Below are 103,639 nucleotides of genomic sequence, written 5' to 3'. Positions count from 1 at the left end.
CTTTTTGCTCCATATGAAAAACATCCAGTAGTTCAACACAGCCAGTTCTTTTTCATTCAGTTTTATCATACCGACACATGTGACATTAATTAAAGTCACTGGTGTCCTTCTGTCCTAACAAACCACAGTCAGTCCCTTGTTAGTAATTTCTCTCATCAACAGCCAACACAAAGTCATATGAGGACAGGAGTTGGAGAGGAGCGGAAACAAATAAATCCCAGCATAACACGGGAAAATTATCAACTTGAATATCAGCTGATTGACAAATATCAACATAGAGGTTTTTAGTTTTATTCCGCCGCATTTAATGCCAGTTTTAGCAGGCGGTGCTGCATGAGTACATCCTCCAAGGAGATTATTTAGACCAGATTTTCTTTTCTTTGCTGACTAAAAGGATTCTTTGTGGATCACTCTTCGTCTCTTTGTACCTTGTGTCAGTCTTCATCTACATTTGGTTGCTATGCTTTCAGCAACAGAAGCATTTAACTTGTACAGTCAGCAATTTCTACTACAATACTCAATTCATTTCAGCTGCAGAGATATATAATTAGCTGTTAGAAGGACTTATTGAATTATGCATGTTTCTTTCAGTGACTCCAGAAAATTACTTTAATGGTGAGTAATGGTGATCTTTCAGGAGCGTTGTGTAAAGGTAGCTTAACTCTGTTGCTGAAGTTGCAAGTTACCCTGCAAATCACTCAGCATCCCTCGGAAGCAGAAACAAGGGCTTGTGACCAGCTGGTGGCTGCATTCAATCTTTAAACAGTCTGCAAATGTCCTGGAAGCAAAGTGAATAAACACAATTTTCCGTTTCTTCACCAGCAACTGGTGCAATATCTTGACATGCCTTTAAGAAGCGAGACCACACAGTCTGTAGCTGTTGAACACTCCTCAACTGACGATGTGCTCTGGATGTTTCAAGAGGACATGACTTGAAAGCAGCTTGTGTACAGGGCCAACCTCTATTCTCATAAACGGATGTAGCAGATGTATGTAAAACATGTGAAGGGGAAGGGGGGCAAACATGATTCAAATTTGTGGCACAGACATTTGCATTAGAGTACACTGCGTAAAGCTTCACTTGATGCGGAATTTCATGTTTATTTTATTTTAGTTGCTGTTGGAGTTTTCACCGTTGAAAGAAACCTCAGTTATATCTTCAGCTAATAATCTGCAGCAGCTACATGACACATTAATGTAGCCAAAGTAAATGGAACAACAACAGCAGAGACTACTAATGAGAGTGGAAAGTATCTAAATGAGCTTGAGTTTAAATGTTCGGCACACACTGTGCAGAAGGCTTGAGTTGGATGTCTAAAGACAGCAGAAGAGTTGGAACGGTTGCTGGATGTAAATTGAAAAAACATGGTACTGAACTGTGCAGGTGGTTTTGGACTTTTCTGCACAAGTTGTGAGAATTTCTGCAGCTCTACTGTTAAAGAAGAGGGAATAGAAATGTTTGCTGTGTCGCTCACAGCATAAAAAAATCAGCCCAATGTGTTGCATGTGAGATTTTTCCTATTGAGTCAAAGAACACACTGTAAACAGTTTTCAGTGAAATGGTTTCTTTAACACTTTTTTTTGGTCGATCCCATGTTTTTTGAAAAAGAAAAAGAAACTGCTTTTTCTTTTCTAAACGAACAAAAATTATGTTTACATTCAGCGTCATCCTTGAAGCCTGACAAATGTGTACAATAACACGCGGTCTCATCTCACAGCCAACATTTGAGTGCTGTTTTATGGACTGTACCAAAGAGCACTAGCTGGTACCAGATAATGACACTCCATGTGTTACAGCAGAGTCATGAAGCTGTTGCTTATGGGACTTGGCATGCTGCTATTGGCTAAAGCATCTTTCTGCAGGAAAAAAAGAGAAAAATATGACCTCTGAACAAATCCACAACACCTTGCCAGATACATGTTAGATTCTTCGGATATTGCATCATGTTACCTAGGTTAAAATGACCAATATTTAGCATTTATCACCTATAAGACATTCTAAAAGTGTCAAATCATTTATAGTCATGCTGAAAATTCATGGGGTGGCTGTATCTCAGGGGGAAGCGCAGATCATCTACTAATGATAATGTTGGTGGTTCAGTCCTTGACTGCTCCAGTTTGCAATCCACTAACTATAAGTTGGTCTCTAGCACATCCAGCTAAGTATGAATGTGTGTGAATGTTAATGGATCAAAGTTTGAAGATATCAAAAATTTAATCAAAAATGTTATATTTACAGCAAGATATGTTATGACCATCACCTAAGAATATGCTGAAATAACCCATCTGTAGTGTTTGACTTCCCAACAATAACATCTGCTTCTTTTAGGTGTTCCCTTATTCACAAGGTGTCCCCACAGCAGATAGCGCTACATATTTTGTTCCTAATGGGAACAAGGAATTTGGGACTCGTCCCAGGCTTGAACTGAGGATCTTTTACATTTTTGGCAAATGTGTAAACCACAGCACCACAGAGCCACTGACAACAATATCATCTAATTTATGAAATATTGAATTTCTGCCCAAACTGTAACACTCACAGTAACAATATTACATCGCATAATTAGAAAAAATAACTTATGAAGTCTATTTTACTGTAGTTAAAGGCAGTACTATGTACCGTTATATCATGATTTTGAAATTTTCTAAATCTAAATGAGATATTATTGTTGTAAACTTAAAATTATATACATTTTTATAAGGTATTAGATGTGTAAATATTAAAAATGACTCATATTAGTCTATTGATAGGCATTTGCTAGTCAACATTACATATTATTATTGACCTCAAATTAAAATACAATGCTTTTATAAGGTGCTATTGATACATAAATGCTAGAATAAGCTGAAGCTCACAACAGTAATGTCTCATTTCTATACCCAGAACTTCAGTATTATGGTAAACATGATGTAACCACATTGCCTGGCAACCACCTGTCAATGGACTACAGTAATATTTATATAGTGAAGCATGTACTTCCCCTGCTTTATGTAATGGTAAGTTTTTAAATGCCTTGCTGAAAATTTTACACCTTTTAACTGTGAAAGAGTTTTATAATTTTAACTGAACATTTCCACTCCATGCCCCAAACAAAGTTCTAAAGTCTTAGAACATGAAACCTGGCTTGTTGACATGTGTGTCTACTGGCAAAACAGAGGTTGACACAGTTTTTAGAGTTCATGCTGTGGGTTTTACTTTGGCGTTACTACATCGGTCCATTTTCTGCTGAGTGTGAAAAGTCCCACTTTACTTTTCCCAGTTTACCACTTCTATAGCTGAGGAGGCAGTGAGAAGCAGACAGTGTAGAATAAACACATATATTCATCCTGCAAAACTTTTAAAAGATAAAATACATCAACAATGCTGGAGAACAGCAACTTAGAACAACATAAAGAGTGCATGATGGATGCCTGGTTTGTTCTTGCAGAACGCTATAAAAAACACACAGCCTAGATGCAGAAGTTGAAAATATATTTTTATAGTGTAAAAAAAAATTCTTCCAAAAGAAATGTATGCCACACGGTCACACTGACTCTCCCTGTCTCCAAGAAAGCAGACTTGGCAAAGTTTTTTTCTGTTTTTTTTCTTTTCTTTCTTTTTCTCTTTCTTTTTTTTAACCAAAAGTGAGTCATTGTGGTCTTCCAAAAGCATTCCTCTGTTGCCCTCCATTTCCTGAATTCCTTTTTTTGAGGAGTTTTGGAGCAGTTAAAAGCAGATGAATCCTATTTTTTGGCCTAAATTATTTCATTATGGGAAACGTTGTTTTTGTTGTATTTTCACACAGTTTGTTCCTTTAGGAAACCAGGAACAAACAGTTTCATATCAGCTTGCACTATTGCTATTGCTTCTTCATAGTAGTGCAAGTTGATGGGAACCCTGCAGCAGGCATCTGCCTTTACTTAATGAATCAGATTCAATTTTATTTACTCCAAGAGTGGCTGTTTCTTTCAAACAAAACATTGTGTAATATTAAAAGCAGAAGGTTTTAGGTACTCCTGTCTTGAATTATATGATCTTAAGTCTTTCTCACATTTAGAGAAACTATCAAGCATTAGTAGATGTATACTGAAGAATTATTAAAGGAAATGACAGCTGTTATAGCTAAAATATTCACTTTTTGCACTATTTTTGCAAGTGTGAAAGTAGTTCTGTGTGGGCTGCTAGATGTGTTTGCCTGGACAGCATAAGAAACTTGAACTCTGATGCCTCAGCTCTCTATGTTACTCATTTGCCACAGTGACCTTAAGGGTCTGGCCATGAGCGCTAGGGTTCTACCTCCAGAAGATAAAATATGCCACACATTCATTGCTATGATTAAGTTACAGCTACGAAGATGACCTTAAATGCCCTCAGGAAAAGATCAACAAATAAAAATAATTCATATCACGCCAATTACCCATATACACCCATAGATAGCATTCGTTTCTCTAGAAATGGCCTTTAAATAAAGCACTATGCTAAAACTGATACACTGAACTTCAGTTGAACACATGGTTGCATGAGCCCTCGCTTAATATTGCAGTTTCTAATCTCCACCGGGTTTTGTGTATATCTTTTAAACCACCGGAGGGTGAAAAGCAATGAGGGAAAAAAGCGGAACAACTTCTCAGGTGTCATTATGTGATATATGCACGTTTTATGATGGAATATGTAGCCGCTCTCTACGCTGCCTGTCTCCTGGTTATGTTCTCAAGTTACCAGTGATCCACTGGAACGCTAACTGTAACTGAAACCGTTGACAGCCTGTAACACTGAGTGACAGTTCGGGAGGATGGGGCAGTAAAGGTTGGGTGGCTTTGCATAAGCACTAATTTTACCCGGTGTGTGCATGAGTGTCAAAGCAGGTCAAGTCTTTGTCCTCCCACCTCACACACAAACAGTCCTGTTGATTGCAGCTGGGGATTTGAGAGCTTGTAATATTTTTTATTGAGTTAACAACATCACAAACTCTTGCTCTCAGGGACTGAGCCAAGCTGTGGATGGAGAGCGGCGGCCTCAGCTGCTCTCCTAAATAAAGATCATCCTCTGGGCATCTAGCTGCCCTGAGGGATGTTTCCTTTGGGTTTGAGAAGGTGCAGGTGTGATGGAAGTTGGAGTGTTTTTCTCTTATCCACCATAAAGCTCCAGGTGCATTTCAGATAAACAAATGCAGGAGGGAATAGTTTCCTCCCCAGCTGAACAGTACGACAGTTATAGCTTTAAGCCCCGTATCTTTACCAGAAGTAAATGAATGAAAATGTTAAAGACACTCCCTCTTTCAGTCTGATCATTTGTATCTGTCTTTAATTAGATGATATGAAAGTGAAAAAAAGTCTTTGATGTTGTGCTGAAACATTTTTTCTCACAGTAGAAGGGATGGAAATTTCACGTGTCAGTTTCTAAAAGGGCTGAATCACAGCACAACATCTGCTTTATAGTATCGCTGGGGCAAAATGTTCTCAGACTTGCCAGCGTGTTACCATAGTCCATGAGAGCATAGTCTCAGACAGCTGTGCTCTGTGCTGTACCCTGTGTGCTCAAATAGGATATTAATTCTTAGGATTCAAAGCAAAAAGAGATGAATCATCAAAGAGGAAACTAAGTCTGAAGTATTTGATGTCATGTGGCATTAGATCCCAATGCAGTTCACTCTCTTATCATTTATTAGTCATCACTGGCTGTTTCGTGGTCTTACCACTTGCTGTCCATGATAGATTGAATTGTATTAGGGAGTAAAATTGCTTTGCCAGCCTGGTCGCTTGCTGTAACACTTTTGGCACTTCACACGATGGCCTACATTTTTAGCACTGGATTTTCCACATCTCCCAGGTGCTGAGTCATCAAAACTTCATACATGGAAACCCAGAGCCCACCAACAATCCCCCACTTGACGCAGACCGTTCATAGTTGTAACTCCAACTGACCCAGCTGCTGGGTTGTGGGTGCGGGCAACATGCACGGAGAGAGTTCATCTTTTATGAGAAGGCCCTGCTGCATCATATGGGTAGTCTATTTAGGTCTGGGCTACTGGCAGGGCCCCTGTAAAGAGGGGCTTAAGAACCAAACTTAGTAGAAGAAGCCACCCCGCTGGGGAAGCTGAACACTAAAAATACATACATTAGACTCACATTTATATTGTTATTTTTCTTCTTCTTCTTTTTATTATTCTTGCACATTGGGAATGCAGGGCAGAGACAGAGGAGGTAGGAAAGAATGTTTTGGTTTCTTCTTCTGATCTGAGGCCAGAAGGGTTTTGGTTCCAGAAACCAAAGGAACTATCTCTTTAAACAAAGAAAATAACAGTTAGTAAGCTGTTTTCACTTAAAAGAATCAGAATTTCAACAAGCAAAAGATGTTCATAGGATCTCTTGCAAAGAGGTTCTTTGATGCTTAGTTGGGAAAACCTATAAATCTCATCTGTAAGTGATATTGTAATTGCATCATCTGGTGCTAATGATAATACTTAATTGATATTCAGTACCTAAAAAATATTAATATTAATCCCTGTGGGTGTAACTTGAAATTGCATACTGTGCCTGACATGTCTTCAAACCTAAACTATAAAACACAGTTTGTTCTGATTCAACATTTTATGTTCTGGTTTTCATTTCAAGCTAGTAACTAACCCCCGACTCCTAATATTTATATTCCACTACAGTTAAAGTGCATTTTCCAGGATTTCATTAGTATGTGATGTTTCCAAATAATGAACATATCTTTGCTATTTATATATTGTTTACATTAAATTCTATTCCTGCCATTACGATATCACAGCAGAAATTGAGACTGAGCAAACCAGACAATGTTTTTCCAATCTTATATTCTCCAATTTTAGTGAGAAAGTCCAATCCAATCCAATCCAATCCAACTTTATTTATAAAGCATTTTCAAACAGCCAACACAAGACCAAAAGTGCTGTACAATAAATAAGTTAAGAACAATAGATAAAACAAAATGGCAAAAATAAAATCTAAATAAAACACATAATACGTATATATTAAAACAGCCATATATTAAAAAAATATATAAAACAACATACATTCAACTAAAAAACAACTAAAATAAGAATAAACTAAAAAAACAACAAAAAAAAAAAACAGGGCAGGGTGAAGGTGAAGTGATTTAAAAACAGGCAGAAAAGAGGCTGCCTAATCTCTAGCGGCAGATCGTTCTACAGTTTGGGAGCTACTACAGCAAAAGCAAGGTCTCCTCTAAGTTTACACTCAGTACATTCAGCTAATCAGCTGACCTGAGAGAGCGGGTGGGTGTATAAGGCTGTAGCATCTCAGAGAGATAAGATGGGGCTCGGCTATGGAGGGCTTTTAAAGCAATTCAAAGAATTTCAAAATGAGCCCTAAAAGGAATGGACAGCCAGTGAAATGAAGGTAAAACAGGGGAAATGTGCTCAAACTTTCGAGTTAAAAGATGAGCTGCAGCATTTTGCACCCTGGAGATGAGTCATGGATGAAGCACTGACCCCTGAATAAAGTGCATTACAGTAATCCAGCCAAATGGTAACAAAGGCATGGATAACTATCTCAAAGTGCTGCAGTGAAAGAATTGGCTTTATTTTAGCCAGCTGCCTCAGCTATAAGAAGCTTGATTTAACGACTGCCCATCTGGCAAACAACAACCGTCCCACATTCAAAATCACTTAAGTCACCTTTCTTCTCCATTATAACGCTCGGTTAGATATTTGCTTAAACAAGCAGCTGAACAGGTGTGCCTAATGAAATGGCCAGTGGGTAGAGAAGCTTTAAATGTTGAACAGCTTTGTGAAAATATCCAAACTTAGCACAAAAAAACAAGGAAATTTGTTTTTGGCTGATTATTTCATTGTTGTAACAATTCTTTTGGCAAAAAATCTCATACTGTTGGAAAGCCTGTTAATTTTCCTTGGTGCCACATTTATAAGCAAAATAAATTCATGGGTTGAGCAGCAGAGTTGAGAATGTGGGCTGTGTCCATGGAAAACTTGCCAAATCTTCTCTAATATATTTCCAAATCTAATGCCATAGAAGAAATAAATAAAGGGAAATTCTGCACTATTTTTCTTTGTCAATCACAACCACCATACTAATCTGTTATTTGCCCCCCATGATATAGTGGTTACAAATAATTACATTTCTTCTCCATGAAAGGAGAAAAAACAACCCAACTGACATGCTTAGCAATGTTATGAACAAACTGATCTTGCCATTTGGTTTACTAAAGCTGTGCAGTGTTTTATGACTTTTTGGCTCATTTTAAACGTCTGTTTTGTTCATAATCAGAGCTTCTATTAAACTCCTCGTGCCAAATAACCATCTTGGGTTCCTACATTTCTTGCCTGCCTAATGCTGACACAGGGTCTAATGGTGTGGAATCGAGCCCGGCAGAAATGGCTAGAAGGTGATAATAGGCTCTGGACGGGGGTCATGGAACCCTCTGGCGGAACGGGCAGCTGTCTTGCCTACGTGCTCATCATCTCAGCCTCAGTTAGGTTGGCTGTGTTCACAACAAAGAGGACAAGAGACATATTCATCTAGGAGAGGTGTCAGATAGCCTGATGTTAACAGTGACGGTAAAGGTAAGCACTGATAGTGGTGTCATAGTGTGTGCGTTTTCACTTTCTGGCCAAATGTAATCATTTATAGGGTGGGAAAGCTGGACGTGAAATGATGGACCGAAGTGGGCATTAAACGCAAAAATAACAAGACTGTAAACACTTGTTGTATTTAACAGCGATATTTGCGTTGAAGGATTTGCAGCTATTGAAAACCAGCCTTACAGTCCATAAAATCTTTTAACACAGAAGATATTTTTTATTAAAAAGTGTTGTAATGTAATTGCTATATTAGCACCTTTACAGTATGTACAACACAATTTTCAGCGTGTTGTGCTTTTACTGTATAACAGATGCAATTATAATCTCCTTACTCAAGCGCATTAATTTGTTAGCTGCAGATACATTTCAGGTTTAGAGTTCATATGATGAGCATATGTAGATCATGCTACCAAACAACAGTACATGTATTAGTTGTATTTTAGTTATGTTGGATCTTAAATGTAGAACTTTTTAAGTATTTTTTCTTAAAACTGAACACTTTCATAACCATGAAAACTGACCATATGTTATGCAATTTCCTTTTATATGCTAAAAAAAATCTTCCTCAAATCATCAAGCTTAGCAAGCATTTCTCTCTATTTTTAAAAGCTGACAGTTGCATCTCAGAATTGCCCAGGTTGTGGATTGTGAGAAACTGAGCTGACTCAGAGCCTGGAAGTAATATGTGAACTGGTACAGACTGTGTCAACTCGCTTGAGTCATACTGACACTTTTCCCGACTTTTCACAAGCTGCAGTTTTTTTTTTATCAGCACAGGGAGTAAACGGTTTGGTTATTTGAATACGGGTATTGTGAAAGACCAAAATAGTTTTTTTTCTCTTTAGAACAATTGAGGCTTTATTGTAACAAAATTGCTACCATGGTGCCCTAAAGATGAATAAGGTGGTGATTCAGCCAGAAAGAGAATTATTAGAGGAGTTTGGCTCTTTACAAGAAGTAACCACAACCAGATGGGTTATATCAAAATACCATTATGCAAAAAGGCCAGCAAGGAATCATCTAACAGGCTTTTTTTGTCTCTCAGCAATATATTTGTTTACCTGGAACTATTTTGTTAGATTTAAAGACCTTGAAAAATAAATATCTATGCTATATCACATAATATTTGAACTGTGTGTGTATTTTAAAAAAACAAACACACTCCAGCGCAGCCAAATAGACATAGAGATCAGGTCATTTCACATGTGCCATCTGTGTGTAACGTATGGCTTCACAAGCGTTCACAGTACACCTCTGGGGGATTTTAAGTGCAGTTATTAGGAGTAATGTTAAAGCTCTATGTGTTCAGGCATGTCAGCAAGGAGACGGACAGCTCCAACAGGTGGGAAGGATATAAAGTGGGAGGAGTATGAACGCTTTTATCCAGGCGCAGAGCGAGAAAGTGGTGTCAGAGGGATTGCCCAAAATAACCTGCCTGGTGTCTGGACAGTGGTGATATGATGCAGAGCTGCTGAGAGAGATGGATGAGAAGGGGCCACAGGGCACACTGAGTAGGTGCTAAAGGAAGGCCATCTCAGATAATAACAATGAAAATGTATTTCCTGAAAACCCACTATTTACTTATTTACATATTTTAACATACTGTATCCTGTTTTAGGTTAGCCGGGGGTTTTTTAACGTTAGTTATATTCACGGAAATGGACGTGGAAGTGGAAATATTTGGTCCAAAGTTCATGGCAGGCGGTGTCACTCAAAGCCACAAATGCAATCTTGATTATGGTGCTAGAGGAAAAGTAAGAAGACCACCAAAGTCACTATGATTTCATCCTTTGGGAAACATGAAAGTCTGTGCATAATTTCTGATGAATACTGCTGGCTACAAAGTCAAACAAATCTCTTGTTCATACTAAATCATGAATGTTGGTGCGTTGCTTTTTCCAACTGCAGAAATACCTATGTCACCATTTCATACTGAGTACTGTAATTTTGCAGCAGTTTACTTCCAAAAATTACTGTATAATAAAAAGTGTAATTTGTTGTTAAGTGATATGTTAATGTTGATCTTGCTGTTGCAATTAAGAAAATGTGTAGTTTTCCCTGGAGACTGATAAATTGCAGGATGACCGTCTTAAGTTTGGGTGTAAATAAGGAAGCATAATAAATATCTTTCAGTCACGCTATTAAGATTGGAAAACAGGACAATACTTTTAAAAAAACATGTACACAACTTTTTTGAATACACACTGGTGAACAAATGTAAGCTCCTTTGACTCCTTTGCGTGGCTTATTTAAACAAATACAGTTAGTCTTATCTGCAGGATAAGCACTGGGCTTTGACAAACTCAGTAGTCACTTTTATATCACCACCAAAAAAAACATGCAAACACACCACTTCCTGTATTATCTTCCTCGCATCATCCGATCACGCTGATGTTTAATGATCCCAACTTTACTCGACTATACCGCAACTATTCTGCTGTGTTATTTTCCTGGTAGTCGTATTTTGAATAAGTCAAATAAGCAGGATGTGCAAGGTAATACGTGCATACAGTGGAGCATTAATGGTTGAATTAATTTCCATTGCAAATACACCTTCTCATGAATTGCCATTAAATAGTTAACCTGGATAGATCAGATGAGTATGAATGAGATACTTCTTCGACATCCGCACGCAATTACTGATACAGAAGCAAGTCTTCAAACAGGCAGTGTGTGCTACTGATGACCTGTTGAAATTTGACCCCCCCCCACAAATGTAACAATAAATCGCATGATAATAGAAAAGAACGCTTTCGTTGGAAACTCAACCCAATATCCCAATATCTGATGAAAAGACAAAGGCAGGGCAAAGGAAAGATTTCTTTAGAAAGCACACTCTGCGTACTTAGATACAATCAGACCAGCAGATCTAGGGATTTGTATTGTACTATTACATAAGTATCAAGCTTCTGTTTACAGTAGTGTTTCTTAGTGAGCCTTTCAAGCATATTATCACCTTGTAAATGTTTGTCTGGTCCTTATTAAGTTGTAGGCTGACTCTTTGGAGATCAAAGGTTCAAATCCATGTCTTCACGTTCATGTCCAGAAATCCCTAAATGTACTGCTTTTCCATACAGGCAGAAGGCTATTTGTATATGGAAAGTAGCTGATAGCAATTTTTTTTTATCATGTTTGGTTTATATTATTTCAGCAAGTACGATAATTGGTTATATAGCTCATAAAATGACCAAATAAAGTTACACAGCAGTTGGATGAATTCTGTCCCTTTGCACCGTTTTAGATGTAAAACCTATGTAAAATATGTAAATCACGAATTCTGGGAACAGGTGGAGAAACCCAGAAGACAAAACATCCAACTAATGTGTAGCCTCTAAAAACTGCCTGAAAAATTGATGGGTTGTGTAAATAATTAGTCTGTAATAAAAAAATAAATAAATGCACCCAAGATACTCCCTTAAAACAGCTGACAGTACTATACAGTATGTTACATTATGTGCTAAGGATTTGAGAAATAACACCAAAAGCAAAATGTTATAGATAAAGAGATTAATGTAAGATTTTAAAAGTGTTAATATTAGTGTATATTTTATAATGCTAATGGGAAAAATAGAACATAAAGGCTTGTGGATGTCGGAAATCATCAGTGTTTAAAAAGGAAAACCTGAGAGATCAAGTCCTACATATCATATCAGTATGTTAGTTGTTTACCATTAATTTTATATTTAAACCACAGATCGTCTTTATTTTAAATTGATATGAATAAAATCAGAAACATGTCTTCTATTTAATATTACACAGATGACCTGAAACTCATTAGCATTCAGGGAGCTGAATGGATCCACTGTTCCCAGTGACTTAGTCATACATACAACTGCAATCCATTAGACTTTGTTTCCAATGCCAGTCCCCTTATTTTTCCTCTGTTGTTATGAAACTCACTATGTTGGGCTGACTCAAAACAGCATTTCTTACAGCCGGGTTGATTTCACAATAATCGATTACAAGCCAGGTTATTTAGTAATACTGAATTTGTCCCCTGAAAATAATACGTCACACTTTTATTTTTATTGTTGGCTCACCCTTAGTTTCTTCAGTGGTTGCTTTATGCCAACTACAAATGCATTTGCAGGAATTACTGGTTCCATTTACTGAACAAGTGTATCAAATATGGAGTGAAATTGACCTTATGTGTGTTTCACATACAAAATTTTAATCTTTAGTCGCTCAATTGCTTTTGAATGATCTGGAAAGGACAGGAGGCTTTATTTTTAAACATAAGTGGACACTTAATTGAGCTATCAGCTGATGGTAGCAAACATGTATAGCAAAGTGCATCAATAGATTCTAAGAGTGCAACACAGGTGCACATGTTTGCGGTTTAGTGCTAAGTAGCATAAAAAATATAATTCAACGTTTTCGTTACAAAAGCTCGAGCACAGGCCCTTGGGTGTGTAGTAGTTAGTTCGATTAACCGTGAAGAATCCCATTTTATTTGCCCTGTAATTGCATTCAAAATACTCTGAAGAGCACCACAACCACAATCAAGAGCTCTATTTTCATGGCCAAAATTAGCTACAGGTGCCTGCTTCTGCATCCACTTGTCAGTCAAACTGGCCATGCACCTAACATTCAGTGTTTGAACTAAGCGCCAACCAAGAGAGCTGAAAGGCCAAAGCCAAAGCCTGCTGTTCCTACAGTGGCCACTTGAGGCGCTCTACAAAAGACAGCTAAAGTTGGGTTAAGTATCCAAGTGGCCGACTTTCATGATCCACCACATCCATCTTTTAAATCATCAGTTATTGCTGCGAAAAGGGTAACCTTTTTTAAGGATTTTTTTTTTTTTTTTTAACCAGGCTGATATTAGCAGAGAATTATAAGGTAATTACCGGAATGATAAAGATAAAGGCAGCACACATCACTTCATAGTATTACCTGTTCAGGCTCGCTTGAAAATACAAGCAGTAGAGCAAAAACAGATTTTAGTATTCATGCTGTTAACTAGCTGGTTAGCGCTCAAAACGAGTGATAAGTCCCTAAATGAAGCCCCCCCGCTCAAATATAATACCTGCACAGTGGAGTTGTAATAAACTGCACAAATCACCACTGTGTAAGACAGAAGCTGCAGCAGGGACAACTCCGTGTAGGAACACAAGCTTTGTGCAGTGAATTGTAGTCGTGGATTAGGCTTTAGTGAAAAAAATGATTGCATTAAAAGGACAGCAGACATATTAGCCTAATCCTAACCCACTGACTACAGAACTCTAATCTCGTTCACTGCAAGGTAGCGAAGGTGTTTTGACAAATCGTGGCGAGAAGGCGGAAGGAAATATGAACTTCTGAGCAGCACGGAGCTGTCACACACCCTCCCTCTAAACACCGCAGACACACACACACACACACACACTCATACACACATACACACCGTCGGGTACAATAGAAGAGACGAGCTCGCCAAGGAGTAAAAGTCTGCACTCATTTCTACTATATTTTACCAGGGTTCGTGAATGTGACGCGACGACACTGAAATATAACGCCGACCCGGTAAGTCTTAGTCTTTCCTATTTTTTGGCAACAGTTTTTTGAAGAATAGAGGTAATAGAAATATTATGATTTTCAGAGACAGTGAAGTGTAACACGAGATGTAGCGTACAGTAAGTGAAGGGGAAGTTGAGCAGCGCATGAATCATCTGTCGCAAAAAACAAAAAAACAAAACTATGAATTTCTTTGCCGCGAAGTGAAGTTCCTTCTCGGCCAGGCCATTTCAAACTAGGCTGTAAATATTCATTAAGCAAATAAAACATTAGGGGTCTATTCCTTATCACGATGACTTGTCTTTCTTTTGATTTAAATGACCAATTTTTCTGCGTATATGAATGTTTTCTAGGCCACAGAAATGCATTCACTGTCTCATTGAGGATATGCCCCACTCTGATGCTGCCTCTCACCCCTGTCACTAAATTATTTAAAGATGCATATAGTGGTTGTCACTGTTAGAGCCCTGAAGCCTTTTTTAGTTTCCCAACGTGCGTCCTCAGACCACCATAGATTTAATGGGGACTTCAGTAAAGTGAGCCATTTAATTTCACCAGATGACTGACTGTTGTCTTTGGTGGTTAGCCCAATGAAAGAATGACTTTTGTGATTACACGTTTCTCTAAGCTGTCCCTCCACCTACAGTAAACAGCTCCAAACTGGAATCAAGCCTGCCAAGTCATGTATAGCAAAAAGAACTGCGTCTCTAGTTGTCTGTTTGGGGTTTGAGATCCAGCTTGAATCTATTTCTATGGACCACAGAGACAAAAAAAAAAAAAAAAAAAAGGTTTAAAATACTACCAAGCCTGTATCCTGCTGAACTGTGGCATCCTCTATGAAGTTAAGCCTTCTTAGCAAACACAAATGTACAAAGCACACAGACACACACACAGACACTGACAACAAAAGGTGTGCCGTGTCCAAATATGCTGTCCTGGAATAACATGACATAACAAGTAATTTAGTTTTCTTTTCGATATTGTGTGAACTCTATCTCTGTGATTGCTATCACTGTGGTGGCTTCTTTTGTTGTTTTTAATGAGCATAGAAACTACTACTTTTTACAGATTGCTGTAATAACCTTTGCTCAAATAAATTAGAAATGAAAACATTCTACCACTTAATTAACAACAAAAACAAACGCAAAGATTCCAGCCCACAAGAACATAAACAACAGCTGAGTGTATTTTGGAAATATAAGGTAAAAGTATAACTCATGATTTTCCAGGCTGGTCCCAACTTACCAAAATAGAGAGGACCTTTTGCTGATGAGTTCCCCCTTGTATGCGGGAGAGGTCCATTACTGTGGTGATGACAGACAACTGCAAGCATGTGATTGTAAGGATGCCACTGTGACACTCTGCCGTCTGCCATTTTTTTCTGGCAGGAGAAGCCTCATATGTGCCAAAAACGCTATTCAATGGCATTTGTTAGTCTCTAAACTACCGATTGTTGTCATCACAGTATAACTGCATGAAAAAAAATACTTTAAAACAAAATTTCCCCCTCGTGTCACGTCTGGTTAGCACTTTGCAGAAAGCTAGCTAAAGCTGTTGGTGGTAAAGCTCAGTGCCAAGTCGAACAGTGTCCTGATCTGTCGTTGTGGATCATTAGTAAAGAATAATGCTGCAGGAAATCTCGGCAACAAGTCATCATTTGTCTTTCGAGCAGCAACAGTAGCTCCTTAATGACAAACAAATGTCAGATGACTGTTAGAGAAACAGTCTTTTTCTTTTTTCAAGTTATCAATCTCCTAAGAAAGCTTAAATATTAATCCCAATCTTAAATTGTCCTTCCAGTGACTTTGTTATCCATCAAGCGCTCTGTGAAGCGCCTTGAGGGAATACTAAGAGGGACTGCCACACGTCAATAACCAACACTGTGCCAGCGACAGTTGCTGTGGCTTTTTCGGAAATAGAGAGAAGAGTGTCTCGGGGGCACATATAGATAGCAAATGTGATTCCAGCTGCCACTGTGGCCTGGTAGTCTTAATGATAGGGCAGATGATTGAGCGTTTCTTCTCATGCTTTGAGCTATGTATCATGTTGCTGTACCATTGTTGGTCGGAGCTACTTTTGCTGTTATTTGAAATAAACAGCTGATGAGGATTACACAGCTGTCATTCACTGCTCCAAGGGGAGCCTTAATAGCACGAGTGTTTGTGTGTGTGTGTGTTTGTGTCCACATGAATACCAGCTGGTGTTAAACAGACATTTTAATGTTGTTCATTTTTCGAGCACATCTATTTAGCACATTCGTTCTACACGCGCTTCGCCAACATTGTTTCTCTAGCAGTGTGACTGCAGACCTGCTTTTCTAGTTTTGCATGCTGTTCCTGTTGCGTTTGTTACAGAAACCTTGCTATGAAAACACCCCTCAAAACTCTGGATTGAAACCAGTAAGACTCAAGTTAGACCTTAACCTTGGATTTGCTTATGAGCAAACAAATAATGAAAATAATCTAAGTTGTTGACACAAACGTAGTGGGGATGTCAAAAACATAATGATAGATTCATTATTAGGATATGGATGAGGAAGCAGGCACGTAAACATACTGGTAATAACATTTGTGTGGATTTGCATGCATGTGTGTCAGTAAGAGTAATGTTGTTCAGAAATCTAGTAGTTAGTGATTAAAGGCCTACTGCCTACTGCCTTTCCAAGAGGGTGCAATCTCAGTGATTAGACTGTCGACCACACATTGTGGAGCACAGACAGCTGCAGCTGGTTATCAATTGAACTTTCAGGGTGACGCTATTGAAACAGTTCTCGTTGTCTTATTCTACCGGCTGCAGGGAAGAACAATGTTATGGTCACACATCTAATTTTATGCATACGTGTTGCTGAAATAAGGTTGTGGTGTGATAATAACACAGTCTTAATGCAATGAGTAACCAGAGCTTTGTAGAGATCTTTTGTGCATAGTTTCTGCTGAAACTCATTCAAAAGCTAATATAAAAAATGCCCAAAGCACAGATGAGTGTGTTTTAAAAACTTTATTACAGTAAATTAAAAACAAATATCTTCAGTTCAAGTTTCCCTCCACATTTGCTGACATCTTTTTTATTGTTAAAGCAAAATTAAGAAGGTTGTCACAAGTAATTGATTTTACTGTTTAGCCACCAGATGCTGCAAAGAACCACATCTGTGTGCCTTTGCTGAAATGTGTACATTAGGCTAAACTCAGCATTAACTGTTTGTTTAGGCTGGACGTTCAGGAAATTATTCTCTGAAAGCCAAAAAACAAGCTGCCAGAAATGAGGGAAGTGGGAAGTTCATAGAGCACGTGGAAGAGTTGTGTGGGGGTGGGGGTGGGAGGGATTAGATCTATTTCGATACTCTCCAAAATAGTAGAGGGGATGCACGCTGGGACCACCATGTGATAGCATGCGCTGCTTTTGAAATCCATGTCATGTGTAGCTTGCAATTTCCTCCTTCCTAAATCTCTGAAGATGATTCTCATAATGAAAGATCAATTATTTGATCCCTAGCTTTTACTGTACTCTGAGGATCATATGGCACAGATATTGCCTTGTGGGCCTTGGAAGGGAATAAACTAGACTCCTACTAAACTCCTCCTCTCACTATGAAAGTGCAATTCGGGGAGTTTGCAAGCATAGCGCTGACTTCAGAAGAGTCACCCTTTGAAGTTTAATGTACATTGAGGTCGGTGTGCGCAGACCATGCAGTGAGAACATCCAGTGAGAACATCTCTGTGGTGTCGGATTCACAGCAGAGCATTAACCACAAGCAAATTTCTATGTAGCTGCAGACGAAATCAACTGGTTTTAGCTGGGCAAGGTGTAGGTTAAATATTTAACAAAGGACCAGGAAAGGGGCAAGTGTGACATTAATGAGAGCTCTTAATAAGTTATGAAAAGGGGAAAAACAACACTAAGCGAGGCTTGTGTTACTGTGCATTTTATGTGAATAGATTAACACTTGATCACATAAGATGCTGTGGTGTAAAAATGCAAGTAGCAGCTCTTGCATTTAACATGGTTAGCATGGCTTTTATGACTTCCTCAGAATAATCCCTTGTATCTCTAGCACATCTTTTCACATGTAAATGTCTCTATGTTTCTCTATTTTATATGTATATGTAAATCTATACCTATATTTATCGATTTATCTTAATATTTATAAATATCTCTGTTTCTACACTCATTTTATATGAGTGCTTGATGTTTGTTGTATATTTGCTGCCATGACAACTCAATTTCCCTCTGTGATTAATGAAGTCTCTCTGATTCAGATTCTGATATTTCATACACTCATACAACACTATTCATACACTCAGTGAGTTTGGTCAAGAACAGTGGATTTGAGAGGGAGAGAGAGAGAGAGAGAGCGAGAGAGAGAGAGAGAGAGAGAGAGATGTTGTATTTGGAGATATTTAGAGATATGTTGGTGCCAAACACTCAATATACTGAATTTAGTGGTTTGTCTTCTTGATTATGTTGCCTTATTAAAAAACTGGCAACTTTTTCTTCTGCATAGTCAACTCAGACAAAACATGTCTGTCGCCACTTTTACATTATTTTATGTTGCTCTGCAGGTCTTCTGTGATAAGGAAATTGAAAAACAATCTATCATACTGATAGCTGTCTATTATATTATTATTTTTTATAATAATATTATATTATCATTTCTGACTAATTATTATATAATATTTTTGGTAGGCTGAAAAGATAACTAGTCAGGTGACTGATAAAAGACAGCCCTCTATGCAAATGATCAGTGAGATAAATAAAACTCCTTCTGTTTAAACCCTACACTATTACAGATTGGCCTCTTCCTTTTTCACAGCTGTTGTTTTTCTTCACGCAGCTTTTTCTTTAAGACTGTTTTTGAAGCTCATTTTGGAGGGTTTATCTCTGTTGGACATTTTCATTTAAGGGATTTTTGACTCCCAGCTTTCCTAAAATTTGTTTATCCTTTCTTGTATAGATCATTCAATTGTTCCTGCAAATGAACAGGTGATGTCATAATTCTTTTTTAAACAGGCGTACCGAATACATATTCAGCAATCCTAACTTGACTGTAAAACACTTTTGTGTCACAGCTAGAGGTAGGCTGAGTGCAGTGATGTCCAGATCCACAAAATCAGCCTCGAGATCTCGGAGCCGCTCGAGGTCCAGGTCAAGATCCCGTTCCACCTCCCGCTCCAGGAGTCGCTCCAGGTCTCGGTCCAGGAAGCACCGTTATAGGTATGAACAATCCTCCGTTCACAAGAGCTTGTTAGCAGATAAGCTGCATTTGCCTTGATTGCTAAAGTTGCCGCCTAGTTGCCAGTTCTGTGTTGTTAAAGTAAAATGTAAAAACTCATTCTTGAGATCACTGTCCACTTTCATCTGTTTTGTGTAGCAAATCTTATTGTGGCTGACTGGAAACACACTGTGTATTTTTGTGTATATTTGATTGCCATCTTTAGGATTTAAAGAGTTTGGTTTTCACATGAATAGACAGAGCTGGTGGAGCATATTAGAGCCTTTGAGTCCTACCCAAACTCTTGAGTCAGGCTCTGTATCCACAGGAAATTAATATTTGAGAGTTCAGCTCCCGGTTAGTGAATTTAGTTAAGGTAGTCTAATACAATATTGTACAGTGGCATATGGGAATGTTTTGTACCACATTTCACGGTATTTTGAAAGGCATTTTGTTGATGTGCTTTTATGTCGTGAAGCTCTGACTGAAGGGTTTCCTGCTGACTTTGATGTGCTTTCGTAAGAAACAGTAAGGCTTCAGTCTGATGCCTTTGCCGCTACTGGTAGAGTGACGCCCGAATGGCAATAAAATGACAGGCTAGCTCATTTCCTGGCAGTGTTACAGCTTGTATTAAAATTAGCATAAAGAAGAGTCATGGAAGGAATTTAATGGTTTACTCTTCCTGAAGCCACCTTGCATGTGTGCAAATAGCTTTGTGGGAAGGCAAATCAGGACTGGAAAAGTGTGAATGCACACCTTTGTACAAGTTTGAGAACAACAAAAATTTAAATACAAAAACAGAAAAAAGCATATCCCCACCCACCCTCTACGCACACACAAATAAATAGTTAGTTTCCTGCATGTTTTACATGGGTAGCATGTCGGAACAAGAAACAGTTGTCAGGTTAAAGAGCATTTAAAGGTGCAGGTTTGACAGTCTGCTGGGTGGAAACATGTTGTCAAATGTAGCCAGTGTGAAGCTTAAACTGTTTCTTTCCAACATTACCTGATCTTGGTATAACACACTTAGTAATTAGAGCCACAGTTTACAGAGGTACATGGTCTGAGCTCTCGCTTGGCTAATTTTTTACTCACTGACAAGTCATAGCAGGAGGAAGCTGAAACAAAATAATATCCACAACAATTTGGTGGAACAGATTAGTCATGTGTGACACAATATTCTGTTATTAGTCCTCTCCAACCTTGCTGAAAAGCCCTTTTAACTGGCAGGCATAGAGTCAAACAATTCACGCAGTAGTAGATTTCCCACCCTTATACGGTCCATGTGACTCCCTGTTCCACCAGAGCTGGGCAGAGGAGATGCAGTATTTGTAGCTCGCACTGTGAGTGTGCAGTGCTGCTCATTGCGCTGCCTCTGTATTCCAATGAGAAAGCACACTAGGTGAGTTACATGCTTCTCTTTTTTTCTTTTTTTAAAATTTAAGTTCATTTATCTAGTTTAATATTATGTTTGCATGTACTTTGGCACAGCTTTAATTCATTAATCTAGAATTTCGCTCTGCAGCATTTTTAGGTTTTAATCTATTTGCAAATCACTTAATACTCTTAACATTTTAGGACGCTGTTGGTGAGAAATGCATCCTTTAGAAAAGCTGCTGAAGATGCAGTTAAATACAAGTAGCAGTAGATACTTTGCACTACTACTTTGAAGTCTGAAAGAGTTATACTCTCAAATATGACAGTGAACAGCTGTGGACACAGTGTTGAAATGTACTTTTAAAATAGCATGTTGTTCTGATTAAATTGCTGATTTGAGAGAACTGAAGAACAGACTGTTATAATCTGAAGACTTTGTAAAAAGTCAAGGCTAGCATGCTGTGGAAGGCTTTTTTATTGGAAGTGCAGCAGCGCCACACTGTGGTCTAGTCTGACCTTGCAGCATACTCAGCAGCATGTTGTGTTCACCATGTTTTACCATAATAACATATATTCAAGTTTTATACATCGTCACAGAATTTAAGGATTATTTTCAAAATATTTGTTTCAAAATATTAAGGATTATTATTATTTTGAAAATGGTCCTTAATAATAGGAGTTGTGTGTTTTTTTTCTGTAAATTTCCAAAAATATTGAATAGGTATGAATAGATATGTCATTTCAAATTTTCAGGCCAGTTTTGTATGTCACTGGGCCAAATCAAGTATGCTCCACCTTTTTTTTCCCTTTTATATTAACCAAGCATCCATCTGTCTCAGCTCTAAACTGTTAATTGTAGGTGGTTTATAGTTTCTGGTAGTGTTGTTTCACATAAGATCTACTGTTTCTATTTTGAAAGCAAGACATTATTCAGAAAATGTATCCGTGAGCTATATCAACCTCTGTAGAAATAAACGTAATGTTTTCCATGTCTTCTTTATTCATTCACAGCTCTAGATCTCGGTCTCGGTCAAGGTCAAGATCAAGATCAAGATCAAGATCTTATTCTCCATCCTATAACCGGGAGAAGAAATATCCGCGAGGTTACCAGAACAATCGGGAGTTCCGGGGCTATCACCGCGGCTTCCGTAGGCCTTATAACTTCAGGGGTCGAGGACGGGGCTACTTCCCACGTGGACGCTACCAACGAGGGGGACGTGGCTACAATAACAACAACTATCAACAGAACTGGAAGAATTTCAGGCAGCATCCTCAAAAACAGCAACAAAATCATCAGAAACAACAACAACAGCATTGGCAACAGCAACAGCAGCAAAACCATTCACAAGGACGCTCTCAGAAACACTGTGGGAGCTCCCCTCATGGTCACGCTCACCAGTCCGACAAATCCTGTTCTCCTTTATCCAGACACTCGCAGCATTCTTCTGCCTCATCACACTCCTCCTCTCCTAAATGCAGGCCGGCGTCGCTGCTCGCTAACCAAACCTCAAAAGATGTGAAAGATGAGCAGCTGGCTTCCAAGGACGTTCAAAAGGGAGGAGAGGGAGAGGATGAGTCAGGGGAGCGTGTTGAGTTATTGGCAGGAGATGATAGAGAAGGTGCTGGCGGTGGGAAAACTGAGGGGAACTGGAAAGGCCTGACAAACTACAGCAGCAGTCCAAAGAAAAACAGTCCGCTGGCAGGCTCTGCTGCTACTGTTGGTCAGAGCAGCCAAACGGCTAACCAGTCTAGCCCCACTAAAAACACAGGCATCACACCCAATGGCACCCCCACCTGGCAGATGGTGTGTGGTTCATCCTCGACTAAAATACCTTCAAATGAGGGTCTAAATCAAATCCTTTCCAGCTTTGACATCTCCAAAGAAGACTACCTGGATAGAGATAAAACAGCAATCTCCATTGCATTCAGGAAGTAAGACCAATTTTATGTTTACACTCATGACAATTTTTAGTAACTTGAAACACAAATTGTTGTTTGGTTCTTCTGCTTGGAGCCTCACAGAATGTAGATTGTGGATTTTTGGGTTTGATTCCATATTAATGGATAGATTAGGTTTTCCAGACACAAATTAGTTAGAAATCTATTACAAATAAGTAGCTTGGCTCGGCTGTGTGTGCAGGACATGTAACAGAGTATGTTGTGCAGACAATAAACAATGAAAAAAAGGCCACATCAGGCAAATGTAACATAAGCCATTACAAATATATATGTGGTAGTCCAATAATGGACAACAGGTTCATTTGAGCTTTACTTTGGGTAAACTACACAACCAGTTCATATTTGCATTTTCTAAACTTCGCAAGCTTCAGATACTGTATCCATTTACAGGAATTCTAAAGGTTTTCCAAGTGAAAACAGCATCCTTCTTCTTCTTTGTTTTCATTACTAAAGTGCTTCCTTGATAAAAATGCTTATATTTCACTGTTATTTGAAAAAACAATCATATTTTCACTTTTGCAGCTGTCTCACAATCAGGTTTTCGAGTTAGACAGAGCTTTTTATCTCTTTTTCCTTCTTTAGGTTTTGGGAGGAAACTAAAGCTAAAGCTAAATCTTCTTCAGAAAATGCCAGGAACGCAGAAGCAAACTGTATGGATATGGAACAAGAGAAAGTAAATGGCAAAGCTTCTGTAGTTGTCTCTGATTCTGTATCAAGAAAATACAAAGAGGATAATGATGCTGGAGTGTCTCTGAACAGCTTTTTCAAAGCCTCACCATTTCTGTCTGCTGATGGGGAAGAAGAGGATGAGATGATCATTAAGCCTCAATTAAAATCACTTCCAAAAAATTGGAATAATGGAGAAGTGTCCTGTAAGCCAAAGACCAAGGTCACTCCATCAGCCCGAGAACAGTTTGAAGAGTGCTTTGCGAAATGGCAGAAGTTTGCTAATAGTGACAAAGATGCCACGGCAGAGGAGCTTTATCTCAGTGGAAAGCAGGATAAAACAGCAGCCATTGCCGCTGCCAAAAGGGAGTTAACAGGAAAATTCAAAGAACTGTCCCCAGACTTGATTTGTAAAGCCAGGAAGACGGCAGAATCTCCATCTATCCCATCTCCTACACCACCATTGCGGAGGAACTCTGACAGAGACACGTTTGAGGTCAGAGTAGAGGACCCGCCTGTCATGTCCTCAAGAAAACAGGAAGCAAAATGTAATGTTAGAATGGATTTCCTTGGAGATAGCCTGATAAGGTGAGCCTCGTTCAATAGGTTCAATAATTATTTTTTAATGTTATGTCATTATTTATTCAAAGGAAATTCACTAAAGAACTTATCATTTCAGTTCTTCAGATATTTTAGCTGAAGAGCGACAGTTGTCTCAGGACCTTGTGCAGTCCTCTAAAAAGGATCAGGAATTTCGCTCCATTTTTCAGCATGTAAAGGCTGCACAGTCACAAAGAAGTCCCTCTGAGATGTTTGCTCAGCACATTGTCACCATTGTTCATCACATCAAAGGTGAGTCTTCTGTGTCTAAACCATATCGAGAGATTGCAAATCATTACCCTCTATACCCTCTATGATGCAGAATCCATAGAAAAATCAAATATTTTGTCTTGACTGATTTTCAGCATTATTATTCACAATGGCCTCTTGAATAAAACGTGATGTAACCATAGCTTTTGCTTCTTACTTTTTTACCAAATCAGCTCAGCACTTTCCATCTTCTGGCATGACTCTAAATGAGCGATTCACCTTGTACCAAAGACAAGCTGCAGAGAAGGAAATGATGAAGCCAAGAAAAAGTCCAGAGATACACAGGTAGAGTCGCCTATTGAGTGACCCCTCTCACCTTCAGTGTGCTGTGGCTTCACCTCCTCTTTTAACAGCTTTCAGGTATTTTTTTCTCACCTTTCCTCCCTGATAATCTACAGACTATCTTGGCTTATTTGTTCTCATGCTTGGTGGAGGTCAGTTTTATTTTCCCAGCAGTTTTCTTTTTTTCTGTTTTGTGTTGTCTTTCCAGTTCGGTGTTGCTGACTGTTTGTTTGTTGTGGCACACGTCTTGTATTTCTTTTATCCCATCTTGATTTCTTTCTTGCAGGCGAATTGATGTTTCACCAAGTGCTTTTAAGAAACACCCTCAACTTTTTGAGGCGATGAAAAGCTCAGAGGATGGCACTTACAAGGTGACTGAACATTTTGACGTATGAAGTATATTGGAATAAGACAACTTCAAACAAGTGAGAAAGCCAGATGCCTTTAGACTGCACTCTCTAAAAGCCCATGGCTTTCCTTGAAGGGAGATGCTCAAGTCTAAGAAAAGCAAATGCAAAATAAGGCACTTTGACTTTGCTGTTTGTTATATCGCCTCACATGGTGAATGGGTTGTATTGTGGGCACAAGCCTGACCAAGGCTAATGAATCAAATAAGGTCAAAAATGGAAGCCTCAGTGCCAAAGCTGTTCAAGGGACTCTAAGCAATCGTCTTCGTAAGTATTCTTTTAAAAAAATAAGGAACGGAAATAACCAACAGCAAGCACTTCATGTGCCTGTGCTTACGTTTACTTGCTTAACATTCTGAGTAAACCATCATAGTATTTCTTTATTGATGCGCATGGATACATCTGGTCAGCTCTCAAACATGCAGAGCAAATACTAAGTACTGAGTAAACTGAAATTAGCATGAACAATCACATGCCTTGTCTGTCACTGTTGTGAAAGAGCCATACTGGTGGTTTTGCATGTTTTATCCATGTTTACATATCAGCATTTTTCCCAAATGTTTTCCAAATCCAAGGCAAATATTTTTCTGATTTCTTCCTGCCATCCATTGGTGTTGGTTCATGATAACTATATGATAAGCTATGACATGATTTCAACTTGTTATGACCTGAAAGTTTAACAAACCTTTGTGTTTTGAAAAACACGAGTATATGATGTTGCTGAAGTTCAGGAATTTAAATATGTGAATCTGTTGCTGGATATTTTATTGCTGTTGAATAGATTGGATGGATAAGGTTAGCTAAATTATACTGTGCTGAACTACTTATTCAAAGAAATTATGAAGACTTTTGCGAACAGGAAGTCATGTAAAAAATGATCCTCAAAACATAAGATTTAGAAAAGTAGATGTTTAGGAAACACTAAAAACATGCAAAACTACTGGCTTGGCCTATTAAATGCACTCAAAATTCACTCAAAAATAGCTTGGTTTTATTCATGCCAGCTGGTTGTCACCTGGGTTTTTGCCCTTTTCCCCTGCACTTCACTATTTAGTTTACAAATCCGCTTAGCTCAGAGAAGACTGATAGCCCTCCACATGCTAATCCAAAGTCTATCCACGACATTGTGTTCTGTTTTGATTTTGCTCAGGATGGAGGGGAAAAAATCAAGGGTGACCCAATGGACCTTCGCTTGGATATTGAACGCCGTAAAAAATATTCCACCCATGAACGATATTATAATGAGGATCAGGGAAGAGATGTGGGAGATTCCCCAGATTCTAGCAGAGACAGATCTGTGGAAAACTTCTATAAATACCACAAGAAATCAAAGTATGCACAATTGTTTTGTACTTGTATCTACCATTATAAACTATAACTATAAACAGCTGCATGTAAGGAATTTGCTTTCATGATAATCCTGCAGGAAAAGCAAGAAGAAGAAGAAACGTTCTCGCTCCAGTTCATCCTCATCTTCCTCATCCTCCAAATCTAACAAAGATGAAGGTTTACCCCAACAGAAACCTGATTCAAAAAATGGAGACTTTAATAAAAACCGACTGGGCCAAAGGGAATCATCGGGTTCCGCTGAAAGTGGACATCCACATGGAGGATTTGTAAGACCAATAAGAAGCTTGATTTGTTGTAATATCTGCAATATGATATAAAATTTCCATCATAGACAGCTTGCTGTGTGTCGCTATGTGTGGCATAATTTGAGCATCTTTTCATTTTCTCCAATTACAGCAAGTAAGAATACGTGGAAGGAACTGGAGCAAAGGGAACTGTCAGGGTAACATTTCACACAGTAATCCTGTAAGCATGGTTGTACACCAAAAAAGTGAAGACTGGGACCCAGAATATACTCCCAAGAGCAAAAAATATTACTTGGTAAGGTTTTCTCATTCCTTATCTCTTTCCGTATTTTGTCAACCTTGATTTCCAAAAATGTTTAGATGCTATATTAAATGTAAACAATAAAAGCATGGAATTATTTGCCAAACATTTAAACTGTACATCGAGTGAAAACTGAGGGCCTGATAAATGCTGAACAATACACACAGGTTTTGAGGCAATGTATGGTGCCACCCAGATGACATCTCTATAATTGAAGGGTTGGCTTAATTTAGCAAAACAATGCAGAACCCCATTCTGTTTATTAATAGCAGCATGGCTCCACAGTAAACAAGTCGGGGTGCTAAAGCGGCCTGCCTGCATTCCAGATCTATTCAGCCGACATGTGGAGCATTATGAAGCCGTGAATATGACTAAGGAGGACTAAACTGTTGACCAGCTGGAATTATATATCAAGCAGCTGCCAAATGCTTAGAAGGGTTGTTAAAAGAAGAGGTGGTAAACATGTCCCTGTCATGATTTTACTACATTATTGGCATCAAATTCAAAATGTGAAAATCTATCCATTCAGCCGTCCATCAGCTTAACCACTTATACCTCAGTTACACTGGGTTATAGACCTGCCAGTAACTTCCTGGCAACCACTGGTCACTATGGAAAATTGTGTGTTCCCCAACCAGTTAACAAGTGGTTGCTGGTGGTTGCTGGTATCATTGTGAAATCAGTTGCTAACGACCCAATCATGCAGGCCTAGAGCCCAGTCGTCAACCCCTTAAACTCAACAGAGAAGAAAATGTATATTCTCTGACTAGCTGGTTAGTGGTTGCATGCGGTCACTCGTTGAAAGTAAAGGTGGTTTCAAAGAAGGCATGGTGCCCTACCAAATAGCCTTAGCATTATGAAGTTGCCATGGTGGCCTGTAATTTGTCCGCCAAAACACAAAGCAACTGCTCGCTGAGCAGTAGTGAAATTGTTAAAAGTGCTACAAAAATCCAGAAACATCTAACCCTTAAAAGGAAAGTTGTTCTTGTTCTTCAGGTTTGCATTGCTCTTTTTCACTACCATTCAGCAAGTAGTAACAAGTGTTCAGTCTTCAATGCAACTATGAGAAATTGCAGTAGTCTGCTAGTGACCATAAGGATCACAGGGAGATTTCTGGTGTAGCACCCTCTTTGTGACTGATTTTGCCTAGCGACAGTTAGCAACCATACGCCTACTGGTTAGTGAATAAACATTCGTCACCGACTACTCTTTCCTTTGAATGGTATTCAGCTGATCATAGGGCTAACACAGAATTTTTCAAAAAACTGTTTCTCAGTTTCAGCATTTGATGTGTTGAATTTGAGCCTTGACATATGTCTCTCACATTCTCCCAAATTTTTAGCACGATGACAGAGATGAAGAATCAGAATGCAAGTGGACAGACAATCGAGGTCGAGGGAGGGGGAGTTTTACTCGCGGAAGAGCGAGATTCCTTATCCGCAAAGCCACTGGGGGCCCCAATATCATCTATCCAAAATGGGGCCTCGATAAGTTCCAGGTCAATGAGGAGCAAGGTGGCATGCAGAGAGAAGAGACAGAACAGGACCATAAAAGGGCAGAAGTTGGTGGAGAGAACAACTGAGCAGCAAAGGAATCTGCAGAAAATCTCTTTTGTGTTCTCACAAGATCTGACTGAGTGATTTTATCCAATGGATCAATAAATGCAGATTAAATGTTTTAAGCTATTCCTATGAAACATATTACTTTAATTTCACTTCTTCAGACTTGACACAACCATTTCCTACATCAAGACTAGTAAAAGCGCTGTTTAAGAGTGAAATGCAGTTTCTTGTCAAGTTTAAATTTTTATGCTTTTGCTTTATTTTGGTAAATTAAAATCTCTTTCATGCAGCATTATATTAACCTCCTAAGACCCGAACTAAGACTCTTTCATGGCATGCATTTTTTATTTCTCTTTGCTATGTGACTTTATAGTGTTCTATCAAACACTATAAAGTCACGATTGAGTAATTATGTGCAAAACTCTTTATTTGGTGTCTGAACACAACAGCATTTGTCCTGAGTGCAAAAACAACATGAGAAACAACAATTATGCCACTTTGAGCAATATGGCTCATTTGAAAGAGCAAAATTTAGTATTGTGGTCTAGACACCCCAAAATGTGATGTCCCCATATGTGGACGCCAGGTCCTAGGAGGTTAATATTTACACTTTTTTGGTTAGGATGGTTAGAAAATAAATTAACACAAAAAAGAACTGCACATTTTTGATCAAATCAGCTAGGCAACAAGATAAATTATTGTACTGCAAATATATTAAAATATAATTTAATTTACAAACAGTGACTATATGTTATGTTTTTATGAGCTTTGTCTCAGCAATAAGTATGTTGTTCATGATGACATAAAACACCACAGTCCAGCCAATTTGGCAGAAATAACACTGATCTGACAATGGGACCAAACTGCACAGGGTCATAGATTGTGCCCTGCAGTCTGTCATTATACAGCATACAACTATTTTACAGCACGAGCTAAAAGCCTTTTAACAAGCTTGTGAAACATTTTACTATCCGACTAGTAGCTTTAGCTTGTTTTTGGATACCACTTTAGTGTATAATATTGATAGTGATTTTCTTTCTGCAAAGAGTTTAATTTTGGTTTTTGTACTTGGCCACGCAGGATTCTGACTTCGATTGTAACAGAGAATTTGTTTTTACTGCAATAGATTGTATTTTCATTTTTATGTTTGCAAGCTTTTATTCAGCCAAACAGGTTTTAGCAGTGATGCTAACTGTGTGCAACTGTCAACGCAATGAGAGAAGTAGTTAAACATTTTAGTCTAGAGTTTACAGGAAAAAAGTCTATCCAAGTTTGTAAAACAGAAGAAGAATGTTTATTCTGTGCATATCGATGTTATTTGTTTTTAGGCTCATTTATGCAAGTGCAAGTATACCTTGCTGTGAGTGCACTGGTCTTACTTGCGTATATTATAGGCCTACAGATTAAAATTTTAAGGTTGACTTCTTAGGGAATATTGCATATTTTAAATAGTTGTGGTCACTGTTTGTTTTTGTTTGTTTTTTTCTTAGAGACTGTAAATTAAAGAAACACTGATTACTTTGACATTTGTCTGTATGTGTCTTTAATTAAAAAGCATCTTAACAGTCTTTTAGGTTATCTTTATTTACCACTGTCTGTGGAAAGGATGGTGCTCCCAGGGTCCACACACCATGGGGCTCTTAAACATACTTAGGCTGGCTCATGAATCAGTAAGGAGTACCTATTGTCTGTGTGGCCTAAAAAGATTATGTTTGTGTGCTATGAGTGAACCACACTTTGCACTTTACTTTCATAACATTGGTAAGAGCATATCAGGGTGGAGCCGCTCATCTGATTTGGTTACAACCCATTTTTTTTTTTTTGACTAAAGGCCAAGATCACCTGCTTCAATCAAAGCAATCAAATCCCTGTAAGTCACTGGGAGTTGAATAAACAACACAGCCTAAAGCTACAGTGTGCCTGTGCACATCCCATTCAACCAAACACCTATCAACCAATTACTGTATCAGACCAGGCTGAAGTCAAAAGTGACTGGATTCATCAAGTAAAATTTAAATTTGTCAGTTTGTACTAATTGATTCATTTTTCGCTACTACAGTGTAATAAAAAATATGAAGGCACTAAATATAAACTAAGGATGCTTTCAAATACTATGGATATTTATCATTCAATGATTAAGTTAATACTAAGTTCTTTAAAAAGAAAGCCTAACTCCATGCTGTCTCTGCCCAGTATCTTCTTGTTGCTCATGGTGTTTTTGTATTACTTGGTTGCATATTAGAGCTCTTTGTCACACTGCTGAATAAAATAGTGACTGATCAGATACCTCCTGGGCTTGACTAGAGTGGGATATTAGTCTTAAAAGTTCCCTAAACATTTGGATAGTGTGCATCTCATACTCCTTATTGTAACTGGTCCAAGTGAAATCTTAAAAATTTGAAATAATGACAACTTGACTTGTTTGGCAACATTCAAAATGGAAACTGAGGAAGTACTGGAGCTCATCTTATCTGTTGACTAAAGCCATTGACCTATTAACTGAGTTAAAGGAAAAGATAAGGGTCTTTGTTACTGCAGCTAACTTACATGATATAAAAAGCAATCGCAGTATATTTTGGCTGTAACCCTTGTTTGCTGTAAATCTCCTGCCACTTAACCTTAAGACATAAAAACATTATTATTACTACAAACACATTTATGGTTGTGGTTCAGTTGAGTTGGCTTCTGGGAAAGCCTGAGACTATTGGGTGGGGCAGTACAAATGACAGTACAGCTGACTGGAAGTAAAATGCACTCGTGAGGCTTATGAAGTCCAACTTACATAGGCAAATATTTTGCTTCCTGCACATTAATTATGCTGTCATTCTCATAAGTCTCACTTATCAAAGTTACTCTTTCACTAGAAACCTGTCCTACCTGTTCTTCTGCCTTATTTTCTCTCTCCTCCTCCTCTCTCTCTTGACTGTCTGACCCACTCCTACTTCTTGCTGCTGATTTAACATGACTAGCCTCAGGAAAAGTTGCTCAATGTTAATGTTTGACAAGTAGGAAGAAGGTCCTTCGTTGCCATATCAAGCAGCGTTAGACACACAGCCACACTCTTTCAGTTCTCCTTCTACTCAAAGAGTTTGTTTGCTGCTAGAGGGATTACATATTCAAATCAAAGGGAGATCGAATGAAGGACAACTATGGGTGAGTCAGCATTATCAGTTTTTTCTTAATAATTCAAGGTCATTTCTGAGTATTTTGACTAACAGTTGCCTTTTTGCTGGGAATTTGTGGCAGTGGTAAAGAAAAGCTGCTAAGTGTTGACAAAAGTTAATGGATTTGTATCTGCTTGAAATGCTCCTCCAGGAATTTATGTATTGTACCTGACATGTACAGGCATGCAAAAATACGAAACCTTACTCTACAGATACTAGAGTGCGTACGTTCTAGCTCTTGCACAGACTGTATATACAAGATTTGTGTTTGCTAAACAATTAGGGAAATTTTTACATACATCCAACATAACAATGCCACACTTTCAGTTCTTTCAAGAATCTCTAAAGTTCTCTTTATATTCAGGAAAATAGTAACAACATGAATAGTTGTTTCACTTCTCTATGATAAATGAAAACTAAGCGTTTTAACTGTAATAATCCACATTCAAGCTCATATTTGTTTCTAGCCTCCACTGCTTAGGGGTTTGTCTTGGTGTTTTAAGATGTCAGGGCACATCACTTGTGAGACAAGTTACACCAGCCTTTGTGCAAAGAATCTAATTTTCTGCCCCATTTACGGATGCACTGTAGAGGTGCTGGTGCTGATCGACTTTGAGAGCAACTCAGACGACGAGCTCACAGTGAGGGAGGGGGATGTGGTCAAAAATGTCACCAAGGCCAGTGAGGAAGGATGGCTGCAGGGGGAGCTGAGAGGGAAGAAAGGCATCTTCCCTGCCAACTTCGTCCAGGTCTGCCAAGGCTTTACTGTCCACAGTACTGTACTGTTTGCTATGCATATATGTGTGTTCATCTACATCGCATGCAACATGTGTAAAATATGACTTATTTGGTTTTAACAGGAGGTCCCAGTCTATTTGAGAGGAGAGAGCAAGAGGGAACCACGAAGCATTAGAACAAGTAAAATGCAGAGTTTGAATTCTCAGCACTTTCTGTTCTTTACTGTCATAACCTTAAAAAGCAGGAAAGGAGTGGCAGACGCTTTAATCAGAAAGCATTTAAAGCAGTTTTTAAAGATGGTTTAAAATTGACACCCAACAGAATTATGAAATGACTTTGCTTTCCAAAAAAGGGAAAAAAAAAATGATAGAAATCTAATGAATAAATGCAATAATCAGTTCAATCTTAATTCAGTTATACAGCACCAAAAGTCGCCTCAAGGTGCTTTATATTGCAAACACTTTGTCGACAGTGGGAAGGAAAAACTCCCTTTTAACAGGAAGAAACCTCCGGCAGAACCTCCAGGCTCAGGAAGGGGCGGGGCCATCGGCCGCGACTGGTTGGTGTTAGAGAAGAATGCACATTACAAAAAAAATATGAGCAACTGTTTTGTTGTGAAATAAAAGTTCTATAACACTGATATCCCTAACTTAGAATAGTTCCAATGGTGTGCAAAAGATCCAAATTAACCACGCCGGTAATGCAGCGTCAGCCACATTTAATACTACTATAAGTAAATTTCCTGCTAAAAAAAATGACTCTTGCTATAAAATGAGCCATCACAGCAATACAGTAAAAATAGTTATTACAATAATATTCAAAACAGGCTGCTTTTTACATTTACCACATCCTTGCAATGCAAAGTATATCTAATTCTGCTGTAGAGAAAAAAATGGGACTTTGAGGGAACAGACATGCTCAGAATGTGAATTATTGCTCCAAGCTATGCAATCTTAGCACTTTCCTGTTGAAACTTGACAACGATGCTTTCTAGCCCAAACACATTGTTAAAGAGCTCTGACTTTTTCATTAGAAGAACATTATGAACTTTACTTTGTCTGACAATTCTTTCTTTTTCTTTTAGCGAGAAAGAAACCGACAAGAAAATGTGAGGTACTGTTTCCCTACAGTCCCGTGAATGAAGACGAAATGGAGCTGGTTGCTGGTGACACTATAGAGATCATCAGTGAGGTACAGTTCTTATCACCCTTATGGCTTTAACACTTACATCTGAACTCTAAATTAGCAAACTGTAAGTCACATGTTAGCAGTAGATTAGGGGCTTAAAATAACTAGGTTGTGGCAGGTGAAAAGGAATCTCTGCGATGACATGACAATGAATACCTGACAGCAGCTGCTGAGAAGTGAGGCATTTTCCTGTCACTTCCTGAAGCTGCCCTGTAGTCAGAACCCTGCCCTATAGGGATGATATGTAAATCAGGGTGTTGTTGATGTGTTTGCTCAGCCTGAACCTCTCTGGGTAAATAAACAAAGTTTTGAATATGGCTTTATTTGACCGATCTCTTTTTATTTATAATTAAACTGACAGTTCACAGCAAGCATAAGTTGTCTGAAATCCTCGTGAACTGATCAGACTGGTCCTGGCAGTTCTGAGAATCATTCGTCAGACACCTTAAACAGGCCGATCAAGTGTCTGGAATGCACCACAAGATGATATTTCATGTAAACTTGAGGTGGTAGTGCAGCTATTTACTTGTAATTTCACATATTTTTAGCTTAAGCGATGTTGAGGATAGTCAAGTCAAGTAAAGTCAAGTCATATTTATTTAAATAGCACATTTAAAAGATATCAAGTGTCAGACAAAGTGCTGAACAGAGGGATAATATAATCAAATAAAAAGAATTAAAACAGATAAGATGGTTGTTGGTCTGATGGCTGACTGTATCCACAATTTACAATAAATCTCAGAGTATTGTACAGATTTCAGTAAAATAAGATTAATTTGTCTCGGTTATGGCTGTTAGTGAGTCTCCTTGACTTCTCAGTAGATTTTAGTTTTCTCATTAATTTGTTTAATAGCACCAACCAATGACAACAGAGATTGTTGAATGTTTTTTTTCCTGTACAATATGCATTATAATCAAATAACCTGTGAATGTTGATGGCTCATGACCTACTTTGCATGACAGATTGAAGATGGATGGTGGATGGGGGTGAAAAATGGCAAAGTAGGAGCATTTCCATCAAACTTTGTCAAAGAAATTTTCATTTCTCCCAAAGGTTGGTGGCAAAGTCAATGAACAGAGTTTTTTATAGTTTCATTTTTCATATATAACTTTTAACATTTTTCATCTAAACAGATGTAAAATACAATGAGGGCAAGGCAAGACCAAAACTCGACGCTGTGTTCAATAAGGAGGTTCGTAACAATGGAAAAGCTTTTCTAAAATATGTATGAGCTGTTTTCCTTTTACTTAATGGTATCTTTGTTCCCATTCAGATAACTCAGAGAGCAAGTGTTAGGAACAAAGCCAAAAAATGTAAGTTCAGAGTTTTATACATTTACATCACATGCTAGCTTTCTCACATGAAGCACTGGTTCTATTTCTGAGCAGCATTTTAAAAGCTGCTAGATTAGTATACAACGTCAGTGGGACAAGTGGTAAATCCTTGTACTTTTACCTTTATGGGTGGGGTCAAACCAAAATACTTCACAGCAATATTCGTTGATTAACTACTTCACAGAGACATCAAAGTGAGCGATCTTCCAGGGTTAAAGGTTTATAACTTACCTCAAGTATTGCAGTCTTTTGTAATCTTTGCTGTTCTTTGATTTAGTGTTGTTCCAGGGTGGATAGAATTAGTCATCACTAGTGAAACCTCCTCACACGTACGACAGTTTCTGCAAAGTTAATAATCACATTATTTCTTAACACCATATCTCCTCAGCTATGGAGTGTTGCAAAGTCATGTTTGACTACAAGGCCAAAACAGAGGATGAGCTGGAGCTGAAAAAAGGAGATGTTGTTAAGATACTGAACAAGGTTTGAGCACACTTCTTTATTTTTTTATCAGCTGTTTTATGCTGTCACACTTATGACAGACTAATAAATTCCCCTGGATAATTTTGCTTTAAAATGTACCATATGGTTCTTCCAGAGAAACCAGTTGTGTCACTTTCAAGACTGACTAGGCTTAAGGACAGAAATGTGGCACTTGTCCAGACATGCTACGGAAAAAACTATTTGAGATAGCTACTTCGTGTTGACACGTCGTGATCTGCTTGACTTTTTGATGACCTTAGGTTCAGAGATTTCAGATCCCTAAGGACAGAAGCTTGTTTTAACCTCTCTCAAATGACTCTTTAATCACTATCTGAAGGAAACGGCAGATGAAGGCTGGTGGGAGGGAGAGCTAAACGGCCGGTGCGGCTTCTTTCCTGATAACTTTGTCATGGTGATTCCACCAATAAACAGCTTGCAAGTAAGTGGACAAAAACACAATTTCAAACATAACCCTGTTGGACTGGAGTTTAACTGCACTGCAATGAAACCATGGGCATGCTTCGGAGTAATTAATGCTATGCATACTTTTTTGTCATTTTGAAATGCCCTTTAAATACAAAATACATTATGTCTATTTTAGCAAGTCTGCAACCAGTATTCAGTGACTCAGTACTGTCTTTAAATACCGTCTGCTTTGGAGTTACTCACTGAAATTTCCCATTTGTGGAAACAGTGTGTAGAATATGGGACAAAGTATAAGGCACATGGAGTACCAGAAAACTTACTTTTTCATTTCTTTTTCCTCCTGTAGACGGGGACCATAAGCCAACCACCTGCACGCAACAACTCCAAGAAACTCTCAGGTAAGAGAACAGCATGAATGTTTCCCTGATCAAATAAAGAAGCACAGGGGTTGAAGCTCTTTGAAAGTATGATGTGGAGCTTGACATATAGAGGTTCACGACCAAGTCGGAATTTCTGACTGCAGCAGTGTTTTGCCTGGCAGTGTGCTGACTGTTTGGCCTGTAATGAGTTAGGCAGGTCAACATTTACACAGTGTGGCTTTACATAATAATTCAATAAAATATGAAAGTTTGTTTTTTTAATTATTGGCCTTTATAGTGATCTATGAGAAAAAAAAATGAGGGAAAAAATTACCCTGAAGTCAGAGGAACTATTTGAACATTTCTTGAGGTTACATGCATTCCACATAACGATTCATCAGACGCAAACAGTGACATGCCCTAGTTACATTTACAGTAGATATGAGACGTTTTCATCTTGTGACCATGCGAAGGAGGTTAAACAGATTTAAACACTCTGTCCTGTAACACACAGCATAAACTCCCTAACCCACAAATGGGGCCACGCAGGGAAAACTCCTCATGAAAAAAATGCAAAAGAGCAGCAAATTCTGGCAACCTGAATCCTGATAATATAAGATTTCTAAACTAAATTAAGTATTGATGTTGTATTTAAACAGTTTTAAAGAAGAGAGTGCCCATTAAAGCACCCTTTGAATTTCTTAGAGGTAGAAATTTAATCTATGACTCACACGGCAGGATGTGGTTCATGGAAATTTTTTTGTACCATCAAAAGTGTCTGCCCAAACAGCTTTTTAAAAGGATTCAAAATATGCACCCTCACTGAAACTTAAATAGGCAGGTGAAAATAAGGCCAAAGGAAGTGGCACCAGCACTATGAGAATTACAGTGCAGCCTTGTACCAAATTGCACTCATCATTTCCACACAGTATCACTTGAAAGATTTTCACAGGAAGTCTCAGACTGTAGTAAGATGGGGGATGGTTAAACTGGTCATGTGACATAGTTTAGGAGTCTTGGAGGAAACAAGGGGGTGGGGGACAGAGGAGAGCTCTGTCACAGATTTCCACTACCAGCAGCACTTGAGCTTCTTCTGCTCTGTGGATGGTTTCTTTACAGGGGGATTGTTGCACAATGCGTTGCATAACACTCAAGGTAGGCTTCCTCTGTCTTCATCCGATCCGTTATACATGTCTGAGTTTGATGTTAAGACTAAAGCAACATTTTTTTGTCCTATTTATTGAGGTCTTTGCATTGGAGCAGTTTTACTTCTTAGATTGCATTCATTCAGCAGGCCTGTAACCACACAGCTCATCTTATCTGTTTGAGAATAATCACTTCACTTGCTTGACAAACAGAGATCTGTCACATAACTTTAAGGGTTTAACCTCTCTCCAAGGTAAGTCCTCTTACGGGCTGTATTTTTTTCATATGAGATGACCCAGAGTGCCAGTCCGTGATCAGTTTGTTAAGACCTGGGAACTGTAACTGCATCGCTACTAAATCTAGCTGTTACCTGATTTGCTCTAATTACGTGCATATCTTTTTCATAACACGCCACTCGTAAACCTTAAATTTGAACACCATTAGCATTTTTCTAAACCATAATGCTTTTTGGACAGTCTTTTAGTTCTTTGCAAAACAGTCATGCACTTTTGTCATGAACTGAGGGCAGCGTAATCAAAATCAGAAGAAACCACACTTGCAAATATTATTTAAACAATGGCACATTTGCTCAGCATGCCTGCCCTGCACAGCAACAGCACGCTCATTCACTCATTCGGCTACAGACAAAAACATCTGGGCAATGCTCTGCTGATCAAGAGAACTTTCAGCGAAACTGCAAATGTCTGATAAGACCTTTTTTTCCTGTCAAAAGCACAATGTACGACATCACTGCTTTTGTCTGTGCTGCCATTGTTATGGCCGTACTAAATAAAGAGCCTTGAGCATTTTAAATGAGGAGCCGTTACATTTGTGTGACAAATGCAAGTAGTAATCAGCGATAAAATTTAATTTAATGGGTTTTTTTCAGTAAAGACAGAGGAATCAGCAATGGAGAAAGTCGGTCCAACAACAACAAAGACGAGTAGGTAGAGATGGTAGATGCTTTTATTTCCGTACTAATTCATCTTAAAAAAAAATCCTGCTGTGGACTAATGCGATGATTTTGTTTTGCAGATGATAAACCAGAGCCTAAAGACCTAAGAAGCAATCCTCCAACCAAAGTTAAGCTTCCACCCATCAACAAACCCAGCCCGCCTCCAGTCAAAGACAAGCCGAACAAGGTTTTACCAAAGTGAGTTTTACAGAAGCGTCTGTGATGTTCTCTCTCACTACTTGTAACTCCATGTGAAACCACTTTCTGGAGACCTGACCAGAATAGTTATTCATATGCGGCCTTTCTAAAGCAAATAGGCCCTCAGAAAATGTCAGGAACACTTTCTCCTCTCTGGTCTGGCACCAACAGTGGAGCATTTAGATGTTCAAGGTTTTTGGTTGTAACCACCAGTTGCTATGGTTTCCTTAAAGAAGAATGCCAGGATGCCTGACATTTAGTGGCTCAGTGGAAATTGTGGGATGAGTCAGATCAGGCCGAAACAGACGAGAGCAGCCCATTTCCTGTTTCCTGAGCTATCACTCACAAACAGCCTTACACACACAAAATTGAGAAAACAAAAACAGGCCCGTCTTGAGAAGAAAACACGCTTTTGAAAAGTGTTTCTGTGCAAATTTGCCTTTTTCAGCTTCTTTAAGACTCCTCCTTCATGTTTATCTAAGCTTATCCACAAGGCTTTTACAGCCAGGCAGATTTTTCAAAAAACTCATCAGTTATAACCAGCATTTGAAACGTTATAAAACTTAAGTAGTAACTCTGAATACAGAGTTACTATAGAATATTATAGTGATTTTTCAAGACTTCATTTGCCATGCTCTGCACCTGCACCAGCACCAGCACCCAACTGTATTCAGGAAACCGGAAACCACATACAAACTCTCCAACCCTCTGCGTCAGTATTTGTTCACTAAACACATCAATCGATTTCTTTATATCAGATCTGAAATTCAGATCATTCTGTTTGTCTGTAATTTTAAAAAAGGCCTGTTCATTCGAAGGTATATTGTTGTTTTCTGTAGAACAAATGGTGATGTGGCAACTGTTCCACCGAAACAACCGGAGGAGAAGGAGACCGACGAGTTTGATGGATTGGTACTGCCCACTGAAAAGCTGAGCCATCCCACAGCAAACAGAGCCAAACCTCCACAGAGGAGACCACCGTCAGGACTCCCCATTGCAGCGCAAGTATGTCGCATTAGCGACCAATAGCGATCGATCTGTGTGGCAGTGTGCATAACACAGACGCGAAGAGCTTCATAAGAAACACTGAAATTAAAACCTGCATACCCACATGAGTAGGGTTGTCAAAACAAGTCATTCTCAATACTAAAAACGACTGTCAGAAGAGATATTGATTTGCAACAGTATCGATACGGACAGCGCCGTCTTTGCTTCCTTCTGCTCACACACTTTTAGACAGTACCTACATGCAGGCGTCCACAGAGTCCCTCCCCTTACCAGCAGCTAAAGCGGTTGACATTCACAAGATTACAAGAATAAACACCTGGAGGAATTTTGAGAAGTCAAAAAAGCTTCCATTTTAACAACCCAAACATGGATATTATTGTTGCTCTTCTTCTAATCTTCATTCTTGTTTTGGGAGTTTGAGGGTTTTTTTTGCTCCTGTGGTATCAAAAATGGTATTGGGTATCAAGTATTTTCCTGGGTATTGATATAGTGTTAACCAATATTTCCGCAGATGAATCAAAGGTTTATCAGTTTTCTGTTTAATTTTGTGCAGTCAGTTAAAGCACAATTGTTTGAAATAGTCCTTAATACTTTTAGTGATTCTTATAAATATTGTATCCATGTTGGGATTAGAACCATTATTAGCTAATAATTAATTATTAGCACAAAATTAAATATTAATTTTGTGCCTATGTAGTTCACACTTGTGTTGTTGTCATGTTTTAAGACCATCTTCACACCTGAAGCCCTGAACCTTTACAGACAGTACCCCATGGAGGTGTACATGGGAATGCTAATGATATCTGATATCATTTGATAATACAATAAACAGTCTTTACTCTGCCACCTCCCTGGTTTAAAGTCCATGCTGTGTCCGGTTGCACTGATTTGTGCAGTTGTGACTTTAGGGCGGCTAACTGTTATTGCATTGGCTTCATGTGTTTTGTTTCATTCATGCTCTGCATATTGAGAGTTTCTGAAAGGGACCATCTCCTAATGTATGCTACACACAACCTGATTCTCCCGACGCTGTCAGAAGACAATTTTACAGAAAAGTGACCAGTTTTTATGGACAGCCCTCTTGCTCACTGACCAAGAAGTCATTTGGAAAAATGAAAGAATTAGAAGAAAGAGAAAGCGAGCTTGTACTTGACCGCCCAAAAAACCCACCTAGCTGTTAATCCTGCAAAGCTGAAAACCCAGAAATCCTAAGGCATGCTGTGAAGAATGACTATTAGCAATGATTGACATTTAAACTTGACTGTTCTTCTTTTGTACTGCTAGAGCAACACGGACCAGATAGATGCAGAGCCAACACCAAAAAAGTTTGAAACGGAGATACTGGCTGGCTTGCAAAAGGTTTGTAACACTCTGTGTTCTGGGTGAAATATGAATGAAATCACATAAGTTTGAGTTCAAAAAGTTGTTCTATGTAGGAAAATGTGCAGTATGAATTTTACACAATTAAAATCATTTCAGACAACAGAAAATCTTCTGCCCAACCCTCCAAAGCCCGACCTTCGACCCAAGACACCACCTCCAGTTCGACCAACACCACCCAAAGTTCTCGTAGATAACAAAACTGTGACCTTTAAAGACGAGCCAACTGTGGAAAGCCTGCAGGCTGAGATCAAAGAGCTCAGGATGACTTTGGAGCTGCTTGAGAAACGACAGGAGTGAGTTTAATTCACTTGTTTTGCAGCCAAGTTTGAAACCTGAGACATGACAGGTTTATGACAGGCTAAAAGTTACTTTACGAAATTAAGACAATTTTGTAAAGATCTTCATTACATTTCAGCTAACCCTCTTCTAAAATAAAAAAGAAAGATGCCTTGTACCACAAACATACACAGGAAGTGACTAATTCAAACCTAGCAGAGAAATACAAATGAATGTAACTGTGCATGTTCCATCATAGGAAACCCCCCCTCCAAAAAAAACCTGACTCAACAGCTCTTTTCTATCTCTTGATCTGAAACGTTACAGCAGCCTGAGTGATAAACATGTGCGACACTCTGCAGAGCTGTAGACATTTCATTTCCTGATCAGTGAGCTTCTTAAGCCGTTTGATGAGTTTGAACTCATCAACCATCAGTTTGAAACTCAAATTACTGTTGTTCCCTAGTCAGTAGCTGAATGTTTTGCATTATACCAGTAAAACCTTTGACAGTATATGTTAATTACACAAATACACAAATCCTACTGGGATGTGTGTGAAGACTTCTGTAACTGTATCTCAAGCCGTGTTTGTGTAATCAGTTTTCTAATAGATAAAAAGATTTTCTAAATGCGTACTGATATTTGTGAATGTGTATTCAGGATCAGTGTGTGCATAATGCATGCACAGATCTGTAAATGTCTACACAGTTATTAATAGATGAAACTAAACATTTTGATCCAGCAGCTTCCTGCTTGGCTGCTATGGTAGACCTACAAAGGCATGTGGCGATCTGTCTGTAAATCTGAGGTGTTGTCTGCTCTGAGCTCACACTCACAAGCTCAAACATACCACTAAATATAACACCTGGTGATTTCAAGTATGAAACTGCTGAACGGGGCGGGTCATGGCTGTGGCTGCAGTTGCAAGCTTGACTACAATGAAATCTTAAATTGCTTTAAGTTTAAGATTCACACGTTTGTGTGTTTTCAGAAAGTATAGCGGGTGATATTTGCCAAGGTTTGTGAAAATATAACAAAGTCATTTATTGCTGAGACGTATGTGTCTAAGTAAACACTTGAGTTAGTCATAAACCTGTGCAGTTTGGATCCTCAAACAGCTGTTGATTTTTTTTAGCGAATAAGTGTTTTAGTTTATTTATTTATTTACTCATTCTAAACAATCTTTTAACGCTTGTATTAATCTCTGTATGTATTCATTATTTTTGTGGCGTATGGAAGATTGCAATGGGTTTGTGTAGCGTAACCCCAATTTCTCCCAAGGGAGACAAAAAAAGAGACTTTCACTTAGACAGCTGCATCTACAAAAACAAAAATTTGAAAACATTTGCATATCTGTGTACCAGATTTTGAGGTTTGTGTGTTGTTGTTGTTTTTTACATAAATTGCACCCACACCAATGCCCTAGCATATCTGCAAAAACTTATACTACCATAATACTTCAATAAAATTAAACTATAAAAATCAATGTCTTTCCTGTTAGAGCTACAGAAGTAACTTTCTAAATAGATTATTATCTTGACCGGCACTGCACAGTGTTGTTGACCTATTTAGACTTACCAGCATCTCCAACCTCCTCATTTTGTTTTCTTTGTCTCTTTTTATAAGGCGAGACATGCAGGAAGTGAAAGAAGAACTGAGGGATGAAAGAAACAAAAGACTAGCATTGCAGGTCAGTGTCTTGACTTTTGCGAGTGTTAATACTGCCTGCCTGCTGCATAATATGGAAATATAAGCAGCAGTTGTGGTTCCAAGATCATGAGCGCGGTATAATCAGTTGTTTAAAAGGGTTCTTTTTGTTGTTGTTTCTTACAGGAGGAAGTGCAGAGTTTGAGGATGAAGCAATAATCCCAACACAGACTGTGACTAAGCTGCTTGTCTGACACTGTGCCATGCGAGCTCTTGGACTGCAAATTTCAGAAAATGAACATTTTTTTCTGACACTGAGAAAGTAAAAAAAAAAAAACCTCCCTAAACAGTATAGCTGGAGTTAATATCAAGCTACTCCTGTACTGGAGCGAAAGAACCAGATCCTCCAGAAGACTTTTAAGTAACATGCTGTTTGATATTAGAATGCAGGTCCTCAGTTGGGTATGCCTGGAAGCAAATTACTGTTTTACATGTTTTCTTTTTCGATCGTCTTCTTTATTACTTTTATTGTGGATTACAGGTTAGGCTATTTTTAATATCAGAATTTGTAATATATGCAGCTGTACATAGGAGGAAATATTGTTAAGTGTTTTACAAAGAGCTAAAGGATAATTTACATCATCATTATGGGGTTTGTTACCTGAATGTCAAGTGAGATACTACTGTCCAAACTGCCATGTTAGTGAATTTATGCAATGTAATGTTGCAAAGATCCACTAGAGGGCCCTCTTTGCCTATTTGTTTTTTGTTTTTGTTTTTTACATAAGGTGTTAAGTTTTGCTGTGATTGCTGGGATTTATGGAAATGACCTGGCAAAGTAACCTCACATTGGAGAAGAAAAAAAAGTATAAAAAATACATTCTTCATCCAAAACAGTAACTGTGTTAACATTTAAGATTTAAGCGAATGGCTCATGTTAATGGATAGTGCCTTAAGAGGGGGGAAAAAAGGAAAAGAAAAGAAATAAAACTGTGATTTAAAGCACCAGGAGTTTGTGGTCAGTTTGTGTCAGAGAAACACTGACTCACTCTTAAAACACCAAAAAGTGACTCATCAGTGGATGCAGAACACATGGGAGGAAAATTATGGAGAAATTATTACACCCATAGCAGGAACAGCTTTAGACAATGCAGTCTTCACAACATGCTAATGGTAGTACCTCTGGAGCTATTTAGGAATCAAGCTCTGAAACTTTGATGGAAACAAAAGAATACTGTGAATCATGCCGATTAATGATGTGTTCCTTTATGGACAAACAGCAAAACAAAGAGTCTGCTGACAGTGCACAAACCTTTCAGAGGATATCTAAAAACAATAATGTCCTCTCTGTGAAGACCTGCACGTGATTTAAATGTTTATTAAAGGCAAGTTCTTCTTACAGCACAGATACACCAATAAAGTGGAATATCTGCACAAATACTTAAAGTCTTAGATGGTGACCTCTGCACAGTGTACAGTAACACTGGTGGAATTTAAACTCTGTAGGGAGCACTGAAAATGAAGTAGTGAAAAAGTTTTCAGAGTCCAGAGGTCAGACACACACACACACACACACACAAATCCCAAGTTAAATTTAGAAATAATGAAAGATGTTGACAAAGAAAGCGAGACAGATACTGAAACAAATCTGGTTTTGTACAGCTTGTACAGATTTGTCATCTAAGCTTAAAAGGAACATTGTATTCTGATTCTTGGCTCAGCTATTTTTACTTTGGAACTGTGAAGCTTTGCACAATTAAAAAGCACTTCATTTCATAATGCCTGCTCTATAGCCCCTTAGTTGAGCCATCGCCTGAAACAGCAGTAACATTAGCTCCAGTAAGTGTCTTTAAACATCCCGTCCTCCCTAAAAGCCCACTTCCTACTGAGTGTCCAGCTTCCAGAAGCCAACTAAGGGGCAGCTCAGTGTTTATGAGCACCACCGCTCTCTCTCTAAGACCAAACTGTAAACCTATTATCATATTTTTCCTCATTGTTTAATCGTAAATTAAATATGTCACCTTTAATGAGATATCCATACAGATATATTTTCTTAATGTTTAAACTTTGAAGTCAAATAAGTTCAGTTATGGCTTTATGGCTTTCCTAACTAGATTTCAATCATGTTGATGTTTACTTAAGGACTGCACACAATCAAAGCTGCTAATTTCTCTAAGCCACTGACCACAGGAGAACCTTTTCCAAGACCTCAACACAGAAGATGCTATCAGAAAACAGAGACCCGAAGGCAAACCTGAGCCCTATCTGGCCCTGCAGCACAGTTTGTCCTTTTATGACGACACCAGCAGTAGTTCATCATCTGCCTCTCTCTTGAAGCAAGATCTCTGTGCAATGCTACGCCAGCTGCACAGTACATGAACGCTTTTGGCTTCAGGGTGCCCAACAAAAGGAATGTTGTTGCCTTACAATGATGTGTATTTTAGTGCATACTAACCCTCTCTATGGATTTACAGATGTGTCAAGAATTCATGCTAACATTTATTGTAAATCACCAAACCGCTGAAGAGCGACTTGTGATAATATTCAACACAAACACACCACCAGTGTGGACAATTCATCAATGTTCTGTAAGTCTTTACTGGCAACCAAACATTGTTCCAAGCTACAAACTCACATGGAGCAGATTTATTACACTAATACACAGAGTTGATATTGGACATCTAAGCTCTGAAATTCAGAGCAGCTGAGCTGTGGGAGTGATGATAACACGTCTCTGAAGACCACATTAGAAACAGAGTCTGACTTTGGTCATTATGTGGAGCGTTTGGGGCCATTACCCTGCACGAGACCACAGATGGAATTAGGCTGCCAAGTAAGCACCTTGTGTGCATGAGACATGCTAATGGCCTGTGTGGTCAGCTCTAAATAAAACACCTCCAATCCCAGGATATACAACCTAGTCCAGAGAAATTGGGCAATGAGTGCAGCAGAAGGTTGCAAGCGTCATTGTTGCATTAAATTCAATTTCATTTTCACTAATAACTGGCTAACTACTTTGTGTCTAATTAAACTACATCCAGGTTTACAGCATTAGCCTTGCAGTGACCCAGACTTGGGAGACCCTTTCCACCACAGGAGGCATCCAAAACCAATTCATCCATTAACACTGTGATTATCTTTCTCTAAATCTGCATCAAAAGCACGAAAAAAAATTCATAATGGGCATATGAAACAGTAAAAACAATTCAGCCATAAGGTCAACAGAATAAGAGAAGAGGTTAGCAGGTTAGCATTTAAATGGAAAGTAAATAAGGAATGGGGTGCAGGAGCAGAGATTAGCAACGAGCATATCAAAGGTTATCAATCAACAAATGAGCAGTTTTAGCAGATATTAGCAGGCAGAGCCGAAAAACAACAAAGAAACAAACAAACAAACAAACAAAACTGCAGGTGAGCAGCCTAACTCTGTGCTGCACTAACAAGCTAGCATGCTCACACAACATCCTAATGCCCATCTTACATATATGGAATAATTCGAAGTTAAACACGTAAAACCAACAGGTCATGTAAGTCAAAAAGATTCATGTTCCAGAGACGCTGAACATGTCAAACAAATCTTAGCGCTAGAGGTCTGTGGTGTAGACCAGAGAGTAAATGGAACCTAAACAAGTCCCTTACTCCAACCCTGCTTCAACTTCAACTGCAAAGGCAGCAGCAACAGGTAGCAGAGGAATTTGCAAAGAAAAGCGTCTGGACTTCTTTAAGTTGCTTGAAGACGTTTCACCTCTCATCCGAGAAGCTTCTTCAGTTCTAAGGTCAAATGGCCGAGAGTCCCAGATTTAAACCCAGTGGGAGTATCCCCCCAAGGAGGGACAAAGGACCCCCTGGTGATCCTCTAATCACATGCGCCAAGGTGTGAAAGCGGGTGTGGGACCTAATCAGCCAGGGTTTCGGGTGAGCTCATTGTGAAACCTGGCCCCACCTTGTCATGTGAATTCCTGAGGTCAGATGGCCCAGGATGTGAGTGGGCGTTAAGGCGTCTGGGGAGGGAACTCAAAACTGGATTATAGATGGCAGACAGTTGGTGTCGTAAACCACCGCCTCTGTTCAAAGATGGTCGCTCACAGTGGACATAGATGGCCTCTTTCACTCCTCTTTCAAACCATCTGTCCTCTCTGTCCAAAATGTGAACATTGGCATCCTCGAAAGAGAGGGTTTAAATCTGGGACTCTCGGCCATTTGACCTTAGAACTGAAGAAGCTTCTCGGATGAGAGGTGAAACGTCTTCAAGCAACTTAAAGAAGTCCAGACGCTTTTCTTTGCAAATTCCTTTGACTACGCTGACCTGGTTGACTGAGAACCTTCACAGACAACAGGTAGCAGAGTTAGCATGTATTAGATTAAAAAGCTAGCAGGCTACTTAGCTTTGTGGAGGGAAGCATTAAGATGTTGTAGGTTCCAGATGTCCGCGGGTGAAGGAAAACTCTGTGTTAAAGTGGCCAGGAAACCCAACTGAACAGTTGTATCAAGATCAAATGTGCATCAAGCAGCAACTGTGAGGAGCCTTTCTCCTGTTATAAGTTATACTTTTCTCTTTCTTTCTTTCTGAGTCACTCCCTTTACAGATCCGATTAAAACAGGCTGTAAAAAGCAGCAAACATCACAGGATTGTTTGTGATGAAATTCTTTTATTTTCACACTGTATTTGTTTAACTTTTTAAGTCACATAGGAGATACTGAGAAATAAAAGTGGCAAAGGTGATCTTTTCATTAATCAAACAAATTAGGGTTTGTTTTTCTTTTTCTCCGTCTTTATTATTATCATGATTATTATTGAAAATATATTTATGGCCCAAAGGTGCAGTGATTCTTCTTGTGTTTGTCTGACATTTTGACATGTGTGCTTATTTTTTTTATTTTTTTACATGATATTGGATTTGTACACACTGATCAGCCACAGCATTAATATATGATTAGCACTGGATATCATGTTACAATACTAATGTTCTTCCTGAAAAACCTTGAGGTCTTGATTTTATTTTAAAATTCAGTACCTGCTCCTCACATCCCAGCAAGCCTTACAAAGGTGGCATTTACTGTTCCACATTTCAGAGCTGTTTTAGCAGTGCAGGAAGAACATCAACAATATTAGATAGAGTTTCATTTTGAAGCTGATCAGTATATACCTTTGGACTTCAGTATCTGATTGGTGTTGTAGAATACACGTATATATGCTCGTGAAGTGCTTTGATTTATCCTGCAAAGTCATTATCCTATAAGGTCAGAATTGTTAGCGGAAATAGTCTTTGTTTCAACAAACATTTCTTTTTTACTTATTGACACTTTCATTTTTCATTTATTACATACACAAATCTAGTTTTCATTTCTGTAATTAAGCACCAAGTTTAATAGACTGATTACTTCAAGTGTCCCATCATTCCCCACATTCACTCCACACCTCTTCCATATGAATTATTCAGTCTTTAAGACTTCCATTGGTTTGGTTAATCAGTCAGATTTATCAATGCTACATAAGAAGTGCAATATCTCAGTCTGCTCTGTCAGAGCTAAGTATGTCAAATATGACTAATTTCCAGTCACTTTGTATCTAACGCAGGCTCTTGGGCTTGAGGGACTCCAGGCCCACCCAAAAGTCTATGTTTTATCTTCTCAGGGCTCACTTTCCTTAGCCTCATGTTTCTTAGTAGTAATGCACTCTTCCAATAGTTCCCGTTCCTGTCCCCAGGATATCTGGCTGGCCGTTCCTCCAGATCTCTCGGATGATGCGTTCCCTCTCCTCCAGTCGCTGTGCACGCTCCAGCTCTTCGGCTGAAGTAAACACATTCACGCTCAGTGTCCCGTCCGACTGGCTGGTGTGATTGCCAACAGAGATTTCTGTGGTGGGCAACGGAACAGTCGCCTCTACATCGTCCACTTCTTCATCTTCATCATCGTCATCACTGTCCTCATCCTCCTCGTTGATGTCCTTTAAGTTTTTTTTCTCAGGAGTGGAGGGGGTAATGGTGGTGCGTGGCTTGCAGGAGATCCGAATCACCAGTAGGCAGAGTGTGAGTATCAAGCCAAAACACACTCCAAGCACAAAGTAAAGGCCAAAACTCTCTGGATTTGCTAAAGAAGGGACAAAAACAAACTGCATTAGATACATTTAAATGTTGTTACAAAATGAGAGGCAAATTCACACTGTGGCTTACCTTTAATGTGTGCATAGGCAGCTATGCTGTTACTTAGGAGGTCCATTTCCTTTTTCTTCACATCCATAGTGACTCCGTTTTCTTCTTTTACACCTGCAGCAGACATGTGACACACAATATTTAATCTGATTGCTATAAGATACAAGACACTTAATCAATAAGTTCTCTTCCAGATGCTTAAAGTCGCTTTTGAAATATTTGCCAGACTTCTTTTCCTCCAGGTTTATATTCTGTGCAGCGCCTGGATGTCAAACCCACTGACCACAACATTCTTCATATGCCCGGTGGGTGGGATGAGGCCTTCGAGTCCCCAACAAAAGCTCCTTTGTGTCACTATTAAGTACTAGCTTGATGTGGGATCATCATAATGCATTTGGCACATGGCAGTTTGCCTCAGCCATTCTCTCTGAACCATGACAACCCTATATAAATGAGGTCAAGAGTCAATTTTCCAAGTAGCCACAACGGGCTCCTTCGTGTCAGATGGGACTGTCAGATCGATTTGTAAAGCTCAGAGGAAGCAGCCAGTGCACAGTTGACATTTTTCTAATGTTTAGCCATTGTTTCCTTGACATTTAAGCTGCCTTATCCTCCCATATCCTGTCAGTCAAATGAACTTTGTTGTGCTTCTTCCGCTCCTATGTGCAGCCATAACTTCTGTCACTACCCAAGGATGGCATCACAGAGTTGCACCAAGTTACATAAAAGAGTGCTGGTGACAACCGAAAAAAGACCAGTTCGAAATAACACACATACACACGTTAGCACCATCCCTCTTTAGCATGTGCTTTGTGTTGTGGCTGACTGTGGAAAAAAAACATTCTGTTCACGAGAAACGATGACGAGCACTGAAACCATCTCACTCTAACCTGTGTGCGCCCTTCTCTAAGTTAAACCACATGCGACTGTGCCTATAGAAATCATATGGACTCGTTCATATTGCACAAACCACATGTTTATGTTTCCATTTACCTCTAAATTGCACCCAGTGATAATCTGGATGTCTGATCTCTATCATGATGTGACTACCTCAGTAATTTATGTAGCATTTGTGCTTACTTGTTGATGGAACTTTTAGTAAAATTCAAGCATGAAACCACACATGTGTAAACCATATGTAATATGGCCCACTAATGAACTTTAAAACACAGCAAACATTCTCCTGTAAAAGTAGAAGTAAACAGAAAGTGGAGTGCAGATAAAGTATAAAACTTACCACAAAAATGAAACTATGGGGCTTCAGTTCCAGCTCATATTGTTCTGAGAAGTTGGAGAACAGATGCAAAGTTATCACGCTCCTCTTTTCTCTCTGCTGTTGGATCACGGCTTGTGATCTTTGGTCTTCAGGCTAAATAGTTGATTTGGCCACCCTGAAAAAAAGAGCAAATACACACACAGACACGTCAAGCTATGTTAGAGCCAAACTCAGTGAGGCGTCTGCAATGCAAACAAAGACAGACCTATTGCAGGTTACGTGGTCCAGCAGGAGACCAGAGGCAGACTTTTTGCATTTTTTAGTGCTTAAGTTGTTCCAACATAGAGAAAAAAAACACAGGTATGGCCAAGTTGTGCATAGTAGTGTCATAAAATCAACATGAAAAGTAACTTGACATTTAAACTTACTCTGTGATGACACTATTTTTCTTTTTTTGATGTCTTTAAATACATTTGATTAGATCTTGGGAACTAAATTAGTTTGTGATATGAACTTAGTGGGACTTTGTTCTATGACTTGAAGATACTCCACATTTAGACTTTTTTATGCATAGAAAGCTGGGAACAACAACAGATCAAGTGACATGAACTTGAGATTTTTCTGTTTGTTTCTAGCACCTCAAACAATAACAATCAATTTTCTATACTTACTAAAAGCCCTATAACGTCCTGGGGGTTTAGCGGTTTACATGCCAGGTGCAGAGCTGAGTGCTGTGAAAATGCTGAGCTGTGGAGTTTTTTTCACTTGCACCCCTGTTTAGGAAAAAAGATCCTCTGCCAGCAGCAGTTGGTTTAGCAGAGCCTCTGAGCTTTCCAGGGCAGATTTTGATCTTGCTGACTCTTGGCAGATCCTATGCACTCTACACAGTGCCTAACTGAAACAGCACTCGGGGGAGCCAAGTGACAGAGCGGCCGCTGTGGGAGCATGCTTTCCAGGCTGACCACCTTGAGCCATACAGGAGGCAGCTGCTCCACGATGCAGTGATAGATCCTTCCAAACAAGCTTCCTCTCATTATAAAAAGTAGATAAACAAATAATGAACAAATTCATCTCCGATCTCCTGCTGAGGCGAATCCCACTGGATGATAGAATCCACATAATGGAATCTATCATCATTATCCAAGCCGAGCAGAAAAGCACAGGCTTTAAATGAAATATTTTGTTTTTGTCCCAGGGGTAATAAAGTAAACGGCTCGGATGACTACAATCTTTTTAAGCCAAGGTCAAAGCTAATGATTGGCTACCTAAAGAACATTAACTGGCCTCTACTCACACTGCCATGCAGCAAAACTGAGCTTTAGGATCTTGGCATCTGTTACTGGTGGCTAATGATAACTGGAGAGCTGTTTAAAACCTATTTAAACACTAATTATCCTGCCTTGTTGTTTTGTTGTGTTTTTGTTTTAGTCAAACAAGGAAATTATTAACAGACCTGCTCCTCTGCAGCAGCATGCACCGTATCGTGACTCAGCTCTCAGTCATGTTCTCAAAGTGACCCAATCTGTTTTTCTTTTGCAGATTTTGCACTACCCCAAAGCTTTAAAAAGGAGACCTTCATTATAAGAAAACAGTCATGCTTTGGGGATTTGATGTATCATTTCTTTCCATCATGTTTTACTCAAACAGTTGTTAAGTTTTAACTGCCTGGAAAATGTTGTGACCTTACTCATCTGGTTGGAGGTGCAGAAAGAGGCATTTCTTTTGAAATTCTGCCTTTTTTTGGGCCTTGTTAAGGCCAAAAAAGGGTCTCATACCCTCAGGTCAAAGACTGAGGTCGTCTTCATGTCTCTGAATATTAAATAATCACTCAAATCATCCTGACATTATTTTCTTTTTTTCTGTGGGAAACACACAGTCTATATTTTATGTCCTGTTATATCAAAACAACTATTATTCCAGTAACAAATGAAAAGGGCAACAACTAAATTACCATTCATCCCTGTGCATGCGTGTGTGTGTCACTCAGCAATGAGCTGTTTGCGTCAGATCACTGCAGAAGCCAAGATAAACACATCGTGACGTTGTGGCCTGAGAAGAGGTCAGGCGCTATTTTTTGACCAGGCATTGTTTGCTTTGGTTTGGAAGAAATAGCTGAGTGGAGGACCAGCTACAAAATGTTATGCAGTGCGATATTTTTGTTGTTGTGGCGATAACCACAACTGCTCTTCCTTCCCACAAGGTTTATCCCTTTCCACAGAGACAACATCCAGGGCAAAGCCTTTCCTCTGCTTCATTGTCTTAGATAAGTAGGTTGAGACAGAATAGACTGGGCTGTTTACTGTACACAGATGTCAGCTGAGCGATTTATCAGGTGGCTCCTTAGATGGGCAGCTTTCCAAGGCAAAGGTTTGTCACAGAATAGATGCACTTTCCCCCCTGGATAGTTCACCAGTAACAGTAGTTTTATAAACCATCCAACCATATTGCTCCTTTTCCACAATGAAGAAGTCAAAGTTGTAACTCTTCAGTGGAATTTACGCGAGGAGTCAAGCCACATTTGATTTATACACAGAACATGAAAAGGTCAGATTACACAAGAAAGCCTGTCTGTGTTATTTCCCCATTGTAATGACACACACACTGAACCACAGAAGAAAAGAAATATTTTTAATACCTCAAATTTCTTTGCAGCTGCAATGATTCCCAGCACAACAGACAGTGTGTCTGTGGTTTGCCTGGGATGAAACTTCACAAAATGAAAATAGCCAGATTTAGATGCACACACATGCTCTCTCTGGTAGCTAAGATCACAAAAGCTGCTGTTAGGATTTATAGCATCTTTTTTTTGGTCTTAATTATGTTGATTAAAGCTTTTTTGGTCTTATTCTGTAGCTGCCAATGAAAAAAAAAACCTCTAAATGATCCACAACATCAAACAGACTTATTATTTTCAGCTTTCAGATCTCATTCTGAAACTGTGCAAGTTCCTGTAAAAAGAAAAAAAAAGACTTACTGAATCATAGCTTCGTTTTGGCTCACACGCCAAAGAATGTGAAACTGTATCACAAAAATATCTGCTGGATGTATGTGCACGCCATTTATCAGACACCTGTAATCAAGCCAGCGAACCGTCTCCAAGCACTCAAACATAATGGAATTTCAAGTTCTCCGCAAAACAGCAGAAGTGCAGTAGATTACTTTCCACTTGGTAAATAGAAACATTGTCCAAACCAAGATCTCTGTCAACTGTGTCTGTGAAAGCATTCATGGATGTCCACAGGGTGAAGGGTAATTTCTTCTGGAAGTGCTAGTAAGTTTTCTTCAAATGGAGGAGGGCTGTACAGGGCTGCATTTCTGGAGAAAGTAAGAGTACATTTCTTCCAAGTTACTCTTGACACCAACATCTTGGATTTCAAGCTGTGATCACTGTCAGTTCTGCTACCCCGTTGTGAAGGCTTGACAGGAAGGTTGTTCCATTTGGAAACAAAAAATTCATAAGGGTACCATCAGGAAAGATGCAGAAAACCAGACAAGGCTGAACATGAGCAGACACAGGTTGGAGAGTTTGAGAGTGTATGATGGAGTGTAGTATTTATCAGCAAAAAACAAGCAAAAAAGCCACATTTTATGCTAGATAACTTTTAGAAAAATATTGAAAGGACAGAGATATGATATTCTTTAACCATTAATCCAGCTGAGGGTTGTGGGAGGGCTGGAACCTAGCCTAGCTGTCATGGGCCAAGCGACAAGGTACAAACTGCCAAACTATCACAGGGCTAACATCCAAAGACAGACAATCAGTAATGCTCACAGTCACACCAATTTAGAATAACCAGTTAACTTAACAAGCTTGTTTTTGAACTGTAGAAGGAAGCTGGAATAAATGGTAAATGGCCTGTATTTATATAGCGCTTTTCTGGTCCCTAAGGACCCCAAAGCGCTTTACATATCCAGTCATTCACCCATTCACACACACATTCACACACTGGTGATGGCAAGCTACGTTGGAGCCACAGCCACCCTGGGGCGCACTGACAGAGGCGAGGCTGCCGGACACTGGCGCCACCGGGCCCTCTGACCACCACCAGTAGGCAACGGGTGAAGTGTCTTGCCCAAGGACACAACGACCGAGACTGTCCGAGCCGGGCTCGAACCGGTAACCTTCCGATTACAAGGCGAACTCCCAACTCTTGAGCTACGATCGCCCGTACTCAGGGAGAACCCCCAAAGGGAAGGTCCACTCCACACAGAGGGGTGTAGCTGGCCAGCAGATCTGAACCACTGCTCCACCATGCTCCCCAACTTCAAGAATCCTGAATAGGGTGCTAGTATATTTCACCAGGTTGGCTAGGTGATCCATATGGCATAAGGCTATTGCAGAGGCCTTTACCGCACGCTTCAGCTTTGTTCGTACTTCCAGTTTTCCACTAACTTATTCTAAAAAAATAAATTATCTTTTCCCCATCTGCCAAACTAGGAAACAAAAACAAGCTAATCATCTCGTTGCACTGACACAGGCAAACAGCAAACAGCTGAGGGATATCATAGTTTAAAATATGTGGGGTCACTCACACCTACTATTTTTTCTTTGGGACACTCGTGTTAGTTACTAGTATTTGTTTAGGAGTATAGGTGCACTAAGCCAGAGACAATATAACCTATGAGGGGGGAAAAAAATTCTTCTTAAAAGCCAAACGATTAGTAAAACGATCAAACAGGTAATAACTAAAATTAAGTACTTTTTTAAAATTAATGTTATGTTTCTTTTCACCATTTATTTAAACAGAGAGTGGTCAAAGTAACTTCTCAGAAAAAGATGTGTTTTAGGAAGAACTTTAACATGCAAATAAGAAGATAAAAAAGCTTTTGGGGCTGAAAGTGGAAATGAGAGTTGAAAGTATAAAGTATACCTGCTGTCTTGTTCTGGCTCTTTTGCCCATTTAGAATCACACTGATTACAAAAGCAGACGAAGTTTTCGCTGTTATCACAGACCAGCAAGATTTCAAACTTCCCATGAATTTAAATGCCTATGGGGCTTCAAACCACATTTGCAGGTGAAGACTAAGAGCATCGTCCAAAGCGAATGAGAGGTCCTCGAGTGCAGTTTGTCTCATTACCTCAAGTTTCCAACATCAGCATTTATTTCCAGCCTCAGATCAAGAAAAGTTTGATGAGCACTGTGAAAGCTATGTCTGCTAATGACTGAAGGTTTTACCTATATGAACATGAAGACTTTCAGTTTCCAAGAACTACTCCCAACTACTCCCAGTAGTTTGACAGTACATGATTAAATCATTGGAAAAAACATTACCCATGTAACATTCACTGTTGGTAAAAACAAACAGAATTTCAATCATATTTGACCCCATTCTGAACTACTCACCCTAGCTACAGCCAGCTGCAAAGACAAACAGCATAGTGAATTTAAAAGTCAGGACATGCCCAGCTTTCATTAAGTTTCCTCTTGAGACTCTTAGACAGTCTTGAATATCTTTTAGTGTTGGATACGATGCTGAAAAAGACCTTTGGTTTTTATGCGTTGATGGCTCTGGGCACTGGGTACTGTATTTTACATAAACCTAATGAACAACAGCTTTTCTTTCAAGGACAAACGCTTTTCCAGGAGTGAACACAAACTCCTGTAGCATTGTCAGCCAATTATTTTACAACAGATATTTAGCTTTCAACAGCAGTTAGGTTAGGAATTCACTGTCCCAATGTGATGGCAGCTAGACTCAGGGCAAAGCATCTCTTGCCCTGATTAATTCCTTTCCAGCTTCATGTCATGAAGAAGTGAACCTCAGTGTACTGCTCGCCCTGTGGAGAATATGTTTTGTGGGTTATAGCAGGTAATGGGAGGGTAATAGAGATGCAGGACTGAGCTTGGGGTTAGAGCAAGTGGTTAATAGCATGCAGATGTGTTCCTGATATGAGGCAGAGAGAGAATGCTTTGCTATGTAAATCAGGAAGAGATTTCCCATGCTCCTTCTTAATACTGACGTCATCAAGGTATAAGTCAAATAGCTGATGGCAGTTGGGAATCCAATTTGTGACAACCATTGTGTGTTGTGCTGAAAAGGTTTATTTATATATTCGTGTGAGTACAGCTTTTTTCTTATAGGTTGTTTGAGTAATTCCTGGATGTTTAGATCGATTCATTTGAGCATTCCTCTATGATTCCCTAAATTACTTCGGGCTTTAGATCAGCACAAATTTAAATCTCCAAAAATAGAGACATGATCTCATCCTTTTCATTGATCTTGGCCACCGTCCAGCAGTAAGCCAGCACCACATACTGTATCAATTACATGGACCCTACGGATTACTCTGTGACACAAAACACGTGTTTGCCCTTTCCATGATTGGGCCCATACAGCTCGCTGTAGGCTATCCACAAGTATGTTGCAGTTCCAGTAGATTTAGGAAGTTTCGAAGTGTTGCTCTGGCAGGACTGAGTTTGTGTAGTGAAAAGTGAAGGCTGCTTGTATGACTTGAGATATTTTAAGGGCTTTTGAGGTAGTGGCTCCTACTGACTTCTTTCAGTAACCAGTAGCAATTAGAAAAACAGCACTGTCATCTGTTATGGTTAACTCTTAGATCATGATAGTGTCATATTTTTACAATAGAGATGTGGAGGAGGTGCTTAGAGCACAGACCATAGCGTAGCTTAAAAATGATAGTTTATAACATGGCATGGTGCTCTAAAACTAATCCTCTCAATTTTCTGGGTTTATTTACAGCAAGACAAAAATAAAAATGTGACATGGCTTGTGCTGACAGTGCTTTTGTTGTCATTGGTGCTAATTTTATGTGCCCTCGTAGGCTGCAAATATTACTTAACATAACAGCCCAGTTATTGTTGATTGTTTTATCTGCCGAATAATGCCTTCAGACTGGGGCTAAATAACGTTCAGTCAGCTCTTTTCATTGTTTCAAACAACAAATGTACCAAATATTGCAGCCTAAGCAAAAATATGCCCACCACACATTTGTGCATGCTCAAGCACATTTTTTCACCGTGTGTCTTTTCCTGCATGCCCCTCTTCTTCCAGTATGTGTAGGTCCAGCTGCAAGTGTGTCTCAGCATACGTGTATCCAAGATAGGAGTGTAAGCTTAGGTAAACCCACTGGACTTAACATGTCAAACATCCACTGAAATCTAAAGACCAGACTGTCTAGGCCAGTGGGGCTCCCGCGAGAAGACAATAAGCCCCGAGTCCTGGAAGGCATCACCGGCTAGTCGAAGCTTTGCTAAACATAGTTTTGGAGACACCTCATTTATCAAACTCATATTTGTCAGTGACCTAAAATATATATTTTTTATGTGTTAGCTATCACCTTTTAACCAAGGCCATATAATTGTTAAACAAAACTGCTGTTAAAAGTGCAGTAATTAAATCTGTACACATATATGAGTGTGTTAAAAAGGCGTTAAGGTGAAACCAGCTGCTGCATGATGAATGACATGATTTTGGAGCTGTGTTTTTACCTGATGAAAAACTAGACGAGAAGGGTTCTCAGTGATAAACACTCACCATTTTCCCCACATTTTCAACCCTGGTAACAACAGTTAGCGGCTATAATAAAACCACTGGCACTAACAGTTAAAAGGAGAAGGCCTGCTGTTTAAATGGAGCACTTTGTTTTGGGGCTGGGTGTTGTTCAGAGAGATCTGCTGATGATCATCTGATCGTGCATGACTTCATATCCTAGCTTAAATATGCCCCATGAAACCATTATCACAGCATCTTCACTGTAAATAAACACATTTTTGGCAAAGCATTTTTTCCCATGCAGTGGTTATCAAAGGCACTCTGACCTTAGGACAAACATATGCTGTGCATCCAGATACAAAACAAACCATTGCAAGTTTAACTTTAAACCCAACTCACCTAAAAAGATGTCAGCGACAATAAATGTGAAATTAAAAGGTGATGCACAAGACAGCTACAGTATTTCCATTTCATGGCATGTTTTTCATGAAAAGTTGGAACAAGCTGAAAATACTCCAAGGAATAAATGTAGGTGAAGTGGTTCATTGGTGTTGGCTGACGTGTTTTCATTTGCTTTCTTTGACATTCCCATCTTTTGTACATTTTTTTGGGACAATTTGCAATACTGAGCAACCAACAGTGAACTCCTGATTCAGCATTTTTCCATGTGTCCAAGTTATGTCCAAGGGACATAAGAGGCACACTAAAAACATATGCATTAAGATCTAACTCGCTAAATTCATGCACTGATGGAAAATTACCTCATTGCTCTTACTTCAATTTTAAATATAATACTTCTCTCCCTAAGTGAAGAACTGCAAAGATGAAGTTTGATGCGGTGGTCTACCCATGGGACTGGGAGAATGTTTACTGGGATGCTTTTGTGATAACAATGCATTGTTCACATTTGATAAGACAGCACTGTTGTACAAAAGCCTAATTCTGAGTCCTGCTAAATCAGCCAAATGTATGTACAGAGACTCTCACACTATACCTCTGCAGGGCTTCAACAGTATTACATCATTACAGGCTATTTGTTCCTGTGTAAACATTAATTACAAAGAGTAACGATAATATATCTAGCTGCCTATATTAGCCCTTCTCTTGCACTGGGTTTGTTTATGAATGCTATCCATGTGGGCTACGTTCTTTTGACTTATCCTGGCTTTGTGTGGATTGAAACTTTCTGCAAACAGATTGGTACCATGGGACTTTAGACAAGCAAATCAAGTCAGAATCTGACCTTTCACCTCTGAGTAAATGGAGTGAGTTACCAACCATCCTCAGGACAGATAAGACAGGCCAACTGACAAGTGAGTCAACTGGGTTTTGGAAAAAGAAAAGTCTGCTAGTATGAATAGCTTGGAGAGGTCATGCAGAAGACAACTCTTGATAATCAGGCTCCAAGGGGTCATTTAACCCTGTTACATGCTCTTCCTATGGGAGATTATCTGATTGAATGTGGGAGGCTACAGTGCAAGCAGTCCACTCAGATAGTGTGAATAAAAAGACACTGGAGAGCAGCTCCAGCCCCATCCAGCCTCCACCCATCAGCACTCTTCTCTCTGATAAGAGGTGCTAACCACAATCATCCAGCAGAAAGATAGAACTAATGGAAATGAGGCATATGGTCAGCTGCTGTTGAGCACGATCCTTTCTTAGTGCTTATGCAAAAAAAGGAAAAGAAAAACTGACAGATGAATAGAGCCATGTGTGCCCTGCTTTTAAAATTCTTTGACATCTCTCACCTCTCTTATTATACTGTAAGAATCTGCTCTTTTGTGGCCTTAAAAACAAACTAAAAAAGCAACAGGATGTTTGCTTTTATTGAACCTTTTATTAGACAACTATCTAGTGACTGTAAGTTTAGAAAATGATGTGCAGAGGTACGGGAAATCCAGCTCTTCTGCCCTGTCTCAACTAGTGCTGCATCAGCTCTTCTTAGATCTGTTACAAGCTAAAAACACTTTAACTCAGCTCTGATGCACTGACACTGCAGATGAGGATCCAGCTTAGTTCGGGACAGTAGATTGTACAATAAGAACATGTGTTTTTTATGTAAAAAAGATGTCAGGTGCTTAAAAGGTTTGAAGAATGTATTCACACTGCTGTTACTAAAACTCAGTCGCTTCACTCAAGCCTCTCTAAACCTTTGAACACAGTTAATCAAAACAGAAACAACTGCAGATAAGCTGCTTTTTCTTGTAAAAACTTACCAGAGTCGCTGTGATGAAAACCAGAAATCAGACTTTATAGCACAGGAAAGTTTTCCCAAACCCAAGCATCTCTCTAAACTAAAACAAATTAAATCTCAGACTCCCTCTAATACAGGAAAGAGTTAATTGTAAAGAAATAGAGTTTGTGGTTCACAGGAGTTTCTATGATATGAATGTTAAACTCACCCGTCACTCTTGAGAGAAGCTGTTCAGTCCACACAGAAAGCAAACTGCAAATCTTAATCTTCTTTCCCTCCAAATTTTGAATTAGAGAAAAGAAAAAAAAGAGCACGGCATTAAAAACAGCCTTGACTGTTGCTCTGTTGCTGCTGTGGTCAAGTCCTGAAGAGAGCGTGTGTTTGCCTGAGTATGTGTACAGGGTCTGGGGAAGAGGTGGTAACTTCCTCTGAAAGTTGGAGACGGAGCGAGTAACAGAGTTCTCTCTCTCCCGGTTCCAGTCTACAAGCAGGAAAAGCTGTCACACTATCCCTCTTTCAGATGAAAAAAAAAAGAAAAAAGAAAGAGGAACAGCCTAAAAAGGGCAAGCTCCAAGAAGAGGGGAGGGAGGAAAGCTGTGGTGTGTGTAGTGTGGTGTGGTGTGGTGTAGTGTGGTGAGGGTGTGTAGGAGCACTGGAGAGCGGGGGTTCCCTCTGTTGTTGAGAAAACAGGCAAAACGCAACTCCAGGAATATTAGCCCAAGTTTTTCCATGCAGAGCCCAGTTTGACAAGAAACGAAACAATATGTTACGTGGTGTAAGAACTGCTGTTTTGTGGCTTTGCACTTTTTCACCCACGCATCTAAACGTTTAATGGGTGTTGTGAATAGCTTCGGGAAAATGCTGGATTACAAATCCTAGTCTTCTTTCCCTCCAAACTATTTTTTTTAAGAGAACATTTTCTTTTATGAGGAAGAGATCAGTCCTGCTCTCAAGTGTGTTGATAGAAAACTTTGTGCAAGCCGCCGGTTTGTTTTGTGTAGTTTAAAGACTGTAAGGCAGGGAACAGCAGCTACCTGGATCTGTCACGTCTGAGTAATCTGCTTAATAACTGACATTTGAAAATGTCAAGTTGCAATGCTATGGAGAGAGTATATGCTGAAATTGTTCGTTGCAGTGAATTCTAGTTCTCAATGTATGCTTCTCAATCTCAAGAGAATAACCAAGAATACACAACATTTTGCACATATTAAATAAAACATGTTAATTAGTAACCTTTAGAGGTTTTAGCTGACAGATCCAGGATTCCTAATTCCCCTTGTTTATACTGTTAATGCTCTTTTATGCTCATATAACCTGTAGCTCAATTATATTTAATGAATATACGAGAATGCCCTTGATCTTCTATACTAGAAAGAAAGTAAGTGCATCTTGCAGAATGTTAAAGTCTACTTTGAAAATAAAGTTATAAATAACTTTACATTAATTGTATCCCAGGCTTGTATGGCTGGTATATGCAGCTTAAGTAAAGTAAGCTAAAGCTTCCATTGGCTTTATCTTGACAAACAATGATGTGGATCAGTGTACTTACAATGCAATGACGAAGCTTAATGTTGATTTATATTTCAAAATGTGTGTTTTTGATGAACATTTGTAACTTAAAGGAGTCGTGTTACGAGATAGTGTGACTTTAATGAGAAGACAGAACTGGTAAAAGCAGCCTCACACAAAACATAGTAAACATGTAATCACAATAATATGTCAACTGCTACACTGAAGGAGTTGACATACTAATTGAGAACAGCTGCAAGATACTTGAAAAAAGTATCTTGCATCAGTAATTGACCGCACCACTTAGTTAACACTGGTAATAATAATGTTTTTCTCATGTTTGATTGCTGCATATCATGAACAGTATTTTTGTATTCTCAGCATGCACTGAACTTTGCTTGTCATATTTTGCAGACAGTTTAACTTCCAACATTTTTAACCAAGCTCTGTGTTTGCCAGGTTTATTGAAGCCATATGATTGCGGGGGCAAAGTGACATTTTTCATTAGTTTTGCCTATAGTCTTCATGGGAAAATAAGGAAGAAAAGCTGAGAAGAGCGAAATCAAGTGTTCATTTTACCCTTCCAGAGGGTCAGTGTCAGAGCTGAGCTGTTATTGTGCTACACCCTTCTGGGGCTTGAAAGAACATCCTGGTCTAGATCCCACATATTTCGCTCGTTAACCCACCGGCTAACCCGAGTAGTTTGGAGGCTCCAAAATCTAAGCATGCACTCACTTCACTTGGAACTGCATTTAATTTTGCACCCACTGGTCTTTCAGGATCATTGTTCCAAATCAAACATCCTCCCACCACCACTTTCTCAAGTTACTGCTTCCCCCTTTTCTCTTTGGATGCAAGCAAAACAAAAAGAAAGTGGAAGGCATCTCTCCAAAAATCCACCCAGTCATCTGCATCGATGAAGGAGGTGCTGAAGGAGAACCTGTAGGACCTTTTGTGGAAAAGCCGAGTCCCTTTACTCCAGAATTTGAATGTTTCTCTGTGCTGCATCAGCGATCACATTCCTGCCTGAATCTCCTCATAACTGGCAGATGTCCACCTGTCCCTGGGGCTGATTTACACGCCAGTACTGGGTTAGTCTGAGGAGGGTGGATATGTTAAGGGTTGGAAAATGGGGATAAAAACAGGAAGAAACAGAAGAAGAAAGGCAACAGAAGAAGAGGAGGAGGTGAAAATGACTTAAAGATAAATGAGAGCAGTCTAATTACAGGGCACGTATGGCTTTAAGACAGACTTTTCCTGGATCATGTCAGACAAGCCCGAATCTTCCCGTGTGGTGCTCAATATAAATATAAATTCACAGCATTTTTGGAGATGGAAACGGTGATGGGGGAAGGGGGTGTGACTAATGATTGGCAAAGGTCTGTCTGCAGGTAGGGAAGAATGAAACATAAAGTGTGTAATGGTGGGGAGAGTTAAACAAGATAGCACTTGCTCACAAAGCTAACTGCCAGGATCAGGTGAGGCTGTGTGTTCGAGGCAGGTTTCATAGTAACAAAAGCTAACTACAGTATTTAACCTAGATTAATATTTGCAGTACATTTCGTGAGAGAGCCGCCACACCCACTCATTTTCCAAAGGTTGCCATGCACAGCCTTTGTTGGTGATCTGCACCGCAGCAAGGCAGCGTGAATGAACAGTAGATGGAAACCTCTGATGAAAGGCTTGGATTCGGGTGGCTGAAACCGCAGTAGAGCAAGCGGAATAAAGAGGAGAAGTGCTAAGGCTGTTTGCACTTCTGACATCTGCAATTTTCTTAAAATGTAAATGCAAAACAATCTGTTTAGGGAACGGCTGTGTTTTTTTTTTCCTTAAGTAATGCAATAATATGATTATGGTCATGAAAGAATAATAAACCTTTGTCTTCCTGTTAGAGAGAGGGAGAGAGAGATAGGGGGAGAAAACACCACCCCTATGACTCAACAGCAAACTGAAATTAATATCCAGGGAGGGCTCCCTGAGAGAATTAGCATCATTCTTTCTTTAATCAAAAACATACAAAGACATCAAACTGCGAAGACATATTGCAACGAAGTAACACTGAAGCAACCATCAGTTTGAGTGAAGACATTTTTAATGTATCCTCGAGTTTTTTAAGGTACAGACACCTTGCCTTTCACAAATGACTCATTAATACATTCGTGGATTACCTGGATTAACCTCATCAAGGTCTTTTTCTTTCAGGTGCTTTCTGCACCTTTTCCAGTGCGTGAAAGCACATGCTTGTCTTTTTGGCCTCTGTGCCCCCCCATAAAAAAAATCACACTGGAGGCATCTGCTTGCAGTTGCTTCTTTATGGGACAGATGGGATCCTGAGAAGGCAGCTCCTGTGCACAGGGTTTGTTTTGTCACGAGCCTGATCTCTTTCCTGCTGTGATTTTCCACTCCCTGTTCATAAATAATAAATCACATGCACATACCTGGGTACATAGAAACACACTAGAACACATGAATAGAGATGTATAAGCACATATCGATGACTCAGTATTTCTCCACAGTTACAAACAGATGGGTTAGCTTTGAAGATGTATTAAATCTTACTGTTTTAACTCTGCAGATCATGCAGATATCTTTGGTCAGCAACGCTCTCAAGGAGGCTTACTGACACCCAAAAGTGGAACAGCCAAAATCTTCTGCGCATCTATGGAAATGTTTCCACTATGACTGCAACTGTCAGGAGCCATTTCTTTGGAATTTTACTGTTTTCAGCATGTGTCTTCGGCCGTCTTTGTGGATATTTTTATGAAGTATTTTTACTGGATCTACTTTAAACTATAGAAAGTCTTTAATTGGTAACAATCTGGTATGCAGATTATGTATATAATAGGTACACCTCTAAAAAGGTATGCTGTTTTTTTTTCTGTTTTTTTTTTTCTTATTGTTGTACAGTTCTTATATTATAATAAGAAGACCATGCCAAGAAGACCATGACCTCACTTCCGGCACACCCATGGAGTGGTAAATAGAAAGGATATTAAGGAAGAGGTCTGTTTGGTATTAGGCTGGAAGCTGAGGACAGGAAATGATCCTGGGTAGTTCAGGCGCAGTCTACGCACATACTGCACACTGTTCCCAAGTTCTCAGTGCTCACACTCACCCCTACGCAAGTCAATGGACACAGAAGGGTTGACAGGGGTTAAATGAGTGGGGAAGGAACACAAAGATTCCAAAAATTCAGGGGAGAGATTACATAAACATCTTAACATCTTGGCAACTTGACAGCTGCATAGTTTCCCTTTCTTCCTAAATCTCTTTCACGGTCTCTCTCTTTGGTTTACAGCAGTTAGTTCCCAAAATATGAAGATCTGCTTATCTTATTATGGTGAAGTTTGTGGAGCTTTTAAATAAAATACAAGACAAAATTAAAATAAGAAAATAAAATAACAGGAGCTAAATTTCCTTCCAAAACAGAGAACATGTGTTTTCTTTTTCATGACAGACTACTGCAGTTCATAAGAAAATAATAATCAATGCAAGTCTGCAGTTCTTTGTGTGTGAAATTGATAATGTTGGAATCTAAACCTTTGCTAATATTATGCATCAGTCACTTTTGTAGTCATGCTAGCAGCAGTACTCCTGGGATACTAATGCTGTTTGTTAATCAGTTCAGACCAGACTTCCAAATACTGGACAGAGAACAGACAGAAACATAAACACCTCTAAAACCTTCTCCGAAGGTTTAGTTAGGAACAATGCACGATATTCCCCGGCTGATGCGCCAGAATGCCCACTGTGGCATGTTTGCCACACATGAGGCTGTGTGGGGAAAGGCAAATTCACATTTATCCTATGAGCCCCAGGCAGCACACAGGGCCTAGAACAGTTTTGCTCTTTTGGGTACTTATATGGGTTTTCTGTGTGTGAAAACCCATATGAAGTCCATGAGGCCCATATGAGACTAACCCGTTTGGGGTCCATGGCAGTTTTGCCTTTTTGGGTCCCCAAGAAAGAATTCTCTTGGCCCCATATAAGAGCAAAACTGCTTTGGGCCCTGTGTGGGCACACTGACCGTGGTCCCATGTGGGATAAGTGCAGGTTTGCCCTGCATAGATAGCCCCACAGGTCACCCACACCTATCCGCACAGGCAGCCCACTGTCAGCCGCACAAAGGACCCAAGGGGGCATGTTTAGTGGGCATGACTCTAATCTCCATTTAACTTTGTCAAGCTGTCTTCACCAGGCTGATTAATATGAAAAAAATGGGCATAAATAGTTTTCACGTATGTTTAGTAGATCAACACTGCATGTACTGACTCACTGGTAATGATTTTGCTTGTATTGTTGTGGGAAGCAGATTGCTGTGACTCTGGCAGTCTGGGCCAATAATTATACAGCATTTATAAGTTCAGAACATACAAACAGGAGTAGATTTAAACAGATGCCCACTCTCTCTGTTCCAGGACAGGGGTAAGGGCTGTGTTTTGGAGTTGCAAAAGCCTTTAAATGTTATCATTAAAAATTATTCTGTTCCTCCAATGTGACTTACCAGATTTGGGTCCTTAATCCATTTTAATACTGTTGTAAGTATGATTCCCTGTTAAGTTTACTTAAATTGGGAAACAACTTGAAACCATACATGAGCACATACATTGATTCAAAAGGACTGTCATTCCTCTTAAACAATGGTCCCATTGGTGTAGCTGTGAACATCTGAATAACATTACAAAGATTATGTAACAGGCCACACAGTTCTTTTATAAACCAGCCTTACTTTGCATATTTAAGAATAGCTCTTTGTGTGCATGCAAGTATGTACTATGTGGAAAATATGTGACTGACAAACCACTACAGAAAGGTTTAAAGTGCTCTATACAGAGGCTATATGGGTAAAAATCTGCGGTGGATCACTGTGAGACCAGTGAGAGGAACATCTAGTAGGAGAGGAAAAGCTGCAGTCCAAGATAATGAATAATTATTTCCACCTCCGTCCACCTCTGTAAGCAGCACCCCTCCTAGCAACACCAAAACTCCCCATCTGTTTGCACATGAGACATAATGATGGGCTTTCTGGTGCAGAGAACTGTAAAAGATGCTAAGTATATACCCCAAAATAAGTATGAACAATGCTGCACTGTGTGTATGGCTTCCTTTAGAGAATTATTAAAAACTTAAACAATGCCACACAGCCAGTGAAACGCTGGTTTCTGATTTAAGAAGTAGAGTAAAAACACTGAAGCATAGTTCATATTCTGCTCCACATGTGTATATAATAACCAACAACAACAAGAAAATGTTAAACATTGTTACACAAAGTCCAGACAGAGATGAAAGCTGGTTTCTTTGTATTTCTCAAAGATGAATCACAACCGTCTTGTTAAAACTTAGAAAATTGTGATAAATTCAACAGATTGATTTAAAATCTATTCAGACTTTCCTTTGCAAAACTTTGCATTTAAAACTTTCATATGATACATCAAGCTCTTTTAGTAGCTCATTTGGATGTCGCTTTAATGAAAAGCCAAGACAGAACAATTGCAGCCAGTGCGTTTTAAAGATACGGCTGTTTATACAGAACAGCAGAGGTTTTGGAGCATACCCATGGCCACCAACACTTACACACTATCAAATTTGAGGCTGACACTAAAAACAGCTAAAGTAGTCATTATGGCTTGATAAAGGCATTAATCCCAGAGCAGGCTGGAGCCAGTTTGCTTGTCTTTCCTGCACACACACACACACACACACACACACACACACACGCAGAGGAACGCATACAGACAGTTACACAGATGCAGAGAAAAGGAGAGACGTGATACTGACTGTCAAAATGACAGTGCTGTTGTTTGGCTGCCACACTTAAAATACTCTACTTCTACAGCTTAAGCCAGCTCTGGCCCAAACAATACCTTTGCTGTGGCCTTCTGCCCTGCGTTGACTCCATGTTAGTTCCAGCTTTGCAAAATAGACACTTTCCAAACAAGCTGATGAATGAATTCTTTACGAAAATAAACAAATCACTGGTTTCACCGTGAAAGAAAAGCATGTTCACCACTCATCCAATCTGGAAACCTGTCAACTCTTTGTCTTCACATTAACTGTTTACCTGCATGCAAAGAAAACCTCCTCAAGAGCGATTTGGTCAATAAAGCTCAACCAAATATAACGATTACTGTTTTCCCTCAAGTATAAAATTCCTTTGCTCATTGGTATCACAGATTAGGAAGTGACAGCTTGAAACTATTTTTTGAAATACCTTTCAACCACAAACCAGTCTATTTTCCAGCCCTCCTTCCCATCCTCGACTACACAGTGAGCACCACACATGTTGCAAGTGGAGGCTCCAACTGCAGTGTAGGTGCCTGAGGGGTTTTCAGAGCTACCAATTTAGTTTACAATTTGGGCCAATTTACAAGAATGCAATTTTCAGCTGGTTTTAACTGTTTATGGTTCACAGTTAACAAGAATATTGGTAATACCTTGAGCAATAACAGTCCAAAAGTCCCTTGTTAACGAAGATAGAAAGGATTCGCTGATGTTAGGAAATGTAATTTTAATGCTTCAGAGAGCACTTCTGAATGCCAAACTAGTGCATTTAATTACCTTACACATTTTACAAATCCATTGTAAATGAGATATTAACATATTTCTCAAACATCTGCTTAACATGTGTGCAAATAAAACACTTACTCCTGACTGCATGTTTGCTCAGTTTTAAAGTTGTGTTTTTTATTGTCTTCCAATGGATTGTTCTTGTGTATTGCCAAACCTTTTTTTTTTTTTTTTTTTTTTAAAGATTTTTAGTCTTTTTTGACAGGCTAACAGTGAAGAGTAGACAGGAAACAGGGGAGAGAGTGCAGGGGAAGAAAAATAGCAAAGGACTCGGGTATCTTCTCAACCTCAGTCACTGAGCTAAACTGGCACCTGAATCGAAGTATTTTAGCAACTCCATTTGAATACCTGTACTTATAATAATGATGCTGAAAATAATTCTGTAGGCTTAATTTTTTTTAAACTGAGAAGATATCTTTTTCTGTTAAATTTAAGTTTAAAACATTTTTCATCCATCCATCCATCTTCTTAGCCGCTTATCCAGTTCAGTGTTGTGGAGGATTGGAGCCTATCCCACCTGATTTGACTGATGGCTTTGTATTTTATTTGGGATTCAAAAAACAGTGCCTCTGTGCAGTGTTAAAAGATAAAGAAGAAAGAAGAAAAAAATTCTTCAAAATTAAAGAGTCGCTTGTTTAAGTGTAACGATCATCCTCAAATCTGGCCTAAAGCCACAGGAGCGTGTTTATTCTGGAAAGAATCTGTGAAGTCACATGAGGATGCTGAACTAATTATACATACGGACTACTTACTTGGATTCTGTTTTTCCACCATAAAGAAAAACTCAGAACTTTTCCTTTTTATATACACAAGGAATCAGCTTATTTTGAAGGAGGATATAACCAAAGGAAAACAGACTATGACAAGACAAAAACGGACAATATGTTTGCCCTCATGCCAAGTGCTTTGCTTTTTGGCAGAAAGTCGCCCTCTTGGGACTTAATCAAACTACCGGATGCCAAATAAATCCACAGGGTGCATCCCTTTTTAAGAATCCTGACATATGACTCAAAGCCACAGTTTTACTTAAGAATTCCCAGCCTTACAGTCATCTCTTACACATATATCCACTTGCATGCACTTGTATTCACATATACAGTGATAGACAGATTTCTAGAGTTGAGCTTGAATTAGCCCACATAAAATGGGCTAAAAATACAGGCCCTCTTTGGTATTTATGACTGCTGGGAACAAGCTAAAGTGAAACATCAAGCTGAAATGTGGCAAAGGCTGTTTTTCACTATAAACCACAAGCAATTGTGCAGCCTTTGGAGAATAGCACTCTTAAGAGCTTAAAAGCCCTAGCATATAGCGAAACAGAAATGGTTATAAAAAAAGATGTCAACAAATGATATGTTTCCATTTAGACTTCTCTTACAGTGAAAGGCCACACATACGCAAGGAGAACATTCATGTAAAAGGACAAACATAAGCATGTACTTATGTGCAAATGATGGAGGTCAAAGTCATTAGATGCTGTCTCTTTTTTTTCTCCCTCTCATTAGGGTGGTGCACAGAGGAGTGTGCTAGAGGAGTGTAATCGAGATAATAACACACTTCCACAGCTGTTGAAAGGGACTGTGGAGCTGGGCCAGGTTGAAAGTCACCATGCTGAAAGTCAGAGTGCAGGTTTGCTTGACAGCACATTTTGAGAACAGGATCCAACAGGTCAAAAGAGACAGATGGCAGGGCAGATGTAAAAGGTAGAGCTGCTGGGCCTCTGCAAACCTTGCTGTTAGTACATGTATGGTAGCATAGGCCTACTCTGACAAACCTCCCTAAGTATAATGAGAAAAAGGTAAAAGATTAGTTCATCGCTCTGATAAGTTTGCACTGAAAAATAGATTTTTAAAGGACTCTGTCTTACTGTAAATTAGAAGAAGCAGACAGGCTGTGTTCTTATGCACTCACGCACACCAACATCACATAATTATAACAGTCCACACCCAAATCCTTTGGTACACACAGCTCACTTTTTTGCCTGTGAATCATTCAGGCATCTGCTTCCTGTTTGCCCCCATCCCAGAAGCTTAAGCCCCATGTAATCGTTCAACACCACTGCACTTCCTTTCCTCTGTCCCCCTCCATCCTGCTGTCCCCCTCTGCTGGGAACTGTTGACTCATGGTTGACTAAATCAACAGTGTTGAAACAGAGGCATCCATCTGATCCATCTGGACCGTGGTCACTGCTGTGGGCTGCTGGTCATTTACCTCTGTGGCGGAACAAACCCCTGCAGTTATAGTCAACAAACACTGACACTTGTGATAACAAGCTGGGCTGCTTTTCATATAAAACGCACAAGCACTTTGACACTGGTGCACAGTTGGTAGAGCAAAATGGTGTCAAAAGTGAATGAACAGCTTGTAATTATGCCAGACCGAGTTTGTCATAAACTCAAGGGTCTTGGGGAAAAACCCTTCATCCTCTGTTCTCAGAAAATATCTTTAGCCTGCAGATAAGCCAGCAGGAAATTGGTTTGGTTGCAAGCCAGCAACTGCACGCCAGAGCACAGGAGCTGTCAAAAATGCCCAAGCGTCTTCTGTGAATGCATTCACACCTTTCCAGATAACAGCTGAAGTACTTAATGATTTACTCCTCCCTATGAGAAGCTGGAGCAAGACCTGACATGTACAGGACATATCTCATCTTTTTGACCACCATCAACCCATATCAAAGCACCCTCTTACTGTAATCTATCTCTTCCTTCAGGCACACCTGAGAATATATAACTGTCACTCAAAATGCAGGGCTACTGAGTTCTTGAACTTACTGGGTTCTTTGTTGTTAGCATGAAAGCAGAGTCTAACACCGATACAGTGCTGTGAAGAAGTATTTGCTCCCTTCTGGATTTCCTTCTTTTTTCGTATTTATCACAGTTATATGTCTCAGAGCATCAAATACACACACACACACACACATATATATATATATATATATATACAAATTAGAGAAAGGTAATCCAAGTAAATACAAAATCCAGTTCTTGAGTGATGATTTCATTTTTTAAGACAAAAAAGTTACACAAACCTACCTCACCTTATGTGAACACGCAATAGCCTCCCTCCCTGTGGTTAATTGAGATTAACCACATAATTACTGCCAGACCTGTTGAATCAAGAAATCACTTAAATAGAACCAAAGTGAGGTAGACTAAGAGATCTTAGAAAGCAACACATCATGCCACGATCTAAAGAAACAGCCGAGAAACAAAATCTTTGACATCTATCTGCTTACAAAACCATTTTTAAGCCTTTGGGACTCCAGTGAAAAACGGGGGAGCCATTATCCACAAATGGAGGAAACTTGGAGAAGTAATGAACCTTCCCAGGGTCCTATAAAAATTACTCCGGAAGTGCACCGAAAAAAAAGTACTTTCAAGAAAATATCTTGTGGACTGATGAGACAAAAGTGTAACTTTTTGGAAGTGTTTTGTTCCAGAAAGAGAAGAACATTACACCAATAGTCAAACATGCTGGTGGCAGTGTAATGGTCTGGGGCTGATTTTTTACTTCAGGGCCTGGATGACTGATCGGTTTGGTTTTGCTCTCTACCAGATTATCCTAAAGAAGAATTTCCAGCCATCAGTTTGTGCCCTGAAGCTCAAACACTCGTTGGTTAAGCAACACGACAGTGATCTGAAATGTACCAGCAAGTCCACCTCTGAATGACTCAACAAAAACAAAAACAAAATCAAGAGTAGCCTAGCCACAGTCTGGATTTAAATCAGAATGAAATGCTTTGACATGTGCTTAAACAGACCGTTCATGCTTGACAACCCTCCACTGTGCCTGAATTAAAACAATTCTGCAGAAAAGAATGAGCCAAAATTCCCCCACAGTGAAAGACTCACTGCCAGTCATCACAGATGTTTGATTGCAGTTAGAATAAAATAGAATACAATAGAATAGAATAGCCCTTTATTGTCATTGCACATGCACAATGAAATTATGGAGTTCTTGCTCCTAAGGGTGGCACAACCAGTTATTATGTTTAGGGGGCAATTACTTTCTCACATGGGGCCCAGTATGTTTGGGTAACTTTTTTTCTTTTAGTAAATGAAATCCTCATTTAAAAACTGCATTTTGTATTTACGTGGGTTATCAAATATGCAAACAAATAAGAAATCAGGAAGGGTGCAGACATTTTCACTGCACTGTATGTCAAGAAAAGTCCATTTTGCGAGAGAATTTGTTAGTTTGTCTGATGTTGACTTACTAATTTTGGCCTGAAGCCAGCCATTTTATCCAGTTTGGGCTGCCGACACCTTTTGTTATTACTCAAACTGGTACTGCTAGCGCTAACAGCTCCCACAGTTTCTGTGCTCACTGCAACATATTTTGCATTTAGATGTTACTGTAAGGTTGAAGTGCTTCGGTGGTATGCAAACTCCTTTTTGCACACTTTGCACAAAACCATGCTTTTATTAAGGTTTCCCCTGGATAGTCTTATGAAATGAAATTTGCCTCCAATTAGTCCTAGCAATGCGCTTTCTTCTGATTGTTGCTCTGATGTGTGCATCAGTGTAATCGGTATACCAGGAAATCATGCACTGACAAGAATTCCCCTTGCTTGGAATGAAAGTGTGATAAAATGCATTTTTTTGTTGTTGTCCTGTTTAATTCTTTCACCATCAGAATTATTGTCTGAAGGCCAAGAAAGATGCCCAACAGATTTACTTTACCAAATGGATCATCATGGCCTTGCTGTATTGGTCCATTTGATTGACCTTTGTTATTATTATTTATTTATTTATTTTATTTTATTTTATTTTAAGTTATTACAACCGGGACAGACAAGACTGGGGGATAGGAAAGGGAGAGAGAAAGTAAGGGAGAGAAAGAAAAACAGAGGGAAAGAGGGACAGTGAGAGTAGACACTAGAAAAAAAATCCACTGGATCACCTATTGAGAGAGAACAAAAAAACCCCAAAGAAAACAAGGAAAAAGAGCATCACAATAAACACGACACCACAGCAATAACCTAGATAACTGTAACTAACAATAAATACTAAATGTTGAATGTTATTGTGTAGCATGCAAGACCAACAGCGCACAATGTGCTTTGAGGTAGCAGCCAAGAAAGGTGTAGTTTGTGTCTGTGAGCACCCGTGTGTACACCTGTGTGCACACCTGTATGCATTAGCCCACTTGTATTCAAAAGGTTTCTCCATGTAACAATCTGCTAGAGGCAGAGCCATAGCCTCCCCCCAGGGCATGAAGCAGGCATGGAGGAGATCCAGGCCCAAGACATCCAGAGACCCCCAGAGCACGAGAGCCCAAGGAGGACCATCAGAGGGGCCACCGTGCCACCTTCTGGAAAGAGCAGAGGAGAGCCCCAGACATGGGGCCGCCCAGCAGCGTGGCACAGAAGCCACACGGGGCTATAGTGATGTGCCTGCGGGCTCCTCCGGCAGCCAGCTGTGCCAGAGTGGACCAATCCCCGGGCCCAGAGGCCCGAGGTCTGAGGGCTCCCACCCCCCGAAAAGAGCCCAACTGAGCCATGGGCGCCAGGCCCTGCCAAGCAGCCACCGGGAGTGAGCTGGTACATACCTGATCGTTATGTTTTTTTACACAGTATTTTTTTCAAATTAATTAATTGCAGTTATATATATACATATATATATATGTATATATATATATATATATTATGTACGTATAGAAATTAATGACCTACAGTTTTCTCAGGATAAAAAATATGGGAGCACTGGAAAATCAGCCAAAAGAAACAAAAAACAAATCCACCCTGACAATTTCTGCTGGATGTTTTTCAGAGTTGTTATTTTTTAATAGAGGTTTTGCTCAAGCCTAATATATGAGCGCCTTAAAGATATAATACATCAACCTTGTCTGTTTTTTGTTTATATATCTGTAGATAGATGTGTGATAATATATGTGAGTGAATACGTGTTTGCCTGTGTGCTACATGCATTCTTCAACTCTCTCTTGACAGGGGTATGCAAAAACATGACTCCCTTGGAGTGGAAACCATCTGCCTCACTTGTAATCAGTTTGTGTGGTGTCAGGGTGTTTACATTAAAGTTGCATGCCACAAAGAAGAAAAAAAAAAGAAGCGGGCAAGACTTCATAAATCAGTTTTCTGTTCAGTCCCCGAGAGTTTACATGGTCTCAGGGTAGTGTGACGCTTATCACTGATGAAATGACTGACTTGCAATCTGGAAACTACCAAACTGCTTTGCCTGCATGCAAACGCTGCACAATTTACTAGTTCTCCTTTGTTGAGTAAACTTGAAATGTTAGAATGTTTATTTAATTGAGCTTCTAATCTTGATTGACATGGAAAAAGAAAAAAAATTGTGAAAAATGGTTGTTTTTCATCTTTTAACGCTGAATCTGACACCATCAAGACACACTCCAAGAATATCTGCTTTTTTTTGACTCCACTGGGTGAAATGTAATAAACATCTCCTCGGAGAGAATGAAATTCCAGGGCTGCAGCTGTGGCATTTGACTACAAAGCAAGCAGATCAAGACTGCCTGGCCCCCTAGTTCACCTCTCACACAGCACGCAGTCTCCTACCATTTCTTTTTGACCAGATCTCTTCTGCATCTAATCTGAAGAGCTGCAGCATTAGCTGCAACATGAGGATATCGTCAATGAATTCACGGGAAATTAAATAAATGGAGTAAAATGTCCAAGAATAATGTTCCTCATTCCTCTGCATGGATTCCAAACCAAACAGTTCTAATTACATGGAGCATTAATTAAATATAAAGATCTGTCATTTAATATAGTATTTGTAGAAATTCTCCCATTTCACTCATCTGTTTCTGTTCCAAACGTCAACCTGATGGATTCAAAACACAAGCTTAAAATTAAAGTTGTGTTCTTTGTCTGCATCACTTTATATTTTCAGCATTTTTAGCTGAGGTTGACTCACTATCGTGTCATATTCGGTGTCCAGAAATAGCATCAACAGCTAAGTTTGGCTGGACAGTATAGCACAGAGGGTAATGTTTAGCCTGGAGGCTCTGGGAGACCAGACAAGAATTCTGAGGAGCTTGACTGCTGAGTTCACCCTGGGACATACTGAGAGAAGAAAATAAACTATTACAGCCTCAAAAAGTATTGTGTGTGTGTGTGTATACCATGTTTACATATCTTTGTGGGGACCAAAAATTGGACTTTACTTGCAGGGACCAATAGCCCTTATGGGGACAAAATCCCCGTCTCCACGAGTTTGAAGGCATTTTTGAGATTCAACGTATGGTTTAAGTGTCAGGGTTACAGTTGGTTGGTTAGGTATTAATTTTTCATGGTTAGGGTAAGCAGCTGGGAAAGCATTTTGCCAATTAGGGTTTGGGTTGGGGTCCCCACAAAGACATGAAAACACGACTCTGTGTGTGTGTGTGTGTGTGTGTGTGTGTGTGTGTGTGTGTGTGTGTGCATTTAACAGAGAGAGAGAGAAATCATGCATGCAAGTGTCTTTTTAACAGCAAAAAGTTAATCAAAATAGAAAAGTAAAATTCACTTATTTGCCAGCACATCATACACATTTTGGGTAGAAACATGTTTGTGAAAGGAAACAGTTTAGCAGTTTTTGTTCTCATATAAAATCAGCTACATGTGTACATCAAAAACCGATCTAAATGATCGTACCTTACACATTTTCCCCTGTAAATGAACCTTTACTTTCCCAGGACATTCTGGCTTTTTCCATCTGCTGTCTGGATCTCTGCTGCTGCTTCTGATGGACCAGGTGTTTGAAATAAAACTCTCTTAACGTGCAGCTCAGAGATGGAGGATTGAGATTGGTAAGAGCTTAATAAATAACAGCCAAGCCCATTTAAAACCTATTTTAAAGTAAAGGGGATAGCTCACAACAGGAAGCCCCTGTAAAATTGGGAGTCAAAGTTTCATTTGGATGGGATGGAGGCACAGGCTGCACAGCACAGGCTGCCTGTCAACAAAGAGTTCATTTGGAGTGATAAAAAAGCATGAAACCTATAGAGATATACAGTCAAGATAAACAGTAATAGAAGCTCAAGGCAGCAATAAAAAGTTAATTTGATTTAAATTTAAAACATCTTTCTAATAAATGAAGGAATCATTAACTTTATCCCAATTCAGGAGATCCTTTGAAGGTGCGATCCACCAAGCCTTTGTACAACTAAGTTGTTAAATGCAGTTGCCTAGATTACAGAGCACTTTCTGTTTGCATCACCAGCTGTTAACGCATGTGCACTGCAGGGCAACTGGGATACAGCAGAAGATGTTTTGGGCCATGACCAGATGAAGTATGATCATTTACTCTAGAGTCTCTGTAGTTTTTGGAAAACCACGGGTGCTGTGTCTATTCAGTTATCAGCACACAGTTCAATGCTGGCATCCTCAGTAGTATAGGGCTGCATAACTGCTAGTGGCATGAGAAACTTCCTTCTTCTGTGAAATCATGATTAATGATAAAAAAATATATGCGGGTTCCTGAGTAACAGATATTTGTCTTTAGAAGGGGCTGTGCCACTTTCTAAAACATATTGCCTAAACCACATCCTGCATCTCCTTCAGCAGTTTTTATTTAAATGCAGTGATTCGTGAGTCATTGGATTCATTCTTTGCTTTGAGCATCCAAACTTCTTTGGAAACTGTTTTATTTTGCAGCTGACTGTTATTGCAATTGATGAAAGCCAAGGCATAAGATTTTTTTCTTGGTTTGTGATCTTAAACATTACTAACTGTATTTGAAGGTGGAGCTGTGACTTTTTGAAAGTTACACAGCAATAGTTTCTGCTCTGTAAGATGGTAATTTATCTTGAGGAAATTTCAGTGAGCTTACTCGTGCTCACTAACTGGATGGAAGAATAGCCACTTAGTGATCTCAAATTGATGATTATAATATAAAACTGACTGCATCCATATCAAGCATAAGAAAGGGCACAAGGTTAAAGTGTTCCCAGAGCTGTAATGACTTTGGTATCTTAAATTAATTAACACAGGAAGAGATGTTATCTGTGTAATATTCAGGCCTCTGAAACTTTTCTTTATCCGTGTTATTTCAGTGTACTTCACACAGAGCACTCTGCGTCACTTCAAAAAAAAAAAAAATTATAGAGGCTTGCTGCCATATTTTTGAAATACATTCATTTTCTCAGGGGAAATGATAGCCTGTCAGGACCTCGAGCTGCCTGCTGCCTTTAAAAACAATGTGCAAAAGGAAGCCCAGGCCTGAAAAAATGGGCCTTAATGTTCTCAGTCAAAACAGTTTTTTTAACTGTACACCCTGTGCCTGCATAAATGAAATCTATTCTGTCAAATTATTAATTTTAGAAACAGTGTATTCCTTTTTTTTCTATGAAAGATAAAGAAATTTAAAAAAAAATGTAAGAGAAGTGTCAACAAGCACTAACAGCAAATTTGACAAAGAAACATATTTTGTTATAATTCCAGATAAAGCGGAAGATAAACACATTGCAAACTTTCTGATGACTCATATACGATAAAACGATGCGAAAAAGCCAAACCAGAGCAAGAAGCAGCAGCTCCAAACATGGATATAGTGTGTGCAGATGACAGACCTCTTTAGACTTAAGCCCCAGTTCTAACGTGCTGCTTCTATTACAGTTTCACACAAAAATATGTAGCTGCAAAGCAAAACAGCTGCCAAAAATTTCCCATGTGGACTGGGATCTAGCCACAGACTGGTCCAGACATGTTTCCTTTCTATGGGTGCCTGGCACCACTTGGGAAATCTTGGTTTGGTTTTAGTAAGTGGTACTCCACCCATGCCTCATTGGGGCTGAAGACACAACCACAAGAATTACACCCTATATGAATGTCTGTCACCCTGCTTCCACTATAAGAACCGCTGTGCACCAACTTTACCCTAACCGACCGAGAATAGACCAGGGTACTTGGTGAAGCATCGCCCTGGGAAGCCACCAGTAATGACCACCTCTGGCTCTATTTGGCTTTCTGTGGGATGGCTTGGAGACAAAGAGTCAGTTAAAAAAATATGATCTGTGTTACTATGTGGGTTGCTTGCCTTCCCGTTTTCTTTTTCTCAATCAACATAGTGGGTATTTTTAGATAACAGTAGGCATGTTTAAAATAAAAGCTTTACAATTAATCAAAGTATTGACACATGCATCTTTTCATGCATGCTTTCAGTTATTGCCAGTTGTTTAAAATTCTTGCAGTTTTTCCTGTATAATCAGTCAAGAATTTGTTTTTCTTCTTCTAATTAACAGCTTTTATTATTGAGTAGCAATGTAGCTGCATATGACTAATTTTCAAAGGTCTGCCCTTCTGACCAGATCTTATACTGTGAGTGAAATTTAAGCTCATACCTGGAACATCTGGGTAGGGATGGAAAAGGATAGTATTATTTTATGTTTTTCCAAAATAGTATCTTTGGCAACAGTGGGAAGGAAAAACTCCCTTTTAACAGGAAGAAACCTCCGGCAGAACCAGGCTCAGGGAGGGGGCGGCCATCGGCCGCGACCGGTTGGGGTGAGAGAAGGAATAGACTCTGTGTTTCTCTCCAACGTGTGATAATTTAAACTAAAAATAAAATCCTTCTTCATGAAGAAACACTTAGCTGAGTAGAAGTGGCGTGCACTCTTGACTAAGAGAGTGCTTCATCCTGTGCTTTGATGTCGGTCCTGGTGATGGACTTCCAGAGATTACACCGAGCTCTGAAGTTTGAAACTCTTTGATTGGAGAAAATATTTACAGCACACACAAAGAGACGGAGACGCGCATCGACCGCCCACACCAGAGTTCACTACTGAAGGGGCAGTGAGAGGAAACACAGGGGCTGTTTGCCATCATCAGATACAGGATGAAGGAGTGGGATGCACTTGAGAGGAAGAAGAGGAGGATGTGAGAGTCAGAGTTTATTCAGCATTTTGATGAATCTGGTTTCTTTACTGGAATAATGTTGAACATGAAACTTTCTGGTTTCTGAACATACTGCTGATGACAGCAGTGTCATATGTCAAGAAAAAACACTGATGCCAAAACCTAATATCAGTTGTCTGTTTTTACTGGTTTTACTATACTGAATACATCCGTGGCCTTGTATAGTGATGTTTAGTTGAAAAGACGTGTTGTATGCTTAGGTGCTCAAAGCAGCGGACAAGGCAGAAACGGACATTTTTTAAAGACTTCAGCTCCTCTGTGCTCTGGTTAACAGCTATCCAGCAATTCATGAGCCACAAATGTTAAGAAACTTTAAGTTCAGTCAGCACAGAATATACTTACAGAAATAAATAAAACCTTAAAAAGACAAAGCTAAAAAACAAACAAACCCTACACACACAAAAAGCTGTGATGGTGAATAGTACATATAAGTAAGAACACTTCAAATATAAAACAAATGCCAAGTTTTGAGTATCCCCGAGCACACTATAGAGGTAACCTTCATTTTCCTAATATGGTCTTTATGTCTGTTAAAGCTGAAACATCACCCTGAACTCTTGAGCATATGCAGAAAAATCCAGTATGAGATTTAACGATGTGTCTCTACTGTTTACATCTCTGGATGTGAGGGAGTCTGTGGTATGAGGCCAAACGTCATTAGGGAAGGAGAGGTGCAGACAGACAGCTGAGTTCTCTGAGTTGTTCATTTAACATTAGCAGAGCTCCTGGAGTTCTGGCTGCACTGAGTGAAGACAGCTGCAGGAGTCATAATCACCATCAACCGTTTCCCAAGCTAATACCACCTCTGCTCACCACCGATTATCGTTTTGAGGATTGCGCTCATTCACATTTTGTTGAGTCTGTTTTTTGGCTCTGTTTTTGGACAGCAGGTACAGTTTTCCCTTGCAAAATGATCCCAGAGGCCAGGACCCAGTTCTGTCATACATACAACATGTGGCTTTTACATCAAACAAAGCAACATCTTTGCTGGGTTCATCTCAAGCCGACTGTTAATCTCATTTGATTGAGTCTTGTTTATTTAATCAAAGAAAAAATACTTTATCTCAAGAGGCTTCATCACACAGAGAAGAATCCCATTGCACTTAATAGTACATTTATCAAATTACGTGATCAAATGTTGCTCTCTGGCATGAAATCGTGCTGCACAGGGAGTAACACATGAAGATTTTTCAATCATGACAACATTATGAACTCATGAACTGCTTAATAAAAATATTTTTATAGCCACCTTGTAAGACACAAAGAGGAAGGCATTTCAATATGAGGTACAAAGTTTATATTTCATAATATTATGCACATCATTTCACATTTTCAACTATAATTTGCAACTGCTGCTGTAAGTATTGAAAATGAAATAGAATAGCGGTAAAGAAAAATGTGATTGTATGAAAGTTTTGCTTTTGGCAACTAAAACTTGTATGAAAAACACATTAGGTAAACAGATCTTTTGGGAAACATTCCCCTTGAGCTTGATTAATGTCAGACACAGCTTCACAAACAGGTGGCAGCAATAAGACACTGAATTAATTAACTAAAAAAGATCCATCTGGTGGCATAAACAACCACAAGATCAGGAGAAAATAAAAAGAAGAGCACGTCTGCTGACAGAAACTTTAGCGAGTCTTTTTTTTGGAGTTTACTCTAAAGTACTGAAGTGGTCATATAATCTTGCCAATTTGAGTAAAAACAAAAGGCAATCGCTGAAATTAAAACAGGACTTTGTACTAAGGGTATAAATTTTCCAGCTCCGGGGAATTTTAATTAATGGGATTTATTTCATTTCAAATGGTGTTTTCCAAAATAGCACACTTTTATGTGTTTCCAACTTTCCATAAATCTTTTCAGTGGTAATTTTAGGATATCTTAAACACATTAAGTATTGTTTTCTTGAAACTCAGTCCTAAAATCTTTCTCCAATTTCCTGATTTTGCTTTTGGTTGTAGCATCAGATGGTTTTTCTTGACTGAGACTACGTTTTATTGACGCCATCTGTGTGTGGCCTAAAGAAAGGCTCCAGTGATAAAAAAAAAAACCCCCAAAACATATGATGTTCCCATATTATTTTGCAAACCTTTCTGCACTACACCTAAAAAAGAAAAAAATCCTTCTAAAGCCACCAACGCATTTTGCTTTAAAAAAAATGTTGTAGACTACTAATCCAAAGCAACACATGGTAATTTTTATTTAGTCTATTTAGTTTATTTCAAGGCAAATTGAGGAAAAGAACATCCATTCATATTACTGTAGCTCTTTCCAAAAATACACAGTATTCATGAGTCTAACTGGTGCCTGTTAAAGATCATTACAGTATGAACTGTGCACACACGCCTCCTTGTTCGCCTCGCGGTGTGCTGTTCTCATGGTGTTGACAGGGGACACAAGGGCTCCCTTTGACAGAGCTGCCCTCCTCCCCTCCCCGGACCAGATGTTCAGAGTTAGCGGGCAGTTTGAAAATGACACTCATTCTTGAGCCATGTTGGATTTCCCATTCATCTGCTGATGGACGGGTTCAGGAGGTGAAGACATGCAAAAGTAATTCATTGAAATGTGAATGTGCTACCTTAGTAGTAAAGGCTTTTCTTAGAAAATATATAAATGTTATCTGAAATAACGGAGTGAACAAAAAATGATCAAGAGCGTCTCCACCTACAGCTGGCCCGGCTCTTCTCTTGAGTTTTTATGTCGAGCATTCTCAACTCTGAATAAACCCATGTGTAGGCTAAATGTGCGAGGAACGTCAAACACATGCACTCAAGAGTAATTTAAAGAATGTCTCAAGATGCCGTCCTGAAAGAGATGAGAGGCAGAGGTGTTTCTCTCTGAGAACTGGACAAGGTCATGGAGAGAAACAGAGAGGCTGTAAACAACCTTCTGACCACATGCACACTGATAGGTTTCAGATGATTGTGAGTAAGAGGGGTTATGCCCCGGGTGTGTGTGAAGCTTTAGAAATACCTTGTGGTATGATTCATACCACATTACATACCAGACTGATGAGAGCCCATGAAAAAAAAAAAGTAACAATAGTGATCAAAAACAATACATTTAGGGGAATGTGCCCTCTAGAAAGCTGAGGCATGATTCGGTGCAGGAACAGCAGCGAGTTACCGTCAACCCTCCCAAAGCTCCGCAACACAACACATCTCAACCTCTCAAAAGAAAAACCTAAGGCGCTTGTTGTTTTCAAACCCAAAACAGAAGTTTGCATACTTGCAAATGCATTTAAAATTTAGGTGGTGTTAGCAAGTGTGCACGGCGTCCAGCTCCGACTCTTAACACAGGTATAAAAATGACATCAGTGAATCCCCCGGTCTAAGTCTTTTTCCCAAAAATGTATCGCTTTGTGAGTACTCAAAAGCAGTCAAATGAAATCAAGGTCTGGTCTCAGCTCTAACTGTAGTTACATCTGTGTATGGGAGTTTTACATGAAAAACGAATGCATTTCAAATCATTTTTGTAGTTTTGTAGATGTGTCACAAAAAAAAAAAGTGGTTTATTACCGGAAAACTATTTTATTTGTTAGCATTATTAGATTTGGTCTGTTCTGTTGGCAGTACTGTACCATGTGTACGGTACCACAAAAAAGTCTCTTCCTGCTGGCACCAGTTTTATAGCCTCTTCTAAGCCTGTCTGTGACTGAATTAAGTTGATCCTTTAATGTGGGACGAATATGAGTACAAGTGGTTTTGTTACCTCGTTTGTTTTATCGTCATATGAGAGTGGAAAATTAACAGTGCGTTCTAGGTTCAAACATGGGAACTTGTTTTAAACAGTATAGCTTACAGTAGTACAAAATATGTCCAAAATAAATAAAGACAAGAATGAAACAAAGAATTTTAGATATTTAAAAAAGGAGGTATTTGCTTTTGTTGCTACAGTGGCTATTAGTACCATGATTATGTCAGACGTTCTGCTTATCATGCATTTTAAGACCGAACAAGACTGAAGACAAAACTTAAAATAATTAAAGTAAAACCTATTCCAGATGTTTTCACTCCTTGCTCCTCATATGGGTACCATGTGCATATTCTGTTTTGAGGCCAGTTTTGTGATTTTCTCCCCCAAAATGAACTTTGTTAACAATACTGGTCTCTTCAGATCCTGGATTTTAGTTTTACAGTATTAGGAGCTAGGGATCAATATTGGGTTGCTGTTTAGTCAAAAATGAACTTGTATTCATATTTAAAACATATTTAAAGCATAGATACACCAATCAGGCATAACATTACTACCTGCCTCAAATTTTGCTGGCCCCCCCTTTTGCTGCCAAAACAGTCCAGACCCACTGAAGCATGCACTCCACTAGAGCCCTGAAGGTGTGCTGTGGTATCCGGCACCAAGATGTTAGGAAAAGATCCTTTAAGTCCTGTTAGTTACAAGGTGGAGCCTCCATGGATTGGACTTGTTTGTACAGCACATCCCAATTGGATTCTGATCTGGGGAATTTGGTGGCCAAGTCAACACATTGCCACAATGTGGCAGGACACAGTGTCCTCTTGAAAGAGGCCACAGCTATCAATGAATACCATTTCCATGAAAGGGTGTACATGGTCTCCAACATTGACATGTACCGCCTACCTAAGCAAAGTAACATTCATATCGATGGCAGGGCCCAAGGTTTCCAAGCGTAACATTGCCTAAAGCATCACACTGCTTTCTACCCATAGTGCATCCTGGTACCAGTTGTTCCCCAGGTAAGCAAGGCACCCGGCCATCCATGTGATGTAAAAGAAAACATGATTCATAAGAGCAGACCATCTTCTTCCATTGCTACATGCTTGCATACTCATTGTTGCTGCTTTTGACGGTAGACAGGGGTCAGCACAAACACCCCGACCCATCTGGAGCTTTGTAGCCCTGTACGCAATAAACTGATGCACTGTGTATTCTGACACCTTTCTATTAGAAACAGCATTACATTTTTCAGGAATCTGAGCTACAGGCGCTTGTCTGTTGCTCCCCAAGTACATCAGTGACTTCCTATGACCCCGTTGCTTGTTCACCACTGTTCCTTTCCAAGCTTCCAGATAGTTACTGACCACTGAGGACAAAGAGCTGCAGTTCTGATGATGCTCCGACCCAGTTGTCTACTCATCACAATTTAGCTGCTCAGACTTGCTCAAATCCTTACACTTGCCCATTTTTTCTGCTTCTAATATATCAGCTTTAAGGACAAAATATTTACTTGCTTCCTAATATATCCCACCCCACATACAGGCCAAACCAACAAACTGGTCAAGAGGGCCAGCTCTGTCCTGGACTGTCCGCTGAAGTCCATCGAGCAGGTTGGGGAGGAGAGGATGTTGTCTAAGCTAACATCCATCATGGACAACACCTCCCACCCCCTGCATGAGACTGTACAAGCACTGAGCTGCTCGTTCAGCAGTAGTCTTTTACACCCTCAGTGTAGGAAGGAGCGCTACCGCAGGTCACTCTTACCAGCAGCTGTTAGCCATGTTAAACTGTGTTATAGAGTCTCTTACTCATCACCTGTTTAATTGACATATGTTTTTAGTTGCTGCTACTCATTTGCATCTTGTTCGTACACTGTATACGTCTCACACATATTCACCTTACTTGTTCAGTTCCTAGGAGAGCGAGTTAGAGATCATTTTGCCTTTGCAACAATAGCAGATATGGACTGGGCCATGAAGTAGAGCCACATATTCAGCATTCCATGAACTTCCATGAGCTTGGAAGCATTTATGGTTTAAAATCATGTTTTGTTTTAATTCCAATGCTACATATTTTTTTTAGTGTGTTTTGCTTAAATGTCTTGCCAGAAGCCATAAAGCCTCCGTGCTTGATAGAGACACATTCACAGTCCCCACAAGACATAAACAGTAATGACTACAATGCTGATGCAGCTGGGAACTTAAATCAGTTATTTCCAAAACACTTAAATAAATTCACTGCTACCACTAAAACAGATACAAAGTTATGACAACACTGCAACATCCACACATCTGGAAATGTGGATACTCGCTTGCCCTTTGCTATCCACATCCAGCTGCATAAACCCCACTCTTGCACTTTTCTAGAGGAATCAGATACATAACGCTCTTCAAGGTAATTAAGCAAGAACATTGCAGATGTGTGATGTTGTCTTTAATGCACACTTGTTTGTGACACATGAATCTATGGGCCGTCCTCAAGGCCAGCTGCGTGTAGTTTACAGGGAATGAAAAGCATCAGCAGAGCTTAGTCCCTTGAAAGTTCTGGACTTTCCCATCCAGCTTGACGTTCTGTGAATGTACCAAAAGACAACAAATATTGGGAAGGTTAAAGCTAAGGCATTCTTGTCAGTGAGTCAGCACACCATTTGTGTCTTTGCTCACTACTTATTGAGTTTTTAGACCATTAGAATAAAGCAAATTCCAAACCATTATCAAGTTCTGGGTTTTGGCTGCTAAAGACAATCCCAGCTGTCACAGGGTGAGAGATACACTCTTGACAGCTTGCCAACCTGTCAGCGGGCTAATATTTAGACAACCACTCACATGTGGTTAATTTATAATTGCCAATTAACTTAGTCCTGCACGTCTTTGGACTGTGGGAAGAAGCCAGAGTATCCAAAGAACGCATGCAAACTCCACAACAACTGGCCTGCTGTAAAAGTCATAACCTACATTTTACAAGAATAAGTATACATTTAATAATAACAAAAAATATATATTTGTCAGTATCACATTTAATGTGTATGGTTTGCTTAAAATAGGCTTTCCGTGTGTAGCATTTTTGGCCTGAGTGACATGAGGGTGTGCCTCCAGTTCAAAAACCTGAGGTGAGGTGGAAGGCCAGCAGAGCAGCCCCACAGGGTACTGTAATGCTGTCAGAGCCAGCAGGAGGCTTCCTTTCTAAGAAAGTCTACCTCAGTGTGGTCCAAAACCACAGTCACTGCAAGAGTGAGCTAGTACAAAGGGAGTCATTTATAACACGGGTAGCACACTGAAAACGCACATCTAGGGACGTCAAACACAGTTGTAAAAGTTTTCTGTAGATTCTTTTGTCCAAATCTGGTAGAATATATACAGGAGAGTTCTTAGGTAGTCTTTCTAGAGTCTACCTAGAATACAATACTCCTTCTGCAGTCTTCTTTTTTGTTTTAAGTGCTCCACCTAGTGGGAAAGAATGAGACAGCTTGATGTTTCCATATCAAAGTTTATTGCTGACATGCATGTAGAGATCTGATGAAGTAGAAAAATATGTTTTTATACAAACGTGTTTTCATCTGTACAATTACGCAGTTTTCTGTATTTAGATGCCCATGTCCAACCAAGCAGCTTACAACACATTTTCCCATTGGGTTTAAACTACGCCACACATCCTACACCAAGTTTCCAGTTGAAACAGTCAGCTATACATCAGTTATATACTGACAACTTTAAAACTAGGGTAAAATTAAATTTGAGAAAAAAAATATATATGTATAAAATTTTTACTTTCAGTTGGGGAGGTTGATTTTCAATTTAGATTGACCTTTTCTGAAACCCAATTATCTACAACTTGTAGTTTTACTGGCAAGTCCAAATATCATGCAATAGTCACGTGTTTTTATACAGAGTTAAAGCATGGAAATTATGAGGTTCAGTCCACAACGCAATCTACCAATACAACTCTGTAAAACACACTGAATGTGGTAAAAACCACTAGCTAGAAAGTGAAACACTGATTCAGGGGACATAACATCAACTCTTGAGTTACTAAACTGTAGATGTGTCACTGGAGATGGTGTTAAGACACTTTCCACAGTATCAATGTAAAAATCCAGTAGTAGTTATGGTGCTAAGAAAACCCCCACAGCCACTACTGAACCTATGCTACTACTACAATACTGCTGTATAACCCATGGAATTCACATTGAGGTGGGAGAAAGCCAACAGCTCTCTTTACATATTTCAGCCTCCAGATGTGGTACTTGAAGGCCAACGTGAGCAAAAGCACACATCAATCCCATGTGTTGAAGCAGAGCTGGTATCTCACTGGGGTGGAATAGATACAATGACTGGAGCAGTCATGATGGTGCATTATTTACATACTGACCAGCAAGTGTAGGGAGTTTTTTGGGGGGTAAATACAAGAAAAGGAACAAAAACAAAACAAAAACACTACAAAACAACCCCTCCTATAAAATAAGGAAAACATGCAAGTATCATTTTGTTTTCTTTAAAAAATAGAACTATGCAAAAGTCAGTCTCATTAGTGTAGCTTAAGGTGATCACAGACATTATGGCAAAATGGAAAGAGACTTAGTAATACAAAGAATGGAAACAAAATAAAAATGCTACCATTTCATGAACAGGCAGAAAAGATCAAAGTAACAGGGCTAAAGTAGAACCACTGTTGGAGCTGACGCTTAAAGCAAAGATGTGGGGTCTGCTTCACTGGTCTAAATCAATGAAACAGACCCCAAGTTAAGTGACACTGTCTGAAATGTCACTTAATTTTTTTGGGACCATCTATAATCAACGTCTGTGATGCAAGCTCCAGTGGGGACGTTTGGGAGAAAGTCTACACAAGTGAATAAAAGTATGAAATTACAAGGGGAAGTAGTAAAGATTTGAAAGTATTCAAGAGCCTAAGTTCATGCAATCAGTTTGACTATAAATAAGCCTAGAAAGCAGGTACCAATATGCAAAGGCAAGTTGCAGTGTACAAATGCCTAACAGTCACTGGTTAGTAGCTTTGCCATGGTTTGAAGAAACACTTAAGAATGCCAAGAAAACCCAGCAACTAAACTTAAAATCTGAGTCTGTATTTGAATTTTTCTATGACTTATAGTATTCATTACCAGCCAGGAGTCTACGCCATAAGATAATACAAGCATGTACAAGAGAGAGGCCTGAGAATGGCAACAGATATGTGATCATTTCCAATCTTAAAGCATTAATGTCATCCCCTAAAACATTCAGTCAAGCCCGGTTTTAGCAAAGCCTGCACTAGTTTTCACAGTGTCTGCCACTGAGGCAGGCCAGATAACAGAACACAATGATTGGAGGATAGCTTAAAGGGTCTGAGACAGTTAACAGCCCCAGACCATCATTTCGCCTGGCCCGAAAGACAACATACACTCATGGACACTGCAGACACGTCAAACATTCACATTCATACTGAAACACTTATCCCAAATCCGTCTTTATAAAGAGAAACAGGGAAGTTAAATACCTGGAAGCCATTTGATTCTGAATGAGCCTGTGGGTACCGGTTTCCTTGGCTAAAAGTACATTTAAAGTGCCCCTATTAGATTTATTTACAGGCCTTCAAAGAGGGAGAACAGGTTTACATGGTCCACACACACGCACACATGCATGAGTGTGGGGTGGGGGTGGTAAATCTCACACTGTACATTACTTGCACTGAAACCCCTTTTTTGCCCCCTTTCCTTAAGCCTGCTCATTGGTCAGTTGGCCTGACAAATGCCCGTTCTGAGTGGTAACAAACCTTTAGCCACATTTTTGCTTCTTTTCCATGAAAGCTTGGAAAAAGTATATGCAACCATCACATGCATGCCTAACTTGCGTAAAGGGGATTTTGGTCAGATGACATTGCGCTTATAGAAACTGTAGTACAGCGCAGCAGAGGCCAGAAAATGGCTTTAAAGTGACAGCTCATTTGCACACAGGGGTTGTGTTTGTGCCACCATTTATACTCAGTCCATTTTGTGGCAACAGAAACATGTTCACATGACAACATGTTTACTGGGAAATCAGCTGCATTAAAATACAGTTTAGTGTGACCAGAGTGTAAGAGAAGAAAATGGATAGTACAGTTAGCCGGGCACCATGCCAACACCAAACACAAACGGCTTCCTAACCGTTATGGGTGTGTGAACATTAAAAAGAAAAGTTCATATTTCTGCAGATGCTGGGAGTAGACAAAGAAAGCAGTTTTCACGCTTGCAGCGAACAACTGAACTTTTGTTGTGCTTTGCTTATAGCTGTGACATTTTAGTTAGCAGGAGCGACTCTGGCAAGGAAGTAATGACTGAGGCAGCTGGCTGCGTCTGCGTGTAGCTGAGACAGCTGCTCGACCTTTGAGGTCATGCCAAACCTTTGCCACAATGCCAGTGTGTTACATAGTAATGCAGATGAGGGGGGAAAGGGGAATATACGCAAGGAGTTTCAGGCATTTCATCAGCACCATTTTCCACAGTTGAGAATAATTCCACTTGAACTGCACTTGGCTCCAACTTTTCAGACATTTCACATGTATGGAAATAGTCATGCAAGACTAAAAAGACAGGGAAACCTACAAAGGGTAATAGGGGCACTTTAAGGCAAGATTTTTGGCAATAGAAACAAGACAGTGCCTGATCGTCACTATACTGGCACTGTGGAAGCGTTATCAATATGCCTTGGCAGGGAGGAGCCAACAGTTTTTCCCCCATTCAGTTCTTGGCATTGTAACTTCCAGGTACCTCACACTAGCTGCCTAGATGCTAAAAATAGATTTCCACAGGGATGAGCAAAAGCGGGAGACAATGCATTCTGCAAATACCAAAGGATGCTTGCACATACTTTGATCTTCAGTTCTTTCTTCAACGCAAATATAGGGATAAATGCTACTTAATTATGATTTAAAAAAGCTTATTTGAATTTTTCGAAACCACTGACAAGGTTTCGAAGCATTATCACTGACAGAAAACATTAATGCTATGTCACTGGTGGCATCAAGATTCAATTGTTACAATCCCTTGTCTCAGAACAGTGAGCATGGTTTACCAACAGAAGAGAGACAGAGAGGTAGATTGATTTGAAGTCAGAGTTACAGACAGGAACTTTACAGGAAAACAGACGGAGAGGAAGGAGTGAGGGAAGGAGGTTGGAATGGAGGTATACAGAAGTGACATCTGTGATCAAGTGATCCGACTTGAGGCAATACCATTACCACTAGGAAGAAAGGGGGTTGCTACATGATTCTGGTCCCGTATTGCTCAGGGGATCCAGAATTGGTTGGGAGAGGAAGTGTTACAGTAGGGCAACCTCAACGGAGGAGGAACACAGGGTTGATAGTTTCTTCAACACTCCAGGCAGAGCCTTGTGTTGGGGCCATGTGAGACTATGCAATCACGTTTGCTGCACAGTGAGATCTGACTGTGGGCAACTTGAAGACAGGAACCTTTGGTTCAGATCTTCCTGCAGGCCTTGCCATGTTTCACAAGAGGATTCAGACAGGGGGAGTGAAGTTCTGGGTTGGCAGTTTGTTCTGGTACCCACTTTCTATCTGTTCCACCTAGACTGCCAAAACCCCACCTACATACAAGGCCGTCTGTACATCAGCTCAGGCCTCCTGTATGCAAGTTCAGTTTTGTGGGTGAGCGGAGTGAAGGGAATTGGTTTATGCCAGTCCTCTCTGGAGTCTGCAGGTTTCTTTACTTCCTGGGAGGCCAGAGTCTGGAATAGGTCATTGAGGGATTACTTCCGCAGAAAACGTTGTGCCAAGATGGCAGCATCTAGTGGGCTGACAGGCTGGGCATCGTGTCCAAGACGCCTTACAGGTGGGATGCTGCCAAACTGACGGTTTGTGAGAAAGCTCTTGGCTTCATGGATAGTGTTCTTCTCTTCAGCTAGCAGCAACTGCTGCCGCATGTAGTTCTCAAACTCGTACTGCGAAGACTCTTCTATCACCTTGGCCTGAGGAAAGAAAGCATCCAGTTCAATATGCTGCAGTTACTGTGGTAGCAAAAAGTCAACATTGTGTAAAGAGATCTTTTTTGCAACTAAAATTTAATATTCAACTCATTTCGATAGTTGCATTTGCTAGCATCAAGGATGCTCACAGTTGTCTGTGTCCACACTGGAAGTGATTCGTCATTTTTGGTGTCACGCAAATTCCCTACGGTCTAAGGCTGAAATTTTTGTCACGACCCACTTTCAGTATGTAGTTCTTGCTCCATATGTATCCTTTAAGCCTAAATGTAATTTTCCTCCAAGATCTTACCTCTTGTTCCGGGTGATTGACCTGATCATCAATATCCGGAACCACCTGCAAAGGGCCACTCATTGCTGAAACTGACTGCCTGTGATTAAACATAACACATTAATAGTTAGGAACTGTGTCTGCACATGGCTTATAGCCAATACCAGGAAATGTGCAAATAAAGCAGTGCAATTCAAAAAATTTTTTAGTTTCTCTGCAAACAAAATGCAAAACATCTGATTCACTCAAACATCCAGCAGGTGGCACAATTACCATGAGGCAATGATGGCGCTGAGTGACTCCAGCACCTCTGCTGCAGTCAGCCTTTCCTGAGGGTCCAGCACCAGTAGCTTTCGGATGAGGCACACCGTGTTCTCTGACACACGGCCGTCCCTATAAATGGTGGTGTAAGGGAAAAGGACAAGATTTTTTTTAAAGCAAAAAACCAAAACAAAAGTGGAACATTTACAAGGTCAGGTTTTAAATAAATATCAAAATGCAGTCGAGAGCAAATGCATTTAAATCCATGATTTTACTGCAGTACAGCAAAAGCGTCTAATGCAAGATTGTATCAGAACAGATTTGAATCAAAGAATAATAGAGCAAAATGTCATTTTAATGTGATCACTTTAATTAAATCTCTAAAGATAAATGCTCACTCTGGGATGGAGTACTCGGCAGCCTTGATCTTGCGGAAGAGTTCTTGAGGCATGCTGTCATAAAAGGGGAACTGGCCATACAGCATTGTGAATAAAACAACACCAAGCGCCCACATGTCACTAGGTTTTCCACGATATGGTCGACCTGGAAGCAGGAAGGAGGGGATAAAGGTCTATTTAGCATGCATGACAAACAGAAAACAGGTTGACATTTGGTGCAATGTGAGTTTTTGGCCTGTGAGGAGGACCCAACCCTTCAGCAAGTTAAATTCCCGTCAAATCACGAGGTTTAATGATTAACAATATAAGCAAACACTCCACATCTGTTATACTTCAAAGAAATTTCCAATAGAAGCGCCTTAAAAAAACAAAACAAAAAACACTCAAATGTTTTAAAAGCCAGACAAGACATTAAATCAGAAGAACACCAATGAGGAGCTGATGCTGGCGAGGGTGGAGTGTCATGGCTGTGCATGACCATAGGCAGTGTTGTTGTTAGAGCCAGGGAGTCGGCAGCAACAGCAGCAGGCAATTATGTTAAAGCTTGTGACACACAGGCAGGGGATGGGAGGGGAAAGGGTAGATGGGAGTAGTTTCCCTCTAGTGAGTCATCACTGTATGAGTCACTGAAGCTCTGTTTAATTGTGTGCCTGTCACGTTATGCTGATATACACGCTGGGGTTTTTATCTACAGTTTGACTGGTTGGACATGAAAGAACTGCGCTTGAAATTATACTTCTCTTGTTTTCTGTCCTAGAGTTTGCATTGGAAATCAGTAATTAAAGTTCTTTTTGAAGACAGTGCTCGAGGAATTGGCGTTAATAGTGGCACTTGGGTGTGCAATTTTAACAGAAGCACCATCAAGCTGGGGAAAAAGGAAAAAGCAAAAGCAAAAAAAAAAAAAAAAAAAAAAAAAAAAAAAAGCAGGGCAACAAGAGTAAAGCAGCAGCTTCCCCTTGCAGATGCATACCATACAGCAGTAGGATGCAACATCACTGCGATTACTCAAATAAAAGCAAAAAAGGCTATTTCTTGCTTTTGCCAGTCCAGGATTGCAACATACCTCTGGGTTGCTTAATAACCGGAAAATCCAACACAAGACCTGACTGCTAAGCATTATGAAACCAAAAACAACCAACAACACAAAAACAAAGTTCCTCTCTGGCTTCAGAGAAGGAATCACGACTCCATAATTTTACCCAGAAATTTCTAGTCTGTATTTGGAGGGAGGAGGGAAAAAAGGAAAACAAACAAAAAACCAACAAACAGACCAAAAAACCCTATACACTTGTTTCACCCGCACTAAGCAAACCCATTTCACTTCTGATAGTTTGTACAATGGGTCAAAGAACAAAAAAAAGCCATGCCTGAAACCCTCACTCACCACTTAGTACATCAGGACTGATGTAAGCTGGACTTCCTCTCTGGTCTTTCAGAAGGTCATCCTCACTCACCAGGTGCTTTCCCAGGCAGAAGTTTGTGATGGTGATTCGATGAGTCCTGTGAGGACATGCAAAACAAACTTGTTAATGCTTTCAAACGGTGAACACAATATTCCCATTGATAGGGTTCCTTTTATGTTCTCAACTTCAGTCAACAATCTTGCTCAAAACACAGTTCAGACTTAACACAACACATTCAGTTGACAGAATAAAGACTTGTCTTGACCCTAAGGCTTGATTTAAAAAAAGTTAAAACAACAAATGATAAAGTTGGCTTCAAGCTCTGCAAAAGTTGTTGAAAGCTTTTACATGCTGCATTGACATCTTAACAAAAAAAACTTTATGCTCAGAGCAACAGGGCTTATTAACTGCAGAACACTTTGAGATTTGGCTACTGTTTGTCTTTGATGCAATTTTGAAAACATGCATAAAGCTAATACAAATAAGCACCAATGGTATGGTGTTAATTATTGGCCTACAGCCTTAATGAGAACAATATCAGTCCAGATACAGTGGTGCTTCAAAAAAAAAAAAAATCATTCAAATATGACTTGTAAAAAGAGTAACTTTGTTTCCCTGGTAGTACTAGGATTTCTCCAATGAGACTTGGATTCAGTGCAGTTAATTTTGTCATGAGCAAACTGAGGGACTGTGCACCATGTTCCTTTAGCAGAGAGGGAAGGGAAAAAGAAAAAAAAAAAGCCAAGCTGCACTTTGACAAACATGAGTCAACCTGTGGTTTAGAATAATTGTTTCGATGACTAAGCCTGCATGGTGATGGGCTGTTAAATGAATATATAAAGCTCAAGTTTAAAATATGTACACAAACAACTTCAAACCCACACGATCACTCCCAGGGCTAACACGGTAAGGGGGGGGGCACTCACACACAAAAGCAGCCATCGTGTACTAGCTTGGGTCCTTTGGATCATGCACTTCACCCACATCCGCTTTCTAAAAAGCCTAAGGTCAACAGCTTCCCCTATTCTCTCTCACTTTCACACCCTGCCTCATTTTTCATTCACTATTCCCATTACAGCATCTGAAGACAATTCTGGCTAAACGCTGACTAAAATCCTCCAATCTCAATCTTCCCATGAAATAGTCGCAATTTAATTTTCAGAATTTTATGTTATCAATACCCTTTAACAGCTTTTGTAATTCAAGTCACTGTAACCGCACAGCAGCCTTGTGATCTGCACAAGGATAGGCCAAAGGAACAGAGGGCAATGCTTCAAGGACCCTCAACATAAAAGCTTCCTTCATGGAGAGATCTGTCCTTTTGTCTGTGTGCATCACGACACAGGCTTCTATTCTTGCACCGGAGATTGGGTAAATGAAATTGCATGTTTGCTTCGTGAGGCAAGGGTCCCTGAGGACACAAGAGAGACCACATCATCTCTGCTTCCTGGTCATGTGACCCAGGGTAAGTCAGGAAACCAGAAACCTAAATAACTCCCATGACTTCTCCTTCCCCACAATGTTCTGATCATAATACACCAGCTGACGAGAAGAGAGGTTAAACGCTGGGCAACTTTTTCAGAGACTTTCGTTTCACAGATTATGGGAACCACTGATTTGAATGGTCTTACCAAGTTCCAGGTTTTTGTGTAACAAATGTTTTCAATGCAAAAGCCACTACATGTCCAATACAACTCCATTTTAATTTTATTATATCAATTACAGTAGGAGTTTGTCAGCTTTTACAGAATTAAAAAAAAAAAAAAACACATTTATGTAGTTCATATCCACATACGCCTATGGATTCTAAAATTAGGAATTCCTATAGTTCTAAATATAGTGACCCTGAACACGGATTCATAATATACTGTTAACAGCTGGCACTGAAATCTCACACTGACATTACAGTCATACACATTCAGGGTGGGGTCATGAGGAAACATGTCAACCGACAAGTATGATGCACTTGTATGCTATGAAGTCTATTGTTTGTAAATACGAGTGGTGACTCTACTGCAAAGAGGAAAAAAGCCAACCTACAGGTAGAAATAAAAACATTAACCTAAAATAGGGAAAAAATGATGGACAAAAAAAAATGATATAACAAAAGGGCATAGATCAGACAATAGATGCAGAAAAGGGATTGTAGTGTAAATAATGAAATAAATGATGACTGTGTGCAGTACATGGTGGTGTGAGTCAGCTCTGAGCTATGGGCCTTTGGCAGGCCTCTCCTTTGTCTCCAGCTGGGACGGAGTGTTCCACTCGTCTGCTCCTCTCCCCACCACCCTCCTCCCCTGGTCTAAACATCGTTTCATCACTACTACTGCAGGTTGTTATGGGTGCTGATGCAGTAGATGAAAAAGTGTGCAATAAAGCAGATAAACCAAGTACATGACATCTCAATACAAGTAGCTGCAGATCATGGCAGAACAATACTGTGTCAGCTTTAGTCATTCAGTCCTTCATTAAAAGGGGTTTCGTGTCCTCTTCATCTTTAACTTTTTTCTGACACAACTTTATGCATCTTTAACATTTTGCAATTCTCTAAAATCTAAAAATAGCACTTCCGTTGTGGGGGGCGGGGGCAGTTTTACCCCTCAATACACTTTCCTTTACTCATTCTAAATACAGTTGAATGGTTTACAGATGAGTAGTTTTCCCATTCTGCATAGCAAATCTGACCTGAGGTGCACCTATGGTTCTGCACGCTACATAACAATGCCCCATTTCCTACCAGTGCCCAGTTTGCCTTTTATTTTTAAGAAAGGGAAAAAAAAATACAAATAGAAATCCAGCAATAGGAAGTCACACACATGGGTGAAGTGTTAAGCACAAAAGAGTGAGGCTTTCGTTTCCTGATACTGATGTTGCCCTTAATCTAAGAACACGACCTCTGGTTGTACTGATGTTCAGATATACACTGGAAGCAGGTTGCTGGAGCCAGTTTAGACCTAATGCACATGTGAGCTGAGAGAATGAAGCCTGGCACACTAAAGTAACTCACCCACTATAATGGGAGGAATTACTGGCCAACTAACATACTGTGCTGAAATAAAAGCTGCACATCTTACCGCTTGTTCAGCACCATATTTCCCAGCTTGAGGTCTCTGTGAACAATGTTTTTCTGCAAGCAGGAAAAAGTAGGGGGAAAAAGGGTTATGTTGTGCTTTGTGAATCATTGGTATCACAACAATCTGTTCTAGGAGTGGCACAGGAGCATGGGAAATGAGTAATCAGAAATGATGATAGAAGGGGAAAAAAAAAAAAAGCAATTTCTAAACAGTTGACAAAACATTGCAGTATCCAAACTGTTTGCTCAGAAAATTGCACAATCATAGTTTCATTTAGACACACTGGAGTGGTGCAACGGGAAATATGCTTTAGAATGCTAGCTTTTCTTCGACGAGTCGAGCACAATCCATTTAGATTTACCTTGTGAAGAGCCTCCACCACACGCACCACATCATAGAAGATGACAATGGCTTCCCGCTCACTCAAGCGCTTCTCCTTTATGACGTAATGCTGGAGATTTATTAGATCTGCCGTCTTGTCACTGAAGTCATGTGCACACAAGCAGTCCAGCACGAGGCAGAGCCGCTTTTTCATCTTGCGCATTTTGTTAGCATCTGTGTCCTCCACAATCTCATAGGCTCGATCCTGGAGAATAAAAGGGTAATGCGTTTTATATGCAGCATATCCAGTCAAAAAGGGGTGACAAAACCACATGCAAACAAAAGGGCTCTCTGCTATCAGCTGATCAAATAGATTTAACAGATTGATTGGACATAAAGATTGCAGGGCAGGAGCCATTAACAGCCTGCCCGTATCCAAGATAAAGACAACATCTACCCTGAAACACTGGGTGCTATAGACCAGCATAGGTGACTCCCGTCTTCCAGTACCACCTAGCAGAGACACCACTTTATTGATTTTTGTATCAGATTGTCTTTGTTTTTTTAGATTCAGTCAGCACCTCTTAAACAGTACATTAAACCCAGCCTCTCACAGCACAGATGCACTATAATAATCCAATCAATATCGCAAGCCTAAATGAATCAGAGTGCATGGCTCAATGGAGCTATTCTGAGAACACAGGCAGAATGAAAGAGACAGGATGTGAAAGAGAGACAAGGGGAAACAGAGAAAGAGATTTAACAATAACAAAGTTAGGAGGATGCCAACGGGAAGACAGGTGAAAAGGTGGGTGGGCGGTGGGGGTCATTATGAATAAATGTAACTGTAAAGAGAAGATGACTGCAGATAAATATAGTTTCAATGGCTCTCCCACTTCTCTTTTGAAACCACTTGGATAAGAGAATAACAGCAGCTGGCTGACAAGCTTACTGCTGCCACTGAGCTGATAAGTGCATGCCGTTACTTGTACTTGCATAATGAAACCATATTCTAAAATGAATAGAAAGTGATAGAAACCTCTCCACATATAGAATGCCTGCCCACCGAGTGCTGAGTAATGCACAGCTTGTGAGTTTCTAGGCCAGTGCAATGTTTAAAATAACATTTTGGCAGAAAGTTCATGTTTTGGATATTAGACACTTCTTTGCCAGCCAAACAAACTTCACTGTAGATAAATCAATAAAGCGTTTTAAATTCTTAGACCTCTTTACAATGAGGACAAATTCAGCCATAACTGGATGCCAAATAAGGACCAATCAATAAGTGGTTCAAAATAGATGACACAGGTTGATGCCGTTAGCATATCATCTTATTTGCCCAGCAGCAGATGGCAGTTAAAGCAAATATTGACTGAAAAAAGAAAACAAAACAAACAAAAAAACCCTTTATATTCCTAACATTAACTAAGAAACATTTTATCCCTCCACACTCACAAAAGTAAAACAAAAAAGCAACTCAACTCAAGTCTCAGCCTACCTGAAAGAGGCCATGGTGGTGGACCACACCATCTTGGTTGTGCAGCAGGGAAAGAAGTGAGTATTCTGTGTGCAGCAGCATCTTCCCCTGCCTCTCCTCTTGGGTCTCTTTAGCAGAGTCTACTCGTTCCTCCAGCGTCAAAATCTGCAGTAACCACACAGAGCAGACATTAGGCCCCAAGACGAGAGTTTATAAAAGCCCCTTTTCCATTAGCATTTACTTGGATCAACCCGACAGGTTTTTCCATTCGATTCCAGTAGCACCCAATGTGGGTGGTTGTCATTATAGCAACACAGCCAAGTGTCCTGTGACGCTATGCGATACCAACGTTACAAGAAAGATGGACGTCGAAGCAAAGCTATATCTGCTGCTTGGTCTGTGGCTTTTCGTCAGACTCTAGGATCATGGCAATGGTTTTTTGTAACCTTTTCCCAGATTTCCAGGTTTAAAAAGGCAGTTGTGATTTTCGTGCACGAGACGTTCTCATGACTCATCAAGTGACGCCACTGATCAGCCAATCGGTGACGGAGTCAGATTTTTTTTTTTTTTTTTTTTTTTTTCACCTGCTCTGATCACTTTGGCGCCCTGGCCGAGCAGGTACTACTTTAGTACCTGGTACTATGACATAATGGAAAACCTTGAAAACCATGGCAAGTGATCCGAGTACATACTAATGGAAAAGGGGCTAAAGGCACAGGTAGCGTCCCCACCTCCCCCCAAAAAAGGCGCACTTTAATCGCTTACTCTTAAGTCCTAAAACAAAACATTTAACGACTTAAGTCACCAAGTTCTGGAGTAAACAGGGTAGAGCTGGACTCAAGTCAATAAAGTAAACAAGCTCTGTGTGTGTCATACGAATGACGGAGGGTTGTGAGGTTTAAAAGTTGACATTACAGGTGGCGCAAACCCTCATTCCCCTCAACTGTAAAGCTCCCCACTTGTTTAACAAACATTGAACAGTCCGAGTAAACTGACTGCTAGACTTAAACAGGGCAATAAAACGAACAACAACAAAAAGAAGGTCAAGAGTTCAGGTGTCTACAGGTGACGTAGCTTTGTTTTGAACAAGATGCCCAAATCTTAACTGAGCCATATGTTTATAAGAAACTCAAAACACCACAAAACAACAAACATTTCTACCCAGACAGACTTACTTTGAGTTGATAGAAGTCATCGGTGCCGTCTTTTCTGGCCAGACACTGCACTATGCTCGGCACTGGTGAGTTGCCCAGGCGAGGCCCTGCAAGGACACGAAAGGGAACAGCTGCATGACCAAAAGGCAGGCTACACGCTGGAGTGTGTGCCCTCACTGCCACTCATTAAAGGCTGCATTTACCCATTAACACCTCAAGTGTAATGTTTTCTTTGGAAGTCTGTATTGCAAAGCGTGGAGGAGTTGTGTCGAATGGGAAAGAAATGAATTTTCCAATGGGAGGAAATAAAGTTGCTCAAACAGACTAAGACCTTTCTAGTCAATGTCATGACGAGCCGCAAAAATTCTTTAAATTCTTGTCTTAGGCCCTTCATACACAGACAGACACCTCCCCCCAATTTCCTGTATTCATGTGGAGCATATTTACAATGCAGACTAGGTGAAATTTCATCCAACCAAACATTTCAACCTTTTTCAGAACTGAGCAAACACTAGTAGTGTCCTTACCAAGAATGAAGGGCCCAGCTCTCTTGGCATTACTACCGGATATCCCGGGACACTGCAGCTTGCTGGCTCTGCCTGATGTCTCACCAGCCCCCCTCTCCGACGAGCGCCGCTTAGACATACTGGAGCTCTACAGGGGAATAAATCTGATTAGTACATGAGATAAAGACAGTCAAGTTAAAGGGAAAGTGCATGCATCTGACTGAAAAAACAAAAAAACAAAAAACCCCACACAAATGAACAGATGTCAAGTACTATTCATCTATAAACAAGTCTGTATTTTTATAACTAGTGACACATGTTTAAAGTATATACTACAGACTTAGCAATAGCTTTGCAGACTCTGGTAGAAAGAACAATGGGGGGGGGGGGCTTTGTAGCACCTCCATCTTTAAATATTCCACACTCCGTTACCGACACCTCAGTGTCAATGCGAGGCCATTACAGCACCATTCAGACTAATAGCTGCTCGTGGCAAGGGTAACACCTCAGATTCAATCTCCAACAGCCTATGTTAATGTGCCAAGATCTGCAATTTAAACAGCTAGCACTTTCACATAAATTACAGCCACTTGCACAAGACTGTTTAAAACGGAAGCTTTTCCGATTAATACTTTAATCTTTAGCTTTTCCTGCTGCAGTGGACTTGATTCAGAAAATCCTTCAGCTCTAAATCTGTTGTACAGCCAGGACTATCTGAACGGACATATTATAACTACAGGCCAAAAAAAAAAAGAAAAAAAAAAAAAGTGTCCTGATAGGAACTTTATTCAGATGCCAGAAAAAACAGAGACAGTGTGACACATCATTGCACAAACTACATTAACTGACACAGCAGATCTGATCTGCCTCCCAGAATTTAGAGAGCAAGAGGTATGCAGCATGTTTTGTTTACTGATACCGAGTTCCTGTGTAATGAAACCCCATCCATTTCCCATAACAGGGAAGTAGTGCCCTGAACCGAGAGGAATGATTCACCCAGCTGTCGTCCAGAGAGCCTTAAAAGTCGAGGCGATGACACCGATAAGAGTCTGCACAAGCCTCTGGCAGGTGCAGCTTAGAGATAGAAAAGCTCACACAAAATGTCCACATACAAGTGATATATCTGAGTGTGGCATCTCTACGTTAAACGTCACTGATAAGTAGTATGCATATTTGAGCCACAGCAGAGATTCCTACACACAAAAACATTATATTACACAACATCTTTTAAAGTTTAAACGAGACCCAAAAAGCTTTATATCTCAATCTTGCATCCCACAAACTCCAGAAAATTCTCTTTAATGAATGTGCCCATCTTCCTGTTTCAAAACTAATCGTGCACCACTGCCAGTTGGTGATTTTTTTGGGCAGAGAGGAGGCAGGACAGTTGGCAGTCAGTAGAGCTGGTATGAATTCTCACTTCCATGAGGCTTTTTGTGATCCCAGACAGCAGACAGTGTCATCATCATGTCTCTCGCCCATCTGTCTCCATCTCCACTAGTCATCACCCACTGAGTCTGATGAGCTGAGGTTTTCTGACTGCATTTATGGCACAAGCCAGAGTGACACCAAGTCATGCTGCCAGTAGTAAGAAAGCATCTTACACTAGAGGACACAAAGCAACAGATAATCAGGCGTTACAATTTATGAGACTTGCGGGCAGGAAATTAATTTTTCAGGCAGCCACCAAAGAAGCTGACAGAACGAACAGTGTACACAGGGCTTCCAGTGTTTCCAGAAAATAAATTAAATTGTGGATGGGTGCTGAAGTTAAATAAGTACATGGAGCAACTCTCTCTTCCAACCGAATAAGCCGAAACGCTTATGCACCTTGAACTACAACACTAAAATGACTCATAGGCAGATACCACACACCACACACAAATGAACCCAAAGCTATTCATGTACTTACTAAAAACTAGCTGCAGTGCTGTGGAGCCAACCTGAGAGACATCAAAGAAAGCAAAGGTCAATTTAACCAACTTATCCACACTGACCTAAATTACTTCAGCATGATGACAACACACGGCTCGTTTTCTGACACTGCTGTGTCTCTCTGCACAGCCTATGATCTAGTAAGCAAGGCTGCCTCTGCCTGTATCAGAGGGAGGACAAGAACAGATAAAGCCTCTGAATCATATCACACAAAAGGAGGAGAGACACGCTGCCAGTGCCCACGAGAAATGTGGGCTCCTTAAATAGTATCAGAACAAAACAACCACGTAGGTGTCTCAAGATCCACCCACCCAGACTCCAAGCCACTCGTCTGGCCTGCAAGAAAAGCTGAACTGCAACAGCAAGGTAGTACAGAGATGGAGAAAAAGCAAAACGGCACTTAAGTAGTAAACATTACAAAGTAAAACCGTGCAGAAAGGTATGCTATAAGTCAACGTATCCACAGATGCAAAGCCAGCTACAGACCGAGTAACTCCAAGGTCAGATCTCCAGTCCTTATGCTTAAATGCAATGCTACTTATATCCGTTCACACGCTGTCCCTGCTCCTAGCTGCAGCCGACTAGATTCTGGCAAAAACAACGCCCTTGACCATACACCAACGACGTGGACACAAGGTCACATTGCAAATCACCTGACGAAAATAACTACAAACACACACACACACACACACACACACACACGCAGACTGCCACACGTCGTTTGGTGCCATTTTGCAACCACAAGGTCTGGACTGGACACCGTTCAGTCCTGGCAGCAAGCACTGTAAACGAGACGGGTCGTAGAGTAAAGCGCTGACGTTATGCTTTGCAACTTGGACAAATTCACTCTACAGGCAGCTCAGTACTCCAGCAGCCAGACGCTGATGTCTGGCTCTTCTATAGATCTCTCTGAACAAAAACTACCTGAACGATCTCAGACGTTTAGGTACACGCATCTACACCAGACTGCAAAGCGCGAATAAATGAACGCTTGATTGTGGCAATTGCTAAACACCACAAGGCACGTTATTTTTACATTGTACACTTATCGACAGGGACATAAAACCAATCTTAGGCACGCATACAAACTTAGTACGGTAGCGAATATGACCGATTTACTCGGCTAAATACGGATCTACCGGCCACACAAAGGGGGCACACAGCACAACAAGGAGTTAGTCTTTCGGTGACAACTACACTGAGCAGTTGTTAGCTGAAATACGGCTGCTTTACGTGTCTTCTCGCGTACCCGAGAGGTTTAAATATGGTTGCTCCTGGCGAGCGATGTGAGCTAACGCCAAGCTCGAGGCTACAGAGCAGCCGGGAGGCCATTTAAACAAAGTAGGTAACATTACAGCTGGCTAGCCGTGCCAGAAAGCTAGATAGCAACGTAGTCACCAGCTCACTCACCTCGAGCCTAAACCGCCGGGTTAAATCTGCGTCGCCTCCTTAAAACATGGACATTTCTTCGGTGAACGCTGTGGTAGATGTGAGGCGCTTCTCGCTTTAAACAGCAGACACCACAGAGGTTTGCTTTCGGCTTATTTAGCCTCTATTACCGAAATGAGCAATTAAGGAAAAGCCTCCGCTCTTCGCTGATCGCATCTTTCCACAGCGACAGCGCCACCTGACAACGGAAATGACGCACACAATTTATTTGATTGACAGCCGCGCTCGACCAATGCAGACAGTTTTTTCAGAGCCCTTTCAGAGTGATGATGAAATTCTATGCAAATAGGAGAAGTTTAGCTACAAGACTGTCTGCCAGACAGTCTAAGATTTGATTAAAGTTCTTTCAAGCATTTAAAAAAATATTATCTTTGCATGATAAAAGTTGCAAAGTGAAAATTATTACATAAGAGTTGAAGAGGCTTATTGTAAATCATACTGAAGGATGTTGCTTGCAATGTCCTGTTTTGCTGGCAACTTAATTACAGATAAATATGATAAATCATAGGTTTATTCCTTGTTTATTTGAGCAAGATTGTACTCACAATGAAGAGGAATTAATAGGGGTGAAGCTTTTACATTAAACAACTTGTATTTGTTAAATCTTCCATTAAAGGGAATTCCGTATAATTTATCATTTTACATTAAACACAGCAGTCTTTAACTTTACTCACTGACTTTACTTTTCGTTTAACTGTTTCGTGCACAATTACGTAATGGGATCTCTGAATTGTTGCTTCCTGAGGCTTTACCTTGCAGATTCTCTTTAATGACCTACATAGTACACTTAATTTAGGTTAACCATATGACTCAGTGAAACTGTGTATCACTGAATTCATTCAGATCTTCATCTGATAAATACATAAAATATTTACGATATCCGGTCCCTCTCCTCCAGATCAATTTGGAGAAGTGTCTTCTTGACAAGGGCTCTCTGTGTTATTCAGCAAACAGCCAACCAGTAGAGCCCACTCAAAAGTAAAAGTCTTAGTCATTTACTCAGTAAAAACACTCTTGAATGACAGTGGCATTTAGGAGAGCCCACCTATCCCAATTTAGACTTACCTTAACCTTAAATTCCACCCACGTGTACCAGTTTCAAACCAGTGGGAAGATGTGACAGACACAGAGAGGGCAACCTAAATATCAGATCCC

The 103,639-nt window shown here is 39.8% G+C and overlaps 4 protein-coding genes across 10 annotated transcripts; 2 read left to right on the top strand and 2 right to left on the bottom strand.

The window, feature by feature from the left end:
• The first annotated feature begins 13,890 nt into the window (after positions 1 to 13,890).
• Positions 13,891 to 29,812, top strand: thrap3a (thyroid hormone receptor associated protein 3a). 3 transcript variants are annotated; one of them, XM_005455297.4, is made up of 12 exons: positions 13,891 to 14,069; positions 19,012 to 19,040; positions 19,127 to 19,271; positions 21,658 to 22,578; positions 23,188 to 23,859; positions 23,951 to 24,123; positions 24,315 to 24,426; positions 24,710 to 24,794; positions 25,981 to 26,162; positions 26,257 to 26,446; positions 26,577 to 26,720; positions 28,069 to 29,812. In XM_005455297.4, the coding sequence occupies exons 3-12, from the start codon at positions 19,150 to 19,152 to the stop codon at positions 28,306 to 28,308; spliced, it is 2,841 nt and encodes a 946-aa protein (XP_005455354.1). In that variant the 5' UTR covers positions 13,891 to 14,069; positions 19,012 to 19,040; positions 19,127 to 19,149; the 3' UTR covers positions 28,309 to 29,812. The 3 variants fall into 3 exon arrangements, with proteins under 3 accessions (XP_005455354.1, XP_005455353.1, XP_005455355.1); XM_005455296.4 differs by lacking the exon at positions 19,012 to 19,040; XM_005455298.4 differs by lacking the exons at positions 13,891 to 14,069; positions 19,012 to 19,040; positions 19,127 to 19,271 and adding an exon at positions 20,536 to 20,671.
• Positions 29,813 to 31,225: 1,413 nt separating this feature from the next.
• Positions 31,226 to 43,599, top strand: sh3d21 (SH3 domain containing 21). Of its 2 annotated transcripts, XM_005455295.4 has the most exons (17): positions 31,226 to 31,441; positions 32,044 to 32,201; positions 32,313 to 32,370; positions 33,275 to 33,381; positions 34,342 to 34,432; positions 34,513 to 34,571; positions 34,653 to 34,692; positions 35,102 to 35,196; positions 35,534 to 35,635; positions 35,969 to 36,020; positions 38,017 to 38,070; positions 38,163 to 38,280; positions 39,120 to 39,285; positions 40,573 to 40,647; positions 40,768 to 40,964; positions 42,574 to 42,637; positions 42,781 to 43,599. In XM_005455295.4, the coding sequence occupies exons 1-17, from the start codon at positions 31,438 to 31,440 to the stop codon at positions 42,811 to 42,813; spliced, it is 1,473 nt and encodes a 490-aa protein (XP_005455352.2). In that variant the 5' UTR covers positions 31,226 to 31,437; the 3' UTR covers positions 42,814 to 43,599. The 2 variants fall into 2 exon arrangements, with proteins under 2 accessions (XP_005455352.2, XP_019220097.1); XM_019364552.2 differs by lacking the exon at positions 32,313 to 32,370.
• A 3,863-nt stretch (positions 43,600 to 47,462) lies between these two features.
• eva1ba (eva-1 homolog Ba (C. elegans)) lies at positions 47,463 to 60,105 on the bottom strand. Its single transcript, XM_003450514.4, has 4 exons — positions 59,820 to 60,105; positions 49,984 to 50,137; positions 48,768 to 48,860; positions 47,463 to 48,684 (listed from the first exon to the last, which is right to left on the bottom strand). Exons 3-4 carry the CDS (start codon positions 48,832 to 48,834, stop codon positions 48,257 to 48,259), a joined length of 495 nt encoding a protein of 164 aa, XP_003450562.1. The 5' UTR covers positions 48,835 to 48,860; positions 49,984 to 50,137; positions 59,820 to 60,105; the 3' UTR covers positions 47,463 to 48,256.
• A 25,623-nt stretch (positions 60,106 to 85,728) lies between these two features.
• Positions 85,729 to 102,682, bottom strand: stk40 (serine/threonine kinase 40). Of its 4 annotated transcripts, XM_005455292.2 has the most exons (13): positions 102,446 to 102,682; positions 101,013 to 101,043; positions 100,521 to 100,705; positions 99,122 to 99,248; positions 98,616 to 98,701; positions 97,462 to 97,605; positions 96,004 to 96,228; positions 95,643 to 95,695; positions 92,550 to 92,665; positions 91,166 to 91,310; positions 90,780 to 90,899; positions 90,528 to 90,606; positions 85,729 to 90,220 (listed from the first exon to the last, which is right to left on the bottom strand). In XM_005455292.2, exons 3-13 carry the CDS (start codon positions 100,524 to 100,526, stop codon positions 90,002 to 90,004), a joined length of 1,320 nt encoding a protein of 439 aa, XP_005455349.1. In that variant the 5' UTR covers positions 100,527 to 100,705; positions 101,013 to 101,043; positions 102,446 to 102,682; the 3' UTR covers positions 85,729 to 90,001. The 4 variants fall into 4 exon arrangements, with proteins under 4 accessions (XP_005455349.1, XP_005455351.1, XP_019220365.1 ...); XM_005455294.2 differs by lacking the exon at positions 100,521 to 100,705 and having other exon boundaries at positions 90,002 to 90,220; XM_019364820.1 differs by lacking the exon at positions 101,013 to 101,043 and having other exon boundaries at positions 90,002 to 90,220.
• Positions 102,683 to 103,639: the final 957 nt, after the last annotated feature.

Source organism: Oreochromis niloticus, linkage group LG11 (genome assembly GCF_001858045.2).
Source record: "Oreochromis niloticus isolate F11D_XX linkage group LG11, O_niloticus_UMD_NMBU, whole genome shotgun sequence".
Lineage (NCBI taxonomy): Eukaryota > Metazoa > Chordata > Actinopteri > Cichliformes > Cichlidae > Oreochromis > Oreochromis niloticus.
This window is presented reverse-complemented; position numbering and strand designations above follow the sequence as displayed.

Bases quoted from the DNA above. Each gene is read 5' to 3' on its own strand.
- thrap3a (XM_005455296.4), top strand. From the start codon at position 19,150: ATGTCCAGATCCACAAAATCAGCCTCGAGATCTCGGAGCCGCTCGAGG. The intron at 19,272-21,657 runs GTATGAACAATC...ATTCATTCACAG, and splicing joins TCCAGGAAGCACCGTTATAG to CTCTAGATCTCGGTCTCGGT. The intron at 22,579-23,187 runs GTAAGACCAATT...TTCCTTCTTTAG, and splicing joins ATCTCCATTGCATTCAGGAA to GTTTTGGGAGGAAACTAAAG.
- sh3d21 (XM_005455295.4), top strand. The intron at 38,281-39,119 runs GTGAGTTTTACA...TGTTTTCTGTAG, and splicing joins CCGAACAAGGTTTTACCAAA to AACAAATGGTGATGTGGCAA. The intron at 40,965-42,573 runs GTGAGTTTAATT...TCTTTTTATAAG, and splicing joins CTGCTTGAGAAACGACAGGA to GCGAGACATGCAGGAAGTGA.
- eva1ba (XM_003450514.4), bottom strand. From the start codon at position 48,834: ATGGATGTGAAGAAAAAGGAAATGGACCTCCTAAGTAACAGCATAGCT. The intron at 48,685-48,767 runs GTAAGCCACAGT...TCCCTTCTTTAG, and splicing joins TGCCTATGCACACATTAAAG to CAAATCCAGAGAGTTTTGGC.
- stk40 (XM_005455292.2), bottom strand. The intron at 96,229-97,461 runs GTAGGCTGAGAC...TTTATTCTCCAG, and splicing joins ACCACCATGGCCTCTTTCAG to GATCGAGCCTATGAGATTGT. The intron at 91,311-92,549 runs GTGAGTGAGGGT...TCCTGCTTCCAG, and splicing joins CAGTCCTGATGTACTAAGTG to GTCGACCATATCGTGGAAAA.